This window comes from Halichoeres trimaculatus, unplaced genomic scaffold (assembly GCF_033239565.1).
Source record: "Halichoeres trimaculatus isolate MK-OKI-2021-1 unplaced genomic scaffold, fHalTri1.1 fHalTri1_scaffold_21, whole genome shotgun sequence".
Classification (NCBI taxonomy): Eukaryota; Metazoa; Chordata; class Actinopteri; order Labriformes; family Labridae; genus Halichoeres; species Halichoeres trimaculatus.
Window position 1 is genome coordinate 19,468,786 of NW_027437199.1, and position 144,179 is coordinate 19,612,964.

The following is a 144,179-nucleotide window of genomic DNA, read 5'->3' on the forward strand; positions in this document are numbered from 1 at the left end:
GCAACATGAAACAATTTGCTTTCTTGTCTCAGTCTGATTTTTCACCTTTTCGTTTCTATTCTGCAGGGAGCTACTTTGCCAGGGACGCCAAATATTCTAGTAAATTCTGTCACACTACAGGGAAGCACAGCACCACGCTGCAGAGACATGGACTTGCTCCTCCAATATTTTCTTGTGAGCCTCCGTATAAGACGATGTTCCTAGCCAGAGTGATTGTTGGAGAATACACAGTCGGACATCCCATGTACTGCAGACCACCTTCCAAGGACGCCAGCTTCACCAACTTCTATGATAGCTGTGTGGACGATATGGCCAACCCAAAGATTTATGTTATTTTTGACAGCAATCAGATTTACCCTGAGTATCTGATCGAGTTCTACTAAAAACTCAATGAGAAGAGATGAACGTTTTCTTCTTTTAGCCGACGCTTGATCAAATACATGGACATATTTTGGATACAGAGTAGAAAAGATGGCTTTGGATGGACAAAGAAGCAGCTTATTGGGCATTCTTCTTTCAGACAGATCCAGTAGCTAACTGGAGCATAGGTCATCTTAAGTGCCTTTGGGAGAAAATAAAAAAAGGAGTGAGACAGTAAAGGCTTTGTGTTGTACAGCACATCTTTACTTGGCTCTGACAGTTGGAATGCTTCGGTTCACTGAACGAGGATGAGAAAGACCAGATTTTGTGGCAAACTTTGTAATTCATGCAGATCCTGTGCTTGCTTGTTCAATCTCTGTGCACAGTTGTGTAGAATAAGAGTGAAGTTAACAGCCTTTGCTTTAGAAGTGATGTCCTGCCATCAGCTGCAGTTCCACGCATGAGCAAAAAGTCATGTGGACATGATTCTAAGTGACAAAACCAAAAACAACTTAATGTTCCAAGTCGCTCATTTGGAACTACGATCCAGTAGTCATCAACATGTATGTGTACCTAGTACGACGTATTACGCAGGCATGGATATTTCTTTGTTTTTATTCCTGAAAACGCATCTACCTCTGCATTGTTTCAACCATGCATCCGTGCCCTTTCCCCCCTTTCCATGAAAGGTTTTTGTAACTGTGTCACAATGACATAAATTTAGTGTCTTGTTCTTTCGTGGTTCCTTAAGCAATATGTGTTGGTGTGTATTTTTCTGACGTCTATCCTTGAACAGACTTGACAGTGGCAAAAGGTTGAATTTTGTCAGAAACAAAGTTCAAACCAAACAATAAAAACGTCAAATTCAGCACCCAAAACTCAACAGTGTGATGTCAACACCTGCCAACGCCTTTCATAATCAGGAAACGTAGGATGTCCTTACAATGTCATTATTTTTAAGAATGTATCAGCTACATGTGTAGTACTGTAATGAGAAATGGTGTAATACTGCGTTGCTTTGTGCGCCTGTTAAATCTGTTGTATGAATGTGTGATTTTGAGGAGAGTAGCACAAAGGCTAATATCTTTGTTTACCACTAGGTGGTGTGAGAGAACCGCATTTCCCATAGGTAAATACAGACAGGTTACGGTTTAGTCCTATTATAACAGGTGTGTGAGTGCAGACCCAGCTGAAGCTACATATTGTGTCTGTAATTTGCATGTTACAGGTAATAAACTTTTCACTTAAGGTGTATCTCTAAAAAAAACCTTAAAAATAATGAAAATTGCAAAGTCCCCTTAGAATAACATTATCTTAAATTTTATTTTGGTTTTCAAGGTTTATGTCTTTTTTAAGTTAAGGTTACTCTCACCTGATGTGCGTCCAACTGTCCCACCATACACATCATAGAGGGAGGAGGCACAAGGACCTGGGTGCTGTGGTCCCATTGGAGCCAGCTGCCTGAGTCCGAGGGCTCTCCAGTCCCCAAAGTCAGCTTGAGACAGGGGAAGAACCAGGTTCAGTCCGGGGACCAGACATCCCTGCGTTCAGGGCATCTTAACAACTCTCTATGAATTTCTGGGATGTCAACCACCAAGAAGGGACTCCTCCTTCTTTCCTGAGACTTGATTTTAGGCTCACAATGAAAACACATCTGTTCCCATCAAAGATTCAAGATACACAAATAACCTCATAAAGGGTGTATGAAATCCAGTGTTCAGTTACCCTATTATTAGAACATAGGTGTACCTTAAAATCCTATTATAGTGCCTCATATACATCCAGACTCTTAGAAAAACAGAGATATACGAAAACTCTTATCTAAAACTTTAGTTTATAGTTCATAGAAATAAGGATTTAAAGACCTGGTGTGTAAGTGTGGATGTTTTTTCACCTCAGCTCACTGAATTATAATCCCATCCAGATGATGTTGTATCTGGAAAGTTTGCACTTCTATTGAAAGATAAAATGATGTGGAACAGTTACAGCACGCTAATAGTTCAGTAACTCAGTATACGTCAATGACTGTATGAAAAACAAAGTGACGTAACTCTCAGCCATGTTAAAAGTGTTTCCCTGTCTCAATGTGATGTTTGAATGCTGTGAAGCTTCACATTTCTATCATTTGTTTATTTTTTTTATCTCCTTTTCCCCTCCTTACACTTTTGTGTTTACCAGAGATTAAACACTTTGCTGTCATATGGATTCAAATACAACCATAGGAAACCAGGTGTGAACTGTCAGGTGAGAAGTTAATATTTAAAGGCCTCAAAGTGGAGCTGACGCTTTATGATTGTACTTTGGCGCCCTCCTGTGGACAAAGCGGTCAAACAGCGTAAAAGGAAAAAAACTTCAGAACGTCTCCATAATGCTTTGTCATGCCATGCTAAAACATAGCAGATGAAAGTAAAGACCAGTCAGATTATCAAAAATAAATGGATATAATTTAACTACATTTTTGACCTGGCTGTAAATTGTAACAATTTGTGGTCGTTTGAGGTTTTAACTGTTAGTTGCTTTACATATAGAAAGGTCTAAATTACTTTTAAGCCATATACCCAAAGTGATTCAGTGTATTCCACTTAGATTTTTAATGAAGTTTTATAAGATCATTCCTTGAGGAAATTTGCAGAATTACAGTAGCAAAAAACAGTGTACAGTGCAAACAAAAGTACATTAAAAATATATAAAGATAGAACAATAACTTGAAAAAATTATGTACAGAACAATTTAACTACAAGAAATATGTACAGTCGAAATACAAGTACAAAATGCACAGACTGATAACAGAGGTAAAAACTATTTACAGAACAATGTTATTGTTCACATGTAAAGATTGCACAAGTGCGATCTTTATCTTATACAGCATAAAACCTGATTAAAAATGTAAGTGGAATAAACTTTCCTCACTATTTGGGACAAAGAGGAACATCTGTACAAAGGCATTTGTTTTCATTGTTATGTACATTGTCAGAAGCCAAACAGACGTAACATTTGTTCTGGACATTTCAGCTCATAAGCCTGTTCTTTTATGGAGAAATATCTATGAGCAGATACTGTAGTGGTATGGACTATTTTGGGCATATTTCTCTCTTGCTTGCTCTTCCAACCAGCTCATCCCTCCAACAATGACATCATCATTCTCTAATCTCTACGGTAAGTGGATTTCTTTAAAACTCCTTTTAGGTGAGATATGTGTAAACTCCACACTTACTTAAAGGTAGGGTCTGCAGGATTTTCCAAGAAAATAAAATGTCACTTTAACAGTCTCCTATGGGCCTCTCTACATGTGTGTCAATGTCTGTGTCTGCCTCAACCCCCTCTTCTGCATGTTGATGTTTTGGTTAGGGAGGAAGAAAAACACAACCAAAATAAAACGAAATGGGCTAGGCTAGTGAGTGTGTTAACGTAGCTTTAGTTGGAAACAGAGGGTGTGTGCTACAGCTGGCACTGAGCCAAAGAGGAGGAGCCAAGTTTGATTGTTCACTAAAAAAAGAAGCGAAAATTCCTGCAGACCCTACCTTTAAATATCCACATGTTGACTGACTAATATACTTATTTAAAAAAAAGCTGCACTAGCTGAGAGCTTGTTTTTATTTAGGGAAAAAACTTCACTTTTTTCTTTACAAAACACAGCACATGTTCAGCAACACATTTTCCATAAATTAACCAGATATTACAAGCATCAAAAAACATGTAACAACTTTTAAGAAGCTCTCTCTGTGTCACTTTCCCTTTTCTGTGACAGGAATCAAAAACAGATGTCCCTGAGCAGAGAGAAATTATTCAGATTAAAAAAAAAAAGTGAGAGCACAGTGTTGGCTTTTTCACGAAATAACATATTAATAAATTAAGTTTAATCACATAGAAAGAAACGGCTTTGTTTGACACAAGGAACACAACACAAAGGTGAGAACAGTTTCTGCTCGGTATGGCAAAGACCTCGTTCAAGCAGACAGATGCTGCCAAACCAGAGATATGTTTTCACTCAGAGAATACTTCTTGATTTTAATACCCTATGCTACTTGAAATGCAACTTGTCTGAGGGCAACTAACTAATATTTAACTGGGATTTTTAACTTATGGAGATTTAATAAGAATGACATCAAAGGCAGAATTTACATTTGGAAAGCTGGAAGAAGCTTTACCAACATAACTTATAAAAGAAGTCAAAATGGCTGCTCAGTCTTTACATCAGACGAAGAGTTCATGAGCCAAACCACTGATCAGCACGTCCTGTAGGTGTCTCATAAGTACATATCTGCTGTGACTCAAGGATCAGCTTGAGTCTTAAATTACTACCAGTTTCAACCATAGACTGTATATGGAGTGGACTGTGTGGCTCTGCCTTTTACCTTTGTAAGAGCCAAAATATCCAAGAGTCTGCAAGGTAGAGACTATGAGGGGCTCAGAGAGAATCTAAGTGGGGCCAGGTAGAAAAACGCTTAATTTTTTTTATTACAAAAATCGAATCTCTTCTCGGTTCTCCATACATATTTTACTAATCCAGAAAAAACTACACAAGAATGGCAGCTGTAAATCATCATTAAACGTGGCATAAATCCACGTTTTTAACGTCTTGTTATTATGAAAAATAAATTTTTCAGAAAAAAGAGGACTTGAACAAAACACACCCCAATACCATCTTCATATCACCACAACATACAAATATTTCTACAAGGTGTATCTATTTTTTTTAAAGTTTGACCACAGCTCATCTGGAATGACTGGGGAGACAGATTTTGACCTTTACTGCAGCCAGCCACCAGGGGGAGCAGATTTGTGGCGACCTCACTTCAAAACAAACAAGATGACGTCCATCTTTTATTACAGTCTATGGTTTCCACTTTGTAACATAATAAGGTTAATGGGTGGTTAATGGCACACAAATGAAATGTTCTAAGCTAGTAACGGCTAATGTAGCCTAGAGCTGAAGCTTTGAGCAGCAATGGAGAGCAGCTACTGAAGAGTCAAAATGATACTTTTTTTGGGGGGCATCTCCAATTTTTTGTACATAGTTTATTAACTCAGTTGTTTTAGTTTGTTGGATATCATTTTGACACTCGTATACAAGCTTTTACTCTAACAGCTTTTCTCACTTAATATATTTACTGTCTCCTCTAACAAATCATTAATGGAGTTTCTTCAATTAAAAAAAAAAGATAGAATCATTAAGGAAATATGGCATTCAGTCTTCAGTATTGAAAATTTCAAAGCCAATTTAAAAGAAAAAAAAAAAAAGTTATACTTCAATTCTTCTGCTACATCCACAATTTAGAAAACAATATAAATAACAGATTTTTGAGACATTTTCTTATTTTTGTCTTCTTGTAATTTAAATTAAGTGCATCATTTCACTACTGAGCATCAAGGTTTTAAACCCACTGACAGAGTTAATATTAGTCTTTGTTGTGTCAGTGAATTATTATAAAGCAGAATAATTCCAACTCTGAATCTCAAACATGCCATACGACGGTCTTCAACAAGCATCACAGGCTGTGACATTTCAGACTGTGTCATGTAGAGTGAGCTTTTATTCTCAGCACCCTTCAAATCCAGTCTGGATTCCTTCTCCGGAGGACAGTGTGTGATTTTCCTTATACTTCTGTGAGTTTCTCAGTTCCTAAGCTGCTCATCTGCCTGATCCGGAGTCCCTGCCTCTCCATAATGTTCCACAGCTTGCGCAGGTTGGACTGGGTGATGACATCGTCAGGTTTGAGCTGTAGCGCTCGTAGGTAGTTGGCCTCTGCTTCTGGAAGTTTCCCGTTCAGGTGGAGGATTGCACCGAGGTTCATCAGAGCAGCAGGATACTGTAGGGAAAAATGTAAAAAGATACATGCCTTGTATAAGATGAAGAAGCCGAGTCCATTTACAGAGAGAGGATTACTGAACCAGCTCTTACACTGGCTTAAGGATAATCAATATTCTTGAAACCAGCATCTTGTGCTTTGGATACACTATGTCTACATTATCAGTGGCGTTTGGTTCAGAAGCTAACAGCTTTATATTGACATTTAATGACTTAAGTGAAATTTACTAAAGCTTTGAGGAACAAATGCGAAATAAATTAGCCCTTTTGAAATCTTACACCAAAAAGCAGTGTTGGCATTATCAAAGTCTTCTTTAAATACTGTAAATAGGTAACCACAGATTGTGTGTAGGCGCATGTCACATGACATTAATGTAATACTCCTACTCGGAGGTGTGCTTCTGCAGTCTTTTTAATAAAACACCATCCTTTGAAGAGGAAAAGTAAAACCATCTGTCCCCATTTCTACAAAAAACCCAGATCATGGCCACGACTCTCAGCAAGCTGTAACTTACAAACACATCCAGATCGCATCCTTGAAATCAGTGGCACCTCATCCCCCAAACCTGGCCCCATTCCCAGACTACGTCAGTGCTGCTTGACCTATGGTTAGCAACTCGGCAACTGGTTTACAGATTTATCCTCTGTCCCAAAACACAACTGTTCATCTTTCCTCAGTGCTTATAAGTCACTTGTTTACATTCCACCTCTTCTGCAGTGTAAAGGAGCAGGCTCTGAGAGTAGGAGCTTATCATGATGTGTACTAAATGAGGGTGGTATTTGGAGCAGTGAATAGGAGATGCCAGGAAAAAATGAATGTCACGAGAAGTTAGCAGATGCCATTTTTCAGTGGATTTGTTTTTCTTACAACAAATAAAAGTGCCAAGAAATTATTCCTTTACACTACAAACATGTTTGGATCATATTTAGCAAGATAAACAAAGTTTATTTTGTCTTTCTTAAAGGTCCCATATTATGCAAAAATCACTTTATTAAGTCTTTTAGTGAAATTTGTGGGTCTTTGGCTTTCCTCCCAGCCCACAAAATGTGATATTTAATGACAAAACCTGTACTTAGTAGTGCTTGTGAATGTAAAATCTTGACCTAAAATGAGCTATTTGGATTTTGGGGATTTGCTGATGTCGGCGATTCCCTTTTTTGACCAATCAGGAGCTAGTCTGACCTGATTGGTCCACTGGAGCAGAAACCCCCAAACCCCCTCCCCGCCCACTTCTCTCCCTGCTGCTGGAGAGAGGAGTGTGGCTGTTTTTGGCTGTAAACAGCCACATAGTTTCATGCATAAGCTTCCCATCTCGGAAGAAGACAAGGCTAAGTGTCCAGAGTTCATTTATCAAGGAAATGTTACAGCTACACTCAGTAAAACTGTGCATGTGTGTGCTGGTCACTTCACAGCCGACTGCTTTTCCAACTTAGGACAGTACAACAGAGGGCTAGTGAATAGACTGGTCCTGAATCCAGGCGCATTACCAACCATCCGCCAACAAACCTCAGACCCTGGAAATGTGAGTATTTTAAATGCTGTGTGCTGTGGAGCAGATGTAAGAGCTTTTCCTCAGTGCCCCCCCTGTCTCTGTGTTAGCTTCAGGACGCTAACTTTAGCTGTGGTTAGCCTGTTGTTTCAGCCTGTAATGTTACGTTAAACGAGCTTCGCTGTTTTCTAAACATTGTGCACTCGGAGCTCGTGGCGCCACTCTCAGTGGCGCAGAAGAGCGGGGCGGTATCAGCGGTGGCTCATTTACATATGAAGGTCACGCCCACTAAATCAGAGCGTTCTGAACAGAGGGGCTATGAGAGCCTGGAAACAATGCTGCTGTGTTTGATTTTTGGGCTTTTTGGACCAAAACATGTTACTACCATTTCATGAAAACATCAATGATCCATATTAAACTGCAGAAAAGGAGCAGAATATGGGACCTTTAACAACTATAACCACAACACTAGCAGTGCCTTAATGGCAGAGTCAGAAGCCCTCATTTATCAAATGTGTTTATGACTGAAAAATGGGAGTACGCTCATATCCACACACAGACCAAAATAAGGTTAAATAAGATATGATACCAAACACAGAGCTGTACATTGAAAAGTACTGACAGGTCTATTTATAATCTGAAAAATCTATCTGAAAGACTAATTACTGAACCTGTTAATATTTTTGTAAGCAATTGCTGTCATACCTTAAATTTGTGAGACATCTCAAAGCTAAAATAAAATTCCCTCAAATAAGATCTTTTTCCAATATGTTTCCAAGGTTATTATTGTTACAATTCTGACATGATTTCAAAGTTTTTCTCCCCTAAAAATGTTTGAACTTAAAAGTTTGATACTGTTGTGAGCAGCATGCAAACAGATTATAGATATTTTGACTTTATTTAAACAGTCTGTTAACAGTTTGACTGCTCTGTAAACAGAAACATCATTAGCTCATATGATTACAGCTTCAGCATGAGCTCATTTTACTGTCTACTTCATTTGCAGTACATTTGTTGCTTAGCTACCCACAGAATAACTCATTTCCACAGTCAGTAAACACTGCATTGTATTTGTGATAAACCTGAGTGGTATTGACAAAGTATTTCAGTCTGTGTGTCCAGATCTTGAGAGGCAGGGAAGTGTTTCCTTTCTCAGCTCACAAGCATATCAGAAAATATGTCGATACGTACACAGAAGACTCTCTCTGTTATCTGTTATTGCACCTCTGCTACCTTCTCACCACAATGATTGTGTGTAACACTGTGCCGGTTTGCACCTGCCTTTTTAACGTGCTGAACATAGATGCAAAAAACAGTTTCAGGTTTCATTAATCACTCTACGGGCGCTAAATGATCACACTTGCATCCCCTCCTGGAATTTTTGCACATCAAGATGACCTGCATGTTTCCTGTATATAGATGAAGGCAAACACACTATTAGGATCGTACATGCTATTTTGCTCATTTGACAGACGCAATCCTCTGTGCACCCAGTTTTTGAATCAGCTTGGCAGGTGCTACAAAATTTGCATGACATTTTTATACACCTTTAGTAGCTGAGGCCCTAAGTGTGTTAAGAATAGGGATGGGTATCAAATTAGGTACTTTTATAGGTACTGACAGAATTCTGGCAAAAGTACTGGGTGCCGAGTCACATAAAATCGAAAGGTACCATGTTTAGGTACCTAAATGCAACCTTGTGACTGTGAGGGACTTGAAGAGTAGGTGATTTTCCATGCTGGACTTGAACACAGCATTGCAAGGTTATATATTCAAGAATGAAAATGTTAAATTTAAAAAATTTAATATTTTATTATCAAACAAACCAATATTTTTACCACATAAACACAAAAAAGTACCGAAAATTGTAACCGTTGAATACCGGCTGGGTACGGGGCATCGGTACCATATCGTTTCAAATGTGAAAGGCACCAATCTCTAGTTAGGAAAAGATAAGAGTTAAGTTTTTGGGTCTCTGTTTAAGTTTTTGTAAAGTGTCTTTCGACAATGTTTCGTTCTGATTTGGTGCTATTGAACTGAAGATTGACTGATTGATAAAATGTAGCATTTGTATACAAATACCTCACTGAGTGGTTAAAACATACCTTATTCCAGTTTGCTTAAACATGGTTAAAATTATGAGCACGATGTTGAATAAGTCTTAAGTGCTCCCAGCTTGTTGGAAAATAGCACTGCAGAATTTATGGCAGCAACTTACATCAGACTGTTTAGTTTTACAAAGAGTATAAATAGAAATTACATGATAAATAAAGCTGATATAATCATTTTACATGGTAACTTAACAAAACTGTTTGTATTAACTGGATTAAGTGTTCCAGGGGTAAATAGTTGAATGCAGTCACTGTTTAATAGATTTTCCTGTCAAAGGGTAGTTTTATATCACCAGGTAGTGAAGAGCAGAGGGATTTAAGTCTGGCCTTGTGCCCTGACTAGCAGCATTAGTCTCTGAGCAGATGATCACAGGGAAGTCTAACATGAGAAATGACTGCAGGAAGTTCTTTCTAGGTCTCCTCTAAAAACACAGGGGTCCCCATGTCTCGAAGGATAATCTCAAAGGCCAGAGCGTGCTCTTTCTTTAAAGTGGCAGATTCAAACCTTGACCTCATGTACAGACAGGTACGAGACACTTCAACCGTACAGTGATGATCAACAACTACACTTTTCTTTCTTTGGGTTTTCTCTGTTTTCATGAGCACATTCAGGCTCCAGCTCCTTCCTTTGAACAAGATAAAACTTCCATTTTTATATCCAGGAGCATCACCGTTTTCCAGGGTCAGCAGTGCTTTATTACAGTGTCAGTTTATGATGATGGTAATACATAGCATGCTGTAGATTAAATTTACAGTGCAGACATGTGTGTGCATTTCAGTGATAAGAGCTAGCAGACCCATCAGTCCATGTACTTACATCTGGCCTCAGGCTGGCTGCACGCTCGTACTGCCGCTCTGCTGCCTCATTTAGACTGGCCTGTCTGAAGACAAAAGGGAGGAAGAAAGGCACAGTCATAAAAATGAGTGATTTTATTATTAGTTCACCATATTTTTAACACTTTACTGAGAAAAACAGTGATGATTTGCATGTTTACAGTCTTCATTCTACAGCGCTGTTGTCATGTTTCTGCACAGATAGAACATTTTACTCTTACTCTTGTATTATGTATGTAAAACTGTGGGATTTTAGCATTGTTTATCATCTTTATTGACTTCAGAAACATATCTGCGTATTGAAAACACCTGTCAGAATTCAAGGAGTCTTCTATCAGGAATTATTACGGGATGTATCTATGGATATAAGAAGAGTCAAGATTTCTGGCACACCTCTTTTATCAGTTAAGCAGCTTAAGTATAAAATCCAGCAAACTGAACCTTAATCCTAATCACCTTCGATTTCCATCACAGTCTGCCTCAGCGTTAAATAATCACTTGGACCAGTTCAAAATCTTCTTTCAGATTTTCTTCAAACATGAAACCCAGCCAAACCCTTGGTCTTTTAACTTTTCATAAACCACCTGTAACGTGTTGCGTTGTGATGGAAAGCCTGAAAGCACTAATGACTTTTCCAGAGAAGTAAAACAAAAAGGAGTGACTGCACATTGCTCCAATATTTCACTGAGTTAGAAGGAGTAGAGGACATTCGCAGTCCCATTTGCTTTTTCCTGAAGAATAATGTGTTGTTTGTACATCTGTTGCAAAGCTCTGGGGAAAATATTATTTTGTAGCTTTCTTTAAAAGCCCTGGATCCCAAAATACCTTTAAGAAACTTGTGCTGTCCTACTTGTTATTTAGAAGATATACAACTGCTTATTCCATTTTAATCCACAACACTTACACAATTCATTTTCCAGGATGGTTATCAGATGGCAGCAGTGCAACATAAACCCTGTACATATTGAATTTACTAAAGTCACAAAGATTCCTTAAATCTATGTTCATTTAACTGTTACTGTGTTCAGGCAGCAGTTTGGCCAACCTGAGCATGTGAGCAGCGTTGAAGACCACATCAAACTCAGAGCTGTCGAGCTCAGAAGCTTTCTCTGCCATCTCTGCTGCCTCACCCAGACGAGACTGCTCCAGCAGGAACTGACCTGTAAAGAAGCATATACAAAGAAGACGTCTGTACATGTCTCTTTTCTTATTGGGCTTACAAGGTTTGTTTGTTTTTCCAAACAAGGAAACCTACACAACTTTGAGATTAAGCACCAGATTTTTTTTTTATGGACACCGAAATGTACAATGGATAATTACAGAATTACAATATTTACTATTTAGACTGGCTAGTTATTGGCTAGTTATCTTAAAATAATCTATTGATTTTATTCTTAGTTCCCAGATGCTAAATGTACCTGATTCTAGTGATTCCAAGTCTGACCATTCAAGACCATAAAAAGTTGTAGTTTGATTTTATTGAAATGACTAAACAAAAAAATAATATAAAGTCATTCAAAGCCCCCCTCGAAGGATCAGTAAACAAAACATGCTAACACACTAAAATTAAATGATACACATTTTTCGTGTTGAAAATTAGAGTTTGCTTAAGTTGTCATTGTGGAAAATGTTAGAAGAACTGTAAAGGATGGAAAACATTACTGCTAACCAGTGGTGTGCACAAAGGTGGGCAGCCCCCCCCCCCAGGCCTAATTGTACAAAAAGACATGCTAAAGTGCCCTCCTAGTTGGCAAAACACACTCAAGTTCCCCTTGTTTGTATAAAACATGTGCCCCTTAAAAGTGCCCTTGAAAAACTTAGTGCCCTCTTCAGTGGCAACAATGCACTGTATGTGTTTATTTTTTTAATTACATCTTGCCCTTCAAAAAGTCTGCCCATGCGACTGCTTGCTGCTAGCCTAGCTAGTTGTGACTAGCATGGCTGTCTTGTTTGCCTGTCTAAAAAAAATTATTTGTATGTTTATTTAATGTTTGTGATACTTAATGTTGTTTTTGAAGTTTTTGCTAACAATTTAAGCTGTAGCAACCCACCAGGATTGGTAAATGTTAGCATGCTAACATGTCAGACGACATAACTGGTCAAAAATCAGCTTTGTCATGGTCGGCATACTGTTGGCCACAGACTCAAATAAGTATTGGCAAGGCTATTACTAGCATGTTTAATAATGTGTCATCTTCTGACATTCAGAGATCCTATTTTGAGAAAATCAAAGACACACTACAACCGAATCTCATACCTTGTGTGCATAATCAGGTTTGCAAATGTGTAAAACAATCTGTAAAAACATTCTGAAATCTGCAAATGTTTTATTGAGGATCTGTGTGCGCAGACAATTTATAAATGTGAACATAATAATATACTAGATTTCCAGATTCATTTAACTGGCCATTAAATCATATCTTAGCTATTAATGCCCCTGACAATCGTGACAACAACACATGGCTTTCCTTGCAGAGCATTTCAAAATAAAAGTTCTAATGTGTCACTAAGCATTTCATCAATAGGAATAGTTTAGGTTGTTTTTTTCCAACATCATCTGGGCTCTCAATAACACAGACATGAAGGTATTGCTTGCTTTTTCCTGTGGGAGTCTGACCACCTGGTGCAACACCCACATGTGTCAGCTCTGTGACTATGAATTAACAGCTGAGCTGGGCCACAGATGTTGCCTTTTCTTGCTCTGGAAGCTCACTGCATTTGTCTGAGTCTAATTCATAAAACCAAAGACAGTAAGCTGGACTATTAGGGGGCCGTTTGCTTAAAATCCCTCGCTGTGAACAAAGGCAGGAAAGGGGATGTTAATCTTTGCAATCACCTTCTGTGTCCTCACTTCCTTGTATCCCCTGTATATGTGTCTTAGTGTGCATCCCGTATGTTTTAAATTAGCAAGATAGCATCACCTCTTACACACTGAAACCTGGAGCTCCTCCAGTGAACACATGATAGCCAAAGCTGCCAGGTTTGTGATAAAGTAGCAGGATAGCCTAAATAAACATCACCTTCAGCAAGAACCCACAAGACAGCGACGAAAAAGAAAATAACCTGATAGGCAGAGAGGGGGAAACAGCTTGGTCCAAAGATAGCAATACAGCTACTTCCAAGGGGCCAAATGAGACTCAAAGCTGGAGATGTTGGGTGCAGGGAAAGCAGCAGAAAGAATAGACAGAGATAAGGAAGAGGAGAAGGGAAACGCTCAATGGCGCTCTCAGGAAGGCAGGGCAGACTTCATATCCTGTGATGAATATCCTAAAGATAGCAACCTGGAATAGCAGGGAGCCTGTTTGTCCAATCTGACTTAAAACACTGCAGTAAGAACAGCACAGACAGAACTCGGTGTCGTGTTTTAATCTGTAACGAATAATAAACTCTGCACCCTGATCCTGTTTCCTCATCTTTACAACCAAAACATGCTCGTTTCTACATGTTTCCACCATTTTCACCGTTATAAAATTTAAACGAAACACTGCACTGGTGATTTAAATGAGTGTGCAACACATAAGTTTATCTAATGCAGAGATTGCTTTTGGTCATGACAGGGTGAGGGTGTTAAAGTAGAAACTTGATCTTGTTCACTCTTTGACTTTGGGTTCAAATGGAAAGTTATAAAGTTTTGTTCTTTTCCATAAAGACCCCAGTTCATTACAAATAATGTTGATGTTAATGTATTTGGAACCAAAGCTGTCAAGTCTCCCGTTTTGCTGGGGAACTACCATATTTGACCCCTTTAGACCTGAACACACATTAACTTTTTATAAAATTGAATAAGATTTATGAGCTAGAAAGAGCTCTTTGTGGGTTCAAACACATTCTCATGTCTTCCTTAAATCAAAACCTCCTTTTTCCCATCTTCTTACCGTAGTGCATGTAGCAGTTTCCTTTCGTTGGGTCAAGCTGAATGGCCCTCAGATAAAACTTCTCTGCTTCTGTCTTCTGCCCCTGGAAGAAAATGAAACGATTTTGTCAAAACATATGGAATTTATTAGTTAATATATGCTGTTAAAAATATTGCCTCTGATACTCTTTGGAATGGCATCTTCAGACCGGGAGAAATTTTGGGGGTTTACCACTTGACTTTTTTCTCCCATAAAGCCCAGTGACTTCAAAGAAATTAAAAATGGCGTTTTTACTGCGTCCAAACTGGTGTAAGTGTAGGTAGGTGTAAATGTGTGAGTGAATGGTTGTCTGTCTCTGTGTCAGCCCTGTGATTGGCTGGCAAGCAGTCCAGAGTGTACCTGCCTCTCGCCCAATGACAGCTGAGGTAGGCTCCAGCCACCCACAACCCTGAACAGGATAAGGGGTGTGGAAAATGAATGAATGAAAAAATCTGTCATATCGCAGTTTTTTCATTGTAGAGACATGACAATGTATGACATTCACTACTGAATATACAACAGACTTTGTCTGTTGTATATTCAGTAGTGAATATCACCACATCACCACATAATCGCTAAGAAAGAGAAGAGTTGTGGGAGTGATGGAGGTTGGAGAGAACCAACATGCAGTAGTTGAGATCAATTTGTGACTTTTAGCGCATTTGAATTACATTGCTGGTGTGCAGTATAGAATTTTTGTTTGTTTTAGAGCGGTGAGGTGACTCCCGACAGTTACTCTGTAAAACCTGGTTGACGCCTGATGGTTTTGTAGGTAGTTGTGAACAGTTGTACCAAAACACCTGAAAATTTCCTGTATTTTAATTTAGATAGTTGTCTTTAGCCGTGTTGTTTGCTGAATTTGTACTTTGTTTTGTCTAATTAAGGATTTTTTTTGCATTCTAAGTTGTAAAATAATATGTTACATGTTTGTGGTTTGAAATACAAAAATTTTTCCCACCCAAATTTTGTAAATTTTTACAATTTTAGGTCCAGTGTGTTCATACATTAAATCAAGATAAATAAATAATTGTAAAGTCATACAGATGAGGTGTGCTGAAAAGTATCAAGCGTGGTTAGGTTAACAGTTTTTAAGGTGAAATATGAAGGTAAAATTCAAAGTTTTCAACAACAGTCAATTAGCCCCTTTGACTCCGGAGGGTAAATAAAGTGCCTGAGTGACCTTTGGCACCAGGCATTAACCCACAACTGTTTTATTTTAAGGGTTTGTCTCTGAAAATGAGAAACTAACCGGGACACTACGCTATAATGCTTTGGAGAAAACCCCAACTACGCCATTGAAAAAATATAAGTTTATTTCTAGAATTGCCATTCTGGTTCAGATGTATGCATCAAAGCATCATCTCAAGGCCAAGGCAAATTATAGATGTACAAAATATATATTGTATATCCTGATATGGCCTATGAATATTGAGAATAAAATTCCATATTGCCCAACAGAAACTGCATGATGAGAGAAGTCTTATACCTTATACCTACTCTTTTTGTCTCTTTCTCCTGTTTCCTCTATTTACATTTTGAAGCTACTTTGAACCTACTCAAGAGAGTTTGTAAATGAATGAAAGACGGCTGCTTCTAAACTGCTTCTAACGTCAATTTTTTTTAGGTTATTTTTTAGGTTAGTCAAAAAATAGGCAGTATTTCACTCACATAGTGCATGAAATTAACTGTGCAAAGAAAAAAAGAGCATGTCAGGGTGAAGAGTACAGGAGTACAGGACTTAATCCTGACCTTTCCTCTCTGCGCCTGCATTGTTGATTGACTCCAGCAGGATGTCCAAAAATGAAGCTGATGGAGTGATCCAATAAGGAAGGAGAGTAATTGCATTATAAGCCTGTCCACTGACCCTTAACATAGGGTTCATCAAATCTCCTGCTCTTAAAGCCCTGTGGTACCAGAAAAGGGGGCATGTCTGTGTGGATGCTGGAGCCTGAGGTAGCATCTCAGATGACACTGCACAATTCTAATCTGAACTTTTGTTTTCTTCAGTAAATATCCTCAAATGTTTTCACAAACGTTAAATAACCATGACGAGCAGGGTTTCAGCCGTACGCCCTGACAGGTTGTCTTTGCTCCCGAGGCGGTGGAAGAGCGGGGTCACAGTCTTCAAGAGACGGAAAGAGGACGTAAGCTCAACCCCCGCATCTAAACTTGACTCAGCTGTGCACACATCTGTTGTCATATAACTATGTTTTGTTTTTCAAGGAAAAGGACGTCAGGAAGTTGGAGTTTATAAGCAGTGAGAGCAGAAAAAAAGAAAGAGGCAAAATCCTTGACATATTTGAACACAGCAAGAGACAGAAAACACAGATAATTCCCATGATTCCATCCCAGCAGGAAGCTTTTATCAACGCCAGATTAACGGCACAAACTGTGACCCTTCAGACGTTTTCACAGCTACTGTACAGCTCATTTTTGGATGTGAGAGCAGATCTCTGGTCATTTAGGGTAATGTTTTTTTGACTACAGGAGGCTCCTCCTTGAACTATGTGCTCTTTGACCGGCAGGGAAGGGTCAAGATTTGGTTCTAGGTTAACAAATCTACCCTTGAAAACCTCCCTGTCTGGGGGGTTACTTTCCAGATGTCCAGGAACTTTGAAGGAGTGAGGCCTGCAAGCTGACTGCTCTGATACTACAAAACAATCTTTTTCTTTGAGGCTGAATGTGTCTCTGTCAGGATTACATTATTTTCTTCACAAGTCTCTTGCCTGATATGTTCGATGTACTCAGTTCTTTGATGGTAGAAACGCAAAAAAGCAGTGGGCCACAGGAAGCATGTAATTCCCAGGAATGTTTTACCATTCAATGTTTTGTAATATTAACTGACTCCTATATGCACATTTACACAAAGCCACACAGGAGCTGCATTTCTAATTAGAACTATCAGCCATGGTATTGTAGCCTGTCTGTCATAAAGTAACAAGTTAAAACTGGACCGCTCAGAAAAAAGTATATTTAGACATCCATAAGTTTAGAAAGTAACTAGCATAAAATGTATTTTATGTGGGTCTTAATTTTAGAGTTTCGAGGATGCAGGCTTCATAAAATTTACTTCATTCAGCCAGTAGGGGGAGCTCTTAATGATTCTGATTTCTCTCCAAAGGGACTGTGAGGACTTTCCGTTTGCAGTGTACCGCACTGACACCGTTTGGCCTGGAGTCACACGCCCGCCGTCATAGAGACTTGACTCTAATCAAGGTGTGTGTTTGTTTTGGCAATGAATGGCGATCAGACCTTCCTTTTAACTCTTCTTTTCTTTGTTCAAGACAACTTTTTACCAGCTACAACGTGACAAGGTTAGGTATATATCTACTGTTATGTAGCCCTGTTGTTTGAAACATGACAATAAGCAAACTTTGTCAGTTTGTACCGTAGTTTAGTACCCAGCTATACTTAGTGCAGTTAGTAAATCCTGGTCATGTCCTGTCAGTCATCTACCAAACAGAGCTAGCGTAACCTCACTCTTCATTTTATTGATAGACTCTCAAGTTTAAACAGACCACTGCAGAATAACTGCTGACTGTGGGTTGGAGTGAACATTATCCCCAACAGTTTAGCTCCTGTGTTAGCCTTTAGCCCGGGATCTATCTCTCTCCTGTTTATCTTTCTTCTGCTCTTCTGTCCTTTTTCTGTCTGACAGTTAGGCTCCAGTGTCCACCATCACTACAAAATTATTCACAGAAATTGTTTTCAGCAGAGAAAAACCCATATCTCTCTTCTTGCTACTAAACTTTGATAGCCGATGTAGTGTTGTCATAGAGTCTTCGACATGCTGTAAAAAAATCCAGTTCTTTCTGATCAGGAAGCTGAGAAAAAGCATTTGGATAATCTCTTTTTTTAAGTGAGGATTACAATCAGGCATCTAGAAGTCAGACTTTTTTAACATCACTTAGAAACTCCTCACAGCTCCTTTGAGGTGCTGATCATGTTTTCCATAGTTTTGCACCTTCTCTGTCCAGAAATGAGACATTGTTACAGCTACTTTACGGCTGCTTTCTGGTGTCAGTCCCTGATCTTTGTAGCCAAAGCCACCAAAAAGCTTTTTTTTTGTTTAATGTAACGTCCCTCTCCTATTGTCTGACTAAATACTCCCAAGAGTCACACATGAATGAGTAAAATTTCCTCTTCCTTACTTATGTTCAGGGGAGACGGGTGTCTTTAGCATGCACCTCTCAGTGTCACCCCTGGGACCTCAGAGTAGTTATCACAGCTCTGAAGGCGCTGCAGTGGATAGTATGAGCTCGTCTCACTCTAATGCTGGTCTGCATTATTCATTGCTCGCCTCTTCAGACCCTGTTTAATTACACTGTGACCGTAGTTAAGCACTTCAGTCATCACTGAGGTAATTTGTTTGCTTTCGTACCACTATGTGAGTGTCTGTGTAAGAGCAGTACTCACAGTGATAGACAGGAGTTTCCCGTATGTGAGATGGGCAGGGATGTGGTCAGGTTTGGCCTTGAGGGACTCTCTGTACCAATGGCCGGCCTCCTCCAGTTTGTTCAGCCTCATGTAGGCCTCTCCTAAAAGAGACACGACAAAAGTCATTCAAAAATACCATCAAGGAATAAACACTGGACTTTGTAGAAAAAAAAAACAAAAAACATGTAGCTTCTCTTAAGTGAAGCCAAACCACTCGAAGCTTCTTTTACTGTCTGGGTCATAAAGCTTGATTCTGCCAAGTCAACAGAAACAGGGGGGTGAACAATTTACTTTGAATCATTACAAACATCACATCATGGGTGGTAATCTGGCTTCACTTTTGTAGAACAGGGAGTGGTGGTGTTTTTGTCCATTTTTATCTGTGACAAAGGTATTATCAGTTTATCCCAGAATTGTTTTTTATTTCCTATGAAATGAACTTTAACACATAGTCAATAACATATGAAAGGGTCAAAATGAAAAATTCACGGCAAAATCAAAATTACATTTCAAAGATTGGTAATTCGAATATTACAACTGAGGATTAGGGCCATGTTTAAGAAAAAAAAAGTAAATTTACGTGATTAATCTCATGAATTTACAAGAAAAAGAGTCATTATATTAGCTCAAAACTGTAGGCTATCGAAAATCTCAGAAATGTAGTATAGAAAACATGAGATCACTTATGGGTAAAATAATTTTGATAAAGCTACACCTATCCCGGGTAAACTTATTTAATTTTTCTGTAATATATCAGTGCTGTAATTTGCAGATGTTTCTTTCGAACAAGAGCCGGCTCTACATAGAGGCCGATGCAAGTTCCCCAGCACCGTAGACAGCTTGTTTAGAGGAAAATATGTTTGTAGCTCTCAGTCTATCTTGCTGAGATTGCAGAAAACTAATGTTCCGCTGATGAGTTATTGATCTGAAAAAGGCAAATCTGTGAATATCTTTCCAACTCTACCAACGTTCTTAACAAAGTCTCAGTTTCTCAGCTATCTTTTCTGGGTCCTAATACTAATAACAATGTTTTGCTGATGAGCCAAAAGATGAAATAATTCCTTATTTGTGAAACCTGTACTAAAGTATAACTTCACAAGATGCGCCATGTTCCTCAATTTTGTACAAGCAGCTGCTGCTCTCGTGATAGCTATAGAGTAAAACAATGACTTTAATCTCATACATTTAGCACTTTATCATCATAAATTCTTTTTTTTTTACATGGCCATAATCCTTTGTTGTATAATACAGTAAATACAATATGCTATAATATATAAACATATAGGGCTCTAATTTCATGGCGCAGCGCAGGGGGCGCAAGCCTGGCGCACCCTGCGCAGTGCTAATTCCGTGCGGCGCACCGCCGTGCGCTGCCAATTTGACAATTTGGTAGACCGCCAGGGGGAGTTGACAGCGCACCAGGGGGAGGTGTCAGCAGATTCATGTTGGCGCAGTGACAATTTCGTACCAAAAACAGTGCAGAAAGTGCGCTGAAAGCTCCAACCTGGTCTATTCTCAGCGCAAAGCGGAGCGCAACCTCCACAGCTGTAATTTGGTGACAGGCGCACATGTGCGCACGTGTCATCAAAGCCTCAGAGGTAGGTTTCCAGAGTGTCAGGCACATTTTAATGCAATAAACAATCACAGCAATCACTATTTAATGTAACCGTCTGAACCAGCATATACATTTATATCTATATTAACTGTCCCGTCACATCTGATGTCAGATTAAAGCCGTTTGTCATAATGGAAAGTTAACCTGACGGCAGCTGGAAGTTTGATGCACATCTTACAATGAAACAATAAACAGCCTTAACATCTGATACTGAGTATATATCTGGTTCTCTCATTTCATTTAATTCAAAGAAAAGAGGGAGAGAAAAGACGAAGAAAAAAGAGACGAAATAAATGTATGTCACTCAGGATTTACCTGTGATTTCCCATATTTCCCTGTTTTAGTCTTTATTTTTAACGTGATCTAAAAAGATGGAGTACATTATTGTAAGGAGGATGAGGTGGAGACACTGGGAGAGTATACAGTGTATCACCAAAGGCTCTGCTTGGCAATGACAAACCAGGAGTGCAGGTGGATCAAAAGTATTCTGAATGGATAAGCCAGCTGTGTAACTGTCTCTTCATTTTGTACTCCTATTAATGACTGACAAAACCACAGTTGTAGCAGATATTTCTCTTTTTGTAATGAAGCATGATTCACGATCAACAGCAATCATGGTTTAAAGCTTGAGGAAATGATGCCTGACAGCATGCCTCAAAAAAGAAAATAAAGAAAAAAATAAAAAATAAAAACACTTTTTTGCAATATTAAAAATGTGGTCTCCTCTTTCTTTCACCTTGGACACTTTTAATTTTGTCAAGGTACAAAGATAAAATGTATATATTTACATTGCTTCATAAAAACGTCCTCAGTGAGTGCTTCTTTTTATTTTCCTGTTGGGTGAAATATACAAATGTTTTCTTGTTATGCCACTTTTCATGTGTAGGGCTCAAACGTGAGAAAACAACAGCTCTGTGGCTCAAAGTGAAAGTTTTCTTCAAAAGAAAAAATGTTTTGCTAAGCACCGTAGGAAACTGTGTTTGATCTGAGGACATGCTTTCAGCCCCTGGGGTTAAAAATGACATCAGAATCCCCTGGACATCTTAATCACACAAACACCGCCCTCCTCCACCTCTTCTCTGCACCTGACAAAACACACGTCCTCTTCTCATTTAGCTCTTTGGAGGAGTTCTCGCAAACATCACTCTGCAATCTCAGCTATGCGGCCAGGATGAGCGTCCAGTAATGTAATTTGTGTTACAATAACAAAGAGAGGGATGTGATTAATCCATGGATTAGCTCCAGTCCCAATGAGAGTGGGAAATGGAGTTTGAGCGTGCTCGTGTCAGCTGACTCAAACAGGTGGTTCAGGTCTGCAGAAGGTTTCTTTTGGCAGTGAGGAAATGTCAGTTTGTGAATTCAATACAACACTCGGACAAAAGGGAAATGACCATGTCAGAATTTATCCCTGCAGCTCAAGCCAAACTAGTCTCAGGACTAAAGTATTTGATGTCGTCAAGTTTTGTAATCCTTACAAAGTAAAGTTCTGGCATCAATAAGAAATTTTACCGTTCTGTATCCTTTCACCTCTTAAGGCCCAAGCTTCTGTATGGTGTGCATATTTTACTAAACTTGGTCATTTTACAGAAAGTTTGATTATTTGTGTAATTAGTTCTCTATCAGTTGTTTGTTGTTAGTGTTGTACTTAAATGTGTTGTTTTTGTCACTAAAATGGGTGTTGTGTTGTGATTTCACCAAAAGATGATGTGGAAATTTTCCTAAAGTGTGGCTAATAGGTCAAAGTTTAAAAAAATGTAGTATCATTGGTCTGAGTGGAAATGTAATGTCCACATATGTGGACACGGGTCTTAAGAGGTTAAGTTGTGTTTTTAAAGATATCAAGATTAAATCTGTTTAAGTTTCAGTTTCTCCCCTTGATTCAGATGTATGCTCTGGCATTTTAGGTGTTACTCATTGAAATTCATCGACCTAGGTTTGATAAACTCGACAGGCTCATCTTAAGTTCATATGGCAAAAATAGAAATCCAAGGATCAGACTAAAACCATAGCAATTATCCAAACCAGAGGTGGCCAACCTGTGGCTAGCGAGCCACATGTGGCTTTTTGCCTTTTGGTGTGCGGATCTTTGATCCATTCATAAAAAAGTATTTATAAAGTTATGAGTAGCGGTGTGCTGATCAATCTAAAATATTGATATACTGATGCCAACGTTGGGATCAGTGTTGATCAATATTTGTGTGTACAGATTAATACTCAAGTTTCAGTTTCTTTTCTCTAATACAAATTTAAACACACAAACACAATAAATCTCTCTTTGAAAATCGGAAATGTATTGATTTTCATTTTATGTCATTTTGTTCATGTGTGAGAGGAAGTGTTTTTGTAAGACCCCGTGTGTGACGTGGCTCTTTGTAGTACAACGGTAGTTGTTGTGGCTCTTGGTCTCTGGCTGGTTGGCCACCCCTGATCCAAACTATATCAAGGCCTCAAACTCCCAAATTTGTGATTCTACTTTCAGGTTCCACGGCTGAAATTAAAAATATGGATTGAAGATCCTACATATGTTTGCTGCCTCAGTGAAGACAGTTTATGTGTTAGGCCCATAGACTGTGATGGACAGCATGGCTCCACTTTTTAGCATTGTACATTTTTGTAGTTGAGTAGGGACTCTGCGAGAATCTGCATGGAGCAGGGTGACAAAAAAAAATATTTTTTCTTTCCAGAGTCTTCATATGAATTGCCTCTCCTTACCGATGTATCTCACTTTGCCGAAAAAACTACACAACAACAGCAGCTGTAAATCAAACATAAAACCCTGTTTTTATGTCTTATAACTAATAAAAAAGAAACCTTTAAGAAAAAGAGGACTTGAACACAATGCAGTCCAATAATATCTTCATACCACCACAGCATACTGATGTGAGAAACATTTCTACCAGGTATATTCATTTTTGAAAGTCTGACCACAGCTCATCTAGAATGACAGGGGAGACAAGCCGAGTGAGATGACGTCCTCTTTTTTTTATTGTCTATGGTTAGGCCCCAAAGACCTAGCCTTTCATAGATGTCCCGTTGAACAAAACAAGAATGAGTGAATGGATTATAATTCTTATAAAAAGAAAAGAAAAGAAAAAAAAGCTTCATATAAATAAAGACTTTATTTGGATTACCAAAAGTAATTTCAGCACCAACAAATATTGGATTCAGAATCCCTCTTGGGTACCGGTATTAGAAAGTGGTCTCAATACAGACCAACAAAGAACTTAAAAACAGCTAAATGTTAAAGAAAAAAAGACTTACCCATCATGTTGAAAAGGCTGTGTGGTGCAAATTGTCTGGGCATTTTCTGCACTGCCTCCTTATAAATAGACAGAGCATCCTGTAGTAAAATAAGGGGAAGAAAAGTGATAGAGGAGTCAATTTTGGAGTCACATCAGCTCACCACAGAGCCTATAATTAATGAGAGACTCTTATTTAGTGCAAAAAAAGAATAACAAACTGTAGAGTATCATCTTCAGCTCTAACTGGCTGAGCTTTAAATAGTATCAAGGGTAACTGGTAACTCAGCAACTCCTGTAAAGTAAAGCTCTCTTACCTCCTGCTGACCCTGTTCATGGAGCAGCTTCCCCAGGTTGTATAGGCAGCTGGTGACAGAGCTCTTGTGGGCGTGAGGGTCCTTTAAGTTCTCGTCTGGGATGTCAGCGCAGGTCAGAAAAGTATCTTTAGCCTCCTCCAGGCTGCCCTGGTTCATCAGGATGATTCCTGTGTTCAAGTAGGCCGCTGTGAGGAGGACGAGAGGTAGAAATTAACCTGACACTCAAATAACAAAAAGCTCAAAAACACCCAAAATAATTTGTCTACATATACACAATAAACTTAAACTTAAGATGTGTGCATTGGAGAAGGCAGATTTAGGGCCTGATTTGTCTTTCTGAGTGATCAGGGGGCCAACTTGATTCAGGCTAGTTAAAGCCCAAATACAACCATGTGTTACATTTTGCGTTGTCCTTACATTTCAGGCTCCAACAGTCACCAAATAAAAATTAACATGTTCAATGTTTCCAAATCTAGGTCTGATTGCCTCCTGTGGAATACCCACAACAGCCAATGAGAGCAGCCGACTGGGAAGCGTCACCAACCAGATGTTGTGTTCCTCTACAGCTCAAGAACTAAAGAAAAAAAACTTTGCCCGGAGCCAAGTGGGAGAATAACCAAGAAGATAAGCTTGTTGCTAGAAATAAATTGATTGAAACGGCAAAAAAATGATTTTAACATCAAAAGAGATCAAAGTGAGAGAAATTAACACCAGAACTGATTCAAGAAATATAGATAAGGCTAAATGAGATTGGCTCTAATCTAATTTAATGGGAAATAAATAAGAATAGAATCAAACACAAAAAGGAAAAAGTTTGGTTTTTTTTAAATTCACTTACATGCCAGTGTTGGTCGGCTTCCAATGGCTAGTTTGTAATAATGCAGCGCTTCAGTGAAACGTTCATTCTCCTGCAGCAGCAGACCCCTAATAGAAAAAAGGAGACGTGTAAAACACCACAAGCCAAAAGAGAAGTTATCTTTATCACTCAAATCTGTTGAGGTAAACTAGACTCAGCCAAAACTATAGGACATCAGGTGAAGAGGGCAGTTTTGGAGAAAGATAATGATTGAAGTATAAAAAAATATTTGCAGCATTAGTGTCCCCAAACATATCCAAAAGGCCATCAGATACACATATACCACTAATCTGTTACTCTGCCATCGTCCTGACATCTGTAACAAGGTCAGCATGAGAGCCAGAGACACTGGTCTGCTGGGAGGTTTCGGCACTTATAAAAATACCCTTTAATAGATCTATTTTTATTTTTTTGTCCATCTTCCTTTTTGCTTCTCCCCCTTTACTTGTCTGTCTTTCATGCTTTGCTGTTGGAATCTCAAATGATGGATGTGAGGAATCAGATCTTGTTCTTGTCAAGACTCTACAAGCAGGAGATGTTAAACACTCACAGGTTATAGAGCATGTCAGCCATGTTCCCTCGGTGCTGCAGAGCATTTCTGTACGCTGCCTCAGCCTCTGCCATCTTCCCCTGGTTCTTCAGCACGTTCCCCAAGTTTCCCCAGGCTAAAACAGACATGTCAGTAAAAAGTCGGGAAGCAGTGCCGGCATTCGTTTAAAAAGAAAAATGTAAATTTATCAAACTTCACTTTGGTTATATTCAACCAATATTTGTAAAACTTTGCACATAATTATATTTCTTGTGATTAGTTATATCATGTTGAATTGCAATATTTCTGTATTTACTGTAACTTTTACAAAAAAAATAGTGTAAGACATGTGAAATTCTGTTTTTCTAACCAACTTGGCTGTTAGCAGAGATGTTGGCTTCTAAGATTTGGGGTTTAACCTTACTATAGCTTTAACTGGGTTGGGTTCAGGGAGTTTTAACCCTTTAGAGCCCATTGGAGAGCCAGCGCTTCCATTTAACAAGTGCTCTCTAAATTACCACGATTCTCAAATCATTTGGACTAACATGGAAATTAAAACAGTTTCTGAAAGAAGAAAAAACAATCTTTACAGGGATATCTGGGGTGTCAATTTAACGTGCAACAACGTTCCAATCATAGGCAATATTTAATGCAAGCTGATCTCATTATCGTAAACGTTAAATGGACCTTGGATTGTGCCTTTCTTGTCTTTCTGACCACTCAAAACACTTAACACTGTTATTTTCTTTCACTCATCCAGACTGCTATGCAAGCAGCAACCTCTGGTCTAAGAATATGAGACAATGCTGAAGTGCTAAGATCTGTTGTTTCTCCAGTGTCCACTTAAGGCTGGCTCCAGAAGTACTGAAGGTCACATACACACAAGCCAAAAAAGCAGTTTTCACAGCAGAAATTAACCTATTCAAAGCTTGGTTCAAAAATCATCTAATGTCTGAACCACTAATTTCACTATTGGCACACATTGTGCGAGAGGTGTCTTATTTTTTTCATTGGCAGCTTAGAGGATATTAAGATGGTGAGCTCGCCCAATCAGAGGCACAGCTCAGTTCACATGACTGACGAGTGCCCTATAGCTGTACTCAAAGCCCCTGTCACTTTCAGTATAGCCACGATAGCCGATTTGCCTCAAAAATCTAGGGGGGGGGACTACGTCCATTAATCATACAGGCTATGCTACTATGCTAGGGTACAGTATCAGTTAGCTAATGCTTACACACACACTCACTGCTGATCAACAGCAGGGGCAGTCTGAGGTTCAGTGTCTCTTCATGTGTCTGCAGAAGCTGGGATCGAAGCTTAATTATTCAGCCACTCCAAAGACGAATGACTGTAAAAACTTTAAAAAAAAATTGCTAGGCTAGTGACTCATACAGTTACTTTTAAATAACACTAAATATTAGGTTCTATTCACTTCTTAGCAAACATCAGCATAACCTATAATTCTATGCCTGTAATGTTACAACAGTTCACTTAAAGTAACACTTTGGTTTTTACCAACAAACCAGCAGTCAGAAACTAAAAAAGAAAGGTTAGCCTACTCTGATGCTAACAACACTGATAACCTATGTGAATGCCTGGGAACAAAACAAAAGATATAAACGAAAGAAAAATATATGTACCAATATATTTTTTGAAACGTATTGTAATATGTTATTGATGTCTTATGATATACATGGAATAATATATTGAGGGCACATATACAATATATAATATATATTAATGAAATATATTGCAATATATTGCAAAATAAACAAATGATTGCTGCTTTCCATATATTGCAATATACTGGACAATATAAATACTAATCCTCATATATGAGAATATATTACCTAATATATGACATGATATTTTCCAATATGCTGCAATATATTTTTCTTTTGTAAGGGCTAACACATGTCACATAAAAGTGTAGAACATAAAACTTGGATAAAGTTAGCTAGCTTATGCTATAACCAACATTTAGCTTTCTGATACTGGCTAACACCAGCCACCACACCATGCCATGTCAAGCTTTCCTAGAATTATGACTCTTTGTATCTGGTTTTGTTCCTCAACCGTTTGTAAAACAGAGCCTCTAATGTTCTCTGTGATCTTTCTCTTACCTTTAGCAGGATTCACATGAATTCCAGACTTGTAGAGATTTTCCTCATTGCTCCAGTCTCGGTTTCTTTGAACAGTTCTGAGTCCATTCAGCAGCACTAGTCCCACACAGAGACTTAACAGCAAGGCCCTGGAGCCTCTAGTCCTCAGTCTGATGTACAAGGCTCTGGCACCAGTAGCAACCAGTAAACAGAAGCCTATACTGGGAATGTAGAGTACCCTCTCTGCTATTACAAAACCTACATAAAAGAACAAGTTTGTGGCAGGGATAAAAGGCAATGAGATGATGGCTAACGAAAATAACACAAGGTTTTCTGTAGGAGGCAGAGGAGACTGGGCAGGGCAGTGGTGGAGTCCTGCTGACCCGTTCATGGTTGTCTTTGGCAGCCCCTGGTCTGTGTTATGGTTCGCGTCAGGGGCGTGATAACCATTCCCATTAGTGATAGATTTCCCATTAGTGACACAAGCCTTCTCACTGGTCTCCTTAGCTTTGAAAATAGAGCCACGGAGACCAAAAAAAGCCAGGAGGATGAATCCACCATAAAAGGCAACAGTGTGAAGGTTCCTCCAATCGGCCAGAGATCTCACCAGGGGCACTGCATCCATGGACCAGTCAAAGCTCAGCTTGCCCGGGCAGAGCAGGAGCCAGGCATTGGCAGCCGGAAGATGGAGGAAGGTTAAAGTCCGAGTGAGAAAATGAGGCGAGTCAGCAGCCGGGTTGTCAGAGTTGGAGAAGTTGGGGGGCTTGTTGCCCATCCAGTAGAGACGAGCCAAGAGCAGAATCACTCCCCAGGAAACAAGAATGCCAAGACTCAGCAGAACACTGACGTTCCTTTTCTGGAAGAGAGCAGAGAAAAAAAAACATGGTCACACAGAGCCAAAGCTGCAACATTTTGTTTGTGTTGAAAAGCACCTGAAACCTTGTAAGATCCAAATAAGAGTGGAAAATGATGTTAAAGTCAAGATAGTGTTTTGTTTCATTTTGAGTGGCTTAAAAGTAGAGCGTCCTGAGGTTTTACATTTTATTTTATTTTTTCGATTAAGTTCCTAAATTCCACACAAGTTTTAAAATAATATAAGGAAAAGACATAAAGTCAAAAACGTCATCCATCATTCTTCATTTATATGCAATCCACTTTCTCTTGCTGGGGTCAACTTTGAAGTAAATCTGAAGCATGAGAAGCTTTATTTTCTAAGTCCTCCCCTGTTGCCTGTCAGGATTGGAGCAAGTGTGACCGGTAATCAGCTTAAGCCTCATTGTGTTGATGTGTAGATGCTGTTCACAAGAGCATTAATTCTAATGCATGATCCCCATTAGGTCCACTGTCACGCAACACCTTTACATGAAATGTCACACGCCATCGGGTGCTTGGTGACCCTTTGACTTGACGTCCCTTTTCGTGAGCTTTAGCTTGTGTTTAACTATGAATGACTGCATTTACAAATAATCATATGAAGAGGGTGTTAAGTTGCTTTGTACGGTCCATGGAAATAATCGTTTAATCTTTAAACTTTTGACCTTTAATTGTTAGTTTGTTGAATAATTTTTAGATAATTGGAAGGAAAATTTGTTAGAAAGAAAATTTCTTTTTGTTTTCTCTCTCAGACTTTTTGCTGTATTTTATTTATAACATTTTTAATATATCAACTGGACAATACTAAGACAAACAAGAGTTCAGACATAATAATAAATAAAAGCACATGAAAGGAAAACATGAAAAAAAAATTGTTGAAAAATAATAAGATATAATAATAAGAAGAAGAAGAAAGAGAAGAAGAAGAAGAAGAAAATAAATGACACATAAATAAATAAATAAAGAAAGAAAGAAAGAAAGAAAGAAAGAAAGAAAGAAAGAAAGAAAGAAAATAAAAAATTACATAAAGAAATAAATAAATGGGAGGAAAGAACATACCAAACAAAACAAAAAAAACAACAACAACAAAAAAAACAGTATCATCCAGGAAAGCAAGGACTGGCATCCGGATAATAGAAAAAGACCCAACAGACTCAGACTGCAGTAACCTGAAAAGCCTAGGTTCCGGCTTTGAAGAGTCTTTTTTTGTAGGCCTCAGATATTTTTGACCAGTATTCAGATAGTGAAGGGCAGAGCTAAAAACGCATGTTTCCACACAATCTTGCATCTATCACATGACAGGGAGATGGAGGAAAAAAATACAACCTTGATTGAAAATAACACAAACCTTAAACCAAGTTGGTGTATGCCAACTGTGCACAGATAAAGAAGGTATCAAAGATCGACATTTACTCCCTGTGGCTCGGACACTTCAATACTCAGTTCTTCTGACTAAAGTATCCTTGAACTTGAGCTGAAGTACCACTGTCTTATACTGTATTCTTAAGAAAATATAAAAACAAGATGTCTGAAGTCAGAGAGGCTCAGTAAGATATAAAACCAGGCCTGTTCTCGCTGAAGAGCTCCCAAGTGTTACATTTTAGATCAGAAATAATGTCTTCACTTCAAGACAATTAACAAGATTAATTTAATTAATTACAGGATATGTAATTAAAAGATTTAATTAATCACATTTTAATCTCATATCTGCTTAAGGTCCCCAAATAAAGAATCTGAATTCTAGGACATTACAAAATTGTAGTGCATGACTAATCAAATAAATACACGAAGAAGACAAGATTTGTAAATTCACATTTTTTTCAACTGGCCAACCATTTTCTGCGTCTATAGAATTAGATTATGGCGGGGTCTGGCAGAGCTTTTCAATCAAAATCATGCTCGTAAACTACTGTGGGTGAGAGCGGTGTGCTCTTTGGATGAGAGCTCAGCCTGGATATGAGGAGAAGATGTGAGATGACAGAAGCAAATTGAGACGCTGCAAGTCAGAAAAGTTCAGGCAGCTCACGCCCCAACTGAGGATGTGTCACGGTAGTTCAGAGAGAAAGAGCGGCGCCATCATAAGAAAAGACGACGGAGATCATGGAGAGGATCAAAGGGTGTAGCGCCTCAGATGAACGCAAACAAAAAAAGTAGGCTTTGTCTGTTTTTTGGGTCAAAAGCAGGAAGAGAGACATAAAAGAGAGTCCACTCTTCTTAGGTGGTTTTTGTGTTTACATAGTCATAGAAAACAAGATTATTTGGGTCTTGAAAGATAGTTCACAATGCTCTGAGAATGGCTGCCAGCCAATGACTTAATTGCTTTATTTTTTTAAGACATTAATTTGCGGTGTGATTGATTAATGTATTTAACGCGTTTAAGTGACAGCCCTAATAAAAATTAGACTTTTAAAAATCCCAGTCCTCAAAGTGCCTTTAAGTTCTTAAAATACTTCAATAAAGATGTTAAAATAAAAAAAAAATCCCACTGAACAAAATACAATGACTAAACATCATGAGCCTCGTCAGCCTGTCTGACCTCTTCTGTTTTACTTTTTTGAACTTGTCTGAGGAGGTAAAAGACGTATTCTGTACTTGAAAAGTGTTTGTTTACATACTATAAATGCTTGTTTATGAGTGAATTGGACAAACAGTTTATGTGTGGTGATCTTGTGTTCACTTCTAAGTTTAATTTAAGCGATTATCACCATTAAAGCTGCTAAAGCTCAGTGTTAATCTGGTGTTTTGATTTTTTTGTATCACTTTATTGGGTTTACTCTACTGAAGCAATACTTTATAATCTCTATATAATCGCCTTTAAATGAATTACACAATAACTAAAAAAAAAGATTTTCTTGAAAAGCTTTACAGACGCCAACAGTCTTTCACTGGTCTTGTTTACGGTGCAATACCCCCTCTCATACAATGGATACAGTTGAGTAAGCTGATGAGAGTATTTTCAGGAACCATATGATGGAAAACACCAATTATCCATAGCAAACTCGTGTTAGGATTAGGCTAAGAGGTTTAGCATCAGCTTGCTTGACACAGGGTCAAGTTCAGCTGTTAATTTCTGCATATTTAAAGAGGCTGTGAGGAGTTTCTGAGAGATCTTGAGAGAGTCGTCTACATGTATACTCAATCATAATCCACAATTAAAAATAAGATTATCAGCAACAAATAGGTAATTTTTAAATGCTATTTTTTTGCTTTCTGATCGGGTCGGACAGGCAGTGTAGTGTAGTATGTATGACAACACTACACTGGCTGACAAAGTTTGTAGTGAGGAGAGAAACATCAACAAAGCTGGCTAGTAAACTATGGTACAAACCAACAATGTTTGCTTGTTGTCACTTTTCAAACAACAGCGCTACCATGTTGTATCTAGTAAAATCTGTCATGAATAAAGAAAAATAGTGTTAAAAAGATGATCCGATGTCTATTCCCTTTTTTAAACAACCACAACTTGATAAGAGTCACGTCATTATGATAATGTGTTGCTGCAATCCACTTCCAACAGATTGTCTTCACAGCCTCTTAAATGGAAAAGTGTGACTCTTGTAAAGGTCAGCTCGGGTAGAAACTGTAGGCAGAAATACAGGAGGTTACTTCAATAGTAAGACAGTAAAGAAGAGTAAGAAAAAGGGCTAATTCAAAGAATTTCTGAGCTCTCAAACAAACAGGAAGGAAAGGACATCAGCAAAAAAAAGGGGTATTGATTAGTTTGCTGGAAGCTTGTACACCCAGGATAAGATGGAGTTTACACAAAAGTGTGAGTGTATGTATCGATGGAAGGGCTTTTATTGGCTGTCAGGGAAGGCAACTGTCTGAGAAATCCAATTCTGCTCAGTATCAGGATGCACCAATTTTTGGCAATAGAGCCATTTACAGTATTAAGATGATTGAGCTTTGTTCTGTCTCTTGTAGCCTTGTCTGTTTTTAAAACATTCCTTAATTGACTTTCTGATCAATCACACCCACACAACTCAAAGTTCAAGCAAGGCAGAGCGCAGGCTGCTTTTTTAGCCACTTCAGTTTTCAAGCTAGCTTAAAATGAATGGATGTTTTTTAACACAAAAAAACAAAAACATGTAATTTACTTTCTAGTTATCTGTAAATTGGCAAACAACAACAAAAAAAAATGACATTGGTCAACCACGACTTGATACCCACACCAAGGAGCATTTTTATGTGATGTAAGCAAGAAAAACACCGTCAGAGTTTTGGACACACATCCAGCAGCACTCATATTGATCCAGTCTCAGATATGTGCTTAATCATGATAAGAGCTACAGTTAGCCATTGGCCCAGTTCTTTCTCCCAACTTTAATGTCTTCTGGATACTGCTGACTTGGCACAACTCACCAGAGTTATCAGACATCAGCAGCAGCCGATTTACTGAGATCGAGTGACTTAATTATCCAACATTTATCTCCATGAAAGACTTGCAGCCACAGGGTGAGGCAACATATGATATCCACCAAGATGCCAGATCACAGCATTGTGCCAGTGGAGTTAACTTGATATTTTAGAGGAGCTTCCTGTTGGAGTAATGTAGACGAAAAACCTATAAAAGCATATTTGCTTTGTTGGTGTAGCTAAAGTGGAACTTTTCAATTGCCTCCTGCTTAGAATCCAAAAAGTCAGAAGGATCCTGAGGCCCCACTTTCACAGTCCATATTCATAATGAAAATCAAAAGTTGCAAGAATTAACATTTTGCACTGGAACCTAAAACGGTTCTAAGAAGAGCTTCAAAACATAAAAAGAAGAAATCGGGGTGAGGCAAGAAAAAAGTAAGTAATTCATTAGAACGACAAATAAACTGAGATTTACTGTTCACCAACAGATCAACATTTTGATACTATAGTTACAAAAGAAATTAAAACAATAAAATAAAATAGAAAAATGTTTCAAAAAAGGACTCAGCGATGAGAACCTGTGGTAGCTCTGCAATTTTGCTGTCCACAAAGAGCAGCATAAAAACAAGACCAGCTGTTCCAAAGAGCAGCATAAAAACAAGACCAGCTGACCAGCTTTGATATTTTGCTCTATTTTACCTTAACCCCTGGTTGGAAAAAATATTGACTGGAAACAAGCTTCTCCTTTAGCTAATTATTGCTCCAGGAGCAGCCATTAATACATAACACAAGTACAAAAAATGTGAAAAAAAATATGGAAGACACAAAATTCAGTTCAAATAATTAACTGACCGCCTTAGTCCACATTTAATTGACAAGGAGGTGGCTGTTAGCCTGATGTTAGCAAAGGCTTGCTAGCACCAAGTGTGTACAAACAATCACTATACCGCTGGTAATTTTACAATTTTAAATGTATCCTCAAAATGTGTTACAATCAGGAATTTTCACTGAGATCCTTTTCAGTAGGACCTAAAAATGGGTTTATAAGTGGTTAGCAACTTAAGACAAGCAGGATGTTCATCAAGCACCTTTTAATTTCTTTCATTGTATGTCATGATGCCACAGATGGTGCTGCCAGATGAAGTGTTTTGTTATAATCCTTATGCTAATCTCAGGTGACATTTTTGCTAATTAAACTTAAGTTGGTTCTGCAGATGAGAAACAACCTCAGAATTCCACCTGTTGAAAACCCACGTCTGAAGTAGTCCTCAATGATTTTTCTTTCTTTTAGATCATCAGACACTTTTCAATGAGCTATGTCTACCCTGCTTCCCAGTTTACCCAAAGCAGCCAACAATTTTCCTGAACTCTGAAGCAACATTCATCAAACTGTTTGTCTCAGCCACTGGCGAATAGAGTGAAAAGAACAAAGACGTTCAGTTATAATAATCCTGGAATCATCGTTCTACTGCAAAGCTCACACCACACCTTCCTCTGTCTCCATCCATCACTTGCTAACTCGCCCCACATCCCAGCATGCTTCATTTGAAACCTTGTTTCAGTTTGATTACAGAGATAATAGGATGAGAAATGGAGCCCTGGCTGAAGCACACCTGCCTTCTGTGCAGCCCTGCAGCCAATCAGCCTTTTCATTCATTGTTTGTGGCTGCTCTCAGAGGCGCGAATCCTCGGGTGAATGCAGGGATTGTGTCCTGAAATCCTGCCGTGAACACAAATGAAAATTTTCAAACAGTTAAGTGATGTTATTTGACCGTTCAACACAAGTCACTCTCCTTAAAAACATAGTGTTTGATTATTTTTACTATTTTAAGATTACATCCCCCACCCCCCTCTGCGATCCTTGCAGTGGTTTGGTCCAATCTGTATCTCCTGGCCTGGCTGCTGCTGCTGCTGCACGCGCTCACACACTCAGAAACACACAAATAAACAGAGGGCTGGGGCTCGCAATTTATTCAGTTAATAAGTTATTTATCACTCCACTTGTTCAAAAAGCACACACCGAACATGAAAAGCAAAATTTCATTTCCTTTGTTCAAAGTCTCCCTGCATGTTTTAAATAAACACAGCACGCTTGTTAAGCTCACTAACAGGCTCTTACTTGTTAAGCTAAAGTGAAATTTGCACTGTATACAGCACAGCTGTTCATCTTGGTTTGTAATCAATCTGCAAATTGTCCAGAGTTTTTCTCTGCTGCAGACTGGAAACAGCCTCTCCTCTCTGCCTGAGGCAGCAGGCTGAAATCACCATTTTCACATTGATTTTCAAGTCACTGGATGCTGGATATTTAGTTCATTGTGTTGTGGATTGGTAGCTTCCACATTCATGCCAAAACATACAATTTTAGAAAATCTCAAGAAAAATTAAATCTAGGTTAATAATGCATATCATCTGTAGTTGGCTGTTGTTTTCTCCTAAATCTGTTTGTATATTTTTTGTTGCTGCATGTTGACAGTTTAATTAAAAAAAAAGTTTTCAAGAGAAGTTTGGTTATTCTCTTAAGTGTTTCTTGTAGTTTTTTGGACTTGTATTGAGCTTTCAGTTCCCGTAGAGTTGCTGTGGAGGTGATCAGACCAGTGTTTATGGTCAGCATAGAAATTCTGTTAAGTCATGTATAGTGTTTTATAGAGAGATCATCTATAGAGAGATCAAATGTGTAAGAAATTTAAGAAAGTATCAGACAACACAACAATTATCCAGAATTAGTCTCTGAAATTTTACCGTTTTTGTCCTCCCCACTCCACAAAAATAAAAATGGACTTTCACCCACAGCAAATTCAACTCTGGATTTTGTGGGCTTGTTTTTTGGGGATTGTTATGATCTAAAATTTAAAAAGACCTTAACATAGGTTGCTAATATACTAGGGAACTTTTCTGTAAGTGTCACTGTTAAGAGTAGAGTTAGACCGATATGTTTTATTCAGGCCTGATATGGGTACCAATCATTAGCAGTCAAGGGGTCAATAACTGACATTTGTAGCTGAAATGTATTTGCAGTAAAAGTGAAAATGTCTATGTCAAAATTTTGAATAGTACAAACTCCAACACTTAGCTTTGTTCTATTGTTTTTCTTAAACGGCTCAGCAGCATTTCTTATAAAGTTAAATATAAACTTTAAAAAGAAATAGCTCCCTACAGTAATCAAAGTTTTCCAAGAGTTCATTACAACTGAAATGTTGTTTTATCTTTCACTTATCTTTGCTTCAAGTTTAATAAGAGTGACTGCAGACAGAGCAGCTTCATTAGTGCCAAAATAACACAGTTTTTCAGTGATTTCTTATCTTCTAGGTCTGCTGTTGGATTAAAAAAAAAGGCTGATGCTGATTTATCTCAAAATGCCAAATATCTAAATATCTAATACTTATCCCGGGCAATAATTGGTCTATTCCTAGTTAAGAGTGTCATCCTCTGAAAGAAAACACTTGTTTCTATAAGTTCAAAACAAAATATGCATACATGAGATGGCTGTACTGTATACTGTATGAAGGATTTTAACAAAGCGATTTAGAGATTTAGTTTAAGAAGTTAGCAAAGAAGGGAAGTGGTAGATTGCATTCTGCTGTAATGCAATCCTGGAATCCATTAACATTCATATAATGGTGATTTTATCTAATGGCTGTCTCATGCTCCTGGGAAGTACTCACCACACTTCAAATTTTCCATATTTGCTGTGAATGCAGTAATGCATTCACAGCATATGTTCTTCTGTGTCAAAAAAATTTATTCTTCTTCTTCTTCTTCTTCTTCTTCTTCCGCCCGCTTTTTTGGACCGCTAAAACTTCTACAAACTTCAACCGATTTTCACCGTTCAAACTTCAAAATGTGTGTTTCAGTGGGGACAAGGGGGCTATGACTCTTCAGAAACTTTTCACAAATACTTTCCAAGTTATTCAACGATTTACGAAATTTCAGTCCCATAGAGATGAATGCGGAATTTTCAAAATTTCCTCTCTTCAGGACATTTTTTCAGCCTGCTTCAAACCCTCCTCATTTAGTCATACATTCAGCTACAAACTCCATTCAAACTTCAAAATATTCAGCTATCTTTTGGCTTCATTCAGTGGGTTTCAAATGTTTCCTAGCATTCATAGTTACTTCACAATGACCCTTCAAAGGTCATGATGCATTTCAGCTCTTCAAGCCATTTAACATTGGTGTGTATTGGACGGAATGTTTCAGCTCAGAGTGGGAGATTCAAACGACAGAGCAGGGAGAGGGGGAAACAAGACCTGGGAAACTTCTGGGTAAACTGCTCTCTTGGCCACATTTTTTGAGCTATCAACACAAATAAGCCCTCAACATGTAGGGAGGCTTGTCCTGCCTCTGACAAAGTGGTTTTTAAAGCAAAAGGATGGAGCACTTTTTCACAAAATGGCCAACTGTCGGGCAAAGTCAGCTCCAGCACCCATGTACTCCAATGTTAATTCCTGAGGGGTTTTCTCAGAGATCAGTCAAATTTCCCTCATCTATCTATCGCTGTCATGGGCGTATTTCTGCATCTTTAGACATGAAATTAACACAGACAGCTTCCTCAGGGTCTCAGGATTCCTACGGTGTGATCACTTTTCTTATCGGCCCTTTGGTTTAGTCACAGTTGCAGACAGTTTGACACCCTGATTTCAGTGGAAATGTGTTGGGAATCAACAGACTCCACCAGCTCTCTGATGGCAGTTGGTAAACAATGATCACCATGGCAACATCTGGCTTCAGATGAGCCTCAGCTAAAAGGCTTACATGATTAAAAACTTACACACAGGACACACAGAATTTCATTTTAACAGCGTTTCCGAGATGAGACTTGCATTTTCCCTCAGTCAGGTCATTATTTCCATAACTGTTCTTTAAAATTTAATTCATTGCTTCAAATTTTGAAAAGATGCAGCCATTTCAACTTTAAATTCATTTATCCATTTAACTGATTCATCCATTAATTTCCTTTCATCCAAGAGTTCATGGCAGGTTAATTTAGCATTCTGCATTAGCAGTTGAGTGCCAGCTTTTCATGAATTATTTCAACCATATTCAGACATAAATTCAGTCATTCACATTTAGCATTCTGCTTTTGCAGTTGAGCACAAGCTTTTCAAGACTTAATTCAAATGATTTCAGACATAACTTTAGCCATTCTTGTTCAGAATTTTGCTTTAGCAGTTCAGCGCAAGCATTTTAAGACTTCATTCAGCCATTTTCAGACAAACCTTCAGTCATTAATGTTCAGCATTCTGCATTAGCAGTTGAGCGCAAGCTTTTCAAGACTTTTTCAACCATTTTCATACATATCTTCAGTCATTCAGGTTCAGCTTTTGTTGCATTAGCAGTTCAGCGCAAGCTGCTTCAGCACTCTGCATTCACAGCGCAACTTCTTCAGAAATTGCTTTTCTAGTTAGGGGCTCGGGCTTCGAACGAGCCCCTCTCCTGCATAGCAAGCTATGCAGGAGAGGGGCTCGTGGCGAAGCCACGAGCCCCTAATGCTCTTCCGTTCGCCTCTTTTTTTTTTTTTTTCTTCTTCATCTTCCGGCCAAAACTTTGGCTCGCTACTCCTCTAAGGGCTTTGAGAAAACCCCCACAAATTATACATCAAAATGTGCGGCTCGGCCGGGAATGGTGGGCTATTATTTTTTTCAGCAATTCGCCAAATTTTGGCCCACTTATTGGCCAAAAACGGCGAAAAATCCCTCATAGAGAATGAATGGGGAACCTAGGAATCTCTCCCTCTCGCTGCCAAAAATTTCCACTTACTTTGAGATGCTAAGACTTTGGCATACTTCCACTTACAGGCACCATTTTTGCTTTAAAATGTGCACTGATCTTTCAGCTCTACGAGTATGACCTTCCTTTTCTGATATCTATTACAGTTTTTGAGATTTTACTGTTTAAGCAACATAAACTTTTTGGTTTTTGCCCTGAAACCTCAGCTCCTCCAGTGCGGAATGTCTGAAAGTAGAGTGAGAGAGGCGACTGATGACAGGTTGCAGCATTCTCCAATGAATTGTCATAACTTCCAAAATCTTCACAGCAGAGAAATAAAAACTACATTTTGACGTTCCCTGAACTCTCCTGCTACTTACAAACTGAGTATTTTACCCCCAAAATGTACTGTTTTGCCAAAAAACGCCTCAGTGTGAGTGAAACCGTCACATCCCTGTAATCTGAAGTAATGTTAAAATCTGACCTATATTTCCCATCAACTTCATTCCTAACTACATTTGCAAATCGCCCTCGTGCGGTCTATTTTAATCCTACAATCGTGGGAGGCACATCATGTTGTTCATCAGAGTCTCCAGATTCTCACAATGTTTTTGTTTTTCTTCTAGCCCTTAGGGTTTCAGCATAAATGCAGTTTGTTCGGACCTATGTCTAGCCCAAAAATCCAGCTTAAGATCAGTGGATACAAAGGAGTTCCAAAGTTCAACTGCCACTTCACACTCATTATGACATCATGATGATCACCATGGTAACCACACAGCTGTGGGTAATCACTGATTAGGTCTTTGAGGGACAGGGAAACACATGTGTTTCTTTATTATGCCTAAACAGCCAACCCAAACTTTCTTAGACACACATACACACGTACAGCCAACCCATACACACACACACACACACACACACACACACACACACACACACACACACACACACACACACACACAGTTTTTTTTTCTGGGATTGTAAAATATGTCAGGACGTAGAGTCAAGAAGTGATTAGACTCACAAAAGAAAAATGAAGTTATTAGTTTTGATACCTAGCGCCACTCAGATTCTCCCAGAATCCCTCACAGTCTGTACTGCGCAGACTCTGGCTGCACAACTGCTGCCAATGGCTGCGCCTTTGACGGAGGTATTTTGGCTTAAGAACTGTGCAATTGTAAATGGCGGAGCCACGCTATCCACTATACAGTCTTTGTTTGTGACGTATTGCTTTGAAACTAGAATAGTTTAGATATGAAAGTGTACACACACACACACACACACACACACACACACACACACACACACACACACACACACACACATGAACCCCCTTTCCTTTCAATACTCTCTTTCTCTCTCTCACCCTCGCGCTTTGTCTCCCTCTCGCTCGCTCTTTCTCTCCCTCTCTCTCCCTCTCTCCCTCACACACACACACACACACACACACACATACTCACACACACTCACACACACACACACACACACACACACACACACACACACACACACACACACACACACACACACACACACACACACACAAGTACTTTAACAAGTTCTCAAGAGCTTATTTGGGGTTAAGGCTTTGCAACCAGCCACTCTACCATGTCTCATGACATGTAGGTGTATATTTGTGACATAATTTTTTTGGGCTATAACAGTAAAGATATGAAAGTGTGCGCGCAAAGCGCGCTTCATTGTGCATGAGGTAATTTGATACCTGTTGAATCAGAAACAAGAAATGTTAAGAAGTGTTTCGCTATGTCAGTCCAAAACAAGATCTGGTGACATCTGTGTTTCTGAACATTTTCAAGATATGAAAGTACGCGCGCGAAGCGCGCTTCATTGTGCATGGGAAAATTTGACACCTTTTCAATCAGACGTCAGTCCAAAACAAGGTCTGGTCACATCGGTGTTTCTTAACAATTTAATGAATGCAAAAAGCCTGGCCGCTGCCCGAGCCCCTCTTACGATTTCCGCGGAAATTGTCTAGTTGCTGTGAATGCAGTAATGCATTCACAGTATATGTTCTTCTGTGACAAAAAAATTTATTCTTCTTCTTCTTCATTCTTCCGCCCGCTTTTTTGGACCGCTAAAACTCCGACAAACTTCAACCGATTTTCACCGTTCAAACTTCAAAACGTGTGTTTCAGTGGGGACAAGGGGGCTATGACTCTTCAGAAACTTTTCACAAATACTTTCCGAGATATTCAACGATTTACGAAAATCTCGGTCCCATAGAGATGAATGCGAAATTTTGAAAATTTCCTCCCTTCAGGACATTTTTTCAGCCTGCTTCAAACGCTCCTCATTCAGTCATACATTCAGCTACAAACTCCATTCAAACTTCAAAATATTAAGCTATCTTTTGGCTTCATTCAGTGGGTTTCAAATGTTTCCTAGCATTCATAGTTTCTTCACAATGACCCTTCAAAGGTCATGATGCATTTCAGCTCTTCGAGCCATTAAACATTGGTGTGTATTGGACGGAATGTTTTGGCTTAGAGTGGGAGATTCAAACGACAGAGCACGGAGAGGGGGAAACAAGACCTGAGAAACTTCTGGGTAAACTGCTCTTTCAGTCACAATTTTCACTCCACATAGGCATATTATATGTCAAAATGGAGGAGGGCTTGTCCTGCTTCTGACAAAGTGGTTTTTAAAGCAAAAGGATGGAGCACTTTTTCACAAAATGGCCAACTGTCATGAGAAGTTCAAAAAAATCCCCATATCCCTCCATGTTAATTCCTGAGGGGTTTTCTCAGAGATCAGTAAAATTTCCCTCATCTATCTATCGCTCTCGTGGGTTCGTTTCTTGACCTTCATGCATGAAATTTAGACGGACAGCTTCCTCTGGGTCTCAGGATTCCTACGGTGTGTTCATTTTTATTCTAGCCCTCACGGTTTTGGCAAGGTGACAGGAGATTCGGACTCTTGCTTTGCCACAAAATCTTCAGAAGATTACAGTAACAAGGGCAAAGTTGTGCACCTGCACCTGCTGCCCTTGACGAGCTGGTCACCGTGGAAACCTTTGATCTCATGCAGCTGTTTATAGTAACTCATCAAAACATCCAGGAACAATGACAAGCATGTGCCTGTTAATTTATCAGTGATAACCAATGTAAAATCTGGCTTCAGATAAGCCACAGCAGACAGGTTTACATGATTGAACACACACACACACACACACACACACACACACACACACACACACACAGGGCAGAAAGTATCACACTTTAACAGCATTTGACTTCCATTTCCCTGAGTCAGCTCCTTATTTTCCTAGATTTTTTCCTTTAAATTTAAATTCCTTCCCTTAATTCCTGAATTGATTCAGCCATTCAAACTTTTAAATCCAATTTTGGATCACACTGATTCATGCTTCATGATCATTCTTTTTGTCAGAATTGCAAGCACCTTTACACCCTGATTTCAAAAGGGGTGTTGGGAATCAACCGACTCCACCAGCTCTCTGATGGCAGTTGGTAAACAATGATCACCATGGCAACATCTGGCTTCAGATGGGCCTGAGCCTACAGGCTTACATGGTTAAAAAACTAACACATAGGACACACAGGATTACATTTTAACAGGGTTTAAGATAGCAGACTTACATTTTCCCTCAGTCAGGTCATTATTTCCATAAATGTTCTTTAAAATTTAATTCATTCCTTTAATTTTTGAATACACGCAACCATTTCAACTTTAAATTCCTTCATCCATTCCATTTATTCGACCATTTATTTCCTTTCATCCAACAGTTCATGGCAGGCTAATTCAGCATTCTGCATTAGCAGTTGAGCACAAGCTTTTCAAGACTTCATTCAACCATTTTAAGACGAATCTTCAGTCATTCATGTTCAGGGTTCTGCATTAGCATTTCAGTGAAAGCCTTGCATGACTTCATTTAACCATTTTCAGACACATCTTCAGTCATTCATGTTCAGCTTCTGCTTTAGCATTTCAGCATGAGTTATTTAAGACTTCATTTAGCAATTTTCAGACATATCTTCAGTCATCCATGTTCAGCATTCTGCATTAGCAGTTCAGCGCAAGCTGCTTCAGCATTCTGCATTCACAGCGCAATTTCTTCAGAAATTGCTTTTCTAGTTCTTCTTCTTCTTCTTCTTCTTCTTCCGCCCGCTTTTTTGGACCACTAAAACTTCTACAAACTTCAACCGATTTTCACCGTTCAAACTTCAAAACGTGTGTTTCAGTGGGGACAAGGGGGCTATGACTCTTCAGAAACTTTTCACAAATACTTTCCGAGATATTCAACAATTTAAGAAATTTCGGTCCCATAGAGATGAATGCGGAATTTTCAAAATTTTCTCCCTTCAGGACATTTTTTCAGCCTGCTTCAAACCCTTCTCATTCAGTCATAAATTCAGCTACAAACTCCATTCAAACTTCAAAATATTCAGCTATCTTTTGGCTTCATTCAGTGGGTTTCAAATGTTTCCTAGCATTCATAGTTTCTTCACAATGACCCTTCAAAGGTCATGATGCATTTCAGCTCTTTGAGCCGTTTAACATTGGTGTGTATTGGACGGAATGTTTTGGCTCAGAGTGGGAGATTCAAACGACAGAGCAGGGAGAGGGGGAAACAAGACCTGAGAAACTTCTGGGTAAACTGCTCTCTTGGCCACATTTTTTGAGCTATCAACGCAAATAAGCCCTCAACATGTAAGTAGTCTTGTCCTGCCTCTGACAAAGTGGTTTTTAAAGCAAAAGGATGGAGCACTTTGTCACAAAATGGCCAACTGTCGGGCAAAGTCAGCTCCGGCACCCATGTACTCCAATGTTAATTCCTGAGGGGTTTTCTCAGAGATCAGTCAAATTTCCCTCATCTATCTATCGCTGTCATGGGCCTATTTCTGCATCTTTAGACATGAAATTTACACAGACAGCTTCCTCAGGGTCTCAGGATTCCTACGGTGTGATCATTTTTCTGATCGGCCCTTTGGTTTAGTCACAGTTGCAGACAGTTTGACACCCTGATTTCAGTGGAAATGTGTTGGGAATCAACAGACTCCACCAGCTCTCTGATGGCAGTTGGTAAACAATGATCACCGTGGCAACATCTGGCTTCAGATGTGCCTCTGCTAGAAGTCTTACATGATTAAAAACTCACACACAGGACAAGCAGGATTTCATTTTAACAGCGTTTCAGAGATGAGACTTGCATTTTCCCTCAGTCAGGTCATTATTTCCATAACTGTTCTTTAAAATTTAATTCATTGCTTCAAATTTTTAAAAGATGCAGCCATTTCAACTTTAAATTCATTTATCCATTTAACTGATTCATCCATTCATTTCCTTTCATCCAAGAGTTCATGGCAGGTTAATTTAGCATTCTGCATTAGCAGTTGAGTGCCAGCTTTTCATGAATTATTTCAACCATTTTCAGACATAAATTCAGTCATTCATGTTCAGCATTCTGCTTTTGCAGTTAAGCACAAGCTTTTCAAGACTTAATTCAAATGATTTCAGACATAACTTTAGCCATTCTTGTTCAGAATTTTGCTTTAGCTGTTCAGCGCAAGCATTTTAAGACTTCATTCAGCCATTTTCAGACAAACCTTCAGTCATTAATGTTCAGCATTCTGCATTAGCAGTTGAGCGCAAGCTATTCAAGACTTTTTCAACCATTTTCAGACATATCTTCAGTCATTCAGGTTCAGCTTTCGTTACATTAGCAGTTCAGCGCAAGCTGCTTCAGCATTCTGCATTCACAGCGCAATTTCTTCAGAAATTGCTTTTCTAGTTGCTGTGAATGCAGCAATGCATTCACAGTATATGTTCTTCTGTGACAAAAAAATTTATTGCTGTGAATGCAGCAATGCATTCACAGTATATGTTCTTCTGTGACAAAAAAATTTATTCTTCTTCTTCTTCTTCTTCTTCTTCTTCTTCTTCTTCATTCTTCCGCCCGCTTTTTTGGACCGCTAAAACTCAGGCAAACTTCAACCGATTTTCACCGTTCAAACTTCAAAACGTGTGTTTCAGTGGGGACAAGGGGGCTATGACTTTTCAGAAACTTTTCACGAATAATTTCCGAGATATACGACGATTTACGAAATTTTGGTCACATAGAGATGAATGGGGAATTTTCAAAATTTTCTCCCTTCAGGACATTTTCTCAGCCTGCTTCAAACCCTCCTCATTCAGTCATACATTCAGCTACAAACTCCATTCAAACTTCAAAATATTCAGCTATCTTTTGGCTTCATTCAGTGGGTTTCAAATGTTTCCTAGCATTCATAGTTTCTTCACAATGACCCTTCAAAGGTCATGATGCATTTCAGCTCTTCGAGCCGTTTAACATTGGTGTGTATTGGACGGAATGTTTTGGCTCAGAGTGGGAGATTCAAACGACAGAGCAGGGAGAGGGGGAAACAAGACCTGAGAAACTTCTGGGTAAACTGCTCTCTTGGCCATATTTTTTGAGCTATCAACACAAATAAGCCCTCAGCATGTAAGTAGTCTTGTCCTGCTTCTGACAAAGTGGTTTTTAAAGCAAAAGGATGGAGCACTTTTTCACAAAATGGCCAACTGTCATGAGAAGTTAAAAAAAATCCCCATATACCTCCATGTTAATTCCTGAGGGGTTTTCTCAGAGATCAGTAAATTTTCCCTCATCTATCTATCGCTCTCGTGGGTTTGTTTCTTGACCTCCATGCATGAAATTTAGATCAACAGCTTCCTCTGGGTCTCAGGATTCCTACGGTGTGTTCATTTTTATTCTAGCCCTCACGGTTTTGGCAAGGTGACAGGAGATTCGGACTCTTGCTTTGCCACAAAATCTTCATAAAATTACTGTAACAAGGGCAAAGTTGTGCACCTGCACCTGCTGCCCTTGACGAGCTGGTCACCGTGGAAACCTTTCATCTCATGCAGCTGTTTTTAGTAACTCATCAAAACATCCAGGAACAAAGACAAGCATGTGTCTGTTAATTTATCATTGATCACCAATGTAAAATCTGGCTTCAGATAAGCCTCAGCAGACAGGTTTACATGATTGAACACACACACACACACACACACACACACACACACACACACACACACACACACACACACACACACACACACACACACAGGGCAGAAAGTATCACACTTTAACAGCATTTGACTTTCATTTCCCTGAGTCAGCTCCTTATTTTCCCAGATTTTTTTCTTTAAATTTAAATTCCTTCCTTTAATTCCTGAATTGATTCAGCCAGTCAAACTTTTAAATCCTATTTTAGATTACACTGATTCATGCTTCATCATCATTCTTTTTGTCAGAATTGCAAGCACCTTTACACCCTGATTTCAAAGGGAATGTGTTGGGAATCAACAGACTCCACCAGCTCTCTGATGGCAGTTGGTAAACAATGATCACCATGGCAACATCTGGCTTCAGATGGGCCTCAGCCTACAGGCTTACATGGTTAAAAAACTCACACACAGGACACACAGGATTACATTTTAACAGGGTTTAAGAACGCCGACTTACATTTACCCTCAGTCAGGTCATTATTTCCATCAATGTTCTTTAAAATTTGATACATTCCTTTAATTTTTGAATAGACGCAACAATTTCAACTTTAAATTCCTTCATCCATTCCATTTATTCGACCATTTATTTCCTTTCATCCAAGAGTTCATGGCAGGCTAATTCAGCATTCTGCATTAGCATTTCAGTGCAAGCTTTCCAGGAGTTCTTAAAACAATTTTCAGACATATCCTCATTCATTCATGTTCAGCATTCTGCATTAGCAGTTGAGCGCAAGCTTTTACAGGAGTTTTTAAAACAATTTTCAGACATATCCTCAGTCATTCATGATCAGCATTCTACATCAGCAGTTGAGCACAAGCTTTTCAAGACTTCATTCAACCATTTTAAGACAAATCTTCAGTCATTCATGTTCAGCGTTCTGCATTAGCATTTCAGTGCAAGCCTTGCATGACTTCATTCAACCATTTTCAGACACATCTTCAGTCATTCATGTTCAGCTTCTGCTTTAGCATTTCAGCGCGAGTTAATTAAGACTTCATTCAGCCATTTTCAGACATATCTTCAGTCATTCATGTTCAGCATTTTGCATTAGCAGTTCAGCGCAAGCTGCTTCAGCATTCTGCATTCACAGCGCAATTTCTTCAGAAATTGCTTTTCTAGTTGCTGTGAATGCAGCAATGCATTCACAGCATATGTTCTTCTGTGACAAAAAAATTTATTCTTCTTCTTCATTCTTCCGCCCGCTTTTTTGGACCGCTAAAACTCCAGCAAACTTCAACCGATTTTCACCGTTCAAACTTCAAAACGTGTGTTTCAGTGGGGACAAGGGGGCTATGACTTTTCAGAAACTTTTCACGAATAATTTCCGAGATATTAAACAATTTACGAAATTTCGGTCACATAGAGATGAATGGGGAATTTTCAAAATTTTCTCCCTTCAGGACATTTTCTCAGCCTGCTTCAAGCCCTCCTCATTCAGTCATACTTTCAGCTACAAACTCCATTCCAACTTCAAAATATTCAGCTATCTTTTGGCTTCATTCAGTGGGTTTCAAATGTTTCCTAGCATTCATAGTTTCTTCACAATGACCCTTCAAAGGTCATGATGCATTTCAGCTCTTTGAGCCGTTTAACATTGGTGTGTATTGGACGGAATGTTTTGGCTCAGAGTGGGAGATTCAAACGACAGAGCAGGGAGAGGGGGAAACAAGACCTGAGAAACTTCTGGGTAAACTGCTCTCTTGGCCACATTTTTTGAGCTATCAACACAAATAAGCCCTCAGCATGTAAGTAGTCTTGTCCTGCTTCTGACAAAATGGTTTTTAAAGCAAAAGGATGGAGCACTTTTTCACAAAATGGCCAACTGTCATGAGAAGTTTAAAAAAATCCCCATATACCTCCATGTTAATTCCTGAGGGGTTTTCTCAGAGATCAGTAAATTTTCCCTCATCTATCTATCGCTCTCGTGGGTTCGTTTCTTGACCTTCATGCATGAAATTTAGACAGACAGCTTCCTCTGGGTCTCAGGATTCCTACGGTGTGTTCATTTTTATTCTAGCCCTCACGGTTTTGGCAAGGTGACAGGAGATTCGGACTCTTGCTTTGCCACAAAATCTTCATAAGATTACAGTAACAAGGGCAAAGTTGTGCACCTGCACCTGCTGTCTTTAACGAGCTGGTCTCCGTGGAAACCTTTGATCTCATGCAGCTGTTTATAGTAACTCATCAAAACATCCAGGACCAAGAAAAAGCATGTGTCTGGTAATTCATCATTGATCACCAATGTAAAATCTGGCTTCAGATAAGCCTCAGCAGACAGGTTTACATGATTGAACACACACACACACACACACACACACACACACACACACACACACACACACACACACACACACACACACACACAAACACACACACACACACACACACACACACACACACACACACACACACACACTCACACACACCCACACACACACACACAGGGCAGAAAGTATCACACTCTAACAGCATTTGACCTCCATTTCCCTGAGTCAGCTCCTTATTTTCCTAGATTGTTTTTCTTTAAATTTAAATTCCTTCCTTTAATTCCTGAATTGATTCAGCCAGTCAAACTTTTAAATCCAATTTTAGATTACACTGATTCATGCTTCATCATCATTCTTTTTGTCAGAATTGCAAGCACCTTTACACCCTGATTTCAACGGGAATGTGTTGGGAATCAACAGACTCCACCAGCTCTCCGATGGCAGTTGGAGAACAATGATCACCATGGCAACATCTGGCTTCAGATGGGCCTCAGCCTACAGGCTTACATGGTTAAAAAACTCACACACAGGACACACAGGATTACATTTTAACAGGGTTTAAGAAAGCCGACTTACATTTACCCTCAGTCAGGTCATTATTTCCATCAATGTTCTTTAAAATTTGATTTATTCCTTTAATTTTTGAATAGACGCAACCATTTCAACTTTAAATTCTTTCATCCATTCCATTTATTCGACCATTCATTTCCTTTCATCCAAGAGTTCATGGCAGGCTAATTCAGCATTCTGCATTAGCAGTTGAGCGCAAGCTTTTACAGGACTTCTTAAAACAATTTTCAGACATATCCTCAGTCATTCATGTTCAGCATTCTACATCAGCAGTTGAGCACAAGCTTTTCAAGACTTCATTCAACCATTTTAAGACAAATCTTCAGTCATTCATGTTCAGCGCTCTGCATTAGCATTTCAGTGCAAGCCTTGCATGACTTCATTCAACCATTTTCAGACACATCTTCAGTCATTCATGTTTAGCTTCTGCTGTAGCATTTCAGCATGAGTTATTTAAGACTTCATTTAGCAATTTTCAGACATATCTTCAGTCATCCATGTTCAGCATTCTGCATTAGCAGTTCAGCGCAAGCTGCTTCAGCATTCTGCATTCACAGCGCAATTTCTTCAGAAATTGCTTTTCTAGTTCTTCTTCTTCTTCTTCTTCTTCATTCTTCCGCCCGCTTTTTTGGACCGCTAAAACTCCAGCAAACTTCAACCGATTTTCACCGTTCAAACTTCAAAACGTGTGTTTCAGTTGGGACAAGGGGGCTATGACTCTTCAGAAACTTTTCACAAATACTTTCCGAGATATTCGACGATTTACGAAATTTCGGTCCCATAGAGATGAATGCGGAATTTTCAAAATTTCCTCTCTTCAGGACATTTTTTCAGCCTGCTTCAAACCCTCCTCATTCAGTCATACATTCAGCTACAAACTCCATTCAAACTTCAAAATATTCAGCTATCTTTTGGCTTCATTCAGTGGGTTTCAAATGTTTCCTAGCATTCATAGTTTCTTCACAATGACCCTTCAAAGGTCATGATGCATTTCAGCTCTTTGAGCCGTTTAACATTGGTGTGTATTGGACGGAACGTTTTGGCTCAGAGTGGGAGATTCAAACGACAGAGCACGGAGAGGGGGAAACAAGACCTGAGAAACTTCTGGGTAAACTGCTCTCTTGGCCACATTTTTTTAGCTATCAACACAAATAAGCCCTCAGCATGTAAGTAGTCTTGTCCTGCTTCTGACAAAGTGGTTTTTAAAGCAAAAGGATGGAGCACTTTTTCACAAAATGGCCAACTGTCATGAGAAGTTCAAAAAAATCCCCATATACCTCCATGTTAATTCCTGAGGGGTTTTCTCAGAGATCAGTAAATTTTCCCTCATCTATCTATCGCTCTCGTGGGTTCGTTTCTTGACCTTCATGCATGAAATTTAGACCGACAGCTTCCTCTGGGTCTCAGGATTCCTACGGTGTGTTCATTTTTATTCTAGCCCTCACGGTTTTGGCAAGGTGACAGAAGATTCGGACTCTTGCTTTGCCACAAAATCTTCAGAAGATTACAGTAACAAGGGCAAAGTTGTGCACCTGCACCTGCTGCCCTTGATGAGCTGGTCACCGTGGTAACCTCTGATCTCATGCAGCTGTTTATAGTAACTCATCAAAACATCCAGGAACAAAGACAAGCATGTGTGTGTTAATTTATCATCGATCACCAATATAAAATCTGGCTTCAGATAAGCCTCAGCAGACAGGTTGACATGATTGAACACACACACACACACACACACACACACACACACACACACACACACACACACACACACACACACACACACACAGGGCAGAAAGTATCACACTTTAACAGCATTTGACTTCCATTTCCCTGAGTCAGCTCCTTATTTTCCTAGATTTTTTTTCTTTAAATTTAAATTCCTTCCTTTAATTCCTGAATTGATTCAGCCATTCAAACTTTTAAATCCAATTTTAGATTACACTGATTCATGCTTCATGATCATTCTTTTTGTCAGAATTGCAAACACCTTTACACCCTGATTTCAAAGGGAATGTGTTGGGAATCAACAGACTCCACCAGCTCTCTGATGGCAGTTGGTAAACAATGATCACCATGGCAACATCTGGCTTCAGATGGGCCTCAGCCTACAGGCTTACATGGTTAAAAAACTCACACACAGGACACACAGGATTACATTTTAACAGGGTTTAAGATAGCAGACTTACATTTACCCTCAGTCAGGTCATTATTTCCATCAATGTTCTTTAAAATTTGATTTATTCCTTTAATTTTTGAATACACGCAACCATTTCAACTTTAAATTCATTCATCCATTCAATTTATTGTCCATTTATTTCCTCTCATCCAAGAGTTCATGGCAGGTTAATTTAGCATTCTGCATTAGCAGTTGAGCGCAAGCTTTTACAGGACTTCTTTAAACAATTTTCAGACATATCCTCAGTCATTCATGATCAGCATTCTGCATCAGCAGTTGAGCACAAGCTTTTCAAGACTTCATTCAACCATTTTAAGACACATCTTCAGTCATTCATGTTCAGTGTTCTGCATAAGCATTTCAGTGCAAGCCTTGCATGACTTCATTCAACCATTTTCAGACACATCTTCAGTCGTTAATGTTCAGCTTCTGCTGTAGCATTTCAGCGCGAGTTATTTAAGACTTCATTCAGCCATTTTCAGACATATCTTCAGTCATCCATGTTCAGCATTCTGCATTAGCAGTTCAGCGCAAGCTGCTTCAGCATTCTGCATTCACAGCGCAATTTCTTCAGAAATTGCTTTTCTAGTTGCTGTGAATGCAGCAATGCATTCACAGTATATGTTCTTCTGTGACAAAAAAATTTATTCTTCTTCTTCATTCTTCCGCCCGCTTTTTTGGACCGCTAAAACTCCAGCAAACTTCAACCGATTTTCACCGTTCAAACTTCAAAACGTGTGTTTCAGTGGGGACAAGGGGGCTATGACTTTTCAGAAACTTTTCACAAATAATTTCCGAGATAGTAAACAATTTACGAAATTTCGGTCACATAGAGATGAATGGGGAATTTTCAAAATTTTCTCCCTTCAGGACATTTTCTCAGCCTGCTTCAAGCCCTCCTCATTCAGTCATACTTTCAGCTACAAACTGCATTCAAACTTCAAAATATTCAGCTATCTTTTGGCTTCATTCAGTGGGTTTCAAATGTTTCCTAGCATTCATAGATTCTTCACAATGACCCTTCAAAGGTCATGATGCATTTCAGCTCTTTGAGCCGTTTAACATTGGTGTGTATTGGACGGAATGTTTTGGCTCAGAGTGGGAGATTCAAACGACAGAGCACGGAGAGGGGGAAACAAGACCTGAGAAACTTCTGGGTAAACTGCTCTCTTGGCCACATTTTTTTAGCTATCAACAAAAATAAGCCCTCAGCATGTAAGTAGTCTTGTCCTGCTTCTGACAAAGTGGTTTTTAAAGCAAAAGGATGGAGCACTTTTTCACAAAATGGCCAACTGTCATGAGAAGTTCAAAAAAATCCCCATATACCCCCATGTTAATTCCTGAGGGGTTTTCTCAGAGATCAGTAAAATTTCCCTCATCTATCTATCGCTCTCGTGGGTTCGTTTCTTGACCTTCATGCATGAAATTTAGACGGACAGCTTCCTCTGGGTCTCAGGATTCCTACGGTGTGTCCATTTTTATTCTAGCCCTCATGGTTTTGGCAAGGTGACAGGAGATTCGGACTCTTGCTTTGCCACAAAATCTTCATAAGATTACAGTAACAAGGGCAAAGTTGTGCACCTGCACCTGCTGCCTTTAACGAGCTGGTCTCCGTGGAAACCTTTGATCTCATGCAGCTGTTTATAGTAACTCATCAAAACATTCAGGAACAATGACAAGCTTGTGTGTGTTAATTTATCATTGATCACCAATGTAAAATCTGGCTTCAGATAAGCCTCAGCAGACAGGTTTACATGATTGAACACACACACACACACACACACACACACACACACACACACAAACACACACACACACACACACACACACACACACACACACACACACACACACACACACACACAGGGCAGAAAGTATCACACTTTAACAGCATTTGACTTCCATTTCCCTGAGTCAGCTCCTTATTTTCCTAGATTTTTTTTCTTTAAATTTAAATTCCTTCCTTTAATTCCTGAATTGATTCAGCCAGTCAAACTTTTAAATCCAATTTTAGATTACACTGATTCATGCTTCATCATCATTCTTTTTGTCAGAATTGCAAGCACCTTTACAACCTGATTTCAAAGGGAATGTGTTGGGAATCAACAGACTCCACCAGCTCTCTGACGGCAGTTGGTGAACAATGATCACCATGGCAACATCTGGCTTCAGATGGGCCTCAGCCTTCAGGCTTACATGGTTAAAAAACTCACACACAGGACACACAGGATTACATTTTAACAGGGTTTAAGAAAGCCGACTTACATTTACCCTCAGTCAGGTCATTATTTCCATCAATGTTCTTTAAAATTTGATTTATTCCTTTAATTTTTGAATAGACGCAACCATTTAAACTTTAAATTTCTTCATCCATTCCATTTATTCGTCCATTCATTTCCTTTCATCCAAGAGTTCATGGCAGGCTAATTCAGCATTCTGCATTAGCAGTTGAGCGCAAGCTTTTACAGGACTTCTTAAAACAATTTTCAGACATAACTTCAGTCATTCATGATCAGCATTCTGCATGAGCAGTTGAGCACAAGCTTTTCAAGACTTCATTCAACCATTTTAAGACAAATCTTCAGTCATTCATGTTCAGCGTTCTGCATTAGCATTTCGGTGCAAGCCCTGCATGACTTCATTCAACCATTTTCAGACACATCTTCAGTCATTCATGTTCAGCGTTCTGCATTAGCATTTCAGCGCGAGTTATTTAAGATTTTGTTCAGCCATTTTCAGACATATCTTCAGTCATCCATGTTCAGCATTCTGCATTAGCATTTCAGCGCAAGCTGCTTCAGCATTCTGCATTCACAGCGCAATTTCTTCAGAAATTGCTTTTCTAGTTCTTCTTCTTCTTCTTCTTCTTCATTCTTCCGCCCGCTTTTTTGGACCGCTAAAACTCAGGCAAACTTCAACCGATTTTCACCGTTCAAACTTCAAAACGTGTGTTTCAGTTGGGACAAGGGGGCTATGACTCTTCAGACACTTTTCACAAATACTTTTCGAGATATTTCAGAATTTGTGCGTTTTTTGGTCTCATAGAGATGAATGAGGAATTTTCAAAATTTTCTCCTTTCAGGACATTTTTTCAGCCTGCTTCAAACGCTCCTCATTTAGTCATACATTCAGCTACAAACTCCATTCAAACTTTAAAATATTAAGCTACCTTTTGGCTTCATTCAGTTGGTTTCAAATGTTTCCTAGCATTCATAGTTTCTTCACAATGACCCTTCAAAGGTCATGATGCATTTCAGCTCTTCGAGCCGTTTTAACATTGGTGTGTATTGGACGGAATGTTTCGGCTTAGAGCAGGGAGAGGGTGAAACCAAACCTGAAAAATTTCTGGGTAAACTGCTCTTTTGGTCACAATTTTTACTCCACATAGGAACATTATATATCAAAATGGAGAGAGGCTTGTCCTGCTTCTGACAAAGTGGTTTTTAAAGCAAAAGGATGGAGCACTTTTTCACAAAATGGCCAACTGTCATGAGAAGTTCAAAAAAATCCCCATATACCTCCATGTTAATTCCTGAGGGGTTTTCTCAGAGATCAGTAAAATTTCCCTCATCTATCTATCGCTCTCGTGGGTTCGTTTCTTGACCTTCATGCATGAAATTTAGACGGACAGCTTCCTCTGGGTCTCAGGATTCCTACGGTGTGTTCATTTTTATTCTAGCCCTCACGGTTTTGGCAAGGTGACAGGAGATTCGGACTCTTGCTTTGCCACAAAATCTTCAGAAGATTACAGTAAGAAGGGCAAAGTTGTGCACCTGCACCTGCTGCCCTTGACGAGCTGGTCACCGTGGAAACCTTTCATCTCATGCAGCTGTTTATAGTAACTCATCAAAACATTCAGGAACAAAGACAAGCATGTGTGTGTTAATTTATCATTGATCACCAATGCAAAATCTGGCTTCAGATAAGCCTCAGCAGACAGGTTTACATGATTGAACACACACACACACACACACACACACACACACACACACACACACACACACACACACACACACAGGGCAGAAAGTATCACACTTTAACAGCATTTGACTTCCATTTCCCTGAGTCAGCTCCTTATTTTCCTAGATTTTTTTCTTTAAATTTAAATTCCTTCACTTAATTCCTGTATTGATTCAGCCATTCAAACTTTTAAATCCAATTTTAGATCACACTGATTCATGCTTCATGATCATTCTTTTTGTCAGAATTGCAAGCACCTTTACACCCTGATTTCAAAAGGGGTGTTGGGAATCAACAGACTCCACCAGCTCTCTGATGGCAGTTGGTAAACAATGATCACCATGGCAACATCTGGCTTCAGATGGGCCTGAGCCTACAGGCTTACATGGTTAAAAAACTAACACACAGGACACACAGGATTACATTTTAACAGGGTTTAAGATAGCAGACTTACATTTTCCCTTAGTCAGGTCATTATTTCTATAAATGTTCTTTAAAATTTAATTCACTCCTTTCATTTTTGAATAGACGCAACCATTTCAACTTTAAATTCATTCATCCATTCTATTTATTTGTCCATTCATTTCCTTTCATCCAAGAGTTCATGGCAGGCTAATTCAGCATTCTGCATTAGCAGTTGAGCGCAAGCTTTTACAGGAGTTTTTAAAACAATTTTCAGACATATCCTCAGTCATTCATGATCAGCATTCTACATCAGCAGTTGAGCACAAGCTTTTCAAGACTTCATTCAACCATTTTAAGACAAATCTTCAGTCATTCATGTTCAGCGTTCTGCATTAGCATTTCAGTGCAAGCCTTGCATGACTTCATTCAACCATTTTCAGACACATCTTCAGTTATTCATGTTCAGCTTCTGCTTTAGCATTTCAGCGCGAGTTAATTAAGACTTCATTCAGCCATTTTCAGACATATCTTCAGTCATTCATGTTCAGCATTCTGCATTAGCAGTTCAGCGCAAGCTGCTTCAGCATTCTGCATTCACAGCGCAATTTCTTCAGAAATTGCTTTTCTAGTTCTTCTTCTTCTTCATTCTTCCGCCCGCTTTTTTGGACCGCTAAAACTCCGACAAACTTCAACCGATTTTCACCGTTCAAACTTCAAAACGTGTGTTTCAGTGGGGACAAGGGGGCTATGACTCTTCAGAAACTTTTCACAAATACTTTCCGAGATATTTCAGGATTTGTGCGTTTCTTGGTCTCATAGAGATGAATGGGGAATTTTTAAAATTTCCTCTCTTCAGGACATTTTTTCAGCCTGCTTCAAACCCTCCTCACTCAGTCATACATTCAGCTACAAACTCCATTCAAACTTCAGAATATTCAGCTATCTTTTGGCTTCATTCAGTGGGTTTCAAATGTTTCCTAGCATTCATAGTTTCTTCACAATGACCCTTCAAAGGTCATGATGCATTTCAGCTCTTTGAGCCGTTTAACATTGGTGTGTATTGGACGGAATGTTTTGGCTCAGAGTGGGAGATTCAAACGACAGAGCAGGGAGAGGGGGAAACAAGACCTGAGAAACTTCTGGGTAAACTGCTCTCTTGGCCACATTGTTTGAGCTATCAACACAAATAAACCCTCAGCATGTAAGTAGTCTTGTCCTGCTTCTGACAAAATGGTTTTTAAAGCAAAAGGATGGAGCACTTTTTCACAAAATGGCCAACTGTCATGAGAAGTTAAAAAAAATCCCCATATACCTCCATGTTAATTCCTGAGGGGTTTTCTCAGAGATCAGTCAAATTTCCCTCATCTATCTATTGCTCTCGTGGATTCGTTTCTTGACCTTCATGCATGAAATTTAGACGGACAGCTTCCTCTGGGTCTCAGGATTCCTACGGTGTGTTCATTTTTATTCTAGCCCTCACGGTTTTGGCAAGGTGATAGGAGATTCGGACTCTTGCTTTGCCACAAAATCTTCATAAGATTACAGTAACAAGGGCAAAGTTGTGCACCTGCACCTGCTGCCTTTAACGAGCTGGTCTCCGTGGAAACCTTTGATCTCATGCAGCTGTTTATAGTAACTCATCAAAACATCCAGGGACAAAGACAAGCATGTGTCTGTTAATTCATCAGTGATCACCAATGCAAAATCTGGCTTCAGATAAGCCTCAGCAGAGAGGTTTACATGATTGAACACACACACACACACACACACACACACACACACACACACACACACACACACACACACACACACACACACACACACACACACACACACACACACACACACACACAGACACTCACACACACTCACACTCACACACACAGGGCAGAAAGTATCACACTTTAACAGCATTTGACTCCCATTTCCAGCTCCTTATTTTCCTAGATTTTTTTCTTTAAATTTAAATTCCTTCCTTTAATTCCTGAATTGGTTCAGCCATTCAAACTTTTAAATCCAATTTTAGATTACACTGCTTCATGCTTCATCATCATTCTTTTTGTCAGAATTGCAAGCACCTTTACACCCTGATTTCAAAGGGAATGTGTTGGGAATAAACAGACTCCACCAGCTCTCTGATGGCAGTTGGTGAACAATGATCACCATGGCAACATCTGGCTTCAGATGGGCCTCAGCCTACAGGCTTACATGGTTAAAAAACTCATACACAGGACACACAGGATTACATTTTAACAGGGTTTAAGAAAGCCGACTTACATTTACCCTCAGTCAGGTCATTATTTCCATCAATGTTCTTTAAAATTTGAATTATTCCTTTAATTTTTGAATAGACGCAACCATTTAAACTTTAAATTTCTTCATCCATTCCATTTATTCGACCATTCATTTCCTTTCATCCAAGAGTTCATGGCAGGCTAATTCAGCATTCTGCATTAGCAGTTGAGCGCAGGCTTTTACAGGACTTCTTTAAACAATTTTCAGACATATCCTCAGTCATTCATGATCAGCATTCTGCATCAGCAGTTGAGCACAAGCTTTTCAAGACTTCATTCAACCATTTTAAGACACATCTTCAGTCATTCATGTTCAGCGTTCTGCATTAGCATTTCAGTGCAAGCCTTGCCTGACTTTATTCAACCATTTTCAGACACATCTTCAGTCATTCATGTTCAGCTTCTGCTTTAGCATTTCAGCGCGAGTTATTTAAGACTTCATTCAGCCATTTTCAGACATATCTTCAGTCATCCATGTTCAGCATTCTGCATTAGCAGTTCAGCGCAAGCTGCTTCAGCATTCTGCATTCACAGCGCAATTTCTTCAGAAATTGCTTTTCTAGTTTGATTTGTTATTCTAAAGAACTTTCAAAAAGCAGATAATAACAACATTGTTTCCCAGTTTAGTTTCCCACTCCTGAATTTATTCCCTCTCAATTTTCATCTCCTCCTTTTGTGTCCCAGTACAGCCCGAGATGCCTGGCTAGTCATCTAGGAAGTGATTGCCCCCTGTGGCTGGCCTAGCTTTGCAACGAGCTCCCTGCCAAGATAACCAGGGGCTGGTAGATTAGGGCAGAGGCAGAGTGATAAATGAGCCAGATGTGCTGGCAGCGGAGAGGAAGCGTGGGCTGGCACCAAGACAAGTGGAGCTGGCGAGGGGCTATTGTGTCTGGGCAGAGAGGTGGAGGCTGCTGGTGATATCCCTGCTCTGTTCTGTGATAAATGCCCAGAGAAGTGTGATATTTTTACAATGACAAGCACTGAGGCTGATGAAATCTTCCAGAGAATAATGCAACAGAATGGAACAAGTTGTTCTGAGCCTCATCTTTCTATCAGGTTATGGTTTTAATTCTCAAACCTCTGTCTCTAGGTGAAAGACATGGTCAGTTGGTGAAATGGATAAATAACGATGGGTGTAAACAATTTTTCTCATAAAAAATGATCTGATACTGTATAAAAGAAGCACTAGACCCTATGAATGTGATTTTATCGGTCTACTAAACTATGAAATGTAATTTGAAACAGTTCCAAAATCGAATGACCGCCAAAAAAAAAGAGTGAAAATGTCTGTTGATGTCAACAGCATGCTGACTTAAAACCCATATCATCAAGTTTAGAAATTAAATATTTTAAATTTGACTTTAAGATGAAGGTTTATCATGTTTTATCTTTTCTGAAAGGCTATCACATGTAGCTGTGTTGTACCTTACCTAATTGTAAATGCTATAGATAGATAGATAGATAGATAGATAGATAGATAGATAGATAGATAGATAGATAGATAGATAGATAGATAGATAGATAGATGATAGATAGATAGATAGATAGATAGATATTTAATAACAAATAACTTATTTCACCAGTACACTTGTATGATTTTTAGGAAGGTGAATCATCTAAAACTTGTCATGCTTTTGTGGTTACACCATTTGACCATTTAATGGAACTGATTTTTTAATTAATAAAAAGTGGTAGAAATCTCATATAAAACAATTATGGAACCAACAGGAATGAAAACTAAACATTTAAAGAAACCTAACCTAACATTTTGCTTGAAGCCAGAGATGTTCACAAGTTTTTTTTTGCAAGTCCAAGTCAAGTCCCAAGTCTTTGTGGGGTGAGACTTGGTCGAGTCTCAAGTCTTAGGTCTCTAGTCTTAGGTCAAGTTTTGAGTCTCTAAAAATCTCTGTCCAGTCTCTTCTCTCTCTACACTCTTTCCCTTTATCACGGTTTCTTTTCTGATATCACCTGGTTCTAGTCAAGCAGTAATCTTCAAACTTGGCAATATGTGGGAAAAAAGTATATATATACCAAAACACTAATAAAGAGTATCATTTTAAAACTTAAGGGGAGCCTTATACACAAAGTAAATGTGTTCTGCACAATATGGCAGCCAGACCATAATTCTGTTGTGGTGATGCTGGACAGGACAAGTTAAAAAAAAAAAAAAAAAAATCTTATGAGCTTTTGTCATCTGCTGCTATCCGGCCTACCAGGAATACTGCACAGCTATATCTACAAAAAGCATTCAGAGCATCATGCCTATCTGTTAGCATACAGCATCAGTACTGATTAGCTGTTATATGATAACTTTAAACAGGCCATTGCAATACAATATGAAGAAAACACACGATGAATACTTTCCTTTAAAGGAAACTGTATTCTTCCAACATGAACATAGTTACAGTACATCTTGCCCTCTGTTGTACAGGCTCAGTGGTTAGTTGGGGTGGATACAGCGTCTCTGATCTGGATCCTGCAGACTTTGCAGTCAGCTCTCCTTTTGAGGGTGCCTTCTTGTTCGAAGTTTTTTATAACCAAATGTAATGACAAATGGTACAGCAGCGGCTTCAGGTCTGCCGCCGCACACCATTGTTGTAATCTGATGTACAAGTAATACCGTGTGATACTGTGAGACACATACCTGATGGGTAAAGTGGTTACCATGGTTACCATGAAAAAAGTAAGGGGTCACATTTCCCTAATCTTAATACATGAAAAATGATTGTTCAAGATCCCCAAAACACGAGCCCAAGTCAAGTCTAAAGTCTCTGTGTGCGCGACTTAAGTGCGACTAGAGTTAGTCGTAAACATTAGTCCTCATTTATGCTTAAAGGTAGAGTCTGCAGGAGTTTTTGCTACTTGTTAGTAAACAAAACATTCAAACTGGGCTACTCCTCTTTGGCTCAGTGCCAGCAGCAGCCCACACCCAGAACCTCTAAATGTGACCATGTGAACACACTCACTAGCCCAGCGACCACCTGTAGCATCGCATTCCTAAGTGGGAGAGACTCGAAAGCCGTGTACCTGACTTGGCATGTTAGCACAAGCTAATCACGGGCATTTGACACATACCTGGTTAGCAGAAAGCTAACTTGTGCCCCTCTGCTTCCTTTGCTGCTTTTGTAAACTCAATTCATACTAAGTTCAGTGTGTGTGATCTCTGTGGACAAGGTTATCCTGCGACAAACAGAAGTATTTGCAGCTGTTTCCTCAAGAAAAGGCCTCTTAAAAGCACAAACACAAACACATTTAGAGCTGGACTGCCCTTGCATGCTTCACTTCACTTCACTTTAGTCACGCTATTTGTGTTTTTTATAGGGACCATCTTGTTGGCGAAGGAGGATTTCCTCTAATCAAATGGAATGGAAGTCCTCAAAATAGAGAAATGGACCAAATCATTTTGCAGGATGTGTAATTGTTATTCTGCACACACCTCTTGGCTGTTCAAAAACAAAAACAACTCACCCTGAAAATAGCTTTTCTTGCACAACTGCTGCACATAACGAGGCTGAGATCCTAATCTAAATTTCTTTGCATTAATGTGCATCTATTTACTGCAGCAAAGTGAAGTTGTAAGGAAGAAGAAAACTTCCCCAGTGCATAATTTTTTCCTGTTTAGCAGAAGACAAATCAGAGTAGCTTGGTTTCATGCACCACGCTGCGGAACAGATTTCCTAATTACACTCCTAATGAAAAGTAAACACACACTTTGCACAAAGGCAAAGCTAAATCCACCACACAGGAAGTGTTAACAGCTGACGGGAGGAAGTTTGCCTCAGAGGAAAGGACAAAAGCTGGAGCTGTAGAGAAGTCGAATTAAGAGCCAGTGAATGCTACATCCGCTTTGTGAGGTTATTAATTTACCTTTCCAAGCAAGAGGAGGAGCACCTGTCGAAGCTGGAGCCTCTGGAACACAAAAAGGTCGTAGACAGCCGACACAGCAAGCACCGTCACTCCCTGTTCCTTCCACAGCATACTGGCTGCTGCACACCAAAGACTGCTCAGCATCCAGCTCCAGAAAAGAGCGCCAGAGCAGCCGTCACATTTTCTGCTCTGAAATGACTTTTTTCTGCGCACTCCACAGTGTCTCATGTAGCAGAGAAGAGACAGCAAGAAAAACAGGGCAGCGCCTACATCCGCCCGCCCGACGATACCAGCGACCGCTTCAGTGTGAACCGGGTGGGACGCAAAAAGAAGGCCGGCAAGCAGACTCCAAAGTCCTCCACCCAGCAGAGGGCGACTGAAGGAGGTGAAGAGCGTGGTAACAAGAGCGTGAAGAATAACATTCAGCAGGTGGTAGCCCCACGGGCGCAGGCCATGAAGGGTGTAGTTTAGGCGGAAGGAGAGGGTGCAGAGTGGACGGAAGGACTTGTGGCTGCCGCTGTGAGTGAGCAGAGTGCCCCAGAAGTCATCATACAGGATGTTCGTCCACGGGGTCTCAGGGAGTAGGTCCTGGTTGGTCTTGATGGCTCGGCTGAAAGAAAAGAAGAGAAAATGTCTTACTCACTAACTCTGGTTCATTCAGAATGAATGAGCAGCTGAAGTCATTTTAAATCATGTTTTACAGACTTAAATGTTTGGGGGCAATACATGATTGTCTTCAAGATTTATTGGAACCAAATTGTTCATACAGAATTTCAAATTTTACTGTTTGGTGTATCAGATGAGACAGACGCAAATGAGAGGCATGGAAGTGAACTAAACCGCAGAAATTTGTCAGTTTTACCAAAACATTTGAATTTCAATCAAGATTTGAAAGCTAAAGGGCTACAGAGTTGGCTGAAACTTTTCAGGAGCTCACAGCTACCCTTTCAACCTTACCCCTTTTTCAAAGCAGTTGCTGAAAAAAGTTTTTAAAAAAAGTTTGTCAAAAACAAACAGATTTGATTTTGTGAAACGGACCAGGAGCCATATTTATTAACCGTATAAACTCGGTTTGATAGCTATTTATTTAGTAATTCCCTTTTAAAGAAATCAGGAGACAAGACATCAGTTGTCTGTAGCCATGAGTGCTGTATACAAATCACCAAACTAACTCTGTCTCGAGGAAGATGTTTTCCATTAGAGGAAATAGGAAAAAATATGTAAGAATTTTTTTAAAGTATGAATTTCATTTTGATTGTTTTTGAAACTATTTTATACCTACAAATTACGTTTTGAGACCAAAACATTAGCTGCATGCCTGTACATATTTTTTTGCAATAACTGTAATGTAGTCTTGTGTTTTCTGAGTTTTTTTTAATAATCAGTGTCTATAAAGCTCATCTTTAACATCATGATCAATAATTTCATTTAAACTTGTTGGCTGTAAGAGTTGTTGAGTTTCTGCAGAATGTACAGAGCTGTAGGTTTTTACAACCAGCCTATGCTCAACCCAGATGAAGTATTACGAAACATTACATGATGTACTTAAGTTTTGTAAGCATACTTGACAGAAAATGTAAATGTACATATGATTCAGAACATGATCAATTCCAACGCTGTAACTGATTCATTAGAAGATGAAAGCCAGGAGCCATAAGAAAACTGACCTTGGGCCAGACTTTGGACATGCAAAATTATGAAGAATTTTTAAATCTTAAAAGATTAGATTTGATCAAGGATGGAAAAAAGTAGCTAGAGGAAGTAAAGTTTATTATTCTTAAGACTTAAAGTCTGATCTGAAAAAAAAGGAAAAAGAAGGTTGTATTTGAAGAATTTTTTAAATGTAAAAATGTTTTTTAACATTCCATAATAAGTTTTTTTTTTCTTAAATGAATTTGTCCTCAAAGCTTTCCCTGAGTGTTTGATGAAAAGAAACAATCCCTTCTTTCTTCCTTATCTCTGGCCTTAACGCTTTTATGAATACTTGTAAGAACGTCAAAACAAAAAAAAAAAAAAAAAAAAAAAAAAAGGAAATTTGAGCTGACTGGTGATCCATTTATAAGTGAAGTTTAAAAGACAGATTAAATAAAGATTTAAAATGTAACAGCCTGACCACAGACTGGCTCATTAAACAGGACAGTGTGTATTGTATCTCCCTTCATTAGATGGACTCAGCATGCACATATGTCAGCTATCAACACACAAACACACACAGAGCAGGGGACAGGTGTAGTTTCACGCCCCTGAGGCATCTGTGGATTCTTATAATGAGCAGTTCATTACAGAGGCTGAAACAGCGTTTATGTACTCTTACAGTCTGCAACAAAGAGGCTCGCCACAGGGATTAAGAGAGATGAACGGCTAGCAGCTACAACAGCTCGTTGCTGGGAGGGAGAAGCCCACAAGACATAAAAACCTGGCATACATGAAAGATATCTGTGCTTATTTTTGACACCTGGACAAAAAGGCAGCCATATTTAGATAAAGGATCATTTTTGCCACAGTGTCAACAGGCAAAGGCGAAATGTGCTAGACTTTCCTTCAAGGTTAAACCCTTTATTTGAAACATGAGTTTTAAAGACCTCTCTCTCTCTCTCTCTCTCTCTCTCTCTCTCTCTCTCTCTCTGTGGTTTGTATTGTGTTGTATTTGTATTCTGGCCCTTTTAGAATGGCTGCTCTCATGAAATCTTTCACATTGCTAATTTTTAGGAAGCTGTGGTATAAAAACATAAGTTGGTGCTTATGTTTTAAAATAAGTATTTTCTGCATTAAAAGACTAAATATTTACCAAAAGCTTTACTAAGAAAGTTGCCAAACTGCCCAATTTATCAAATGTGATGCCAAACATATACCATAATGAATTTGAAAAAAAATAGTGGATTTTGCCTTTAGGATTAAGTAACATCCCAGTTCTGAAAGATTTAAATTTCTTGGCTACTTTTTGAAAGGTCAGGCTTAACAAGGTTAATTTGGTTTCACACATGCAAACTGGTTGTCACTGGCTAAAACTTTGCTTAAAGAAATATTTCTTTACTGTAATAGGAATTTGAATAACCAAGAATTTAATACAGGTATTAGAAAAGCAATGAAATCTTGACCTTTTAATGAAAAACAAACAAATTCAGACATATTGTGTAACTCAATATCATATTTTCATATTGTTATTTACGCATCCGTAATAACTTAAATTAAATAACAGTCTTCTTCTTGAACTGGTTTTGGTAAGGGCTTTGTCTATGTTTTGCGTGGCAGACCAAGGAGGGAAAATGCAGCGTCTGGGGGCCCTCCACACACTTCCTTTGTCTGGAGGTTGTAACATCATACTGAGTACATAAAGAAGGAGGAGGAGAAAGAAAAAAAGGGGAAACAAAGCTGAAGCTACATTCAGAGTAAAACCAAAAAAAGAAAAGTACATTAAATCTGTTGAGGCGAGAACTGTTTAATGCCTTAATCCTGCTTTAATTGTTTTTTCCTTCAAGCCTGCAGCCCTGTCATCGCATGAGCTATAGTAAATTCCTCCATTTCCCAGGATTGTTCTCCCTCTGCGAACAGCCACTGTAAGTTTCTCAGGCTCTTAGACTGTACGCATTACATCACTCAGAAAACTTCCTTTAACTGTAGCTCTGCAGTGAGCTGATATTTATAAAAAACATTTTAAATCCCAGATGACATGATGGGAGCAGTGAACACTGAAATTTGACAATTATGGACAAAGTCATGTTTCCTTGAGTTATGTTTCAGTCTTTATAGATTCATAACGGCTGATTCTGTGAAAATATAAAATGTTCTGCACACCAAAAACACAAATATTTTTCTTCCTTCCTGTCCCTAAAAACAATAACTCATGACCAAATCCAAACTTGGCTGAATTCACCCTCACTGGACTCCCATGGGTCTGTCAGCACGGCTCAGATCTCAATACTCTCTGGTGATAACTCATTAAAATATTCAAATCAGCACCACTACCCCCCTCATCTCCCTCCCTGCTCCTGCCCAGCTCTGGAGGATGAAAAGAATGCATTAGGGGTGAAGGTTTCAAAGCTGGTGAATGTAAAACAGATGAGAGTGAATGTTTTTTACAAAAAAAGAAAAGGAACAAACATACAAAGGTGTGTCTTTTTGTGATTGTGCATGTGTAACAGCAGCAGACCACAGACTGATGGCTTCATCGAGACCTGTCTTTGCAGCCCTGCTGCTGGAGTGCTCTACTGTAGTGATTGCTCCTGCTGCGGGGGGGCTTCTGTATTCAGCCTGCAGCTGTGGAGCAGGCAGGCTGACAGCGGGGGGCTCTATTCACAGTCCTCTAAGAACAGGACGGTTTGGTTCTTTATAGTCGGACACTTCTTTTTCTGTAGGTAGAGGGGGTGAAAAAAGAGGATTTCTAAAAATATGCGCTAGATTGGGTTTTTGTAGAAGGGTGTGGTCTTTTTTCACCTGTCTACTGCTCTCAGAGAAAATTGGCTGTCTTTGTTTGTCTGTCTTTTCAATATGCAAATACAGTGCTGAACAGGCTCCCAAAAGTGATCTCACCAATACTGATTTGCTCTTTCATTGCTCTCCCTGCTTCATAAAGCATACAATGGGGCTTTTTTCAGGGCAATTGATATGCATAGAATATGTAAAATATGAGTCAATAAAATTTTCTGTTCACAGATTATGAAAAAAAAATATCATAAGAAAATACAAAAATGATCCACACCTTTTTTTTGTACAGAATTTGGCATAAAAACACAATGTGGCCCAGCAAATTGAGAAGACTACAATGAGGCAAACTTAAAACTCATTTTTTTGTTTTCTCATTTTCCACAAATACTTCAAAGGAGGAGCAGAGTTCACTCACAGATGTTTAGAAAATCAGGATAACCAAGTCTCTGCTATTCCCTCCTCAAAATAAAAAGTGTCCTTCAGATATTTGGCTTTGAGTTTTTGAGGTACCATTGTTCAGTGAGTGAGAAGCTGTGTGCAGAGAAGCAGCAAGTTGCAGCTTCTTTATGTCTGTAGTTCAAATCATTTAGAAGCTCCATCTCCTTTTTTTCCTCTTGCTCTCAAACTAAGGCCCCGTTTACACAACAACGTTTCACCTGAAAGCGCTAAAACGCAGTGAAAAGGCTGTGAAAAAAAATCTGCTTTTACACCGAAATGCTGAGGGACTGAAAACGCTGTAGTAAGCATGCCAAGCCTATAGTCTGCGCTATCACTGTCTTGTTGAGATACCACTTTTGGGAGATCTCCACCAAAGTAGGGTTTGGCCGATCATCTGATGTATTGGGGGATACTAAGTTCAAAATTGAAGCAACAGATGCACACTTTGTTAAAAGACAGTCAGCAGATATGGCAGATTAAGCAGCACAAGCACAACACGGTAGTCCGTGATAATCGTAACAACGGTACTATTGGACTATTGTACACGCTTGCGCAAAGCAGAGTGTGACGTCAGCGTCTCCGCCTAAAACGCCGGCTTATTGTTTACACAGCAACGGTGTCTGCAGCATTTTAGAAAAATCTCACTCTGGACACCGTTTTCAAAAGTTTGCATCTTAGGTCGGCTGAAACATCGTTTCCATGTAAATGCGAGGGTGGAACGCAACAAAACTTTTGCGTTTCACCCTAAAACCAGTCTGAAGCCCAATTTCCACCTAACAGTCTGATTTGGATCAGCACAGTTTGGCCAGATTGGTTAAGCCTGGTCCTGTTTCAATGTTTCCACAGCTAACAGTGCCCCTAAGTGGTAGGGGGCGTGTAAGCTGGATGGGGATAGCCGCATCAGTTAAATAATAGCGTGACGCCACATCAGCACGTCACAGTGTACCCCTCTAATAAATCTAGCAAAGAAGAAAAACGCGACACAGTAAACAAAGAGAAAATATGGAAGACATCCAGAATTTAGTCTTCTTTGTGATTAGCATGTGGCTCTTTGATACAAAGAACAATCAAGCTTTGTTTCAAAGAAGGCTGTGTGCCACCAGGAGAAATACCTGAAGGCCGTGCAACAGCAATCAATGAACTGCTCAGCAGTCAACGAACTGCTGTGTTGTAGCGTCATCTTCTGGGATCAGATCAGTTTAGTATGGCACCAGTATGGAAGGGGTCCCAAAAAGTGGGATGGCTCATCTTGGTTATTTGAGGATCTGTCCTGGGATCAGTCAGTGGAAATGCCGTAAAATGCGTGCTGTGCCAAGACGAACCGAATTGAACCGCTTGATGGAAACGGGACTTAAGATTTTGTTTGGTCCAGCCTGCTTCACCAAAACAGGCATATTGTGCATTCTCCTGTACTTTGCTGTTGACCTGCCAGACTTCGGGCTGTTACGGCTCAATGGACTCAGTCTTTGACTCCAAAACAGTCAAGGTGGATCATGGCTGTCTAAAGTCTAGTTCTACCAAAGTTTCCTGCCTTTTAAAGGGCATTTTTCCATACAATTGTAACTTGTAAATACTGCAAAGTGCTCTACTCATGCTGGGTGAAGATCAGAAGCAACAAGACTTCTTAATGCTGTTGGATCTCTGTAATAAAACTTAAGCATGTCTATCCTTATTAATGTTTGTGGAAAGCTTCCTGAGATGTTTGTTGTGATGTGTCGCCGTGTAAACTCATTCTGACTGCTTGATTGATTGACTGCCCCCTGATGGGATGTTTTATTTTGTTTGCTAAATTAGCCCACAAAAACCTGTCAGGAGAATATGCTTGGATAATATACAACCATAAACATCTAATTAATTAATCAATTAAATCACCACTTAATCATACCTTTTAATTACTAGTGTATGAAAAACAAGGCTCTCATTGCATTCTCAATCACGTATTGATCTTATCTTCAACATTCTGCCCCACACACAGTACTAGAGGAATAAGAGGCTGTGTGTAGTATAGAGAGGAGGCAGTTATGAGTGTTTGGAAGAAGTCAGAGCCTGGATCACCTCGGCATTAATCCAATACTGACAGGATTAGAAAGTGATCACAGAGTGCACAGAGTTTCAAAGACATGCACAGGGGGTCAGTGGGTAATCTGATTAAAACTTACTTGTGCATTTGTGGCTCCATACTTCAACTGTGAATGTCCAATGCTCACCCTCTGTGGTCTACATGAAACAGTGCGTAAAGTTGGCCTGAAAGCACTATTTTGGCTCTGTTCCCAGCAAACACTGCAGCTGGTTGAGGTTAAAAATCCCATAAATTTAATCTCGATGGTCTCTCTAACTGGGCACGGGTATTGTGTGGTACCACATGAACCAACCCAACACATGGCGGTAATCTCATTTTCTTTATAATCCTCATTTGTCGCTAGGTGCTGCCCTGTTGGTTGTGGTTGCCTGCTGCTGCAGCTCTCTCTTTTTGTCCGTTTCCTGAAATTTGTTCCTCTCTTTTTCGTCATCTTTGTATTTGGAGTGGGTCTCGTATGGCTCATTTGTTGGTCATACACTCCAAACTGGTTGTGTCTTCCATGAAGGGATGGGTACCCAATTAGATACCTTTAAAGGTACCAACTGAATCCTGTCAAAAGTACCGAGTACCGATTAATGCAAAATCAAAAGGCACCATGTTTAGGTACCTAAATGCATCCTTGTGACTGTGAGGGAGTGGAAGAGTAGGCGATTTTCTATGCTGGACATGAACACAGCATTGCAAGTTTAAATAATGAAGAATAAATATGTTGAATTAAAAAAACGTTATACTTTATTATTTAAAAAATGTTATTTCTTACCACATAAACACAAAAAGTACCAAAAATTGGTACCGTTGAGTACCGGTACCGTTTGCCAGGTACCGGGTGTCAGTACCATATTGTTTCAAATGTGAAAGGTACTCATCCCTTATTCTGTGATATTTTTACTATTTTTGCTCCTGTGTTTGTCTGGAGATCCTCCATGTAACCATGGCTACATTGTTTCATTGTGAAATCAGCTGTTAGCAGCCTGTAGCACGTTAGTGCTAACTGGTGCAAGGCCTGATGTTTCCCCACAAGGTGAGGAGAAGGAGGTGAGAATGACAATGCTAGTTCTCAGGTGTGAGCTAAGTGACTACATCGACCTGTCCTTCCATCCATTGTTATTAGGACCATAAGATCTATCTCCAATAAGATGGACGAGCTAGCCGTGCTAACCCAGCAACAGAGGGAATACCAGAAGGCAGAGCAGCATCATGCTATTCACAGACATGGCTAACGGAGCTAACATCAGACACCAACGCCACATTGGAAGAGCTTCACCTGCTGTGAGCAGACAGGATCCAGGAGACAGAGACTGAACAGACTGCTGAAGAAGCTCAGTCCTGGACCCTGTGGAGGTGGAGACTGGCTGAACTGGACAATGACGGACAAGCTGTCATCATCTGTTTTCTTATGGACCTTTTTGCACTTTTTATACACTTTCTTACTTTTGTTTTCTTGATTGCTGCTGTGACTCCTCCTGAATTTCCCCTCAGGAATAAATAAAGTATTGAAATTTTATTCCATTCTAAAATATTCAAATCTATTTTAATCATCCTAGATACTGACCCCATCATCACAGTGCTACGTTGAATGATCCAGGGCCTCAGTGATTTATGTATTAGCTAATAGCTCCTATAATCCTGTCAGTATGTGGCCACAGCACTAGAGCAGGCGAATGAGGGAGGGGCTGGTGATGGAGACGAAAACGGAAGATGCAAATACTGATGGATATGTAAATGTAGATATTTCTGCTGCTAGAATTCAACAATGCTCAAAAAACAATGCAATGAAACTAATACAAATCCCTTTTCTATCAACTATTTTTATCTGTTTAGTTTCTTTCTATCTGGAAGCGGAAAGCTCAGGAAGTGAGCTTTAAGGGTGTGTTCAAAAATCCCACATCAGTGACACCACTGGCGGAACAATAACCCCCAACCAGAAGTGGCACCCAACTTTCCCACACTGCTTCCCACGCCAAGCTGGCACGATTATGGGACAAGAGGGAAAATGCAGAAATGTTCAGATAGCATTCATAAAAATTCTGTCAGTAAGCCAGTAGCCTAGTTGTGAAAAGATTTATGACTGGGCATGCAAAGGCTCTTCCCTTTGCTGGTGAGAAATCTGACATTTACTGGCAGATTTTGAGAAGCAATTGTTTCTTTCCATCATTTGAAAAGTGTGAATGGTGATTAACTCCACTGACTGCATGAGAAACGAGGAAAACGAGGGAAAAACTGGACACATATAATCTTTTCCTTTTTTTGCACGTTTCTGAAAATAAACCAGAAACACAAATGATCAAACTCACTTTGTATTCAAGGCACTAACCTACATTTTTCTCTTTCATTCTTGGTCCAGTGGCTCTATCCTTTCTCTGATATTTAAAATGTCTCATCCTGCAGCTCCCAGCTTTTTACCCAAGGGTGCAAAGCTACTAAGCTAATCTTAGGTTGAATGGATAATGACAAACATACAGTTATAAACTTCAAGCAAGGATTACTTCTGCAAATACAAATCCTGACGGTGTTAAGAAAGACCACGACACAAGGAGTTTTGTCACTGAAGCTAAATTCTTGCCAAAAACTTTACAAAGAGGGTGTTGTAAAAAGACAATTCTATTCATGTACAAAGTGTGCGTGCTTTTGCTTAAAAAACACATCTCTTTCCTTTGAGTACAAAACATATTTATTTATAAGAACAAAAAGAAAAACCTTAACAAGACGAAAAATAACCTTTGTTTGACGCTTTATATACAAGTACAACAAAATATTTCCTGAATACAAAAAAAAACATTGGCACAAATTTTCCATCTATGGTGAAGCTGAAGATTTTTGCACAGAATTTGTGGGTAATTTCCGAAACAGCAGGTGGCGCTGAGGCTCAGTTCACTGGAATTGAGAGTTTGAGGGTAACCAGTCTGGGCTGGGATGCTGGGGGTTTGAAAAGCTACTGGAGTACTGGAGTGGACTGGGAAAGACAACCAGTTACTGTTCAGAATCGATTAGAAATGGTTTGATCCATTGACATCATTAGCCTCAATGCTTAATGATTTCCTTTTTGTCTCCTAAAGCCCCGTTTCCATAAAGGGGTTTTTGTGGCGTTTCCACTGACAGATCCCCAAACTGAGTCAAACTGTCCCACACTATTGGGGTGCCAGATGTACCGATCTGACCCAAGAAGGTAGAGCTCTTCTTCTGGCTTACAAAACATTGACAAGGCCGGCTCCTGCCCACCTGGGGTCCCTCATCCAGGTCTACACTCCTTCTTGCCCACTATGCTCTGCTTGTGAAAGACGTCTGGTGCTCCCAGCCCAGCGCGGCTCCAAATCTCTAGCCAGACTCTTGTCCTCTGTTGTTCCAAAATGGTGGGATGAATTACCTAACTCTATACAATCCACAGAGTCCCTTTCTACTTTAAGAGATGTCTGAAGACTCATCTGTTCAGGGAACACTAAGGCACTTAATCTGACCCTTCTCCACTTTGTCCTCAGGAGTAGAATGAGTCAGATGGTCTCAGACCCAGCTCTTCGTGAATATTTAGCACTGATTATTGAATATATTGAAAGTTGAACTATACTTTTGCAGCAATTAATTGTGGTTAGTTACGGATACATTACTCTACATAGGAAAAACAAACAAACAAAATCTTATTGCACTTAATGTCAGCACCTGCAGCCAATTGGCTCATTGCACTTGTCACACTTACTATGGTTTCGAAAGAATTGTCAGCTGCTGTATTTCTCCTGGTGGCACACAGCCCTCTCAGAAACAAAGCTTGATTGCACTTTGTAACAAAAAGTCACATGCCAATCACAAAGAAGACAAATCGTTGGATGTCTTCCATCGTTGTCTTTGGTTTATGTCTCCCATTTTTCTTCTTCATTGGATCTATTAGCATGGTACACTGTGTCGTGCTGCTACTGTATCAAACTGTAGTGATCCAAACTGGACTACTTGGTGGAAATGGGACTTACCATTTACGCTGACTATTTGGCTCAGCAGTGTTTGCCTAGCAGATAGATAACAGTTTCCCAAGAAAACTTTGTAGTCCTTTGGAAGGACATTTTTAATCAAAGAAAAATCTCAATTGGTTGATTTTCATGTGTCTGCAATTTTTCTTCAGTTTCATGATGAATAGACCAAACAAAAACAGAGGAAAAGCTTCTTTTTATACTTGGTGCACGTGTAGCAGACTCCGCCACCCCTCTAGTGTCAGTTTTTTGCTGATCTCATTTTCCTCTGAGAGCAGTTGGTTTCATCATTTACAATTTTTTTTTCTGAGTTTGATTTTTTTTTTTCTTCAGAAAAAACGTACTAACAAAGCAATACAAACATTAAAGAGTTTAGTTGCTGATGGATCCTTCTTATCAATGAATCAGGCTGCCCCAATGTTCAACTCATACAGGATTAAGATAAAGTCTCCTTTACATCCTTACCCTGTCCAGGCAACCAATCAGGAGTGATGGATTTCTTCCGAGGCCTTTGAGCTTCAAAGAGACTGGAACAGTCTAAACTAAGTGACAGGAAGTTGGCTGTTTCTCTTTTGTCAGGCCAAAGACTTGCTTTCATGTCCCCTTGAAGTTGGTTTCCTGATTAGTAGAACAGCTAATTTTAAGAAAGCCAAGGTCAGCTCACTGCAGTAAACACAAATGTATGCTGTGTGTGCTTCAATGAGCCAGGACGATTTCAGGGTATTAGTCTGACAGTCATCATCTGAGACCAGGTGGGGTTTGGCAGCTGAAAGACAAACTAATCAGTAAATGGAGCCGTTTACAAAGACTCTTTGAGTAGTAATTTTTAAATTGATTATTTTAAAATGATGGCTGACTCACATTTCAGAGCTTTTAGTTATCATGAATGCTTTTCACAGATACTGTAGATCCAAGTAATAAGGCATTATCCAGCCTTTTCATTTGCCAGAAAAACAGCCTCATTTTCCAGCTATGAAATCTAAAGCAAAAAGCCAGCACGGCAATTTGCTCATTATGTTCAGAGCAAGTGAGCTGCAGGGTAATATGAAAGAAATCTTTTCTTGAATATAACCATAGATCCTTCTACTAACAATTCCTCATTCAATTTTGCTGCAGAGTCTGTCACTCAGTAGTTTTCATTGGGTTTGAGGAGAAAAAAAATCAACACAAAAACTGTATTTTTTAAAACATTTAAACAGAAAAACAAGCTAAAGTTACAGATGTTGATTACAGATACATATAAAGATAAGATATAAAATATTCTGTCATTCACTTTATATCAGTCATTGCAGTATCTCAGTGATGAAGTATTTGCATGGATAACACTTGATTGTTCATTGTCTAGTTGACATACTAAGTCAATTTCAAGGCACCATTAAATCCCTCTTCCCACACCTTCAATGACTGAAATGAAAACAACATTTCAGAAATGGTTGTGACCTTTGAGAAATAAAGTCATTTGCTCAAAATTACTGGACAAGATTGAAACCAGTCTTGTGCTAACGAATAAAGCTCAAGTAAGAAGGCAATAAGCCTAGCTAGCTGGTAGCAGGAGCAAACTAGCTAACCTAACCTTGTACTGAGTTCAAAAAATACTATGCTAAGCTAGGATAAAAGTCTTTGAGGTTTATTGATGCAGGTTACAAAATAGACAGACATGAGAGTGTAAGCCATCCTTATTTAATTCAATCTACTGTGATAATCATTTTTATTGGCTCCTTCCATACCAGGTGTTCAAATATATTCATGAGCAGCCATTAGCATACATTACACAGAAAAATTTCACTATACTATTAGTGGTTAGAAATTAATGAATCCAGTCAGTGTTAAAGGCAACAAAATAAAAAACTTGGGTGCACCTTAATTTTGCATATTATAAAAAAGTTAGTCGCACCAGTGCAGAGTCTTTCCAAGAGACTGACTGATCACTTCTCATTAGCTGGTCGTACAAAATAGAGGTGACCTGACAACCATGCAGCCGCTGCTGCTTCAGCTGAAAAATGCCCCACAGTGTTCCCCTGAGTGATGGTGTCAATAAACAGAAGTGATGAATCTTCTGCTTCACTGGAAGGGAACGCTATTGGAAATCGATAGCCAATGAAACTCATGCTTTACTCTCCCTGGAGGCAGATGCAGTAGAGTAAAAGACTGGGTTGGTATGTAAGGAGGTCTGAACTGACACCATAAAGGTGCAATCTGCAGGATTTTCCTAAAAATAAACGATCAACTTTTACGGGACTAATCCTGCTCAATCGTCTTCGGTGGGCCTCTGTACATGTGGGTCAGTGTCTGTGTCTACCTCAACTCCCTCTGCCTTTGATGTGTTGGCTATGTCTAGACGTTTCTAGACGTGGCTACCTCAGCAAATCACAGAGTGCCCAGTGTGCAAGTGACTAAAGGGTGAAGCTTGGCTCGACTTTCACTTGCTTTAGGGCACTTGGAGAGCAGCATTGGACAAAGAGCGATGCGAGTTAGCTTTCTGCTAACCAGGTATGTGTCAAATACCCATGATTAGCTTGTCCTAACATGTCAAGTCAGGTGCACGGCTGTCAAGTCTCTCTCACGTAGAATTCTACAGGTGGTTGCTGGGTTAGTGAGTGTGTTCACAAAGTTACAGTTAAAGGCAGTGGGTGTGCGCTGCTGCTGGCACTGATCCAAGGAGAAGGAGCCCAGTTTGAATGCAGTGTTTACTAACAAGTAACTAAAATTCTTGCAGACCCTACCATTAAGTAATTAAAAAAAACAATAAAAGTAGTAAATAATAATATTGTCAACAAAAGTTGTATTATATCTTGAGTATTTCATACGGTTAGCGCTATATCATATTTTGAACCGTTTCGTGAGTTCACTATTTCTTTACACCTCCAACAGTAAATGCTGCATCTAAAATCACAATTTCTGAAACTAAAATCCACCTTTTAAAACCACTAGACATTTGTATTTTTATGAAAAAGAAAGAATATGCCACTACCACTACCTTTATTTCAAATACAGTTTGTTGAAAGTGCAATAATGTCCTCGCTCAGGTAATGTCATGCCAAGGTTAGACAACTCAAGAGGCATGCCTACGTAACAAGCATACGATTGTGTGTTATTTTAAGCCCAGCTCCTTCTCCCTTGTCTCTTTAATCTAGTCTGCCTTCTTCTATAATCAATTCCCACTGGCCTACTTTCAAAGAAGCTGCAGGTGCTGGCACAGTGACCTATAAACACTCAAACCTCCAGACACCTTAGCTCATTATTATGGAAGACCCTTTTTTACACCTGAATAAAAACAGGAGTAGTTGAACACTGAGGGGAAGTACATTAGCTGGCAACGATTCTTCTCAACGGGGAAAAGCTAAATGTTAACGAGGAATGGGGACTTGTGGTTTCATACTCACTCTAGGTGTCAATGGCAAAGGCAAGGGTACTTTGACTGATCACAAACGATACTAAAAAAAAGACTATTTTTTTCCATGTACATCAAACTTTGTTGAATGTTGAGTTTCTTTGAAAAACTGGATTATTCAGTATATGCTGCCATGATTACAATGACCAAGACTTTAACTCCCATGAAACATCAGACTGCTTGGAATTGGTCTTATAGTCCTTACCTTTAACATGTTTGTCCTTTCTGTCTAATCTCCTGGGACGAATCTCTCCTTTCTGTGCTCCACATTCAGAGCGGTACACACACAGTGATACCAAACATCACAGTGATTAGGCTAATTAGGCAAACCTAGTGATAATGTGGTTGAAAACACCTTTGATGCTGATTACAGGATACACCTGAGTTGAACGTTTCCCTACTGTCAAATTCTTTTCAGTCTTTTCTGGGGTAGTGTCCACACGTAGCCGAGTGTCTGGGAAACTGTCATCCACACCAAACCGCTGTTTTACGTCACTTAAAACAATGTTTTTTGAAAACTCCAGCCAAAGTGAAAATTTTGGAAAACTACGGTTTCATGTCAACGCAGAGAAACAGTTTTTTCAAACATTACAGCAGAATGACGTGGGTTCATTTTAATTGGATAGCACAGGTTTTACGTCTGAAAAAAGTTTTCAATTATAAGTTCGGCATGCTTCAAGCAGCACTTATCATCTAATTTTGCCAGGTGTATGTGGACCAAAGTTTTTTTTTTAAACAATAAGTGGGAATAATTGTGTTTGAGAAAATACCCAGCTGTGTGTACAAGGCTTGGGGTTACCAACCTTTTTGTCAAGGCCAGTTTCATTAGTTAGGTTTTAAAATGATTTCAAGAGCAATCCCTGATTTGTATTGGTTGATTTTCAGATTAAAGTCATATTTTATTTAGTGTCAAGTTCTTTCAGTGCCTGTTGTGTTTTTTGTCTCTTTCACTAAAAGGGGGCAATAATTTGGTCCATTTGTATAACTGGGATAAGTTGTGTAAAAACCAAACTGCAGAGCAGAAACTGGAGACCTCCTTCGGCTTTGACAGCTTTTAGTAGTCTGATTTGCATGCAGCATTTGTAACGGGCAAGTATGCGGGGCTAACAGAGCGTACAGAACTGTAACCAATCCAGAATAGACTCTCCTTTATTCTGCCGTGACTGATTGTCACATTCCAGCTGAAACTCAAGAGTAACGGCGGCTTTAGAGGGGTACCAGAGAGGCATACCCAAACCAAATCTGTCTTCTTTTCAAGGATCTGAGCTAGTTACATAAGACCTTTTCAAATTCTGATTCTGTGATCTGTTGAACAAGGCTGGTACAACGAAACCATTTGCCTGACCTCAACTCTCCCATTGGAACAAATGGAGTCATCACCAAAGTTCAAACCCCCATCCATTTGACCCTTAACATAGGACAACACCAACATTAGGTCATTCTTGAGAATGTCAGGCTCGTGTTCGTCCAAGTCTGAACCACCTTCAATGCCATTAAATATACTCTTTGAAATGTAAACTGGTACAGTCCAGAATGATAATAATAATAATAATAATAATAATAATAATAATAATAATAATAATAATAATAATAATAATAATTGTACAATAACTGTAAAATGTACAATTGTATTTTCCATAAAAAGGTTTAGTTTGACAAACTTTTAGCATAAGTTTGAAAATACATGGCTCTACAGCAGAAACTGTTTTATGAAACCATAAAACGTATCACATAACCTCATAAAGGTACCATACTTCAAGCTGAGATGAAGTAAAGGGACAAGCAGACATGATGTCATGCTACAATGTCATGATATTTGTATGAAGGCCCAGTTTACAAGTGACTGCAGGAGAGGTTTTTATATTAAACTTATATTCATACTTGAATAATTTTATAAAACAGAGGGGACCTAGACTCTGCCCCATTGTTTTTCATGGTTAACAGGAAAAACAAGTTTAAAAACCCAAGTGTCTTCATCTTTTCTTCTATGAGGAGCTATTTGGATTTCCTTGCTAGCCTGAATGGTTGAGGAGTTATGGTAATTTAAAGAGCACCCATTAAAAATGGGGGCGCTGGCACTCCGATGGGCTCTAAAGAGTTAATGGAAAAGGATACAAGTTAGCCCAGCTTAGCATTGACTGAAAACTGATTGCTTGGCATTGACTGAAAGTAGCCAAAACCACACACAAGAACTTCATTTTGAAATACTGAACTAGTGTAACGTTTCAACAGCTGCAAAAAAACTCCACAAAAGAAATTGATTGTTTTGAACTAAAATAATGACTGTAACTCATCACTTCACATCCTAGACAAACATCTTTAGTGTTAGTAGCAATGGTATTAGTATCTGAACCGAGGAAAATGTGCTGCATAACGTGCCACAGTCACACTCAGTGATGACCTTCTATCTGTTTGGGCTTCATTTCTACAGAGCAAAGATATAAATCCAATACTAGAAGGTCGCTTAAGATCTTTCTTTAGCTCAAACTGACATAAAAACAGAATGACTGGCTGCTCTGGAACCTGATTTTCTTCCAGGCAGAAGCGAACAAATCAAAGTAGTGACAGAATAGAAGCTGCCTGCTGTGTCTCTAATCAACATGAAAGTGAAAATACTTCACAGAGAGCTCACACGAGCTGGCCAGTGTTCGTATCAAAAAGCAAAACCATGAATAATTCAGCGAGCTTCTCTATATTCCACCAACAATAATGAAAAGTAACAAAATTAAAGAGTAAAAAACAAAGGAGAAAACTACAGAAATGTGTTAAAAAAATTAAATGACAGTGTTACCATAGTTCATTGTGACAGCACTACAACCATGCAGCTGCTGATACATGAATATCAAAATGACTCAGAAACAGATTAGCTTCAGTAGAATGTTATGGTAGCTGGTTTATCTTGAGCTGACTGAGGCTGAAAAAGTGCTATTATCAAATGCAGATTTCTGCCATTTATCAAGGTTGACTTGTTTGCAGTTAGAGCTGCTCTGCTAACTTAAACAGTGAGCCCTCCCTCCCCTTAACTGAACTCCCCCCTCTATGATATAGGGGAGAGTTCAGTTCTCCTTGCTGAGATGGATGGTCTTCTTCTTTAATGACAATGTGCGGATGGCTGTGTGCTACAGAGTAAGGTGCTGCAGCCAAAGCAGAGTGGGTCTGTGGTGTTCACAATCAGAAACATGAGACAAGTTATTTAATGGGTTTGACTATCCTGTGCTAATGCACCACACCAAAAACTGACATCAGGGGTAGTTCTGTAATAACCAAAGGACCTCATGCAATACAAAAAAACATGGGGATTTACTGAGATACCATCATAATCTTTAAAAAATACAATGAGATATATATATATATATATATATATATATATATATATATATATATATATATATATATATATTGCCATACCACCAAGCACTATGTCAGCTACTTGCATTCATACTGTAAGCTAGAGCAGTGGTTTTCAAAGTGGGGGCCATCAGGGAGCACAAGGGAGGCACCAGAAAATTGAAGGGAAGGGAAATATTAGAATCTTGTGATTTTTAAAAAAATTATTTATATATATATACATATATATATATATTTTTTTTTTTAATCAAACTGCTCTTCCCCTGTCAACTACTGGCTGCATGTAAGAAAGGAGTATCCAGAGCCATGAAATGCCTTCTCTCTTTTGCAACAACCTACTTGTATGAATTTGGCTTTTGTTTGTTAATAAGTTCCTGTTCAAAACAAATGTAACAATTATTGAAAAGTGAATCAAAGTTAGAAAATAAATCCCTAAAGTTGACATTTCTTTATATATTTTGAACCACAGACTGCTGTTTTCCAAAGGGGGCCCCAAGCCAGAAGCAAATGCTGTTTGGGAGGCCTTGGTATAACCAAGTTTGGAAACTCCTTAGCTAGAAGACCATGTGAAGTCATAAAAGGGGGAACACAACAAATTAGCCACAACTTTTTAACCATCATCTGATTAAGGTTTTGCTTTTAATAGAAATCAATAAACAGACTTCTGTGAATGAGTGCAGCTAATAATCTAGTTGTTGTCATCACCTCATAACTCCTAATCCATTTTTGTAAATCAAGCTGTCAGTCAAGCTGTGTGACAAGCACAATTAACAAGAAAATAGAGTCAGAAGTGTTTTTTTTTTTTTTTTTTTTTTACAACAGCTGACCATAAAAAAGCTTGGCAGCCATCCTCAGAGGCTTTTAATAAGTAGATAGCCAATTCCCCATAACTCGAGGCAGATCTTTTTTTTCTGATGTGTTTAAAGAGGGAATCCTTAATGTCCTAGTGTTGTACTGCTGTATTTTAGGCACCCAGTTGTACAAATTTTAAGTGCCTAACATTTGTTAGCATTTGTCCCCTTTTTGATTCAAAAAACTGATCTGGCCATTTTAAGTGCATGAGAACACAATCAAGAGACTGTAACCCAATCACAGTCCTTTTAAAGGTGCTGTGAGGGCTATCCGGACTGAATTGTTGATACAGGATGCAGACTCCCAGTCTTTAACAAGGTTACAACCTTGTAAAGAGAAACAGAAAAAAACCCTCCACTCATCAACCTTTGGACCAGAATGATTAGCGCAGCATTCCTCCACTTCGATCTTTGTCTTGCCTTGACCTTTGGCTCATTGCTCTCTTTCTTTTCCCAGAACTGGAAGCATGAGGCTCTTGACCAAATGAGAAGACAATGTCTGAAAAATGGCCAGGGAAGGTCAGACCTCTGATTGGTATTCAACCTCCTCCACCTGAGAGTGCTGGACCGAAACCCTGCTGTCTGCCCCCCTGGAGCGTAAATCACCATCTTGACTTTGATAGATAAGAAGCATTGGCAAATACTGCTCGCTAACAGAAGAAATTGGAACGCAGTCAAGTAAGAATGAGGTAGAAGAGGTCCCCAGTAATATGTCACCAAAGGACTTTCATGACAACCTCACTGAATCACAGACACATGTTGGACAAAGCTGATAGACGATGCTTTACTGGGACACATGACAAGGAGCAATGCGGACAAAGCTCATTCCTACCATAGACTGTAAAAAGAAAATGAACGTCATCTTGCTCGGCTGAAGTGAGATCGCCACAAAAACTGCTCCCCCTGGTGACTAGCTGCAGTACAGGTCAAAAACTCTCTCCTAGTTCAGATGGGCTGTGGTCAAATTTTGTAGAAATGTTTCTCACATCCGTACGCTGTGGTTATATATAGACATTATTGGTCAGTGTTGTGTTCAACTCCTCTTTCTTTGTAAAAGTTTATTTTTCATTAGTTATTAGAGGTTAAAAACAGGGTTTTACATCACATTTCTCAATGACTGACAGCTGCCATTCTTACATGGTTTTGGGGGAATAGTAAAACCCTATTTCCTCCAAGCAATTCAGTTTGATTTGTCTTGGTACGGCACGCGTTTTGTCCCCAGGACAGGTCCCCAAGTTACCAACCTGTACCGTCCCTATTTTGGTACCTTTCTGTTGGGGTGCCAGACATACTGATCTGACCCCAGAAAGTGGAGGTAGAAACACTGCAGTCCGTTGATTGGTCAAAAGAATAGTCACTTCCCGAGTGACAGTGGCTGATGTATTTCTCCTCTTGTCTGAAACAAATCTTGATTTTTTGTAACAAAGAGCCACATGACAATCACAAAGAAGATAAACAGATGGATGTCTTTCATCATTGGTCTTTGTTTACTGTGCCATGTTTTCCTTTTTCACTGGATTTATGAGTGGGGTACACTGTGTCGCATTGCAATGATGTCAAGCTATCATGCTGTCTGTCGCGGGGTAAGTGACGATTCTTTCGACCAGTCAACAGTCTGCAGTGTTGTAGCTCCCATACGGAAAGGTCCCAAAAAAGTAGGCCGGCTTGTCTCGGTTTTTGGGGACCTGTCCCGGGATAAGTCAGTGGAAACGCCACAAAATGCGCGCCGTACCGAGACAAACCGAACCGGTCTACTTGGTGGAAACGTGGCTTTAGATGCGGGAAGGAGACCAAAGAAGAGAATACACCTTTAAAACAAAAAAACAAAAACTTTTTTTGTTGCCTGGCTCCACTCAGATTCTCTTTTGCACAGACTCTAGCTGCACAATGGCGGCGCCTCTGACAGGGATATGGGTATTTTAGCTCCAAAACCATACAATAGTAAAAGGCAAAGCCACGCTGTCCATTCTATATACGGTCCATAATTTCTACCACCACTCCATCTTTCCCACAAAGGGGGTCAAAGATGGTAAGTGGGGGGACCTTTGAGGGGTGTCTGGAGATGCATACCAGATATTCTAATGAATCCTTCTCCACTTTTGGTGTCGACATGTTTGTTCAGCTGTTGAAGTCCTGGTTTAAATTAGCTGTGATTCTTCTAGATGCAAGGCATTGTTATAACAGGCACATGCCTCACATCAACACAAAGAACATCTGAAGCTTCTCATGTGAGCAGCAGGCAGTTGGCGCAAGGCTGCTTTGAATTCACAACATGTTCATCAACCAACCCTTGCTGCAAGTAACTGTATATATTTGTCATACTTTTGGAACAAAGAGGGAAAAATTGGGTTCTTTGCATTTTTTAATCACTTTGAGAATTAACTCTAGGGTCTGTCATGAACCCTGAATGAACTCAATAAGCACTGCACAGTTCAAGTTCTGTGGACACATCACTGCAGGCATCTACTACATTCTTACAGTCAGGTTTCATTACTGTTCTCCTTCTTATTGTCTTTGAGCATCCAATGCCAGCAGACACATAAGCACTGATTTACAACAGACAACCAAACTACATGCAAACATGCAGGCGACCCGGCCCCCCTCAGCTTCCGTAAGGAAGTAACAGGAAGAGATGACAAGTGGAAAAGCGGATGCTGGTTGTCGGCAGCATTGCTGTCTGTGGGAGAAACCTACCTGTCATCGTAGCAGAAATCTGCATCCAGTGTGTTCAGATAAAGACCCACAGCCACGGCGGTGCACACCAGCTCCGTGATCATCTCTCAAAACCCCGAAATGGGAGAGACGCTGGGATAGAAAAACTGGAATCAGGTCCCCCTACCACCACCAAAACCACCCCTCTCTTGTCAAGTCTCTTGTGTTATTGTGGTATCAATTCAGCCGCTCGGCAGCACAGCTCTCCATACAACGCAGGGCATTTCCCGTGTCATGCAAAGTGTATGAAAGTTAGCCATGTTCCCTGTAACCGGCTGCACTGACAGGCGGGTCAATGGTGGCGGAAGATGAAGCTAACGCTGGGTCAGGCTCGGAACCGTCCGTATTTCTGTGCCGCGGTACTCCAGGTCTGGATGCGTATCTCTCCTCCTCAGTACTGGATAGAGATGAGCGGAGGGACGCATGTGGTTTTCAGTGGAAGCCACGCATGCGCACAGGGCTCCTCACTGGAAAGGAAAAGGGAGTGATGGAAAAATTGTATGCATTGAGTTTTTTATGCTGAACGGATGGACGAGAATACCGTTCAAATTCATACTAGCATGTAATGTGGATAAAATTTTTCATAAAGATCGATTTTTAGACGGCTGTTTTTTTCTGTCCTTTTTGTTTTGTTTTATTATAAAAATTAATGCATTTTTATATTTCTTAACGCAGGCAGACATTGAGCCATAAATATTTAAAACAAAACAAAACAAAATTCTCCAGTATAGCATCCAAAAGAAAAAGTCCTCTTGTAAGAGAATTTTACTTAACATTTCATAATTTATGCTAAAGAAAATTGAGGTGGTAAAAAATTCCAGTGTAAATTCAAAGTGTTGACAAAAATGCAGCAGTGATGGTTATGGACATCAGTAAAGCATAAGAGGGAATCTGCCCAAAGATCTATCATACTGTTTAAAACTATACTTGGTATAGATCACTGGTTCTAAACCTTTTTCGGTGATGTACTCCCCTATGATGTGTGTGTGTGTGTGTGTGTGTGTGTGTGTGTGTGTGTGTGTGTGTGTGTGTGTGTGTGTGTGTGTGTGTGTGTGTGTGTGTTTTTTTTCTGCCAAGGACCTCCTACTAAGCGCAAAGCAGTTTTGGTTGGAAAAAAAGATGTAGAACACAGCTCTGTACTGTTACTGTCTACTAGATATAGTACTCAGTTTATGAACTTAAACTTATATTGAATTCAAACATTGATTAAATAAATGGTGTTAAAGGAATTTTGCTTGGGTGCTATTTTTTGAACATCCCTTTCCAAATCTTGCCCCCTGGAGTGTCCTCATGTACCCCCTTTTGAGAACCACTGTCATAGATCACCAGAGACTCCGCAGCCACTCCCAAAGAGCATGAGGAGCTATGCTGTGATTTCCAGTTTGAGGAACTAATCCCTTCTAGAAACGTGTACCCATACACTCTGCCAGAAATCTGGGTGTCATAATTGATGGCCAGCTGACCTTTAAAGTTTGTTTGGCCTCAATTGCTTGGTCTTGTCGATATGCCTCTATAACATCAGGAGGATCAGACCCTTCCCGACACAATAGGCCATGCGGCGTCTGATACAGGCCCTTGTGATTTCATGCATAGACTCCTGCAATTCTCTCCCAGCAGGCCTCCCTGTGTGCACATTTAAATCCCTGCAGATTACCCAGAATGCAGCAGCAGGTCTCGTCTTTAACCAGCCCAAAACAGCTCATCACCCCACAGGTAATCTCCCTTCACTGGCTGACAGTGGCAGCTCCAATCAAATTCAAAGTTCTTCTGGCTTGTTTTCTTCAAAACATTGACAAGAACGGCTCCTGCCTACCTGGGGTCCCTCATCCAGGTCTACACCCCCTCCTTACCCACTACACTCTGCTAGTGAAAGACGCCTGGTGCCCCCAGCCCAGCGCAGCTCCAATTCTCAAGCCAGACTCTTCTCCTCTGTTGTTCCCAAATGGTGGAAGGATATACCCAATTTCATACAAACTATAGGGTCTCTTTCTACTTTAAGAGATGTCTGAAGAATCATCTGTTCAGGGAACACTCAGGTGCTTAATCTGACCCATCTCTTCTTTGTCAATTGGGAAGAATGAGTTGCAAGGTCTCCGACACAGATCTTAGTGGTTATTTATCTCTGATTATGAATGTTGTTGAAAGTTGCACAATGTTGTTGCTGATTGTAGCTGATTGATTACCTCGTAGGGACTCCCGATGAGGGGCCGGGGGAGTGGGCTGTGTGGCTGACGCTGGCAAAGCGGATGTCGAGGTCAATGGCACCTCCTCCTGATGCACCAAACAGCACATCACATCATCACATCCTGGAGCTGTTTTTCTGGTCTTCTTCTAAATGTTAAGTCAGGTGACTCCTGCCAGGATAACCTATGCAATTATTTCCTCTAAAGTTAGTTTGTACTCTCTATATTAGTTTGTGTGTATTTAAAGCAAACCTGTTATCAAATCATGGCCTTAATGCGGGAACATGAAAGACACTTCAGGAGGGTGTGTTTATGTATACATATGTGTGCAGGCACCAAGGGCAGGAAAAGTTGAGAGGATGTGACTCACCCTGCACAACAACAAAAACCTAGCAACATATACTGTGGATATAAAGAGTCAACACACCCCTGGCTTAATGTGAGTTAAAGTAAAACATTTGTGAATCTGAATTTTAACAATGAGCTCTATCTGATGCTTTGGAGCCCAGTGGCACCCAACCCGTCTCCTCAGCCTTCCTAGAAGCCTTTTAAGTCCCCTCATAAGGGCCCTTTCATGTTAGTATAAATAGATTATGAGCTTGACTTTGTGAAAATGTTACTACCATTAAATTTAGGTAGTTGGATTTCATTTATCTGCCATTCTTAATCTTGTTATTTGTGCTACTGCTAAAAATAGCTGTTTCAACCATGTACCTCTATTTAGGACTATCATCCATTACTTTTTGCAACATTGTTGTTTCTTGATTATTAAAACATTAACAGTTATTAAGCAATTTCAACAGCTATTTTAGGGCACTCTGGACTGGTTACCAGTCATATCACAGGGCTGACACATGCCCACCACTAATGGGCAATTCAGAGTGACCAATTAACCTTGTGAGCATGTTTTTGGACTGTGGGAGGAAGCCAGAGCACCCAGAGAGAATCCACTCATGCAAGGGGAGAACATGCAGACTCCATACAGAACGACCCACTTTACACAAACTGGGATTAAGTCTTCAGACCTTGTTGTGAGGCAGCAGGACTAACCAGTGAGCCACAGAAGTAAAGCAGGATCCAGAGTGCCTCTTGCCCATTATCTTCTCCCCTACCTCTTTTGATTTGCAAACCATTGGATGGGTTTCCAGGTCTGTCACACTGCCCCAAATTCCCTGAATGGTCCTTAAAAGCATGTGTTCTAAAGACAGGTCACTACAAAGCACAGGACAAGGGGTAAGGGGCAAGAGCATGAAACACTTCCCATGTGTTTTTGGTATTGATAAAAGCAGGTTGAAATCATGGTGGATTTATTTTTTGAGTGAAAAAAAGTATAGCATTAAAAATATTTACATATATTGACATAAAAACATTAATACATCATACTGTATTGAAAACAAGCTCAAAAGGAATCCATAAACTATTCCTCGAGTATAATTGCTGATCCCCGAGGAGTCCATTATATATAATGGACTACCATCGTCCATCGTCATATTTAAAAGTTTATTCAGATGAACGTCCTCCATCATTTCTCTTCAGCCCAATGACAGCGTAACATCTTGGTGACAGCAGGGGATCAAATAGTTGTACCAGTGCTGAGAATGATAAATCCTTCTTCATGAAGCGCACACGTGCAGACACACACACACACACAGATACAAAAAAATTATTAATTGTCAATAAGGTTGCAAGAAAAGTATATGAACCACAGAAAATACCTGAATTTCAGTATAAGATGATCAAGATGTGTTCTGATCTTTATTTAGGTCACAACAATAGCCAAACAGTCTACCTCAACTAACATCACACAAAAATTACGTTTTCATTTTTTCATGCTTTTATTGAACACATTATGCAAATTTTTATTGTGCAGGTTTGAAAAAATGTGAGATGCCTTGTTTGAATTGCTGTTTTGAGGTTCAAAATGTCTTACAAATGTGAGAAATTTATTTTTTATTAACGAAAGCAGTCTGTCCAGGCCCTGAGAAAGCAAAGCAGCACCAAACCCTGATGCTCCCTTCCACCAAACCCCAAAGTTAGGGTGAGGTTTTGATGTTGGTGTGCTTGTTTAGCACTGGCACATAAGATTTGGCCTTGTTTTTTTACTGGCACACTTCACATTCTCAGCTCTGCTGCTTCCCACAAATGGACATGCCTTTAAAATGTGGCACCATTTGAGTGGGAAATAAACAGGCTTTTCACCTGTATCAGGTTTGGTGCCAAGAAGCATTTTTACAACAGAGGAATAACCTACCAAATGAATAAAAATAATTTTCCCTCCGTTTTTGTGCTAAGTTTATACAAACACTATTGTTTGTGACACTTCTGTAGTGCTCTACTCTTATTGGGGAATATCTATTAAATCTCCAACTCTGAATTTGAGGCGGTAGTATAGCATTTTAATACATGTTATCAACACTTTTTTTTTAATTAAAGGTGTCACATTCTTATCAGCAACCAAGTGGACACTCCTTCAAAGGTCTCTTGGGTGTTTAATGGTCTTTTAGTGTGGTTCAGAAATCTACATAATCTGCTGACATGGCAGGATGTCCAGAAAACAATCACTGACACCCTCCAGCTGACTGGAATCTGACACCACTTACTACAATATTACATTTTTTTCACCGTATTCTAATTTTAGATTATACTTAATTTCGTGTCTCCTAAACTGTAAGCCATAGTCATCACAATAAAATAAATAAACTTTTCAAATATTCCAATTTATTTAGATGCACCTATGTAGAATATTGTTGTAGATAAGTTGCAGCCCACAAATGCTCTAACATTTTATCTTTATGCTACATAACTTATTGTTTATTCCACTTTCAATTCTAGCAATCAATGACAAATCTGGTGCATCCAGAAAATAAGCTTGTACGTGTTTTTTACAGACTCACTACTCAGGATGTCCCAGTGGAATTATCTTACCTGTTCTTTCAGGTAGCAGAGGCGATCCAGAAGAATCAGACCCTCAATGCAGGGGGCCAGGGTCACTTTCAGCTACACAAAAAGGAAAATAAGACGTAGTAATTAGTAAAAATACACACTCACTGACCACTTTACTATGCATACTCTCCTGATGGCTCAATAATGCAAATACTGAATTGGCCAATTACGATGCAGAAACTCTTCAAAGTTGAGCTGGTGTGTTTAAGTTCAAACCGAGCATCAGGATGAAGAAGAAAAGTAGTTTGAGTGACTATGACATGGCATGATTGTTGGTGCCAGACGGGCTGGTCTGGGTGTTTCAAAAACTGCTGATCTACTGGGATTTTTACAGGCAACCATCTCTGGGGTTTACAGAGAACAGTTCCCCAAAGAGAAAATGTCCAGTGAGCAGCAGTCATCTGGGATAAAATGCTACATAAGGTGCCACTCCTGTCAGAAAAGACCAAGAAACTAAGGCTACAATTCAAACGGGCTTAGTTGAAGGTTGCGTTCCTTCATCCATGTGGAGATATCAGCTAGACACGCTGACATCCGAGCTGAGACAGTTGTGTCTTCAGACGGAGAAGACAGGACAGCTGAGTGTTGTCAGCCTAGGTAGAAGGGGAAGCAATGGGAGTGGAGCACTGCACCAAGTGAGGTGGTGAATAAGAAGAACAGGGGATCAAGCGCTGACCCCTGGGGTACCCCTGTTGATAAGCGGCATGTTTCAGACACTTCTCCTCAACATGACACCCTGAAGGATTTGCCTGTGAGATAGGACTTGAACTATTACAGGACAATTCCTGAGATGCTGAGTTCAGAGAGAATGGGAAGGAGACAGAGGACTGAGGAGCAGCTTGAGCCAGTCGCAGTGGAATGGTCACACCTGAGACCAGATGCCCAGAGACTTGGTTAAAGACTGTGCGCTCAAGAACCTCGAACCCACCATGACTCATGTCATCCCAGAAAACTGTGCTTCATGCCATGAGGAAAAACTTTAATACTAGTTTACATGACAATTAGTGGCTTCAGTTAAACTAATGACAGCTTTTTTAAGTTCTGGTCAATGATGTTACAATTTAAAAAAGCACATTTTTTGCACCATATTTGTTGCTTTACAGGAACAAAAAAGTTAAACACAGAGTGGAGTTTGAACAGCTGTTGTGGCGGGAAGTCCATTTCATGATGTACAGGCTTACCATATTAAAGGCGTGCATCTCATCTATTCTTGGACTGTAGGTGTCATGGTATTCCTGGATGTCTCCATCAGAAAGCTGGAGGATAGATTAAAGAGAGAAATAAAAGTCAGATGAAAGGGAGTTGTGAAGAGGAGTTAAAGTATGTGAAATAAAGGAATTTTTTTTTTTTTTCAATTCTTTTGGAAATGCCAACGATATATCAGAGGCAGAAATACAAAATCCGCATCACCATAGATACCCATGAAACAAGATGAAGTCATCAACATCCTGGTGCCTGGAAACTCCAAAACCAAGGGTGTAATGTTTTGCCACTGACCTTTGAGTCATCCAGCTCCAGTCTGCACAGAGCTTTACGGACGTACTCCACAAATGATTTGGCCTTGGAGTAGACATTTCCAACTCGTTTTTCACTGCAGAGCAAACATATAAACTGATATAACTTATCAGTCAATGCTGTATTGTCCTGTGATGTCTTATCTCTGATAGGTAGAGAAAAACATCTACTACACAGTTGCAAACAGTTCAACAAATAAAAGAGAGACTGACTCAAGATCACTCATAAAGTCCTCTCATGGCCTCTTCTAGAAATAATCTTTTTAATTGCTGAACATATGATGTGAAATAAAGCACAGCTAAATAAAAATAAAGAAATCATTATTAAACATTTTATTATTTATTATAAAAAGTGATGACAGATGTAGTAAGCTGTATTTCACCTTTTGAAAGAGCTGTAGTGATCCCGAAGAATAACGTGAAGGACTGCTCGGTAAAACAGAGACTCCATCTGAATCTGAAAAAAAAAAAAAGTAATTCTTTCTTATGTAGCTATAAGCAGTATGTAAAAGTTTGCATTTCCTCAGAGACTCAACCAGCAGCGATGGGAATAGAACGGCTCATTGTACATGTTCAAAGCCTGATGTAAAACTTGCAGGCAATCAAGCACCATTTTTGTCAAGTAATCAATCTAACATTGATTACATTAACATTCATTTACATTTCATATTCATGACAAGTGATAATAACATGTATCAGATCTGCTGGAGAGCCTCAAGTTCTACATTTCAAATAAACATGATGGGGTGAATCACAGACTGAAAAACAACAGTATAATTGGCTGGCTGATTATCTGAAAATGACTGTGGATGAAGACAGAGGATAGGAGACACCAATGTGGAGGATTTGAAAAGGTAAATACATTGAATTGTTTTGTTAGGTGTAACGTGATGATAGATTTGAGAACATTTAACTTCAATTTATGTGTGATGATCAGAAATTAGTGATACTGATTACGGTTTAAATGGATATGTTTACTTACACCTTGTCCAACTGCAACTCTCTCCAGAGCCTGTTTTTGGGAAGAAAATAGTAAAATGTCAGTATTTCATTTCAAAAGGAAACTGAGCTTTAGCTGCACTCAGGGATAGGCAAAAAAAATATCAACAGTAGATCGTTTTTACAAACCACCTAGTTCTACAAAACTGACTGTTCTGTTGGGTCTGTTTGTGGTATGCTACTCTGGTTTTCAGTTTCAGATGGCTGAAGTATGGCTGATGTTTTTTTGTTTTGTTTTTTATCATAAATGTAGAAACAAACCTTGGGAACAGCTTGCAATTTTAGCTTTAATTATAAAATGAGGTTGCCAGAGTATTCCACATTAATCAGTGTTGAAGATACAGGAACACTACAATAACAGATGAGTTAAATTAAAGGTGAAAAGAATATTGATAAAATTAAGCAATGATTGATATCAAAGAGGAGTTCTTTTATACAATTGTATAGGCATTTGTTCTTGGTCGTTTCATCGTTTTAAATGGTATCGGGAACATTTTTCGTTTGTTCAGAAAAAAAAAATCCATGCAGTGAATTCAAGGTCCTGTTTTTATTCATCAAAACTTTCAAAGACATTAAAATAACATTACACAGCAGAATCATCAAAACTGATTTTAAATCTTCACCATAAGTTAATCTTTTGTTAAAAATAAATCAGAGAGTGAGATTTTGTCAAATTCACCATGCAAATTGTTTTTACTTAATTTTACATTTCATTTAATTTTACTTTAGTTTAATTTTTATTTGATCTTAGCATTTTTATCTAGCTGGTACTTATTTCTTACCTAAAGTTCATTGTTTTTTATCTTGGTGCTTATTGCTTATTTTATTACCTTATTCCATTCTAGTGCCTATTTTATTACCCTATTTCTGTTTTATTTCAAACTGCTGTAATTATGTGATGAGCAGTGGTGACACTAACTTTTCCCTGAGATTAATAAAGTGTTTCTGATTTATCCTTATAAACACACTCCTGCAAATGAAGAAAGCGCTTCTAATTGAGGCTATAAATAGAAGTGCACCACGCCTACAGGTTGCAGTAGATGACACAGCTCTACTGCAGACTGAAAGGAAAACAGGTGGAGTCACTGGGTTTCTGTTGAAGAATAACAAGTACGGCTATGATCAGAGTTATTCGATAAATAAATTCTATATAACTGAATTCTGTCTCATCATCTTTTTTTCTGTCTTAAATATATCCTATTTGAATAGAGTCTGTTGTGTTTTACTCCGACTCTGATGAAGGCCAAAACCAAAACATGTTGGACTGAGAACAAAGTTCTTCACACTTAAACTGTTGCTGCACCTTGAAAATGGGATAGAGGTTCCGTCTACTCAACTTAAAGAGTGTGTACTGACTCAGCCATCCTTGTAAACAGAAAATATCAAACTCCTTCTTGTAAGATGCTGTTCTGAGGATTTTGTTGTCCTCTCATTCAAACTCACCAAACACGCAGACATCCTGGCATTTCTGCCGCAGAACCAATATTGCTGGCGGAGGTACTGACTTAGAGGGAAACCACACACACCATGCACCATCTCTGTGAGGAAACACACAGAGATTTGAGAGTCAACTTCACTGCAGATTTGCAAACAACAGCAATTGGATGGGATGAATTTCACGTATTTGCCAGGATAACTTCAACATCTGAGGAACTAACTTAATTAGAAAGTCACAGAACTCTGATTTCTCACTAGTCTGTTATCTAACAAGAAGATCTGGTCTCCTTTCTTTTGCTTGGTGAGAGTCACGTCCTCACAACAGTAAGTGCAAGGAATCTGAGTCTTTCTCTTTTCTAGTCCTCATAGCCCTTAAATCTATTCAGTATTCCAATTTCAAAACACGCCACTACCTTATTGCTCAAGAGGCTGCATTTTTGGATGGAAATGACTAGATGTGGCAGAATCTAAAACTTCCTTCCTTCCTTCCTTCCTTATTTATTGATTTATTGCACATATAAGAAATGAATCATGAAATTAATAATACTAGTGATTTGGAAAAAAACAAAACAAAACAAAACAAAACAAAACTGAAGAAAGCAACAGATAGTAACATCAGGAGATGTGCAGGAGGGGCCAATAAAACCCATGAGGGCTTGTCGAGTAGCTCTCCTAGAGACACGAACAAAATATACACATATGTACACACAAATAAACAAATACATTTCTGCAGTTCAAACAAATAAAATACAGTTAAATAAAAAAAAAAATCTACATAGTTTTGGCAAAAGAAGGATGTGAGAAAGACCATGAAGGTGAGTTGATTAATTGACCAAATAAAAACTGTGTGATTCTGTTTCTTGAAAGACTTTAAAGTGGTGCTGTTTCTGATGTGACTATGTAATTTGTTCCAACAGTGGTGTCCTCTGAATCTGATTGGGAATTGCAATGATGTAGTCCAGAAAAAGGCTGGATAGGGATTATTGACTGACTTTGTATTGTATTGATGGATTTGAGAATTAAACTGAAATAAATTTCTAAAATAAACAAGTAGTAAGTTATTAACAGACTGGAAAATCAACAAACATTATTGGAGATGGTTAAGACCAAATATGGGGGAAACTCTGAGTGATAGAAACAAAGGAGCAGAGCTGCTAAATATATGGGAAAAACTTAACTAAACAGTACTGTGTGAGCTTTCATGTTTTCTACAGATTCAAAATGAGTAAAAGTTTCACTGGGTGATTTAACAGACAAAGACATATTTCACAACTTTGAACACTCTTGCATTCTCAGCCTCATATTGATATACATCAAAATCATAAATCGCAATAATGTATAACAACTTCACAATCAAGCATGTGAATGTGTGTGGTTACCCTCTCTGGCAGGATCAAACTCCTCAGACAGCAGGTGATAGCAGCAGCCCACACTACAGACAGCCGTCAGCTCGTCTTTCGCCACAAACATCCTTAAAGTGCTGGGAGCCAGGTCACCGCACGTGTGCAGACCAACCATGACAGCATTCTGTGTGTTTGGAGAAAGCATGAAAAGAGAGAGGAGGAAAGACGGTTAAGCAGGTGAGGGAAATAGAGGTGTGTAGGTAGACAGTATTGTTTTTTTTTCTCCTTTTCATCTAAAGCTGAGTATTTGACACAAGCTTGAAGTCTTTTTTTTAATCTCTGCATTGCATCTGTCCCTTTATCTAAGAGTTTGAACTCTTGTATTTTCTCACCTCAAGCTCATCAATGAGCTCTCGTAGCTCAGTTTCTGCAGTGACATAAGATGTCAGGGGATGAAACACAGTGGAAGTGCAGTCTTTTCTGTTTTTGGCTTTCTTTTCCAAGTTCTCCCTCTTCCTCCTCTCCCTTTCTTCAGCACTCAGCTGGCTGGAGGGGACTCTGGAAGCTGGCGTGTCAACTACATCAAATGTGAGAGCACTGAGGAACAGATCATCTGTTTCTGGGTTTAGCTGTGAATGTCTGTTCACCACAAGACTTGTGTCTGGAAAACCAGATAAAACCTCTTCCTTCTCCTCTGCCACAGCTGTTGCCCCATCGTTTTCCACTTCATCCTCCTGAGGTAAATCTGAGACCCTCTGTGCTCTTGCTGCCTTTGAGTGTTGCTGGTACACCCTGGAATACTTCTTCAGCTTTCTGTTCCTCTCTTTGGCTCCATGTGTGTTGGTGTTGGAGGAGTCGATGCCATAGACCTGCAGGCCATACTGCAGAGACAAGAAGGAGCTCAGGTAGCCTTTCCCTGAGCCCACGTCTATGACCTGCACTGGGAGAAGACACAAAGGGGTAAATGAAAAATTCAGTTTCTACTTTATTCAGTTTGTCACCACAGTAATCAGTCGTCTTTCACCTGTTTGACTCCACAGTGCTGGGCCAAACAGGCCACCACCTCAGACATGGACTGCACCTCATGAGATTTCTTCAAGTTCATGAACTCATCTGGTTCCAGTTCAGCACCTGGGTTGACCAGAACAAGAAGAAACACACACATATTGCTCAGTCCCTAATCCTCTATTGGTTTTCTTCTCTGAGTCAAATTAAAGTGGTCTTCTCCCCTACCCTTCTTTTCTCCATTTCCTCCGAGGGCCTGCAGTAGCTCATCTCTGCTCAGACAGACTCCAAGGCCGGGGAGAGAGTGTGCTTTAGCTGCCTGCAGCAGTTCAAGGGTATCAACAAGTTGGTTTGTGTCTTTGATGAACCCGAATCTCGTCTCCATCTGTTCTGTTTAGGAAGACCACGACATGACAGTAAGGTTAGGCTTTCATGAAGTAAACCTTTTCCCCTTTTAAGATAATGTCTGGCTAGAAACAATGAGTTTACACCAGATCCTCTATGAAAAGAATATTGTTTTTATGCTTTACTTGTTGGTGCTTTGTTGTCTTTTTTTTTTTTTACAGTTCAATAAGATGATTGGGGGACTTTTCAAATCCATGGAATAAATCTTACATGTATTTTTATCAAGTAAAAACAAAGAAAAACAATTATTACAAATTCGTTATGATCATGTCTTTGCGAATTCCATAATTATTTCGTTAGAAAATAACCACTTTTTAGTAATAATTAAAAAATTGGCTTTAATATTAACCATCTTTTAATTGGCTGTTCAATAATTAAATTAGCTTGATCAAACATTTTTATGTATTTTTTGTGTTCCTTTTATTTAGTTGAAATAATCATGACAGACATTTCTTTTTTGGCAATTAAAAAAAAACTATATGGAAAATCACATATTTTTTTTTAACCCAAGAAATCACTTTCAACTCATTACAAAACACCTCTCAAGGAAATGTGTTAACTCCAAATTAGATGAGCTGCTCAACATGATGTCACTTCCTTCTGAAGAAAAGAGTAATAAGGTGTGTTTTCATCTTCTTTTTTGATATTTAATATAAAGTTTTGTGTGAGTTAAGTATGGAATAACTGCATGTCAACCATATAATATCTTTATAAATAACTTTTACAATTTTACTCACTTCCCCTATATACTATGAACAGCAGCGATTCATCTAAATGGTATTTAGAAGAATCTTTCTGTAAAATTCTTTGGTTAAATTATAGTAAATTTCAGGAGATTTGAGGAATAATATCTAGACCACTTGCTGCATTCCTTGAAGTTGGGGTTTAAAAGCAATTTTTTTTTTAAATGCATTTTTTAATCAGTTAGGGATTATAATTTAGACTGTAGATAGGGAGACACATTTTTTTCAAAAAATAAATAAATAAATAAATAATAATAATAATAATAATAATGAGACATCTCAGTATTTTTCTTTTTTAAACAGATATCTGAAATAAGCTTGGAAATCACTGAAAACACAATATTTCAAGGAAACTATGTAAGGAAAAAATAATAATATATATGAGAAAAAGATTTTAAAAATCCACAATTTTTAAAACTCAAAAAGTTCCTAAATTTTATATTGACCCTTATTTGTCTTTACTTGTTTGATGGTTATTACTATTATTTCTGAATAAAACTGAGCATAAACAAACAAGTAGACAAAATATTCAACAAGTACATTTAGTCATGATACCACAATAGCAACAACAGCAGCAGAAGCAGCAACAACAATAATAACTTCCCGAATTAACTGGTCAGATATTTAAATTCTCTAAAGAGGAACAATGTTTGACATGCAACACGTTTTTTTTTCCTTTTTGCTGTGAATGCAGTAATGCATTCACAGCATATGTTCTTCTGTGTCAAAAAAATTTATTCTTCTTCTTCTTCTTCTTCTTCTTCCGCCCGCTTTTTTGGACCACTAAAACTTCTACAAACTTCAACCGATTTTCACCGTTCAAACTTCAAAACGTGTGTTTCAGTGGGGACAAGGGGGCTATGACTCTTCAGAAACTTTTCACAAATACTTTCCGAGATATTCAACAATTTAAGAAATTTCGGTCCCATAGAGATGAATGCGGAATTTTCAAAATTTTCTCCCTTCAGGACATTTTTTTCAGCCTGCTTCAAACCCTTCTCATTCAGTCATAAATTCAGCTACAAACTCCATTCAAACTTCAAAATATTCAGCTATCTTTTGGCTTCATTCAGTGGGTTTCAAATGTTTCCTAGCATTCATAGTTACTTCACAATGACCCTTCAAAGGTCATGATGCATTTCAGCTCTTCAAGCCATTTAACATTGGTGTGTATTGGACGGAATGTTTCAGCTCAGAGTGGGAGATTCAAACGACAGAGCAGGGAGAGGGGGAAACAAGACCTGAGAAACTTCTGGGTAAACTGCTCTCTTGGCCACATTTTTTGAGCTATCAACACAAATAAGCCCTCAGCATGTAAGTAGTCTTGTCCTGCTTCTGACAAAGTGGTTTTTAAAGCAAAAAGATGGAGCACTTTTTCACAAAATGGCCAACTGTCGGGCAAAGTCAGCTCCGGCACCCATGTACTCCAATGTTAATTCCTGAGGGGTTTTCTCAGAGATCAGTCAAATTTCCCTCATCTATCTATCGCTGTCATGGGCCTATTTCTGCATCTTTAGACATGAAATTAACACAGACAGCTTCCTCAGGGTCTCAGGATTCCTACGGTGTGATCATTTTTCTTATCGGCCCTTTGGTTTTGTCACAGTTGTAGGCAGTTTGACACCTTGATTTCAGTGAAATGTGTTGGGAATCAACAGACTCCACCAGCTCTCTGATGGCAGTTGGTAAACAATGATCACCATGGCAACATCTGGCTTCAGATGAGCCTCAGCTGACAGGCTTACATGATTAAAAACTTACACACAGGACACACAGAATTTCATTTTAACAGCGTTTCAGAGATGAGACTTGCATTTTCCCTCAGTCAGGTCATTATTTCCATAACTGTTCTTTAAAATTTAATTCATTGCTTCAAATTTTGAAAAGATGCAGCCACTTCAACTTTAAATTCATTTATCCATTTAACTGATTCATCCATTAATTTCCTTTCATCCAAGAGTTCATGGCAGGTTAATTTAGCATTCTGCATTAGCAGTTGAGTGCCAGCTTTTCATGAATTATTGCAACCATTTTCAGACATAAATTCAGTCATTCACATTTAGCATTCTGCTTTTGCAGTTGAGCACAAGCTTTTCAAGACTTAATTCAAATATTTTTAGACATAACTTTAGCCATTCTTGTTCAGAATTTTGCTTTAGCAGTTCAGCGCAAGCAATTTAAGACTTCATTCAGCCATTTTCAGACAAACCTTCAGTCATTAATGTTCAGCATTCTGCATTAGCAGTTGAGCGCAAGCTTTTCAAGACTTTTTCAACCATTTTCAGACATATCTTCAGTCATTCAGGTTCAGCTTTCGTTGCATTAGCAGTTCAGCGCAAGCTGCTTCAGCATTCTGCATTCACAGCGCAATTTCTTCAGAAATTGCTTTTCTAGTTTAAATTTATTCTTCCAGAAGGGATTACATTAGTTACCCCTGGCTTTGTGCTCTGGCCCCCTCTGCTGGTCACCGTATGCACGGACGGTGGACAGGACTTCCTGAGGAGACACGGCCACAAATCGCTCCCACACATTGTGGGTGTAAAACTCGACTGTGTGCGCGTTGGCGATGCAAAGAGTCAAAGACAGAAACTGCTGGACTTCATCTATTCTTCGGTGAATTTCTTTGAGGTCGAGTGAAGAGGCTGTCATGTTAAAAACCTCATTGAAGACGGGCTTTCAAACACACGCCAGGAGCAGACTAATGATGACGTAAAGCAAGACATAAGCAATCGATAGTGGAAAACTGTTTCTGCTTTCCATTTAGGCACATTACCGCCACCTAGTGTGCTGGAGTGTTACCAGACCAGAGTTAATTCCCCTTTGTATAATAAAAAATGAACACCCTGGAGACAACGCTGACTGGAGGACATACTGTAGAATATACAGCGCATGAAATGATATAATCTGACTTTCTGGTTCATGTTGAAGCTATAAGACGCATGAATGGCTGTCAAAATGTTTTACTATACGATATGATACTGCAAAATATTTTGTATTTGAAATTAATTTTTTTCCAGGATTTCAAACTGGTCATGTTTTCCTTTGTGTGCATGGAAAGTTCATCATGCTAGAGTCACAGTAAGTTCTGATGTCTAAAAATCTTCATAAATAATGAATTGGTCTGTTATTTATGATGCACAACCGAGATAGTAGAGATTCTTTTAAAAAATATATTACTATAACTGATAAATTTGTTTTCTACTCCTTTATTACAAAAAAATAAGAATGTTTATCTGGCTCCACGTAAAAAATCCAGCTCATGTCCATGACTGGCATAGCTTTCACTGTTTTACTCTACCTGGCTCTTTCCTCCTTTTTCCCTCTTACAGGTAAGAGTCACAGTGATGCCTGGAAATATATAGGTCACATCTAGATTTCTGGTATTCCCCAGAGTTTGGATTTTCAGGTCTTCTATGACCTTTTATACACTCACACTTGGAAACATTGGCTATGCTACAGGACTTTTGTAGATATCTGCTGCTATTTTCTCTGTTGGGGATCCCTGCACATGTTGATTAATGTTGTCGTGGTGGATTTCCCAGAAATCAGATATACAGAATCAGCCTGTCCAGAGATGATATTTAGAAGGGTTAACGGGTTTAATCCTGTCCTGAAATCATGAAATCATGTAAACAGATATCCAGGTCAGTGTTCCCTGAGATGAACTTTGGCAGAACATGCATGTTCGAGTGTACAAATATTTTGACAGGATGCAGGGAGAATTGCACATGAGGACTCTGACTATAATTTATCTCCATTGTAATGGGCTTATCACAAAACAATGACGTTGCTGAAATAAAAAGTAAAGGGAAAGTTTGGACGGGGGACTGTCTTGAATAAAATCTGTAAGAGGCTGCAAACTGGATCCTAGGTCAAGTTATTTCTGGCTATTTTTCTGGTTATTGGTTTAGAATGTCTCCCCTAAACAGGGGCGGATCTACAGGTGGGCAAGGGGGGCTTTTTGTTGGGTTTAAGAAACACTGGCCTTAAATCACAAACAGCTGGTTAGCTTTAAATTAGTCCTTACTTATCAAAAAGCACATTTGGAAGATCTTATAAGCTTATTTATTTGTGTGAATTTAACTTGAATAGAAATTGTCTGACAGGAGAATCTGTAATTGACTTGTTGACCATCTTATGTGTTCGGTCTACTGTGGCGGTTCCTTTTGGTGATTTCAGAATTTATGGAGGTGAGCTCGTTTCCTCAGAAAAGATGTGATACCTGTGTTGCAATGTTTTGGTGTGTTATTATATTTCATATATCCACTAAATATCATGTAAGTGTGCTGTGGGGTGTGTGTTCAGTGTCATGATCAGATCTGAGTCTTTAAAGGAGGTCTGTTTTTGCTTTTGTCCCCTCCAGCCATCTTTGTTGCACAAATTTGGTTTAAAAGCATTTCGCAACAAAACAACAAAAATTTCTTCAGGGAGACATCTGAAATTGTGTTAAATCTAATCTTGTTTCTTCCTGTCTTGCTTCTGCAGCTGCTCCTGAGTGGATTCAAACAATCAACAACACTCAGATCGTCATTGCCTCAGAGCACACCATGCACTGGGTGGCATCAGGGAAGCTGCTTCCTTCCATACTTTGGTACAAAGATGGATTTCTGGTAAAAATCCAAACAAAACAAAACATCACCTGAAAAATTAATGAAAAAGGAAGTACATGACTTTTTTTTCTGTTTTAAGTTTAATTTTGTATTTGTTTCCAGTATGGGAAAGGGGAGTTGAAGTTTTCCAGTGAGAACTACAGGGGAATCAAATACACTAATGCTGAGCTGGGAGTCATCAGTCAGTCCTTTCAAGAAAATGTTGACCCATGAACTTAATTAAGACTAGTGATGGGTTGAACTGGGCCGACACTTCAGCGCGTGCGTGAAGACATACAGGAAGCTGGTGTGCTTGGTGAAGCACATATGTTTCAGTCAGGGTGAGTGACATTTCTGATGGTGTTTAAAGCCTTGCCGGTTAGGAGGTTCAAGTGTTGGTATTTTTCGTGACTGAAACATTGGGAACACCTTAGACAATGTTAACTGATGAACATATAGTTAGATATGTATCATATGATATATTCTGATTAATGTTGAACAGCTGTTACTGTGGTTTACTCATTATGATATAGCAAAATATTTTTTTGTATTTCAAATGAAGTTTAAAAAATTGAATTTTCAGGATTTCAAACATGGTCATGTTTTCCTTTGTGCACATGCATGTTCAGTTCATCATGCAAGAATCAGAGTATGGCTCCCTCTGGTGGTTAATATAAGGCAAACGTGTATTTTTTTTATCTGTTGAATTACCCTCAGAGATAAACCTTCAGAGGTTAATCCTAGAAAGATTAACACACATCTGGATCCGTGTGTGCGCATGCGCGGTGCGTCAACCAAGCAAAGTGCTCAACCAATCTCATAGTATGACACTTTTCCGGGTAAAAAAAAAGATAATTGAAAGAGTGAAAATTGATTATTTATCAACATCAAATTAAGTCAAGAGGAAGAAGCGCCTCGGTTAAATGATTTAGTATTTTTTCCTTCAAAATAAAAGCACCTTGTATAGGATTTCTCTGATGTCTAGAAATCTTCATAAATAATTGATTTGTCTGAAGGTCATTTATGATGCACAGCACATGGCGAGAAGTAAGATACGGACCCTTCTGGGCACATATTTTGTGCTTTGAACTAATTTTCCCCGCTTAACGCCTGAAGTAGGCTATTCTTGAACACCTCTTATATTCATATGGCCGTATGTCTACAGGTATATTAACCAAATATGACTCTTATATCCGCTGGTAACAGAATGTGTTTCAGGGATTTTGTTGTTGTTGTTGTTGTTGTTTGCTATAAATCAATTTTCTGTCCCTTCATAAAAAATAAGTCAGTTTTTCTGGCTCCAAATAAATCTTTATTTCTTTTGCCTCAGATGCTCTACAGCATGATGCCTTCATCCCTCCCATCCAGCCGCTCTTTCGACCAATCACAGCGCTCCCTCGCTGCCATCCTGAGGTGTCACTCCGCCGCTCTCCTCCAATCGAAAAGTTGGTGTGAACGGGACGTTCCGGCGGGTGGGCTGTGGGACGATGCGGTTCGGGTCCAGGTGTGCCATGCGGACAGTGAACTGAAATTTGCCATTCTGCCTCCAAGGTAAGATCGACAACACATGGGAGCGTGAGCGCGGGCTCTAACGGGCTCTTCTGTCAGGAGTTTGTGCAGATGAAGTGTGTGTGCAGCGCTGTAGAGCTGAAATGGACCGGCACAGGAGTACCGCAATGCAGAGCAGTGAAATACCGGTGCCGCTCAGTCGTCATTAGGGTGAAGTGATGTAAGGAGCTGCGCAGCTGCTTTTTGAGACCAAAGCTTTACGGTCATACTGCGACAAAGTGGGAGATATTAGACAGGGAGAAGGTTTTACCCTCCTTTTGCACTTTTAGTCTCGGGAAGGACAATGCAAAGAGGAGAAAGTGTCTCTGCAGTGGAGGAGACAAGGTGAAAGTGTCTGATACTGTATGCGTCAAGGACGCAGGAAGCTGCTGATGCACCATGGCATCTATGTGTTTGATAGCTTACTGTCCTTGATGGGCAGAGGGCAACTCCCTAAAATGACAAACACTGCTTTAAAATATTGTTCTGCTTTATGTTAAAATCTGCATTTATTACTCATTAAGTTAAATATTCCTGACCTTTGAATAAATTAGATATTGCTGGTGCAGCTATAAGATTCAAATCCACATTTTAACCCTAAATATCAAATACTATCATCTCCCCTTGTCCCCCAGGGCTGCAACAGAAAAATGCAAATGTCTAAACTGTCATGGCTGCAGAATACCCCGATAAGGGATTATTCCTCCCCTCTCATCCTCAGCATGAGGCTGGATTTGGTTTCCTGTCCTCAGTTTGATGCATTCAAGAACCCAGAACCCGGAAACTAATCAAGTCATGCCCACTCAAATGAATGAATGAATGCACCACTAACCACAAATACTCCAGCATCACCAGGATTCCCAGCAATAACTTTGAATGTGATTTCTCAGCAGCTACAGCAAACAGTATCACTCAGGGAATCACTGGGCTTAATACATGTGCTGACCTAAATTTCTCTGCTCTGTCCAGAGAGGATCTGTGATGAGATTATAGAGAGGGACGCACAATGATGATGTGATGAATTAGAATTATTATTAAAGCAGACTGCTGTGATTTCATTTTCTGAAGCCAAAGTTGTAGAAAGGTGTTACGGAAGCCCACATGATGAAGTTTAATAACTTTAGATTTTCTTCCTGATTTTAATTTGACTGCTGATACTATCCCCGTGAGCACTATGCTGCTCTTTATCCCAGTAATAACCAGTTTGTGGACCTACATGTGTAAATATGTGTCTAATAGATGCTGTTCTGTAGTGATATTGGTGTTGAGTCATCAGGACAGAGCACGAGTGCTGCAGTCTGCGTGTGGATGAGCTGCGTGCAGGGTGTGTGCCTCTGTTCTCCCTCTTCTCTCTATTTCTGGGAGGTTGATAAGTGTGTAAGTGCAAAGGCTCATGGGAGGTGGCTGTCTGAGAGATAATCCTTTCTACTGGTGTCTTCCCTTTTTCTTATTATCACATTCATAACAGCAGAGCAAGGCACTGGCTGTAACAGTGGTGCTGTTTTCTAATTGCAGTGGTTGTGGCTCTTGTTGGTGGGCAGTGTGTTCCTTCTAAACAACTTTCTTTAAAGTTTAATCTTTTAAATTAAATATGAGTTAACCTAAGGTTACTAAAGTAAATAATTTCTCCTCTTGTATGTATATAGACTCCCACCATGATGGTGCCTAGATTCACTGTTCCTGATCACATCCTCGTGACCTTTGACCCTGTCAGAGGATTATCAGAGGCAGAGCTTTAAGCTGACTGTTATGTTCAAATGTCTCCTGCATTTTAGAGCAAACAACAAGCAGCAGTACAGGGGCACGTTTAGGGAGCTAGACTGGGGTGGCCTGGCCCCCACCCTGACATCTGGCAGGTTAGCTATAAATCAAACTACGAGTCCGTTTCCTCAGTCAGAGGCACAATTCTGAGTCAAGCTAACCCTCAATTCACACATAAAGCATGAGCGCCGCGCCACGCCACGCAATAGGCCGTACTTAGGAACCACTCTATTCAATCATTTCATTCACGCGCTACGGTCTGCCTGCACCATGATCACCAACAGCTGAGCGCGGCTGTTTCGCTGGGATTCTTTTTTTGCCAGAGTACATCAATCTCTGCAGAGCAGATTGTACCAAACAGGAAATCAGACTTAAAACGACCAGAGTATCTGGTTATTTCAAAATAAGGCTCCATGTTCTGGCTCCTGATTGTAGATCCCATCTTTATTTATCAAAACTACGTCACTGGCACATGGCCAGAAGTAATTGGCAGGTCATATCCAGAGGAAATCTAACGTTTTGGATGAGGAAAAGTTAATCTTGCAAGTGGAAAAATTTATAGCTATACACGATACAACACATTCTTTCTATAAGGACACCAACAGACAGGAGAAGGCATGGACTGAAAGTGCTGAAGTTTTGGGAGGGCCAGGTGAGTTTAACATGGTAATTTATTACCATGCAAATACATTGTCATAAGTGGGATTCCTGCAGGAAATGTGGTTCTCCTGTGATCTTGTGATCTTGGGTATCCAGCTGCTATGGGCGCTGTGCTGCACTCCAGAGGTGGGAGCATCCAGTTTGAATTGGGGCCTAACCAAAAATTGCGGAGCTCACTCTGTGCAGCGCTCATGCTGCACGGCACCCATGCTGCGCGGCACTCATGCTTTATGTGTGAATTATGGGTAACACTTTGAAGCATGCTCCAGCAGGCTGGTTGTAGGGTTTCAGACATTTTGAATGTTGCACATCTTCTTTTGTTTGAACTTTCAACAAAGACTTTAGGAGGTACATCTAAAAGAGGATGGATATGTATTTAGCCACTTCGATGAGCAAGTTTTGGAATTAAAAACAATTTTACAGAAGCTAAAGCAGCAAATACAGTGGAAAGCAAATTCAATCGAACATTTGGCTTTTTTAAGAGTTTTCGATTGTTTTGGTTAAATTGGGCATTAAAATACCCCCAAAACAATAAAAGTCTAACTATGAAGTCATTGTTTTGTTCTATACCATAAAGTATAGCCATACAGAAAGGGAAAATGAAAATGATTGGGCTCCTCAAGTCCAGACCTCAACCCCATCCAGCAGATTTGGGTGAGTCATAAAATAAAGTTGACAGATCTATTGCACATTCAAGGGAAAGCCTGTAGCTTGAGTTCAGTCATCCTTTTACTAGGTGCCGCCCAAGTGGCTGCTTGTTGCAGCGGCTCTCTCTTCCTTGTCCATTTTTTGTAATCTTTTTCATCTCTTTTTCATCATCTTTGTATTTGGAGTGGATCCTTACTTTGTTTTGCTCATTTGTTGGTCATGGATGCCAAACTGGTTTTGTCTTCAGTGGTATTTTTACTATTATTGCTCCTGTGTTTGTCTAGAGATCCTACATGCAACTATGGCTACATTGTTTACATGTGAGATCAGCTGTTAGCAGCCTGTAGCATGTCAGTGCTAACTGGTGCAAGGCCTGATGTTTCCCCACAAGGTGAGGAGAAAGAGGTGAGGACGACTTGCTGGTTCTCAGGTGTGAGCTAAGAAATGACAACATGGACCTGTCCTGCCATCCATTGTTATTAGGAATGTAAGATCTATCTCCAATAAGATGGACGAGCTAGCAGTGCTAACTTAGCAACAGAGGGAATACCAGAAGGCAGAGTAGCATCATGCTATTCACAGACATGGCCAATGGAGCTAGCACTGGACATCAACGCTACATTGGAAGAATTTCACCTGCTGTGAGCAGACAGGATCCAGGAGACAGAGACTGAACAGACTGCTGAAGAACCTCAGTCCTATTCTATTATATTCTTTTCTATTCTATTCTATTCTTCCAGTTGAAGGATGAGTGTTAAACTGGTGGCATACTGCTGAGGGGGCTAGCGCATGCCACTGGGACCCTCATAACATCCGCTTTAGTAACTGAACTACCGGCCATTCGGTGGCACTTACTGTCAACTTCTGTAAATTTTGATAACAGGTTTAAAATCTATATGTCTGCTTGCAGAGTCTCTTTAAGTTCAAATGAATAAAAGCTCACGTGGCGTTGTGTATCTGTGGTGTTGCTGTGCTGTGACTAAATGATTAAATCTGAAAATGGAAACACTGTGTTATGATGTGTTGGGACTTTGGCAAATCTGTATTTACAGGAGATGATCCAGCATTGGCTGATGCTCAACCCTCTCAATTACACTGCAAGTTCTCTGATTCACCCTGTTGGATCTCTGCATCTTGGATTTGAACCGTTACAGCAGGATAAGTTGTAATAATATATGCATATAGATGCCTCTTTTGTGGCTCAAAAAGTTTGACACAAGAAGCACCATGAGTCCTACAGGGATAAACCCTTTCTATTCATCTAATTCTGTTCCTCTCTATCAATCCTCTCTATTTTAGTATCCCCGCACAAATGTCTTGTTTGACAGGGAGTTGAAAGGCTGAAAGCAATGCTGGTTTTCATTTCATCAGACGCTGTGAGTGAAGATGTGTGACGGCACATCAAGAGCTGTCTAGGTCCTGCAGGACTATCTTGTGTTTTGTTTACTCACGGTCCTTGTGTTTCGGTGCGTGTCTCCTGCTGCTGAGGGTCCTGCTGGATGTGCATGCACCCCGCATAACTATTTGCAGCTTTCTGCTGAGTCACTCACATCCTGAATTATTTATACACACAGAGGAGCTGCAGCAGCGAGCACAGGCTCTGTTTCTGGTGGAGGAAGACATGCACAGTCATCAGTCTGGGGTTTGATTCTGAGGAGTCAAACAGGGGTTTTGATAATACACTGACCACACCATGAACCAGGGAAGTGCACACACATTCAATCTTGTATTTCTGTCTCTTGTCTATACAGCCCTCTCCAGTTCATGCCCAGTCCATCAAAGACTTCTTTGTGCCCCTTTGCCCATCTGCCTAACTGGTGTGGCTGATTGTCATGGCTTCCACTGCTTTACTCTTCCTGGCTCTTTCCTCCTCCATCTCCCTCACAGGTAAGAGCCACAGTGATGTCTGGCAGATCACATCCTTAGGTGACAGAACAAGTTTCCTCGGTTACTGGTATTCCTCAGGGTTTGGATTCTGATGTCTTCTACACCCTTTTATATGCATACGCTCACACTTAAAAACATCAACTATGCAACAGGACTTTCACAGATATCTGCTGCTATTGTCTGTGTTGGGAATCCTTACACATATTGATTAACAGTCCCCATATTTAAAGCTGTTTAACATCCTAAATAAATGATGGTGTTCCCCAGGGTTCAATGTTTGGTCCCCTACTTTTTCACCCATACATGATGACTTTAAAATATCCGGAGACACAGCCTGATTTCCAGTGCTATGCAGATGACTTTCTACTCTATTTCACACATGCAAATTGTAAATCTTGACACTTGTTACATGCTGCCATCTAAAAACATGATATAAAGACATGGTAGAAGTTCCCTTCTATGCTGACAACACATAACTCTACTTTTTGTACTGATGACAGGAACTAAAAATGGTCTTTTTTTTTAAATCTTAGATTTAACTATGGACAGCAGAGTTTTTCCTACTACCCCACTAGGATAAAGTACAGAAGGGGAAGTGTTGATTCAAACCTTAGATTTTAAAAAGCATGTCTGAAAAATGTTGTTTTCTTTATGTTGGTTTAACTTTAATGGAAGTGTCTCGCTGAGAATCTTTGACCGTCTTGTGATTTTGGTCCACAGTTGCGGTCCTTTTTGGCGAGCCAAGAATTTATGGAGGTGAGTTCATTTCTTCAGAAAAGATGTGACACTTGTGTTACATTGTATTGGAGTGTTTTCATGTTTCAGTATGTCCACTAAATATCATGTAAAACCCGACAGAGGATGCTACTGGATACGGCCCCATCTTTGAGGAGGAGCCTGTGGATGTGGTCTACACCGAGGACTCACCTGACGGGAGAATCTCCATGAACTGCAGGGCGAGAGCGAACCCCCCAGCTTCATACAGGTCACATATCTTAAACATAATTTCTCTTCAAACAGAAGTGTTTGCATATTTTCAACTGTAATTGTGTTGTTTCTGTGCTAGGTGGCGCCGTGATAACTGGGAAATCAAGCTAATGGAGCAGCCGGATGAGCACTACAGCTTGGTGGGAGGGAACTTGGTCATTACCAACCCCAGACAGAAGAAGCATGCTGGGACGTACATCTGTGTGGCTAAGAACATCTATGGCACGGTCATCAGCAAAGAGGCCAGGGTCAAGTTTGGATGTGAGTGTGTGAATCCTTCTAGTGTAGCTCAACTTCCAGCGGGATTCATTAAAGAATTTCAACAACGTTCAATACAATCACTCTTTTTCTCTGCGACTCAGTCATAGAAGAGTTCCCTCAGGAGGAAAGAGACCCAGTGTTTGTGAAAGAGGGACAGGGAGCTGTCCTGCTGTGTGCCCCTCCAAAGGCCTGGCCACGTATGTAGAGCATTTCCCTCCCCACTGGAAACTGTAGTTTTCTAGTATTTTGACAGTAACTTGATGACTGATTGTCTGCCTGTCTTTTCATTTCCAGAGGAGGTGACCTATCGTTGGATCTACAATGAGTTCCCCGTCTTCCTGCCCACAGACCGCCGTCGGTTTGTCTCCCAGAAGACCGGGAACCTTTACATCTCCAAAGTAGAAGCTCAGGATGCAGGGAACTACTCCTGCTTCGTGTCCAGCCCGATTATGGGGAAGAGTGTCTTCTCAAAATTCATCCCTCTTATCCCTTTACCCCCTGAAGATGGTGAGTGTTGGAGATCTCCATGAAACACAACCATGGTTTCATTTCACGTATGACATGCAACATATTTCTTTTACCCCAGGTGAGGAGAGAAAGTACCCAGCAGACATCAGGGTGAAGTTCCCAGATACCACCGCCATGTTGGCCTCTAATATAACGTTGGAGTGCTTTGCTTTGGGAAAGTACGTTTTTAGAAGCTAACTCCTGTAATGTTGTGGAGTATTTAGGAAATAAAATGGAAGTTCATTTTTCTTTGTGTCCTTACAGCCCCATCCCTGACATAGTTTGGAGAAAAGTGGACGCCACAGACCTCCCAGCAAACCATATAATCAGCGAATCAGGAGCTGTGTTACATCTGTACAACGTCCAGTATGAAGATGTCGGTGGGTACGAGTGTGAGGCCATCAACACTAAAGGGAAGGACTGGCACAAGGCCTGGCTGTATGTGGAGTGTAAGTGAACTCACTGGAGGGCACATTTAGCTTTTGACTTTGTGTGTTCAGTGTCATGATTACATCTGAGTTGTAAAAGGAGGTCTGTTTTGTTTTTGTCCCTTCCGGCTATCCTTTAGCACAAAAATATGGCAGTTTAAAAGCATAACTGCAAAAAAACAAACAAAATAAGAAAAAAAATTCTCGAAGGAGACATGTGAAATTGTGTTAAATATGATCTCATTTATTCCTGTCTTGCTTCTGCAGCTGCTCCTGAGTGGGCAGAAACAATCAACAACACTCAAATCGACATTGGCTCAGAGCACACCATGCGCTGCGTGGCATCAGGGAAGCCATTCCCTTTTATCCGCTGGTACAAAGATGGATATATGGTAAGAAAAAAAAAAAAACAAGGAAAAATTGATGAAACTAGATTTAAAATGGCTTCTGTTTTAACTTTTTTCTTTGTATTTGTTATTTTCAGTACGGGAAAGGGGAGTTGAAGTTTTCCAGCCTCACTTTCGATGACTCAGGAATGTACCAATGTATCGCTGAGAACTACTGGGGGATCAAATACGCCAACGCTGAGCTGCGAGTCATTGGTTAGTCCCTTCACTCTTGGAGAACTGTAAACTCTTTCTGTTTGTGAAATGAGCAGGAATAATGCATCACATAAAATGTGCTAACGCTCCTGCACACTTCTCTCCAGCCTGCCCGCCTACATTCGAGTTTAACCCTGTGAAGAAGCAGCTTCTTGGTGCCAAAGATGGACGTGTGGTTATTGAATGTAAACCAAGAGCTGCTCCTAAGCCACGATACACCTGGACCAAAGGAAAAGAGCTCCTTTACAACAGCTCACGGTCAGTCCAGCTGATAACATCCTTTATAACGCTGTGGTCAAACAGAAAAGGTTCATCCAAACAAAGGAGTTTAGAGGTGCAATTTGAAAGTGGTGAGAGAGGTGATATCCCAGATGGTTTGTGGGAGAGAGTTCCAGAGATTGAGAGCAGAACAGCTGAAAGCCCATTGGAGATAGGCAGACAGGAGGTGTACAGGGAGAATGGAGGAGGAAGATCAGAACAGTACAAAGGTACGTCAGTCAATGCCAATTTGATTAGCAGCCAGTGCAGTTGTTAAAGAACAGGAGTTTTGTGGTGGTGGTGGCAGCTGAGTTCTGGACCATTTGGAGTTTATGTAGAAGCCTGAGGTGAAGACCAGAAAGGAGGGAACTGCAGAGGTCTAAACCAGAGGTGACCAGGGTGTTGACCATGGACTGTGTAAAATATGAGCTGTGATGTCACCCATCTGTTCCTGAAACAGTGGCATGAAGCCAATCGATGGACAGGGCCATACTGGATATGACGTGGGCTTTGAGCTTCCTGTCTAACAACTATAGAGCGCCTGCCAGTCACATGAGCTGATCTGTGTCTCTGATTGGACAAACTTGTGATCCTTGTATCTTCTAAACCGCTGAGTTGACACCCCCCGGAACAGTGTGTGCCAATAGTGAAATTAGCCTTTCAGACCCAAACTGTTTATTGAACCAGGCTGTAAAAATTTTTTTTAATCCCATAAAACTCTGGGATTTTTTTGGGCTTGGTGTGTATGTGGTTTCCAGCCTCTTTTGGCAATTCAGCATAAGCTTCATTTTTCTACACTGGATGTTTCCTTGTTATTGACGATTATGGCAGTGCTATTGAATGTAAGAGATGATGGGCGGAGACAGTTGATGTTGCGTAGGTGGAAGTATTCTGATCAAGCAGCGATATTGATGTGATGTCATTGATGATGATGTCAATGACACCCTCTTTACTTTGGGGGAGGGAGGGACTGTGGAATTATCAATGGTTATTGAGAGGTATGGAGACTTTGCCAGAGTTGATTTGGACCCAACGTGGAGAACTTCAGTTTTATCGCTATTGAGTTTAAGAAAGTTGTGAGTGCACCATGATGTAACTTCAGTGAGGCACCTGTTCTTTAAAGAGGGGGTATTGTGCTTCTGTAAGCTGTATCCTGTCCCTTGAGTGCACATTGTTGCATCTTTACGTAATTAACAGCTCAGATAATCCCTACATTTCTTAACTCTGAAAGCTGACCTTGGTGGTTGGGGCTCGCCTGAGTTTATGCACAGAATTTTAACTTATTGTTTTCAGTTTTAGATATATCGCTCTATATTGATGCTTTTGAACAGCTAGTTTTAATAGTATTTGAATTCCCCTATGTATTGTTTCTTATTGTCATTTTTTTAGCTCTTTTGTTTTGCCTTGTTGCTGAAATCTGCAACACACTTCAAAAAAGTGAAATCTTATGAAATGTTTTAGCCTTATTTTGAGTAAAAATTTGTCTTATTACACTTGATACGAGCCACATTCAACTGGTCAGTCCAGAAAAATGTCTTGTTTTAAGTTAAAAAAAATCTGCCAATAGAACAAGAGGAATTTGCTCAAAAAGTTGGCTTGAAACTAGAATAATGCCTTAATACAAGTTACTTTTCTCTTGTCCCATTGGCTTTTTTTTTTACTTGTTACAAGCAATTCAGACCTCATTTTGTCTTTTAATAATTTGAAACAAGAATTTTTTCTGTATTGGTCAGATGGTCAAGTGGCTCATAGTAAGTTGGCTTGTTTTCCACTGATTATCCGCATCCAGGTTGGGGGCAGCAGTGCCACCAGCAAAGACCAATGGCCCCTGTCCCCTGCCACGTCCACCAGCTCCTCTGGGGGGATACCTAGGCGTTCCCAGGTCAATCGAGAGATATAATCTCTCCGACGTGTCCTGGGTCTGCCCTGGGGTCTCCTCCCAGTTGGACATGCACAAACCCCTCCCCAGGGAGGTGTCCAGGAGGCATCCTCACCAGATGCCCGAACCATCTCATCTGGCTCCTCTCGAAGGAGCAGCGGCTCTACCCTGAGTCTCTCCCTGATGTCCAAGCTCTGAATTCTATCTCTAAAGCTGAGCCCAGACACCCTGTGGAGAAAGCTCATCAGTGATCTTGTTCTTTCAGTCACGACCCACAGCTTATGGCTGTAGGTGAGGGTTGGAGCGTAGATTGACCATTAAATTGAGAGCCTTGCCTTCTGGCTCAGCTCTCTCCACAACAGCCCGGGTTAACATCTGCATCACTGCCAACGCTGCCCCCGATGCGTCTGTCAATTTCTTGCTTCATTTTCCTCTCACTTGTGAACAAGACCCCAAGATACTTGAACTCCTCCACTTGGGGCAAAGACTCTCCTGACCTGGAATGGGCAACCCACCCTGTTCCGACTGAGAACCATGGCCTCGGACTTAGAGGTGCTGATCTATATCCCGGCTGCAAACGGTCCCAGTGCGAGCTGGAGGTCAGTGTTCGATGAGGCCAACAGGACCACATCATCTACAAAAAGTAGAGACCACCAAACCTGACTCCCTCCACCACTTGACTGCGCCTAGAAATCCTGTCCATTAAAGTAATGAACAGAATCTGTGACAAAGGGCAGCCCTGGTGGAGTCAAACCCTGACTGCCTCAGAAAAAATCCTACATTTTCTACAGAAAATAAGACAAAAACATAAGATTTCATTTTTTTCCAAAGCACAATAACCTCACATTATCTCTAGACATTGTACTCAAACACCTTTGTTCCAGCAGCTCTATCCTGCTGCTTTACTTAATGATTTTCCTCTCCAGCATTGCCATCCTGTTTGACGGGAGTCTGGAGATACTTAACGCCACCAAGAACGATGAGGGCTTGTACACCTGTTTCGCTGAGAATGACAGAGGAAAGGCCAACAGCTCAGGCTTCCTCACCATCACAGGTCAGAAAATGCGAACATGAGTAAACATTCACAGGAAATGTTTCTTCAGTTTGTTTTGATTCATCTCCTGATGCATTTTCCTCCACAGAGGCGACAGTCCTCACAGAAGCACCAGAAGACTCAGAGGTGAAGGTCGGCGATGAGGTGGTTCTGAGCTGTGCTGCTTCTTTCGACCCCATGCTGGACATTACTTTCATCTGGGCCATCGACTTCAGGGTCATCGACTTTCACGCTGAGTGGGTTCACTACGAACGTGTCATGGTACGCTTAGAGTCTCATTTCACCTCTTCCAGGTCAGACCTTACTCTCCTCCCTCCTCCTCTGTTCTGACTGCTGCTGATCTTGTGTGTACTTCCTGTTGCTCAGAACGAAGATGGTCGTGGTGACCTGAGAATAAAAAATGCTCAGATATGGCATGAAGGCCGCTACACCTGCACGGCTCAGACAGTGGTGGACAGTGATTTGGCGTATGCTGATCTGAAGGTCGTAGGTCAGTCCCAACAGGCGTTGATCAGAATTACTACAAAGTCTACGATTGGTTGACGTTTTCATCCTGAGCTCATTTTAAGCCAGCAAAGCTAAGTGGACCATCACTCTCCTACCTGATCTAGGTGTTCCTGGTCCTCCCGGTGTGATTCGGATAGAAGAAATCGGGGACACTTGGGTGAAGCTCATCTGGTCCAAAGCAGCAGATCACAACAGCCCCATTCTCTCTTACAAGATCCAGACCAGGCACTTCTGGGCCCTGAATGAAGACGACTGGAGAGATGCCAACACCTGTGAGGACTTAACTCAACAACGTGACAGATTTGTTGTACAAAGCAGTTTGACATGATGTGAAATCTGTTGTCCGTCCAGCTCCAACCTTCCTTGATGGGAACTCAGAGAGGGCAGAAGTGACAGACCTGTACGCCTGGATGGAGTATCAGTTCAGGATCATTGCCATTAATGAGTATGGACCAGGAGAGGCCAGTATCCCGTCCCTCAAGATCAAAACTTGGGATGCAGGTAAGAAAGAAGAGAAAGACTTAAAGTTAAGAAAGGAACAGACACTAATTACCCCTTCTTTCTTCAGCTCCTGTGGTTTCTCCCACTGATGTATCCGGATATGGAGGTAGAAATGGTGAAATTTTCATCACATGGACAGTAAGCAATCCCTCACTCTTACTTTATCAAATACTAAAGTCCTAATCCAGATCTGAGAAATTCTTTTCTGTCTTTTCAATCATTTAGCCTGTAGAGCCGTGGTTTTTCTACGGCAAAAAGTTTGGCTACATTGTGGAATTCAAACCGCATGATGCCTACGACTGGTGGTACGTGACCATCTCAGACCCCGAGACGAGGCGTCACGTACACAGGGACCCTTATTTCATCCCCACTGAGGAAGACTTCCAGGTCAGAGAGTTTCAGGTGAAGATCAAGTCGTTCAATGTAAAGGGAGATGGACCGTACAGCCTCACCAAGGTCATCTACTACCCCAGAGATGGTGAGACTTCATACACTCAGATTTATGGAAAACAGGGAGCATTACACAACACTTAAAGCATTTTTTTAACATGTATATTTCCTCTGATTTTGGCAGTACCTACAGAGTCTCCGACAGATGTCTATGCCAGGCCGGTGTCCTCCACTGAAGCTCTGGTGTGGTGGCTGCCTGTGGTCGACACTGGTACCGGCCTGCAGCAGTACATTGAGGGATACCAGGTAGAGCTTTAAAATTACAACACCTCAAACTGAAGATTTTACTTATTAAAGTTCAGTTGTTGATGAAATATAGCAACTAAAATTGCTTACTTCTTGAAGGATGCTTTTCCACCACGTCATACTTTCTCATGGGGGCTTTTTGTACCGTTCACCTGGTGTCCTAAGGTCACTTTGCTGTAATGATTTACAGCTCAAAAAATCTCAATTTGTCTCTCACTGGTGTTTCAGAAAACCCTTATTCCAGCCTCTGTCTGAAATGCTTTGTTTAACCGCTGTCTCTTTAAGACTCCCTGCTCCACAAACCCCTTACTTCTGATTGGCCAGCCCTCTGGAGGCCTGTCAGAGGGCTAAGCTATGAGTAGACCTCGGATGTGTCTCAAAGCTCCAAAGTTCCAGCCTAAAACCCAGTTAATTGTCTCTATTTACTAGATTTCAGGTTTCAGGATTAATCCTCTGTTACATTGATTTGATGAGGTATTTTCTGCTTTAAACTAACAAAAAAACTTCAATCCCAGTTTTATGACCTGTTTCTGAACAATCCTTAGTGCCTGTTTTCAACTCATCTTTCCTCTCAATAAACACAATTGTGTTTGTTAAGTTTCATGTAGAGAAGTTTGAGCCACTGAAGCGTCCAATCAGAGAGTGATATTCCATATAGGGGCGTCCTCAAAGCCAGCTCTCTTGATCCTAGCTCCTCCAGTCTCCTCCATCCTCTCTCTTCTGAGCACAATTGACGCTGTGGTACAGTCCTCAAAATGGCAATGAAGAAACTACTTCCTGTGCCACAGAGGAGAGAGGAGAGAGGAGGCATGAAATCATCGCTTTGAGACGCACCCCTTGTTATTTGACTTGTCATGAACCAGTTAGAAGATCCTTGTGCTCTGACATCATAGTTTCAGCAAGTCTTGTGAAGATCTTCTCACAAAGATCCCCTCGTGCTATTTTTAGAATGGAGCGTTTCAATCAATTTACAGACAGATTCAGGGATTTCTACCACATATGAATATGTAGAGGTTTGAAAATCTGTGTATGTGAAGTTTAAACATCCAACATTGTTACTTTAATGTTGAAAAAGTGGGAAAGCAGAGAACCCCCTCTTCAATGTACTTTGATTTTGATGTCAGTGTGTCGTTGTCTGGCAGGATAAAATTCACACCATAGCTTCAGAATTTCTTTCTACATCTTTGTATGTTCCCCAATTCTAAACCCAAGAATTTGTTTGAAAAATTCTCTCTTTTTTTATTCAATTCAGGTCAAATACTGGAGGAAGTACGACGATCCAGAGCCGGGAGCAAACCGTATCTTTGTCCCAAGTACAGTCAACCAGACCAGGTTGGAGAACATGCTGCCAGACTCCCACTACCTCATCGAGGTTCGTGCCTTCAACGGAGCCGGCCTTGGACCGCCGGGTGAACACTGTGAGATGTTCACAAAGAGACCACGTAAGACACACCTCTCTCTATCTGTGGATGAAAAAACACTTAATGATAGGGGTTATACTAACTGATGCTTTCTTTCTTACCAGCACCCCCAGACCCTCCCAGGATGTGGCGCTACGTTACCTGGACAGGACAGTGGATGTATGTGTGGTGGGACCACATCTCATACGACTGGTTTGGCAATATCTCCTTCCCCCTGTACTACAAGGTGTGAGAAACAAACATGGCAACAGTCAAACAAAAATATTTTCTGACTGGATTTAAGGTGAACTGAGAAACATCCTGTTTTCAGGTCATGTTCAGAAAGACCGGCTACATCTATGGGAAAGTCTACATCACAGGCTGGCACTTCATGGACTTCCCCATGCCTCAGTTTGGAGACTATGAGCTGATGGTGCGCGGCCGCTATGAAGGAGGAGATGGTCCCGTCAGGAAAATCAGGATTATGGGTGAGATTTAAATAAAACCTGACCCCCGATTTGGTTATTGTATCCTCGTGATCCATTTGTCTCATCATGTTTCTCCTTCCTCACCTCAGGTCAAGCTTCTATGACCACGCCCACGCTAAGCTTGGTGTCTTTGGTGCTGCTGGCACTGTGCATCGTGGGATTTGAAATATAAGATGCCACAAGTGACATGTGTATAAAAGACTCTGGGAAGTACATACAGGACCTAAAACAATATCTCTTTACAATGATAGTATTCATATTTCATGCTTCTGTCCTGCATCTGTTTGTTTTAACACCACACAGGAAGCTGCTTTACATGAAAGATAATCTGTTGTCAGGTTCGTCTTTTTTGTTTGGAGCTATTTGATCCGTGTCGAGATGGGTGGAGCGGACTGTAACATCCAGACATGTTTTTACTTAATTTCTTAATTCACAGACAAAGGATCCTTAACTGTTTTAGTTACGCCAAATCAAAGACAAAAAAAAAATGTTTCTTTTGGGCGATATTTTATTCCACCTACACACTTCTGCACATAAGCTATTCACACACTGTTCCTAAAAATGAGGAAGCACTAAAAGTATTTTTTGGTTGTTGTATGTGTTTTGTTGTTTGATTGTTTTTTAGCCTCCAGAACGGATCGAGTATTAACCATAACAAGCACTTTGAATATCTCAGATTGTCAGGCGATGAATACAACCATATGTAAGCTACAATAATCACTATCTTTAGTTTCAATCAGCAGGGAATGATAAGTCCAGTATCATGTATTATCATTCCTCTATGATTCTTTGCACAGGATGACACATCTGTAGCAGCTTAGACACTTCAGTGTATTTTAAATTACTTTTTACATACGCCTTTGTAAATGCATTGTCTTCGGTTTTTTTTAATGGTGCTGTTTGTCAAGGACAAATTCAAATTTTCATTTCTAGCTGCATCCATGAAAGAGAAATCACTTTGAAACTTCCTTTGTTTGATTTTTGCAAGTGAAAATAATAGATTTGATGAACCTTCAGAGCAGGGTTGGTCTGTAACTGCTGTATACCACTAATATTTATGCTGATTTCTTTTGTGACAAACCATTAAAAAGTACAACAAACCATTTAATGTTGGTGTTGATACAAATTGCATACATAAAGATGTACTTTCATAAACATATTCAAATGTTCATGCATTTATACTTATATTCATGAAAATGAAATAGAAGCAACAATTCTCGCCGTATGGCTGTATTCAAAATATACACATTTTTAAATGCGCTCTGATTTGATAGGGGCAAATATTTTAAAGAATTTCACTAAACTAGGAGAAGTCTTTTTTTTTTCTTGCTTTCTTTTTTTTCTTTTCTTTTTTCTTTCTTTTCTTTTTTACAAAACAAACAAACAAACAACAATAACAAAAAAAAAAAGTAAATTTGTCTTATATGTTATCAGTTTCTTTTTCTTTTCTTTTTTTCCAGAATTTTGAAAAAAAAGAGGTTTTAGCCCACGTTTTCATTCAAAATACATTTATAATGGCTCTGATTTGTTTTGATATGGGAGAAAATTTTCAGTTTTTTCGAACATTAAAGTAAAGAGGTTCTGCTCACATTTATTTATTAATTCATTTATTGATTTTTTTATTGATTTTTTAATTTTTAATTTTTGAGATATATGTGATATTTTGTTATTTTCTCAAATTATTGCTGCACCAAAAGGGTAACCCTTGTATCTCCTTAGGAGGGATATCCCTTTTTTATTTAAATAGAATTAAATAGAATTAAACAAAATTAAATTAATTAAAAAAAACAAACTTTAAAGTATAATTTTGAAAGTTACATTTTTTTATTTTATTCATAATTATAATTTGTATAATTTTCATTTATTTATTTGTCAATTAACTTTTTTTTCTTTTTTTCCCATTTTATATAGATCTATGAAAGATAAGATGCCTTTCTGTGCAACTTCAGTGTAAGAAAATTATACCAACTGATATGTAGTTGATAGTTTCAACCAGCAGATGGCAGTACCTCCTTGTGTTATTTTCCATATTTCAGCTCCCTTATTGCCCTATGTCATGCTTTACATTTCTTCCAGTGTTTTCTTAATGTATAAACTAAATTATCATAAACTCATGTTTAATCAAATCAGTCTTTCATCGAAAATTTGTGGTCATGCAAAAAAAAATTAAAAAAATTAAAGCCAACAAGGAGAAGTTCTTTGCTGGCTCCATGTATTGGTATTATATGTTTTCCTTTCATTTCTTTACTAAATGCTGTGATAGAAGCATCTCTCAGGGTTACTCTGCCTCTGCACAGTGAGGATGTTTGTTTACGTCTGTGTGCTTCTGTTTGTTCCTGCTAACATACTGTACGCAGTCTCTGTGTGGGCAGCTTTTATCTCTCCTATTTCCACCTCCATTACCAGCATTTCTCCCATTTTACCCCCTTCCCCCCAAACAAATTACACAGACTCAGAAACTCCCATGTGAGGCTGAAATCAATGCTGCCATCATTTACAAACAATCACAGCAGATACACAAAGGTGAGCCTCACATGGGCAGGAGACTGAGTCTTCCTCCAGAGGAGATGGAAGAGTCTGTTGTTGTCATACATGCTTCTTTCTGCTTTTCTGTTTTGAGCTGGGCTTGGCTTTTTTTCTCAGGACAATGGAACAACAGCAGTGCACTCTGTGTCTGTCTTTGTGGCTTAGACAGCGGCGTATTGTTGAATCTTTTTTGTGTGGACAGAAATCTGATGTTTTCAATCCAGCATCTTAATGAAGCTGCTCGAGCAAAACTAGTTCTTGAATTTCTCAGCTTCTCTTGGGTATATAGTTTTTTATTTTTTATTTTTGTTTGTTTTTTAGGACTCTAATCTTTCTGCAGTGTGTTTCAAAAAGCAAAACTCTACCCCTGGTTATCTGCTGCCCAAATTAAAGGATAAGTCCCTGTTTTTATTTCACCTCATGAATGTGAACCTATCTGCGGGTAGGTCTGATTCATTGTGTTAAGATTTGTGCAGGAAGTACTGCACACCTTTGTAAACATGAAAGTTGATTTGGTCAACTGGCCTTATCACAGATGCATATGCAAACTAAGCTCCTGTCGTGGCTCTGGTTTGAAGAGGAAATGCATCAGCATGGACCCACTGAGCCAGCAAGGGACTCATCTGAGCAACAGTATTTATTCATATTGCTCATAGTGTGACTCATAGCACACAGTGCTATGGGCAGCCAGCTCTGACGACCAGATCCTCTGCAAAGTTCAATTCTGCGCCTCTCACATAAACCACTGAGGATGGGTATTGAAAACCAATTCCTATTACAATTGACATGAAATGGTTTAATCCATCGACGTCATTAGCCTTTATGCTTAATGATTCCCTTATCAACTATTTACATTATGCCTGAGTAGCTAGACCATAGGTCGACTCTTTGCTCTGGCTATCGTAGCGTAGCTGATGATAACAGTTTTCCCAGGTTTTATTGAAGAACTGAACACACAAAGAAATGTACATTACTCTTTCACACAAGGTTCCAAGTCAATATATTCAACATCTCTTAATGTTAACATAACGTTAGCTTGATGCTAACGTATTTGGGAGATTTAATTAAGAGCCTATGCTAGCTGTTAGCACACATTAGTACAACTTTGGTTTTACAACAGAATTTCAACTTTCATCAAAGAAACATATCACAGTTATTCTTTGAACACAATACTCAGAACTTTAAATGTCAAAATAATAACAGGTTAGATGGAAGAAAAGGTACGTGGAGACTCATGACTGACTTCAGTATAACAACAGATGAAAGCATTGCTATAACCACTTCGAGACACTAGATGGCCTATTTCTGTCAGTAACATATAACAAAACATTAACATTGTGGGGTGATGTGTCATTTTTACTTATTTTTATTTATATATTTATGTTCACAGGTTCAAGTGACCAATTTAATATTCATTAACTTATAAACTCAATAAAATGTCCTTTACATAGAAAACCCATGAAGCCGACTTTTGTACAGAGAAAATTCACTGGAGGAGCTGACAAGGGAATTAATAAAGATCATTCAGGACATTTGTATCAATAAAATCTTATCAATACCCATTTCTAAAACCACTGAGCCAAAGGAGCGCACTTAATGCAGTTTTTGTCATTAGTCACTTACTGGGCAGCCTATTTTAGTGCACCAGAAGTGGCTAAAAGAAACTCATGGTGTGATCACACTGACCATTCTAACAGTGCCGTACCCAAGCACCACTGCCGTCCTGCAGTGTGGTTCCCCCGCTGGAGCGCACAGTTTACAATTTCACTTAGCAGACGCTTTTGTCCAAAGTGACGTATGACGTTGAGCAGTGCTGAGGAAATAATGCGGATACCTCACCAGCTATCAGCTCAGTTCCCAATCTTGGTCCATGCTGGGACTTGAACCAGTTATCCTTCAGTGGTCATCCAGTACCACCAGTGGTCACACAACTTCAATATGATCCAGACTGTAGGCACATGCATGGCCTGCTTACGTCATCGTGAGGCGTCTGTGTGCATGAAGCGTGACCTTGTCAGAGTCAGCACAATGAGACCCAGAGAGCGCTGCTACAACTTTAGAGACTTTTAGACTGATGTTAAGTTGTTTTGGTCTGACACAGCCCTCTAACACCCTGCTACTGTTTGAAATGACTGTCAAGAGGAGCAGTCACAGTGGTCATATATCATGGATTAAACCTCTACTGTGCGTGCTTGTACTCGTGCATGAAGTGAACTGCACTGAAGCCCACCTCTCTGAAGCCTGACAAAGCACCGAAGTGAATCGTGAACAAGTACAGCACGCTTGCGGTCACACTGGCCAAACAATCTAGGCTTTGGGGCTGAAGCCTGATTAAGCTCAGTACGGTTTGCCAATGTGACAACATCCTCAGAAATGTTTTGCAAATTTTTCTTTCATTATGAACCACAAGATTTATCACCTGTTTACTGAATCGGGAATCATGCATCTGGCTATTATTCCATTGTAATTAATTCTGACTGACAAACTCAGTCTGGAGGAACTTTTAATGAAACTCAATCAATCCCTGTCATAAAACCGTAACTTGCAGAAGTTTTTCTGTGGAGTTCAGGTCTCAAATGCATTCTCTCCAATAAAATGCCTTCTGTTGAGAATTTCTGGCAGCTTTCCTGCACAAACTGCTGATCTCCTCGTGAGCATTTTTCCCCCAGTAGGAGAAACAAAACCTTCAAAATCAGTGATGGAAGTTGTCCAGGAGGTCTGCATTCAAGAGTGCCCAATTCAGCCAGGTGAAAGAGAGAATAAGTTTGAGGTAGTAGAGATTCAGCCAATAAACCCACAGACAGCAGGCACACTGGTGCCATGTCTACAAGCTTCCATGATGCGATGAGATGCAACTGTTTCTGTATTCCCTTTGCTGCTCCCCATTTGATCAGAAGACTCTCAGGCTGTCAGGTTGGACCTGTGATGCTTGGAGCACATAAATAAAAGTAATAATGCTGCTGAAGCCCTGAGTGCTCACTCTGAGCTGGTTCAGCCTCTGTGATTCCCTTCCTGTCTCACGTGCACTTATTGCATTTTTATCAAACACAGCCCCGTCCTTATCCTCTGAATTATCACCATCCCGTACCTCTGCACTAGTGCTTGTGTTTTAGCACCACAACAACCCCGTACATTTGAATAAAGAACACATTTCTGTAATTTAGCTGCACAACAGGGGTTCGTCCTATGAATACTACAAGCTTTAAGCAGGTATTGGAGGCTCAAAGTGAAGACGAAAGCTAATCCAGGACATATGCAAAGCAGCCTGCATTAGCCTTCGCGCTGACCCATAAATCAAACACACTTGGCAGGGCCCCCCTGGCTTGCTAGCTAGTTAGCGCAGACTAGATTAGCCACTCCTGCTGATCCCGCAGAGAGCCGCAGCATCAGATGGCTCTTGGGGTTCGAGGAGGGAGCCACACTAAATCTACCGGACCAATTTGGCGTGGCAAGCAGGTCTGTGTTAGCAGCATGGCTAACCTGGTTAGCTGCCTGTCGGAGGCCCCTCCTGCTGTTCGATTGGCAGAAATGGGTTCCAGTGTCAGATCAGGAAGTAATTGCCTCTTCTCGGGGTGGTTTATGAGCGTGTTTACCCTGTGAAGAATAGCCTCCTCCTCATATCCCTCTTTCTGGTGGGCCGTACTCTGTCAGCTGCTGGTTGGTGTGGGTGCCCTCTCACTATTAGTGAACAGAAAGAATGTGCACCTTGAGGCTGAGGGGAACAGTTCCAGCTGTATTGTATGGCATTGAGGGGGATTGATTGGTTGCTGTGCATTGTATACCCTCACAGAAAAGGCTTTTTCTGTCCACTGGCTAAATTGGGGAATTTCATTGTTGAAATATTCCCTAGATACTCAATATCCAATAGCACTAGCTTAATTTGGAAATAACAACACACAGGTTGCACTATTGTGTGTTTTGATTCTGTGCAGCTCATCAGCCCTCTGCCAGATTTGTGAACCAGGACCCCCTCGTCCTTTGGCAATCACACCAAATCCTCCCTCTCTTCTTTTTTTTTTCTGTCTTCTGCTGGCAGACTGGATGCTTGGTATCTCTGATGCCAGCAAAAACTGTTTCCAATCCTCTCTGAGTCCAATTAAAGATTAACAGCAGAATATCCTCAGAGCCAGGGACCTTTATGGCTGTAAATACTTTCAGCAGTTTGTGGTATAGAGATGTTCATTCTCTGTCGGAGCTGGAAGAGGAAAAGAAGCAGTTCACACGGCAGACGCTGTTTACAGCTGTCATTGTTTGACTTTGGCAGCAGCTTCAGTAAATAGAAAGGTCAAGGACGCGTTTAACTGCCTGGATGAATTTATTACAGGGTCTGGATCAAATTCTTCTCTGATGTCGTAAGGTGCAATGAGAAAACATTTCTGTCCGCATGTTACAGAGAAGACCACAACTACTTTCTATTCCTATCAAAAGTGTTCAAATAGTGGATTCCTGCATTGAGGGTCCCTGGATGGAGGTCTTGACTATAATCCTACATTTCCTCCAACACTTCAAACATGGTGACATTTAAAGTTTTAAGAACAGTTTTTCCAAAACAAACATAAATCTGAAGAAGCATGTGCAGACATTCATGGTCTCCAAAAGATGAACTCTTCTTGCTTTATCAGTCATATTTTTTGGGAAATCCTGATCATACAATATTTCGGCATCAGAGGCTTTTTCTGTGAACTAAGCAACTGAGTCTCTGTCTTTGGTGACTTTTCAGACCCCTCTACTGTCTCATTTTTCAAAAAAGCAACAAATCTAGCTAATTTTTCTGGAGTTTGGAGGCCCTGATGTGAAAGTTAATGAGCAGTGGGTGCTTCCTTTGGCCCCTCCCACATTCCAAAACTCTTACAGGTGGACAAGTCCTCCTCTCTCATGCATCAGTCTCTCCCAGCTGCAGCCAGAGCAGGCCACTGCACATCCCAGGGCGGTATGTAAACAAAAATTAAAGGATCTATGAGGAGTTTCTGATTGATCCTTCAAAAGTCCCGTCTTAGATATAAACCTGATTTTAGTCCACACTTTAAAATGAGATTATCAGCACCAAGATGACTGGTTTCAGGTTATTTCAAAATGCAACATCCTTCCATCTTAAACAGGTAGAACAGGACCGGATTGATTCACAGCACATCTAAGTCTCTATGACAACACTACGCCGGCTGACGAAGTTTAGTGAGAAGAGAGATCTGTGTTTGGAGCCTAACTGTTAAACAGAAAAAGGACTGAAGAGCAGAAGAAAGATAAACAGGAGAGAGATAAACCACAAGCTAAAGGCTAACACAGAGCTTTAACTGTTTGTGATGTTGTCCATTCCAACCCACAGTCAGCAGTTATTCTGCAGTGGTTCAAACTTGAGAGTCTATCAATAAAATGAAGAGTGAGGTTACGTTAGCTCTGAATGACAGATGACTGGCAGAACATAGCTAACCAGCTTGCTAACATTACACATTACAGACATGTCTTAGAGCACCGGACTGCCAGCTATGCTAAATTTAAACAGCTACTAAACTACTTACAAACCGACAGTGTTAACTTGTCACGTTAACCTACAGATATGTCAGAGCACGGGGCTGCGATAGCACTACATATAGCTGACTACTACAACATTTGCTTATTGTCACTTTTCAAACCGTATCGCTATGTAACTGTACTGATAAATACCTTACCTCGGCGCGTTATATCCTGTAAAAAGTTGTTTTGATCTAATCTCCATTTAATTCCGAAACAAACACAAGCCGCCCTAAAAGTAATTTACGACAGTGTGTGGAGACTCCGGGCCAGTAGGTGGCGAGACAGTTGAATTAAAACAGATTTTTATTTGTAGTTTTTAACATATTTACAATGTTTCTTCTTTCCTTTTTTTTTTTTTTTTTACCTCCCAGGATGTTATTCCTCTCTTAATAACATGAAAATGGCCAATTGTGCAAAAAGGCAATGATGTCATTAAGTGACTTCTAGGACGACCAATAGTTACTTTCCTTACTGAGGAGTTGGCAACACTGAACCAAAGTTCCTGGATGTCGGGAAATTATTTTCAACAAGCTTTAGTGCTTTTAAAATTGCTTGTTTCAACATCTGAACCAGGCTATGGATGAAAACTAGCTTTTGAAGCTAAAAGCCTTCACACACTGAGTCTGTTTGTTTTTTTTCAAGATTGGTACCCTGCTGGTTTCCAACTCCGCTACTTGCAACTCACCTCTTTCCAAATACTTAAGCCACTTTTTCTTAGTATCATGGAATTGTGGGTATAACCCTTTAAATGCAATGCCTCGAGTTGTTTTATACTTTGGTGTCTTTTTGTTAGTTTCTCAAAAGAAAAGCTTTATGTGTTTCCCTGTTGAGCCTTTGAGTCTTCGAGGGTTGAAGCAGATCTCATGGAGCAGCTGCTGATTTTGCTTATGTGTCATCACTGGAAAATTTAATCATCTTTAATTACAGTATCATCCCTTTCAGACGGTCTCCATCATTCATGATTAAAGATGAAGCAGTAACTGCATTTTTAAGTCAACCATGCACAGAGTAAAGACATGGAAACAAAATAGACTGAATTTCATGTCAAAAACTCAAATCCTAAATGGTTAAGAGGCAGTTAAAGTCCTTGCTGGTTATTCTATCGTCTCTAGACGGAAGAAGGGTTTTGGCCATTAGTGAGATGCCCTGTCAGCTGTCACACAGGAGGCCACGCTGAGACGGATGAGTGTCAGCTTTTTGAACAAGAAATGTGATCATCCAGGACGGAAGAGCTGCAGGGAAGGAAGCAGACAGAAAGGCAGGAAACTAGCAGACAAAAATAAAAGAGTAAAAGCAAAAGTAGAGGAGGGTAGACTCTAGAAGATGGCACAAAATGATACGACAGTCCTCATGAGGCGGAATCACCTCTATTTCACCTGCGTTTATCAGGCGTTCCCTGTCTGTACAGGAAGCGTTTCTGTGGCGCGGAGGAGACGCTATGAAAGGAGTTGAGAAACAGCATGAAAGCACTGTTGGAGCTACTCCCAACAAAAATAGCAGCTCCGTTGCCCCTTGTTATGCTGGAAATCGTCTGTCTGGGAGCTGTGATGACTTGAAACATCTTTAAAACACCGGCTTCATGGTCTGTGCTTGAAATGGGAGCAGATGCACAGAGTCTGCTCTGTGTTGTGTCTGCATTTTTTGTTTGTTTATCTGTTTAGACCTGCCTTTGTCTGAGTTTTAACGGCAGGTATTGTTGCTTTTTTCAGAGCAGGTAAAGTGACTCTCTTTGGGGAACAGACTCTCACCTCATCTCAGAGAAGATGAAATGAATTCGAGCTGCGGCTTTGTTGAAGGGGTCACATTTGGAGTCATTAGTGGGGGTTGCATTGCAAAGAAAGGAGACAGATCCAGCGTGTCTCCTTGTGTTGCACACAGCGGACGTCCGTTTTAACAAGAAATTTTATCCTCTGTTAGTCGTAAAATTTTATTTCTGCAGAAAAACAACACAACAGTAAATATGTCATGTCCTGTAAATTATTGCTTCCCAGCGTGGGCCAAACATGTCACACTGTTAGTGATAACAAAGGTTACCTTTGTGTGAGAATGTGACCATGTCAGTAAACAGCCGTAGCTTTAGTTTCATACTCCATAACTCACTGATAAACATTTAGATTCATTAAAAACAAGGGTAAGAGCAAAAAGAGTTAATGTGTTACCACCTTAATTGAGATGGATGCATTTTTAATGACTGGTGTTTGCTCCAAGCAGGAGAGGAATCAAATTATGCAAACTAAGTGAAAAATGCTAATGGTGCTCGATCTCTGCTGAGAGACCAACTTTGCAGTTTTTAATGTCCTCTCACCTCCGCAGCATGTTTAACCTGGATTCATTATTTGCAATTCTGAGGGCGTAAACCTTTGAGACATTTTTGGACTGAATTCCCTCCAAAAATCTGTTTTGCCTGCTTGTTCTTGCAGTTAATACAGACTTTTCACGGCCGCATGATCCATGATAATAACCACAATTAGCAAACAAAACAGGTTGGTGGTGTTTGTCTTGAGGCTTCAGCTCCTCACTGGCTCAAAGTTGCTCTTACCCCTAATGTTCCTCCCCACCTGCTCCTGCAGGAATCACACCCATGACAACATATCTGCATGATAATTAATTAGCATGTTCAACTCAGCTGGTCCTCCCAAAACTTCAGCAGTGTCAGTCCATGTCTCCTCCTTTTTGTCGGCATCCTTATGGAGAGAATGCGCTGTGCCATATAGACTTATGAAGTTTTTACCTCCAAGATTCACTTTTACTCATCCATGGCGTTAGTTTCACACTGCATTTGACCTGCTGAATACTCCTGGCCCTGTGCCAGAGATGTCGTTTTGATAAACAACAATAAAATTTACTATTTGGAGCCAGATCATGGTGCTTTGTTTGGAAATGACCGGACACTCTGTTCATTTTTGTGTCTGTTCCTGTTTGGTACAAACTGCAGAGATAGACATATTTCCTGAAGTGTCCCTAAGGCAAAAATAGCCTCATATTGTGGTGCTGCGTTCTATTTACCTTGGAAGTGGGAAGAGGGGAGTGGGAATGACATCATCTGCAAGTTAAAGTGTTCCAGTTGCCAAGTTGGAACAACTTGACATAACAGCAGTATTTCTGAATGTAAACATTGAATAATTCTATACCTGTGGCTGATTTATTGCAACAAAAATGCTAAAATAAACAGAATTCAGACTTCAGTGGGCTTTCCAGTTGAAATGTACAACCTGGAATTTGTAAATTCCGGCTTCCGAGTAGGAATGGAACACACCAGTGGCGATTGCTCTAAGACTGCAAGGGAAGCTCAGCTTCCCCTAAAATGTCCCCAAAAAGTGGTGATATGTACTGTGTGTACATTTCATTGACAAAATCTGCGCTAGAATTCCTTCATCTTTTGTTCAGAATCAGCTCCTATCACAGGTAACTGGCTCCACCTCCTTCTCATTCATCCCCGCAGCGTCTCGGCGCTTTATCACAGTCGGATGCTGAGCATCTTCTTACTTCAGGGGGAAGCGTAGAGTGGGTTGTTCCAGTGTGGAAACTGGACAGTCATTGGATAAACGCTGGGCTTTGTCCCGCCCATTGGATGCTCAGCATCTCTGGGGGTCTATGAGGCGGTGGGCTGGCCTGGGCTTCTGCATGATGATTGGATGATCTGTCTGAGACCGAATCCCTTTTTGATTGACAGTGAAATGACCCAGTCAGCGATCTTGAAGTATAACCCTCCACTGGAGCATCTTCTGAGTTGTTCTGGACTGATTCAGAGGCTTTAGGAGTTTACCTTTCTTAAAAATGTCAAGTGATGAGAGGACACTGGTAAAATCCCTGGAAAAATCACCTGGTTGGTACGACAGGGTCATAGATCATTTTCTTGAAAAGGAACCGAGAGTAGAATTTATGTTTAAATAAATAAACAAATTTACGATGTCGGCCAGAAAAAAATGAGCTTCCCCTCCTTGACTGACCAGCAGCTGCCACCGGAACATACCATAGCAGCTGTTGGTGACTTGCGCCGCAGAACTTGCTGTGTGCAATGATTGACTAGAGTGGTTTCTAAGTATGGTGTAGTCTGTGGCACTCTGTGGCGCTCAGGCTTTATGGGTGAATTAGGTGTTTGGGTGTTTTCACACCTGAAATTCCGGACCATGGCCCAAACCAAGATCCAGACCAAGGTCAGTGTTTTATTACATTGTATACATTTGGTTTGGTCTGTTTCATACTGTCATTATTGCAAATGGATTTGAACAACCTACGTGGTATTGTCATTGACTACGTGCTTTGCCTTTCTCTGTAGTTTACATTGGTCCGGAACAGGGTCCAGGGGTGGTTTCGCATATATCGTTTTGGTTCTGACCACACAGGAAAGTCTGAAAGTAAGGAACAAACAGCGTTGGTGTGAAAGCCCCCTTAAACAATGTGAACTCCTGAAATAGAATCTGGCAGCAAAACGGACACTTTTCAGGGACAACTTGTCAGACACACACAGAAATCTGAACACAAGCAAACACAAGCTCATGATTTTGTTTGAACATATGTAGCTGCAGGAGAACGTGCATACACACACACACACACACACACACACACAGGATCACACACACAGAGTGATTTCCTGTGTGGCCATCTGTCAGTTGTTGAAACCTCAGGGGAGTTACTGTACGCTGCAGACTGTGCCACAGTTGGGTGGTAAAATGAACTGCACAGCAGATGTTTGGGTTCCTGTTTAGTAAGTCCTCATCCCGACCTCCAGGAGAAGACTGCCATCTTCAGTCCTGTCATGTAATAATGTCACTTATTTAATGAAGCAACTTAAGGAAAAGTCTGGAGACACATCTGCGCTCTGCTTACGCCTGTCTTGGTGAGCGATGGGCTGCAAGCGCTGAAGAAAGTTGTGTCAAGACCTGCATGAGTGAAGTCAGTGGGGAATTCTGCAAGGCTAAAACTTTTTCCTTTAATCAACAACAGTTTCATGTCTGCCTCAAAGCTCTATGGTTCTTCAGCTGTATCCTTGACTTAAAGACAAGCTCAGCTCTAAAAATGGAAAAAGTGTATCGTATGTGCAACTTAAGAGCAGTGCACCAAGCTGCAAACATAAGTGATGATTTATCAGTTTGAACTCCTCTCACTGTGAAATGTGAAGCCAAAATGCTGCCTCCATAGTTGCTGACGTATTGTTCTGGTGGAGTCACAGGAGTGATCTGGCTGAGAGATCTGTAGGACTGACATCACACTCCTTCTGCTAACCGCTCAATCGCACTTATGTTAGTTTTCTATCACCATCCCTCCTCAGGTAATTCGATAGCTGTCAATCAATAATCTTTTGTTTAAAAGTGTTTCTTTTATATTTTGGGACTTTATGGGGAATTACGACAGGGTGTACAAAAGAAATTCCTTCACGATAAGGATGTAAGTCCTCCTCTTCCTCCATAGTAGCAGACCTTTAAACAATCTCAGAATTTAAGTTATAGGACAGAGGATGAGGAAGAGAGTGAGTAATGATGAGGCTGAAAGCTGCAGGTTGGTAATCCAGACTACTGCTTAAGCATGCAATCTTACGGCACCCAAAACAAACAACTTAATCATAACTAATCTAAGCAGAAATTGTATAAAAAAAAAAAACACAGAATGTCAAGTTTTACAGGAATAATCCAGCTCAACCATCTCCTATAGGCCTCTATACATGTGTGTCAGTGTCTGTGTCTGCCTCAACCCCCTCCTCTGCCTGGATGTTGATGTTTTAGTTGTGTCGGGGCATTTCTGGGCAGAGAGTAAGTGTGGTTACCTCAGCCAATCACAGCTTGCTCAGTGCACAAGTGGCTTTGCATGTTGGTGGTAGCAAGTGGAAGAAGCCATTCAGAGCTGCTACAACAGTGGATGCAGCACGGAAGATTAAAGACACAACCAAAGTGAAATGAAATGCCAAACTGATAAAGCTTTTTCCCAAACGAGGGTGAAGCTTGGCTCAACTTTCACTCACTTTCAAGAACTTGGAAAGCCTGGGATGAAGAGCGACGTGAGCTGGTATCTGTCAAATACCCATGATTAGCTTGTGCTAACATGCCAAGTCAGGCGCATGACTCTTAAGTTTCTCCCATGTAGAAGCGTAATGCTCCAGGAGGTTGCTGGGCTAGTGAGTGCGTTCACATGGTCACAGTTGGAGACTGTAGGTGTGTGCTGCTGCTGGCACTGAACCAAGGAGAAGGAGCCCAATTTGAATGTTGTGTTTACAACAAGTAACAAAAATTCCAGCGGATCCTACCTTTAAAAGATCCTTTGTCTATTCATTTGCTTCAAAACAAACGCATGCCTTGGTATGAGGCATGTTCTCACAACAGTTGGTGCAAGTGCTCATGGGGAATGGAGTCTTTCATGTGGCGGGATCAGCCAGCAAAAGCTTCAAAAATGTGCTTCATTTGCAGTCTGGAGGTGAAGACTGTGCTCCCTAAAAGAGCGATAGGTACTTCAGGACAGATCCCCAAAAACTTTTCAGTAACACCAGAAAAAAGGTGCTAGATTTGCTGCCAGCTGCTATTTTCGAAAAGCATCATTAGTATGCAGTTTGAATACTCACCAAATATTGCAACAAAGTTGCTGAGTTTTTAAGTTGCTAGACCTGGCTGTTGACTTTGTTGCCCTTGTTTAAAAGGGCTGTGAGGAGTTCGAAAGTGCTCTTGAAAAAGGCTTTCTTCAAGATATAAACGGCACATCTTGACCTCTATGACAACACCACGCCAGCTAAGGAAGTTAAGTAGTGAGAAGAGAGATCTGTGTTTTTCTCTGCTGAAAACGACTTCTGTGATTAATTTTGTAGTGATGGTGGACACTGGATCCTAACTGTCAGACAGAAAAAGGACAGAAGAGCAGAAGAAAGCTAAACAGGAGACAGATAGAGCACGAGCTAAAGGCTAAAAGGGCTAAACTGTTTGTGCTAATGTTGATTCCAACCCACAGTCAGCAGTTACTCCGCAGTGGTCTGTTCAAACTTGAGGTTACGTTAGCTCTGCTTGGTAGATGACTGGTAGGAGATAACCAGGATTCACTAACGTTACACATTATAGACAAGTCTTAGAGCACCGTGTTGCCAGCTGTGCTAAATATAAACAGCTACTAAACTACATACAAACTGACAGTGTTTACTTGTTGTCACGTTAGCCCTCAGATACGCCAGTGCACCAGGCTGCGTCTAGCCATTTAGCCAGCCACGACATTGTTTGCTTGATGTCACATTTTAAACGGTATTGCCATGTAACTGCACTGATAAATACTTTACCTCAGTGCGTTGTATCCTGTAAAAAGTTGACTTGAACAAAGAAAATTTGTTTCAATCCAATCTCCAGGCAATTCCAAAACAAACACAAACCTCACTAAAAGTAATTTGAATATAAAGGTTTGGATATATCTTGTGCTGATGAAAAAATCACCACTGCAGGTTTGATTTTCCTATTCAGTTTAAAAAGTATGTCTGTGTCTGTATCAGTGTTTAACCCCAAAGCTCAACGGAGAAGCTTACGTAAGACCAGACCTTCCTGGTGTCCCTACTGGGAGATCAATGGGCAAAGATCTGACAGGCTTCATGTCCATGAATCTCACATGACATCACCACACACACTGACACACACACAGGGAGAGCATTTCTCTGACAATAGGAACCACAGCTTATCGTCTCCCAGTAGAAATGAGTCCTCTGTCCTGCATTAGTCATTGACTGATGACACGCTGACGCCCCTCTTCCCATTGTTCCCCCACATTACTCAAATTAGCTGAGTCTCTTTGCTCGCTCCCTGCTGATGTCACCCAGCTTCCTCTCTGAGAACGGATTAGTGGTTAATATCCTCTGTTTGAAGACCTAAGCCTCTTCTTTGAGGAGTGAGCTACAGTTCTCCGTCATGATCGCTCTGTTTGGATAAAAGCTCATCTGAGGAGGTGTTTTTTCTTTTTCTTGATGTTGAATTTTGCTGTCACCCTGACCCAGACTGAAGAAGTGTGAGAGGAAGAAAGGATTCAACATCTTAACTGAAGATCACTTCAGTAAAATAATGATTTTAAAGCATAAAGACTAAAATGAGTCAAATATGAGTGTGCGGTCACCTTACCTTGACATTCACTCAAAAGTTTTTTGTTTTCAGCTCTTTGTGGCTATTTTTTTTTCTTCCTGTCACAAACTGTACGACATGTGTCAGATTTTTGGTGTTGGCTAAGATTGGGTTCACAAAGCCACCTGCTTTTTCTGCCTCACCTCTATTGTCCCTCTGGTCTGTACGCTGTCCGACAGCAGCAGAGTAAATCCCTAAAAGCTGACAAACCATTAACCCTTTGTTCACAGAAAGGCCTCAGCATTGATTTGAGACAACCTTTTGTCAGGTCTCATTTCTGAACCCATTTCTCACTCTCCTGAAAAAGAACAGGCTGAGCTCTGAGGTCCACTTGACAAAGGCATCACAAGTTGAGTTTGACGTTCCAAATAAAAAATAAAACTCAGACGGTCACAGTCACTTTTAACAACCCAAGCTTGACAAATGAAGGTTAACAAGTGGGGCTTGTCATCCCCCTTCACCGCCACATGGTTCCCTTTCCTTCAAAGGTTAGAGGACTGGCACTCCTGGACAGAGGGCGCGACCTCCGTGTGTGCGGGAACGTCAGGATGAGGTTGGAGGTCAGAGGTCAGGGGCTCTGTTGTAATAAGGTCAGACAGTGATACATTACTGTAGCCTTAATGCAAACAACTCTTCGAGAGCTGTGAGGGATCAAACACAAACAGGAGGACTGGTGTTATTGTAAGAAGGACAGGTCAGCGATACATCACCAAAACGTGAAATTTCAGGGTTTTTTTTCTACCTTCAGTTCTGATCATTAGTCTGTGGTTTCTTTTACAAGCGCAGGCTGTAGTAAGACGACAAAAATACCCTTGATATCTCTTTTTCTTGACCTCATTTTCATTGACCTCTTTTTTTTTCGGTTGCTAGGTGCTACCCAAGTAGCTGCCTGTTGCAGCAGCTCTCTCGTCTTTGTCCGTTTCTTGTAATTTTTTCGTCTCTTCTTCGTCATCTTTGTATTTGGAGTGGATCATCACTTTGTATGGTTCATTGTCGGTCACGGACACCAAACTTTTTGTGGCTTCGGCGGTATTTTTTACTACTTTTCTCCTGTGTTTGTCTGGAGATCCTACATGTAACCATGGCTGCATTGTTTACATGCGAAATTAGCTGTTAGCAGCCTGTAGCATGTCAATGCTAACTAGTGTAGGGCTTGATGATTTCCCTCGAGCTGAGGAGGAGGAGGTGAGGACGACGTGCTGGTTCTCGAGTGTGAGCTGGGAGGTGACGACGTGGACCTGTCCTTCCATCCATCGTTGTTGGGAACGTGGGATCTCGCTCCGGGGGATGGATGAGCTAGCTGTGCTGATCCAGCGGCATCATGCTGTTCACGGACGTGGCTGACGGAGCTGACATCGGACGCCGCGACACATCGGAGGAGCTTCGCCTGCTGTGAGCAGACAGGATCCAGGAGACAGAGACTGAACAGACTGCTGGGGAGGCTCAGTCCTGGACCCTGTGGAGGTGCAGACTGGCTGGGCTGGAGAGTGGTGGACGAGTGGTGGACGGGATGTCGTCATCTAATTTCTTATGGACATTTTTGCACTTTCTATACTCTTTCTTACTTTTGTTTTCTTAAATGCTGCGGTGACTCCTGAATTTCCCCTCGGGGATAAATAAAGTATTTTCTATTTCTTTCTATTTCATAAGAAACCATCACTGGGTCAAAGGAAGGACAGATGTTGAGAAGAAGATGAGAAATGACTGCGCACACACCCTGTATGTCATCCAGATGTCATCCTGGTCTGCTGCACAAAAACTCAAATTCTTTTGGAGGATAGACTGCCAAGACTCTCCCTAAGTTCGTTTTTCCCACTTATTTTGTGCAGCTGAATGTGTGAACTTGGTTATGAAGGTTTTTACACGTCAGCAACCAAAATGGTCCCTAAGGAGTAGACTGCACTGAGCTGGTGCAACAGATTTGAGTCTGAGGAAGACCTTGAAGGTGTCTTATTGCTAAATGATATTTGGGGCCAATTCCAATTCTACCCCTCAGCCCTTGGTTTTGTGTGTGCACTTATAGTGAAGTGGTGTCACAATTCTCTGTAATGCGAAGGGTCAGGGCTACACAGTACTTGAAATCAAAAGCTATGACAAATTTTGTGTGATATTGATATTTTTGATCAGATATCTACACATAAATATCAGCCATGTTGTAGCGCAAATGGCCAAGTGGTTAAGGCTGTGCTCCATTTTTTTGCCGCCGCACAGTTGGCCCAGGTTTGACTCCATCCTGTGGCCTCTTTCTTGCATGTAACTCCCCACTCCCTCCAAACATCGGACGTCGGAGAGACATGCAGATCACGTCAGTATTGGGTCGGTCTGTCAGAGACCATATCTAGACGTCAGAGCAACGTGCAAAATAGGTACAAATTTTGACATCTAAACCTGACCATTTTTGGACGTTGTAATGACGTTCAGCATTTGGACGTCATTTGCAGACCAAATCTAGACGTCAACGAGACGTTCGAAATAGATCCAAACATTTAGACATCATTAGTAGACATATTTTAGACGTTGATCTGACCTCCATACAACGTCAGAGAAAAGACGTAATAAAAACATTCATTCTACACCCTCAGGAGACCTGATTTGGATGTCAATAATTATGTTAAATATACAGCATTTTAACTTCACATTGCGCAGTCCACTGTCCTCTCTACTATCTGATGAAAGGCATAAATCAGTCATACCAATCATATATTGGTATAATGAAATTCTTACAACAGATCCAATATGAGGAGGGGATCTGGAGTCTCAAGGGTCACCGGCCACATCCGCATGTACTATGTAAGACTGGGGTCTTTTGTCTCAAGGTTCATCTTTTACATGACTTATCATTATGTAACTCCACACCACCATATACTCTGCACTACTTACTGCTGATGGTCTCAGAGGCTGTCTTTAGGGTCATAATTATGCAATCTTGTTTGTCACACTGTATATATACCCTGCACAACTGAATAAAGTTGAGAGAGTCGCCAGGACTAAACCAAGCACTCGTTTGCTGTTTCCTGTCTTTCTCCCTTTGATCAAAAATTTGGGCTTGGCCCAACTGAGAAGATTTTTGTTAAAACATTCATTCATTCATTTTCTAACCACTTATCCTGTTCAGGGTCGTGGGTGGCTGGAGCCTATCCCAGCTGTCATTGGGTGAGAGGCGGGGTACACCCTGGACTGGTCGCCAGTCAATTGCAGGGCTTTTGTTAGAACATAAAAATATATATATAATTATATATATGAATCGTTGGTTGTATTTTGAAACCGCTCATTATTACGATCTAGCTGACGCTGCTATAGTGACATTTTTAGTTGTAGCTGTGGCTATATGAGCTAATGTAACAGTATTCAGAAGCTGCATAATGTAGCATCTGAATGTTAGCTTAATGTTAGCTTTTAATAGCTTAGCCGTCTCATCACTCATGTAACACAGTACATTGTAGTGAAGTCTGTTTGATGTGAGTGTGTCACCCTACTCTGACATCTGTTTATTGCTACTTTATAAAAACATGTTCAGTTTGGAAGTAAATTAACAGTCCCTCCGCCTATGACACAGCCTGCGAGCATTCAGAGGTGATGACTTATTGGGAATCAAGTGGCATCTCGTTTGTAAGAGATGTGTTTTCACCTCTTCCCCTTGGCCCTTGGAATAGAGGGGTAAGGGGTAGATGAAGGCGGAGGAAGAGAGGTAAGAGTGACAATTGGGATTGGCCTCAAAGGCCCATTTATACAAGTTAAACAAAGATCTGGATACAGACGGGGCCTTATGTCCATGATCCACAAAGGATGTTCCCAACAAATGTGGCTCGATTTAAAATGAAAATAAAAAAAGGCTTTGCAAATGTATAAGATTTGTTAACAAGGACAATTGTGACAACAAAGAAATAATCTACCAATCTACATCCACCAGCATAAGATCTTGATGGAGCATCATTAGACAAACCAAAAGTTTCTGAGTGCAGTCAGGCAGTCATGTTAAAAACAATTTCAAAGTCACATCAGGTTCGTGTCATAACTGTGGTGTTTACTTGCAGAAGAAACCTTTGAGGTGAGTAACTGGTGATGAAACACTAGCAGAGCGTGAAGATTATTCAGTGACCTTTCACCTTTGGAGTGACCCTAATCACATCAGAGTCTGAAGCACAACTAATAATGAATAATTACTGTAGTTAGCAGTTATTAAAGAGAGGAAGACTCAGCCACTGGATCCTCTTTAATCAACACCGTGAGGGTTAAAAGCTTTGGTAAAGGAGAATACACAAAGCCTTTATTTATCTCCATGAGCCACACTTCACAGACTGCTGTAACCCACTGCGTATGCACAACACATTGTCACACATCATTTGTGGATTTTTGTTTGCAGATAATGGAGTTATCTGCCAAATCCGGCGTGCAGAAGCTTGTCACTGGAAATCTGACATGGCACAAAGCTGACGGATCACAGTTGGCTGCTGATCGGTACAAAGCTGTTGCAACGAGTGCAGAGATTTTTTGGAACAACTCTTAATTAGAGGTAGCATCTGGACCAAGCAGCCTGGAAAAAATCAACATCAGGAAGCTGTGACATTTTTCAAACAGCGAGAAAAAAAACACGACTTACAGGATAGAGTCGGAGCAGATTAGTGTGGTGTTGGCAAAATGTGCTCAGATGTTAACTCAGTGGGTTGCTTTCACAGGCTGTTGTGGTCGATTTAGATCTCCAACATTTATATCATTCAAGCTTTTGATGTAGGGGTGACCAGGGACAGTTGCAACATTTTTTACTTTCCTGTCTCTAACTTGGAGCTTATTTAATCCAGTGTCTTCAAACTCTGTACAAAATAGCTTCAAGTGTCTGCTAATAGATGGCCCAGAAAATACCTGTGAAACACAGGAGTGAAATGTTACAACTGACCCCATACTCCAGGTCTGTTGTAAAATACCTTGGGGTGGAATGTAACATGATGAAATATGGACAATGACAATGGCTTAAGATATTGGAAACTTTTTGTTTTTCTTTCCAAAACTTAAAAAAAAACTGTTTTGGTTTTTCAGAGTAAAGGACTGAAACGCAAAAGTGTCATATTTGAAGCACGAGTTTCAAAGACCTTTATCCCAACAATATATTAAATAGTTTTCTTGAAAACCTGTCAAAACGACATCAGAAAAAAGTATTCTGCCCCCTTGAGGATAATCATTCCACTGCAGGCAACTGAAGTTGTAGTGTAGCTGAAGTTGATTTTTTGCTCTTTTCAAAAAAGCTGATCGCACTATATCATCCACACACGTTTATTTGTTCTATTTTTCTTGGGACAAATAGCTGTTGTGTTTGAGACAAAAAATATCAACAAAATAAATAGAAAATAAATAGAAAAATAAATAAAAAATAGTATTTCCTGCATGAAGAATGTATATGTACAAAAAAACCTTACAATAAATATTGACAAGGCTACCAAAATTAGACACCAAAAAAAAAATCATAAACCAAATGATGTAGCCAAATTTTTCAGATGATTTTGCAATGAGGGTTAATTAATATGGAGCCACAAAGATGACTTCAATGTTTGGTATTAAAAATTAAATTTTGCATTTAAAAACCTCATTCTGAAACTGAAAAAAAAATGGTGAAACGTTGGAAAACATTTTATTAAAAAACAGGTAATTGCACGGATAACGTTTTGATTACCTCAAAAAACACTGACATCAAACTACATATATTATTTTATTTTTGTTAATTTTTCCTTCTGGTGTTCTTTTTAACTAAAATCATATTATAGTTTATAATTTCAATGATGTTTTCCTTTTTTGATTACACTTTTTTTTTCCTGCTTACTGTCTTTTTTTTTTTTCAGTTTTCACTTCCTGTCACTCTTTTGGTGCAGAGGGGGATGGGAAAACTTTGAATCTCCTGGAGTGCAAGCTTCATACACCCACAGATGACATGTGGAGGACTTAACCCATTTTTAAATGTCACAACTTACCCCAAGGAAGTTTGTGATGAGCTAGTCAATGAGTCAATGAGCTAGCTTGACTTACAGCTAATAACTAAACATTACCACAAACTATCTAACTGAAAGACAGCTAAACAGACACAGAATCAACATGATGTATGTTTGATGAGTTCAACTACAAAGCATGCTGGGTAATCAGAAAAAAATGATCCAAACAAAAACAAACAAACAAACAACTTTCTTACCACAGAATGATGTTTTTCGTCACAAGATGGGCTGTTTCTGCTTCAGGACACTACTTCTTCACATGTGAACTGAGGATTGAATGGTGCTTGCTCAGAGTGAATCAGGTGATTCCTAATTTGTTCCTGATTGGAGCATTTGCAAGTGTTACAACTGTCCTTGGTCTCCCCTACACTAACACAGGTGAGTGCAACTGATTCAACATCATTTCAAATCAAACAGCAGAGTGTAGAGCAGATCAAATGAAAAAAACAGAAAAATAGTGCTCTGTTTAGAAATTATAATCAGAATCCTACATGCTGGCTTCATGCAAACAGGAAGATGATGAAATGTAAAATGCAGCTCAACGTTTCACTCTAAAACAGTCGCTACTTCTGAAACCTCTAACTTAAAACAGGAAGTGTTGTTCTGAGGAGATATCTGCATACGCTGAATAATAAAACCATGACCTGAGGACCCTGAGACTAATGAAAGTACTGAGCCACAGAGTGACAAGATTTTTTTACGCCAACCAGTTCCTTAGACAACAAGACTTGCAATTATCTCCACCGCAGGCCAATCAGACACACTGAGGCAAGAAGACCGCAATCAATCTCCAATACTCGTAATGAGAAACATATTTTTCTCTGCCAGTGAAAAGATAATCAGCAGCTGAACGGAGGGGTCAACAGGTCCTCTCCATGAGAACAAAGCGAAACAAATGGCTCAAATCTCTATCAGCCTCATCAGGGAAGGTTACCTTCAAACCTGCAGAGCCCCTGACACTCAGCTCCTGGCTGTTTTATCGATCAGAGTGAGAGAAAGTGTGTGCAGAAATATCTCCACAGCATGAGCAATACTTTAATGATGAGTGCGTTAACTTAATGTGTTAGATGATTCTATGAACGATAATTTTTCGTGATATACAGCTCAGCTCAAACCAAACTTTTCTACCTGCTGTGACTCCACAGTGTGTGAAAACATAAAAAAGAATAAATAGTTCAGAAAAATCAAATGACTGAAGCTCACTAAGTGCTCTCAAAATCTCTCACAGAGAAACTCGTTTTCACATAATGGAATAAATTCAAAAGAAAATTTCACATTTTGGTGTAAAAAGCACAGCTCTTAAAATTAACCCGGGGAAAATGATTTGAAAATGATTGAAGAATATATTAGAATTTATTAAAACAAAACATTTTGGTTCACTCATAATTAATTTCAGCACCCTTTGAAGTTCATGCACACACTACATTATTTAATAGTGTGTAATAGCTATACATCCTGTCTGTATCATGAACCAATCAGATGAGCTCCTAGTCTTTAGTGAGAGTTAGAGCCATGCCATAATATGATCCTTCTTATATTACTCTGCATACAAAGTCTTCAGTTAAAGAAACACTTCATCAACTTTGAAGTATCAATGCTCCTTTAAACACTCCTAAACAGAGGATGTTCTACTTTCTCATATGTTAAACAAGGATATAAAGTAACAATGCCGGATGTTCATGTGGTGTAGAAGTTCCCTCATCTGTCTGTAAACTGATTAAAATGCTCTGTTCCCAAAAGGCACCAGATCTTCACGAGGATCTCCAAACTGCCTCATGGCGCTTTGGAGGAATGGGCCTCAAACACCGCACCACAGGTCTGCCCGTAGCTCTGCCAATAGCTCTGCCCCTGACAGGCCTCCAGGGGGCTGGCCAATCAGAGAGAAGAGGGTTTGTGGACTGGGGAGCCTTAAAGGAGCTGTATCCCAATTCAGGGGCCAATGGCTAAACTTGAAGACCGATTACATCACAGCCAAACGTCAAAGGCTGTCCCATTTCAAAGGCTCCTCCAAAACGAGGCTTCCCTTTCAGGTGCTGTGAAGGACAGATACAATGAATACGTTTTGGCCAGGATCCATTGCCCATGAATGCCAAAGATGTTTGACTGGTGACTCCTGTTTTACTCAGTTGTGAAGGATTTCTGGCAACAACTGTTATTTCATTTCTGAAAACACTGATAAAGATTTTTTTTTTTTTTTTAATGTGGAAAAATGTGTTCTTTGGGCTCTTTTAAAGTAATGTAGTAAGGAAAAACACTTCTTTATGAATCTTGCCATTGCGGGGAAGTTCTATGTTCATAAATGTAAACTCTGAGACAAAAAAAACCCCTTCCTTAATGTTTTTTTTTTCCTTTTTTTTTTCTTTTTTTTTTTTATAGGGAACCTAAACAATACATTAAATCAATTCAGTTCTCTGAAAAAAAGATAAGCAATGAAACTACAACAGCTTGCAATTTATACAATTCTTAAAAACATTTTCTTTGCTCTAACATCTCCTCTAGCAGTTGTTAAAATGTTGAAAATGTATGTTTTTGCAGACAGAGGCTGAAATAAAGGTTTTCTAAAACACCAGTGAAAGAAAAAACTGAGCTGAAAATCATGTAAAGAAACTACGGGGGGGCCCCAGAGAGAAAGAATAAAGACTGAGCCGAGTACAAAAACTGGGAGCCCCATCACAAATTAGTAATACTCTGTTTTTCTAGAAGAAAGATCATATTGAGATTTAGTCCAGAAACATGCATAAATGTGATTGTAAGCCTGAGTTAGCATGCTAAGCTAGCAGTTTCTGTCTTGATTTCAAACTAAGCCAATGGCCTCTTGTTAATAGATAATACATATGTTTTACAAAATGTGCCACTGTTTTGAAAAACGGTTGCAGATTAGAGAAATATTTCTTAACACACTTTAAAGTTCGCTGAGGTCATAGTCGACTGTTTCACCTCCCTCTCTCCTGAGACTCAAGGAACCCTCACAGTCCCACTGTGCTGTTTAATCAAAGCCAGCATCTTATGATTGCTTATAAATGGCTTTGTATAATTTGATATTTGAAATAATGACTTTAATTTGTGTGGTTATGTGATTTCTGGTGTCTGTTTATGTTTTTATCTGCTGATGTGCGGAGATTAATGGAGGTGGGTGCATTTATTTTTTTTCACTGTTTGTGAGATGGAGGTGAAATCAATCTCAGATAATCAGAACCAGTGAGTGCAATTTATGTGCTCCCTTTAATCCCCCTCAACAACTTTTATCCGATCCTTTGAGGAATAAAGGGACAGTCCGTGTATGGAGGTGAAAGATCTCCAAACACACCCTTTGTTTTCTATCATGGGAAATATCCAATATCAGATATATTTTTTGTATCCTGCTGTGCGACGACACATTTTGTTACAGCTGTGGGCACAAATAAGCACAAAACCATTAACACCAAATAGAAATGGGTGTAGATGTGTTCAGGGTGACCTCACTGCTCATGTGACCTCTCCTGACTCCCAGTTTATGACCTGTGAAAGGACACAAAGGCCTCCGACCACACACATAAATCCATATTAGGCTCTGTTAAAGGGATAATTGGAGCAGCCCTATTATTTGTTATTGAAGGTTGTGTGAGAGGCTACATTTTATACTGACAGCTGCTTTCAATGAGGGACAAATTGCTGTTGTGTTTGAGATATCGCTCCAGTGAGGGAGTTAAAAAGGCCCAAAAATGGTCTCCAGCAAAACAACGCAGAGTTTCTTTGTGATGAAATGTTAAAAGATGAATTTAAGCTTTGTTTGTTTTAACAGGAACATACGAAAGCCAGTTATTCCTTTTGGAAGTCACTCTCTTTTCCAGCTGGAAGCACTCTCTAAAGTTTTGTGCTTCAACACAAGCGAGGTGTCATCCATACTGTCTTGTTGTTTTATTGTGCACGCTGTCTGCAGCCAGATAATTGTCATGCATTGGAAGCAGGGGAGCATGACAGGCTCAGATAGACAGGGAGACGCATCATATATATATTCTGTTCTTGATACTGACAGAGCTGCTGCCGTTTGTCTCACCCGAGCCGAGGCAGGCCGACCCCGTCCTCTGATCGATGTTTCTTTTCATCACACCCTCTCTAACCCTTTACCCCTCACTTTCCGTCTCCTTCCATCCATCTTTCTTCCCTAACGTCTTTCTCATTTTTTCATTTTTATACCCTTATTTTTTCACGTCAGCCCTTCCCGTATCGCTCGCCTCCTTTTCTCAGAGATTCACTTCGATATATACTTTTCCCCTTTTATGGACAGCAGAGACACGGCAACATTTATGGGAGCTGTTGTGAGGAGCGGAGTGGTCACTTGGGTTGTAAACTGCATCATATAACCTTCTAAATCAGGATTTAAATGGTCAACTCATGTGTGCCAACGCTGATCCCTTCTTCAAATAGTCATGAATGGGACCAAAGCAAAGAGGATTATCTTCACTGTGTTACAGAGAGGACACGACATGATCACAGTCTCGTGGCTCCAAATCCATAAAATGTTAAAGAGTAAAAGACATGAAGTAGTTTTGAAGTTAGACAATAATCAAGCAGCAGAAAATAGTGGTAAGAACAAGCAAAGCTGTAGTACCTTGAGTGTCCACTTGGGGCTGGTTACAGATGCCAAGAAATCATCTGTGCAAAAATGCTGATTTTTATAGTAAAATCAAACATGAACATTAAAGCTAACAGAAAAATTCCACCAGCTCTGTCTACTCCATCTCTGATCCGTCACTGCCCTGGGTCTGCTGGGTTTTAGTCAATGTGTTAACTGCCAATGGTCCTGCTGCATTTCAGATCCAGCAGGTCAGAGCCCCCCAGAGCTGACATGTGACTGCTAAAACACACTGGGTGCATCTCTGGTCCGGCTCCAGCTGCATCCCTGCTCCGACAGGTCGCAGCAGATATGCAAGCCTCCTTACTATGTCCAATGCTGGAGCAGTGATGCTTCAATCTATCAACAAAAAGACCAGATCAAGCAGGACAGGAAGTCTGAACCATCTAAAAACATCTAGTGACTTTCAAAATAGAATAAACCACGTCAAAATCAGATGGTTTTTATCTTGGTGACAACCACAAACTGACATAATGAGTGGAAACCAGGAGTCCACAGGTTTGAAGTTTAAGAGCCCAACATGAACAAGGAGAGGATCATCAGTGGAATTGCAAGAATGGGGGTGTATATAGCTTCATGGGGATAGGAATCTCCTTGGTCTTGTAACTCCAGCTGTCCAGCAGTCCTGTAAAGTGCTAGACTGAACATGTAGCCTGTGTCAGTTGACAGATGAGGAATGGAGCGGAGCCGGACCAGAAGCGCATCTGATGCCTTGCCCAGTGTGGGACTTCTTTTTTTTTTAGGTTATTTTTGGGAGCTTTTCTGCCTTTAATCAGATATTAAGCTATTAGCACCCTGTAGCATGATGCTAAACAGTGCTGGGGCTGGTGTTCCCTACAAGCTGAGGAAAGGGAGGTGAGGATGACGTGCTGGTGCTGTGGTGTGAGCGAAGAAGTGACGACATCGACCTGTCCTTCCATCCATCAGTACAGGCAATGTAAGATCTATCTCCAATAAGATGGACAAGCTAGCCATGCTAACCCAGCAACAAAGGGAATACCAGAGTAGCACCATGCTATACACAGACATGGCACCAATGCCACATTGGAAGAACTTCACCTGCTGTGAGCAGACAGGATCCAGGAGACAGAGACTGAACAGACTGCTGAAGAGGCTCAGTCCTGGACCCTGTGGAGGTGGAGGCTGGCTGACTGGACAATGATGGACAAGCTGTTGTCTCTGATGGACATTTTTTTCTAGTAGATGCTTATTAAATATGTTAATTATATATTCTTAAATGTTTGGCACTATATACCTTTTGTTGTATTGCTGCTATAACTGAATTTCCTTTGGGGGATTAAGAAAGTACATTCTATTCTATTCTATTCTATTCTATTCTATTCTATTCTATTCTATTCTATTCTATTCTAGTCTATTTTATTCTATTCTATTCTGTTGTTAGCAAACAGATTCTATCATTTCGTCTTCTCTGTCTTTAAGTGATGGAGCTCTGTCCTGAAAATGATAGAAGCACAAAATGCATGGTTAGGCAAAAGGATCCTGAAAATGCTGGAAAAGTGCAGGTACTGATGAGAAAGTAATAACAGGGGAGGCAAAGAGACCTGACCAGAAGAGTGCCCTGTTAAATGTGCCTAATATTCTGCCATTAAAACCTATTAGCAAGCTTTGCCTATGTTTGGCATGATTAGAGGTTGGGACCTTTATGCGGCTCTCCGTGTTTTTATCCCACATGCTCTAAAAGCTTTGAGTGGTCTTGGTTGCTGCTGCAGCACTTGAAGACTCTTATAGATGCTTTGAGCACAGACCGAGCTGAAATTATCATAAAACCCAGCTGAACATGGTTCATGTCAAATAACAACTGCATGAAAAAAAAAAAGGATGTGGTCGTGCAGGTTTACAGCTCCGGATGTTCGTGCTTCTAACTTTTTATCGCCTGCTTGGTATTTCTCACACACCTCACATTGC

General features: G+C 40.0%; 4 protein-coding genes across 5 annotated transcripts in view; 2 read left to right on the forward strand and 2 right to left on the reverse strand.

Annotated features, from left to right (window-relative positions):
• The window catches only part of LOC141810328 (protein mono-ADP-ribosyltransferase PARP11-like), a 6,910-nt gene extending 5,342 nt beyond the window's left edge, over positions 1-1,568 (forward strand). Inside the window, exon 8 of the mRNA XM_074697743.1 lies at positions 67-1,568. Within this exon, the coding sequence (XP_074553844.1) occupies positions 67-383 (317 nt within the window). The 3' untranslated portion in view covers positions 384-1,568. The remainder of the gene's footprint in view (positions 1-66) is intronic.
• A 3,785-nt stretch (positions 1,569-5,353) lies between these two features.
• LOC141810857 (protein O-mannosyl-transferase TMTC2-like) lies at positions 5,354-82,740 on the reverse strand. Its single transcript, XM_074698694.1, has 12 exons — positions 82,298-82,740; positions 61,115-61,724; positions 27,614-28,448; positions 25,512-25,626; positions 24,944-25,029; positions 24,106-24,290; positions 23,811-23,889; positions 18,914-19,035; positions 14,480-14,561; positions 11,650-11,764; positions 10,588-10,651; positions 5,354-6,170 (listed from the first exon to the last, which is right to left on the reverse strand). Exons 1-12 carry the CDS (start codon positions 82,378-82,380, stop codon positions 5,958-5,960), a joined length of 2,589 nt encoding a protein of 862 aa, XP_074554795.1. The 5' UTR covers positions 82,381-82,740; the 3' UTR covers positions 5,354-5,957.
• A 3,061-nt stretch (positions 82,741-85,801) lies between these two features.
• mettl25 (methyltransferase like 25) lies at positions 85,802-97,625 on the reverse strand. The gene is made up of 12 exons (XM_074698343.1): positions 97,320-97,625; positions 93,968-94,129; positions 93,759-93,865; positions 93,127-93,669; positions 92,771-92,918; positions 91,398-91,492; positions 89,938-89,967; positions 89,339-89,412; positions 88,939-89,032; positions 88,623-88,697; positions 87,424-87,495; positions 85,802-86,109 (listed from the first exon to the last, which is right to left on the reverse strand). Exons 1-12 carry the CDS (start codon positions 97,534-97,536, stop codon positions 85,999-86,001), a joined length of 1,728 nt encoding a protein of 575 aa, XP_074554444.1. The 5' UTR covers positions 97,537-97,625; the 3' UTR covers positions 85,802-85,998.
• A 3,268-nt stretch (positions 97,626-100,893) lies between these two features.
• Positions 100,894-116,651, forward strand: cntn1b (contactin 1b). 2 transcript variants are annotated; one of them, XM_074698442.1, is made up of 24 exons: positions 100,894-101,027; positions 105,845-105,980; positions 106,701-106,736; positions 106,839-106,965; positions 107,047-107,228; positions 107,330-107,425; positions 107,523-107,735; positions 107,815-107,914; positions 108,000-108,184; positions 108,431-108,555; positions 108,648-108,765; positions 108,873-109,023; positions 111,829-111,956; positions 112,045-112,217; positions 112,323-112,446; positions 112,568-112,735; positions 112,815-112,964; positions 113,032-113,102; positions 113,190-113,442; positions 113,539-113,660; positions 114,913-115,102; positions 115,186-115,307; positions 115,392-115,548; positions 115,638-116,651. In XM_074698442.1, exons 2-24 carry the CDS (start codon positions 105,926-105,928, stop codon positions 115,718-115,720), a joined length of 3,129 nt encoding a protein of 1,042 aa, XP_074554543.1. In that variant the 5' UTR covers positions 100,894-101,027; positions 105,845-105,925; the 3' UTR covers positions 115,721-116,651. The 2 variants fall into 2 exon arrangements, with proteins under 2 accessions (XP_074554543.1, XP_074554544.1); XM_074698443.1 differs by having other exon boundaries at positions 100,904-101,027; positions 105,855-105,980.
• The last annotated feature ends 27,528 nt before the right edge of the window (positions 116,652-144,179 follow it).

Excerpts from the sequence above, each read along its gene's own strand:
- LOC141810857 (XM_074698694.1), bottom strand. The coding sequence starts at position 82,380 with ATGATCACGGAGCTGGTGTGCACCGCCGTGGCTGTGGGTCTTTATCTG. Across the intron at positions 24,291-24,943 it reads AAGCCGACCAACACTGGCAT|CGGCCTACTTGAACACAGGA; the intron begins GTAAGTGAATTT and ends TCCTCCTCACAG. Across the intron at positions 19,036-23,810 it reads CAGCCTTTTCAACATGATGG|GAGAGGCCTACATGAGGCTG; the intron begins GTAAGTCTTTTT and ends TGTCTCTTTTAG.
- mettl25 (XM_074698343.1), bottom strand. The coding sequence starts at position 97,536 with ATGACAGCCTCTTCACTCGACCTCAAAGAAATTCACCGAAGAATAGAT. Across the intron at positions 93,866-93,967 it reads AGGAAATGGAGAAAAGAAGG|GTGCTGAACTGGAACCAGAT; the intron begins GTAGGGGAGAAG and ends TGGTCAACCCAG. Across the intron at positions 89,968-91,397 it reads CCAGGATGTCTGCGTGTTTG|GCTCTGGAGAGAGTTGCAGT; the intron begins GTGAGTTTGAAT and ends TCCCAAAAACAG.
- cntn1b (XM_074698442.1), top strand. The coding sequence starts at position 105,926 with ATGGCTTCCACTGCTTTACTCTTCCTGGCTCTTTCCTCCTCCATCTCC. Across the intron at positions 108,556-108,647 it reads GGTACAAAGATGGATATATG|TACGGGAAAGGGGAGTTGAA; the intron begins GTAAGAAAAAAA and ends TGTTATTTTCAG. Across the intron at positions 111,957-112,044 it reads AGGCTTCCTCACCATCACAG|AGGCGACAGTCCTCACAGAA; the intron begins GTCAGAAAATGC and ends TTTCCTCCACAG.